Source organism: Pelmatolapia mariae, linkage group LG15, assembly GCF_036321145.2.
Source record: "Pelmatolapia mariae isolate MD_Pm_ZW linkage group LG15, Pm_UMD_F_2, whole genome shotgun sequence".
In the NCBI taxonomy this organism is placed as follows: domain Eukaryota; kingdom Metazoa; phylum Chordata; class Actinopteri; order Cichliformes; family Cichlidae; genus Pelmatolapia; species Pelmatolapia mariae.
This window is the reverse complement of record NC_086240.1, coordinates 27,008,177-27,130,072: the sequence shown is the minus strand read 5'-3', so window position 1 is coordinate 27,130,072 and position 121,896 is coordinate 27,008,177. Positions and strand designations below refer to the sequence as shown.

The 121,896-nt window shown below is 41.9% G+C and overlaps 1 protein-coding gene across 1 annotated transcript; it reads left to right on the top strand.

Moving 5' to 3' along the window:
* Positions 1–475: 475 nt before the first annotated feature.
* nmbr (neuromedin B receptor) lies at positions 476–66,860 on the top strand. Its single transcript, XM_063496388.1, has 5 exons — positions 476–964; positions 31,199–31,340; positions 32,915–33,130; positions 60,296–60,534; positions 63,837–66,860. Exons 1-5 carry the CDS (start codon positions 555–557, stop codon positions 63,994–63,996), a joined length of 1,167 nt encoding a protein of 388 aa, XP_063352458.1. The 5' UTR covers positions 476–554; the 3' UTR covers positions 63,997–66,860.
* The last annotated feature ends 55,036 nt before the right edge of the window (positions 66,861–121,896 follow it).

The following is a 121,896-nucleotide window of genomic DNA, read 5'->3' as shown; positions in this document are numbered from 1 at the left end:
AAATATTAAAATGATTCCGTTTGAGTGAAATCTGAGGCTGTCTGCACTCATGGATTTTATTTAAATTCCAGATCAACTTATTAGAAATAAAAGGATCAAACTCAACATTTCAGGAAGAAATCTCTGGGGGAAAAATTTCAAACGTAAAAAAACCCGCTAAAATGATTTAAAAAAATGATAATGGAAGATTAAAACATGAGCCCGGGTCTCACCTCAAACTTTCGGTCCACTTTTTCCTGTGTATCTGTAAAATCGCTCCACTCACCCCCCCCCCCCCCCACCCCCCGGGTGTGAGAGAGGGGGGGAGAGAGAGCGGTTCCTCCCCGTTTTTACGCGCGTCAGCTTCCTCTCTGCCTTCAGAAGCTTCTCGGAGGTGCAGCTACTGGAAAACTTTTCCGTCTCTCTGGTCGTTGGTGCCGGTGTGGACCCACGTACACCCACACACCCCAACACCCTCACACACACACCCCTGCTGTCTCTGCGTCTTTACGCGCGAGCTTCACTTTGCGCAAAAGCGGTCGACCCTCGCGTGGAGTGCTCCTCCGTGCGCACTCATGGATGACGAGTTCCTCTCGAACCTTCCCGCGGAGGCTCTGAGCCCCAACTCCACGGAGGTACCCGGCCCGTGGTCGTCCGCGGACGGCGCGGAGACCGTACACTTCGTGGTGCGCTGCGTGATGACCTCCGTGTATATTCTGATCATCGTCGTGGGTCTGCTGGGCAACATCACGCTGGTGAAGATCTTCATCACCAACAGCGCCATGAGGAGCGTGCCCAACATCTTCATCTCCAGCCTGGCGGCGGGAGACCTGCTGCTGCTGGTCACCTGCGTGCCCGTGGACGCCTTCCGCTACTTCTCCGAGGAGTGGGTGTTCGGAGAGGCGGCGTGCAAACTCATCCCCGTCATCCAGCTCACCTCGGTCGGGGTGTCGGTGTTCACGCTCACTGCGCTCAGCGCTGACAGGTAGGAGAATCACGGGGGGCAAAATCACAGAGCTACAGTGTTTTCTCGCGGTGACGGTGTGACACCAGCAGTCTCACTCTGGTCTTTCACGGCACTGCGTGAAACTGTGAAAACTCAATGATTCAAATTTGAAGCAGTTTTTAGTGTCAAATTAAAAATGTGGAGGTTAAAATGAAAGCACCTGTAACAGCTGATAGTTTTACGGAGCATGCGCTCAATAACACCAGCAGGCTGAGCGGAAGGTGTAGCTCCTTATTAAACATGTTCTGTTTCATGCTTTTTCGATATTTCAGAGGTAAGGTCGCACAGTCAGATTGAATCCATCACACTCACGGTTAAAGCTGGCAGAAAAACCACACACTGAACTTTTTAAATGTGATTCACAGGGAATGAAAACTGCCAGATTTGCTGATTGGTTTAAAGCATGCAAGCTCTATCAGACTTTGGCTTCAATGTCCTCACACCGCTGTAAGAACCCCGACAGCCGTCTGCCGCCTCGCGGTCGTCTCCACCTTTAGGGCGGATCGGTCCGCCGGCTGCTGCAGGACTCTGTGCTCTGACTGTGATCGCATGGATGAGGTGCAGCTCTCCACTGTAACCTGATTACTGTACAGCAGCTGAATGAATCTGAAAAATCAGTGCACATTTTCTCAGTGTGGGAAAATATTAGTGAGCCATCTAATTAGCCTGCGATGTTCAGCGATGATGTTCTGTGGGAGTAGACGTCATTAGATTAAACTGCTGTAAAATGACTGCATGTGAATGTGCCATTTATCTGGAGCTGCAGACAAAGAGCCTCTGGAGCCTTGTGTGCATGAATATACCCGCTTTAAGCTGATTTGTGGCACAGCATTGATGAGTTTTAGATAATGTCCGAGAAATGAAAGAAACTCTGAGGATGAGAAAAAGCTTGGCAGGACTGCAACGGAGAGGCGTGGAAGAGGCGCTCTTAACCTTTTAATGAGTTTCAATGAGTTTCACCCTCAGCGAATGAAACAGAAAAGTGACAAAGTGCAGAAAATCACTGTCAGCAGTTTAAAATCAGACCATCAGAGTTTCTCACTGAGACTTTCAGAAACTGTGAGGTGTTGCAGACTAAGCTTGGAGGGTGTGCTTGGCTGACTGGATCAATAATCAGTGACTGCTGTTTGACTTTTAAGGCCAGACGTTTTGTTATCTTTGATAAATCGGTGCTCTCCCTCCTAAAAACTCACAGTTATTGTGGTTTTACTGTAGAGCTGAATGTGACACAGACTCAGAGCGGCAAGTTCTCTCTCCAAGTTCCATCTCGTGACCTTGGCGTGTTGGAGATGTGGCATCGACCCATGTTAAGTCTCTCTCCAGACATTACAGGCAGCTCATGACTGATGCTGCTTCAGCGTTTAAGACCTGCAGTCTAGACCAGACTGAAGACATGTTGGTGGTTACATATGTTTCTTTATATTAATTTAATATTATTATAAGATAATGATGAGATGAATAGTTGGCTGCCTCAGAATCAGTTTTATATAATTCAATGTTTTCTTGAACTCATTCATTTTCTGCATGTTTCCATCTCCACTGTTGCACTCTGAGCTCCTTTCCCCTTTAATTTCTTCTCACCCTCATTTCTTCACTCCCTCTGTGGAATTAACCCAGCAGACTCAGACTCTGTGGGGTTTGTTGTAGCTGATTCAGACTCATTTTTAGGAAGTGTGGACGTTTCTGGGAGAGCCTTAGCTGTCAGTTCATCCAGTGTTTTTGAGTTTTTGGGCCTTCTCGTTGGGTCGTTTAAATTTCCTATATGAATCTGAGTTTGTTCAATGCTTAGATTCACTTCCTGTATTATTTACTGTTTTTAGTTTTGTTCCTAACTGAGTTTAATTCTTAATTTTTCCCTGTTTAGTTATCACACTTCCTGTTTTACTTTAGTTTTGCTTTGGCTCGTCTTCTGTGATTCAGTTCAGCTGTGTTTCGTTCTTCCCACTCGTCTCCACTTCCCTGATTGGCCCTCTGTGTGTACACAGTCGCTGGCTGTTCTCCTGGTTTCCAGCCCTCATGTGTTTTCAAGTTTAAGGTTTCAGTTAGTTTACAGTTTTTGAACTTTATGTTTGACTGTTTGGATATTTTAAAAATTCATTTACTGACTTGCTTTAAGTTAACCTGTTTGCCTGCCTGAGAGTCTGCATTTGGTCCTTCTCTCTGCAAAACGTGATGTGACTGATATATCAATAGTGATGATATTGGCTGATATTAACTGTTTGCACACACTGCATTGATAATTGCTGATAAGCGACAGTAAAAAAGTAAAGAAGAGATGCTGAAACATCCTTCAGCCATGACGCTGATGTTTCCTAAAATGCTTGAGACGCGACCAAAACATGAACCTTAAACCGGATTAATACATTTTCTCATAAATAACTACACATAACAAATGTGAAGGAAATCTTTTGGTCGACATATTCAATTTTTGTGGGCAATCGTGGTTCAGGGGGTTGGGAAGCTCATCTTGTAATCGGAAGGTTGCTGGTTTGATCCCCAGCTCTGTCTGTCTTGGTCGTTGTGTCCTTGGGCAAGACACTTCACCTACCGCCTACTGGTGTTGGCCAGAGGGACCGATGGTGCGACATGGCAGCCTCGCTTCTGTCAGTCTGCCCCAGGGCAGCTGTGGCCACAACTGTAGCTTGCCTCCACCAGTGTGTGAATGAATAGTGGAATTGTAATGTAAAGTGCTTTGAGGGTCTCGAAAAGCGCTATATAAATGCAATCCATTATTATTATTATTTTTAAATCAGCCAGTATCTTCAGACTCAGCTGGGCTATAAGTTTTTGTGTATTCTTGATGGTTTGCTATACGATAAGAACTCTGGGATGTTTGGGCAGTCTTCAGCTGCTGGAAGAGCTGGCTCAGATCACAGTGAAGCTTACAGCAGTGAGGATCCACACACACAGAAACAGTTCTGCCCCTCAGAGCGGTTCATTCTGGACATTAAATATGAATGACCGCTGACACGTTTAAGGTCCGAGCACAGCCTGTTATTCAGGTCTATGCACAGGTGTGTGTGGGTTGTACATGTTTAGTGTGATTTATAAGGAGGAGGAGAGACGGGGATGAGCAGCAGCTGACAAGAAGGAATCAGAAAATTCTGGTTAAAAAGCTGAATGTGGTGGAAAGACGAGGTGAGAGAGAGCGTAGAAGGAAATGAGATCGAGGTCATCGGAAACAGCCAGAGTGTGGGCTTATTCCCACACATATTCTTCCCACTCGATATAATGCACATTTAGCCCACGTTAAACATTTCTTATGTTTGCCATTCATAAAACTTTAACCAGCAAAGGTTAAGTGCATTGTGCCGCATTAAATTTTAATCAGGTAACAACACGACATAGAGCCGGAGCGCACAGCGTCTGTCATGTGGAGCGATTTTATCTAAGATGTCAGGCTTCATGCTGAGATGTTTGGAAGTATTGTGGGTTCAAGCACAAGCTGTAAGTGTGGGTTTAGCTAACAGGTTAACAACACAACCCAGAAGCTTCATCCGTCCTGCAGGTGGAGTCATGGAATGGTTTGCATCAGGACCATCAGGAGCAGCAGCAACATTACTGCTGGACTGAGATCGGTGAGCGTGGAGAACACCAGAGTGCAGCGAACTCATCTCCGTGTTCAGGAAACCCGTTTGAGATGATCTGCAACACAACAGCTGTGTCCCAAAACGTCAGCTGCATCCTTCGGAGGACCCGGCCTTCGAGGTCTACGTGGGCCGGGTCCTTCGAAGACCGAGAAGGCCGGAAGTGCGAGGCTGTGAAATGGGACGGTCTAGCCTTCAGATTTGCGTCACCGCTGTGTCTGTGGAGTTTAATAAACTCGGCCTCTGCTCCTTGCTATCTAAAATATAACAGGACACTGGCGTAAATTCTCGACCGTCTCACACTTCTGTTTGATCAGTTTTCTGTTTGACGTTTAATTAGCTGTGTGAAAATCCCAGAGGAACCCACCCGATGGATTAATAAAGTTTTATTTAATCTAATAATCTAATAACTTTGATCTCAGCCAAACCGATTTACTCCGGAACAAATAAAACACCAAAAAAAGGCAAACAATTACATTTTTAAGTTATCTGAGTGACTTATATATCATGTTTAACCTGAGTAGCGAAAGAGCGGGGGTCTGAAAACGATGAAGCCGGGAGTCTGCTGCTCTTGCCGGCTCGAGTGACCATTGAACCTCCCGGCTTGCTATCGAGTGGGTGGGTAACAGACGTCTCCGAAAATGTCGGCGCACTTTTGCAAATATGCGATGTCTTGATAAACCAAGCAGATATTTGTAATTTACACAGCTACTTTCTCGCCTGAAAACATGTTAAAAGTTTATTTTGTGACCCAGAAAGATTAATAAGACTAATTTTAAAACTTAGTAGCGGCCGCCATTGTTGGCAGCTGAAATTTGGTTGGGCCGCGCTATGAATTCTGGGATATGGTGGGCCACGAAGGACACACCCGACCCATCCTTCAAATTCGAGGAAATGAAGGACGCATTTGTTGGCCGCATTTGAAGGAGTCGACGAATTGGGACAGCCTTCGTCGCCTGGCTGTGACGTAATCGGCCTTCAAATGCGGCCTCCGGAGGATGCAGCCGACGTTTTGGGACACAGCTAACGTGTTATCCTGCAGGAAGCAGCCATCACTGTGGTCATACAGGGAGGGGCGTGGTGACTGACAACACTCAGGCGGGCAGTGGTGTTTAAATGATGCTCAGCTGTAAAAGTCTCAGTGACTCCATCACACCACCATCAGCCCGAACGACCGATCCAAGGCAGAATGGATCCACACTGTTTACACCTGACCCTACCTTCCGATCACGACAGCAGAAATGGAGGCTAATCAGACCAACATTACTCCGGTCTTGTGTTGTTCAGTTTCCTGCTCTTAGGTGACAGCAGTGACACCTGGTGTGGTCTTCTGCCGCTTTGACGTCTGACATGTTGTGCATTCACAGATGCTCTTCTGCATACTTTGGTCTTAACGAGTGTTTTTGAGTTCCCTCTTCCTTCCTATCAGCTCGCAGCAGTCTGACCATTCTCCTCCGATCTTAGACTTCAGTTCCTTTTTTTCCTCTTTCTGCTGATGGGTCTGAACAGGTCACCTGTATGTGCCAGAATACACTGATTTGCTGCCATCCTATTGGCTGATTAGATATTTGCACTAATGAGCAGGTGAACAGGTGTAGGTAATGAAGCGTATAAAGGCTGAGTTACATGGGTGGAGGTAGGGCGGGTGGAGGCTAGGGTTCAGGTGTATTGGATTTGGCTCTCACTCACCGTGTGTGTCACAGTGTGCAGAGTGCAAATAGTGGACCCAGGTGCAGACAAACCAAAGCATAGAAACAAACTTAATGGGAACTCAAAACAAGCCATTTATTGTAGGCTGGACAAAGGTACAAAAGCAAAAGGCAAAGGCAAGACTAACAATAAACTAAACTGGGTGAGCTAAATAAAAAAAACTCAAAACAAGAACATAGACCTAGAACCTGGTATGAGAAAACTGAACCATAAGGATTTCACATGAATTCATGACCTGGAAACGAAACAGAAAATCTGACAAGGAATGACTGAAAACACACAGACTAAATACACACAGGAGGTGATCAGGGGAAGTGGAAACACATGGGGAAACAGCTGAGGCTAATCTGACATAACGAGACAAAGGAAGCAAAGCTGACTACACTGACACAGGACACAGACTTTCAAAATAAAACAGGAAACAGCATGGAACGATGTAGGCATGATAACACAAGCTAGAAGAAAAGAAACATGACAGACTAACGAAGAAGACCTAAGTGAAGCATAACTAGACTAGACTTAAGGCAACCAAATGATAATCCTATCACTTACCGTATTTCAAGGAATAACTTAAGAACTCAAAATGTAAACTGAAAACGCTAGGTCAGAGTCCCAGGATTGTGACAGTGTGTTTGCTTTGTGTTGGGAAAACTGGGTCAGCTGCAGGAACAGATTATGGTTTGGGGTCAAACACTCCTTGGCTCGCTGGAAGAGCCGGGAGTGAATGGTGATCAGGTACTGAAGGTTTGGACAAACTGATGCCACAAGAATGAAAACAGGCTCTTGAGATCTAGACTGGAAAATCTGCTGAGAGCTACAGTTTACTTGGATTCCACAAAATAAACGTAAAAATCTGCTGTCACATAAGCAGGAGCACTGCTTTTAAGAAAAGAAGAAGAAGAAGAATAGCTCTTTATTGTCATTGTTACAAAAACAATGAAAGGCAGTTTGGCATCTCTCCATGTGTGTGAAGTACACAATAGCATAAGTGTTTACACAATAACACAGACAAATTTACATTTACACAAGAAATATATGTACAAGTTATACATACACCTGCATACATACGGATACGCCCATGCATACATACACGCACATACACACATACATGCATGCGTACATACGTACACACACATATTTCCACATACACGCTTACATTTATATATATATATATATACACAAACACACAGGTGCACTGTGAGGTGCAGTGTGATCAGTGATATTCAGTGTTGGGTAAGTTACTTTAAATTAGTAACTTAGTTACATTACTAGTTACTTCTCTAAAAAAGTAACTCAGTTACTTCAAGTTACTCGTTACTTTCAGAGTAACTAGTTACTAGGGAAAGTAACTTTGGTTTTACTCAGAATTCTCTTGTTAATGTGTTGCTTCCGTAACTGGATACCCAGCAAGATTGCCAGTCTTCTAGCTTGCTTACTTGCCACAAGTGCACTGTGCCACCTACCAATAGAAAGGAAAAAATAATGTGCAGATTTCCACGAGAGAAATCCCACGCCTGGACCGTCGTTGACCATGATTCTAGCCTGCTTTTTACATCCAACACAAAAACTGCAGTTGTGGTGCTTTTGATTGTACTCAGAACTTGGAAATTCTGCCTTCTGAATAGGAAGATGTAGGTAACACCAGACTGCAGATGAGCTGCATACAGAGCTGGACTGGGACAAAAAAATCGTCCCGGGCATTTTGACTAGAGACCGGCCCACCATTATAGGAAAAATCATAAAGCCTTTGAATGAAAATAAACACTGTTGTGACAGTGATGTACGCTGTTCTGATGGTATATATGTATCAATCTATCAATTGTTTGTTGTAAGACTCAGATAATTATTTTTTTAAAAGCGAGACATTTTAAATGAGAATAATAAAGAAAAGTATTTCCTTGTCCCCCCCTTCCCTGTTAATGCCCTACCTGGCCCCCTGGCAACACTTTGCTAGACCCGCCCCTGCACAGTTACCAGCTGTCGTAGAAAAGGATCCTGGTGTTATTTGTATCTCAGAAACAGTTCATAACTTCAACTCATTCATGTCACCTAAAAGGTAAACCTGTTTCTCCATCACCTGTTCAGCTCTGATGATTCAGTAAGGACATCTCCTGGTTTCATCTTCATGTTTCCCTCTCGGATAACCAAACTGATATCATGACCAGCAGCTTTACAGCTGTGGCTCCAGCAAACATCAGCTGATACTAGAAATTAATATTAAATAAATTCTAACAACAGCTGATCAAGCTTAAACGTGCTGCTGTTGTTTAGCGCGACATCCGCTGGTTTCCTCTTTCTGGCGCAAAGTGGGCGATAAATAAACAAGAGAGAAAAGCCGATCAGCTGATCATTGATCAGTTTCGTGATTGAAGTAGAAACGGGAGAGAATGAGAGAAGAAGAGGCAGCTGTGCAGCTCCAGCTTTGTGTCTTTTTCATTGTAGCTGAAGTCCGGGACAAACTGTGTTCCTTTTCACCTCAGTACGAAACGCGTAATATTTTCTCTGAATACGAGACGATTCTGTTTTTTAGGGGACGGTTGGCAACTCTAATAATTAACCGTATGAACAAAATAAAGTTCAACATCAGTAACATAGCACCCACCCAGCTGTATAGAAACTCCGTCATGCTAGCTAGCACGCAGTACGAAAATGTCAGCATACCGAAAATAAACTGCACATAAACTTGGTTTATATCTGACTATAGACTGCAGGTCATAACTTCTTACCTGAAGTTCAGTTCACCTGATACTCGGACCGGCGGCCGCTTCGGGTCTCTCCTCTTGCCTCCCTTTTCCTTCATCCACCTGCTGCCTCCACCACTTGCTAATGTTACTGAATCTGTGGAAGCTCCGCGATAGCCACCACACTAAGTAACGAATAACGAGCCTATCTAAATCCCAGTAACGAGTAACGCGTTCCTGGTTTTGGCATAATAACTAGTTACCGTGCTTGTTACCACAATAATAACGTAGTTACTGTAACGCGTTACTTAATAACGCGTTAGTCCCAACACTGGTGATATTGCACATCGAGTGTGTGTGTGTGTGTGGGGGGGGTGATATTGCACATTGGGGGGGGGGGGGGTGCTGTTACAACTATAATAAATAGCAGTATAATAAATACAGTTTAAAGAGGTAGGGATGTTGGTTGCATTAAAGTATACATAGAAATACAGTTTATAAATAAAGTGTAATGTCCATGGGTGTTGGCAGTGCAGTTGAGGGTGGAGGTAGGGCATGTTTGACAGCCTGTGGGTAAAAACTTCTATTGCTCTGCTGCCCTCACCACCCGCTGCAGTTTCCTCTTGTCCTCCGCGGTGCAGCAGTTGAACCAGAGTGTGCAACAGTAAGTCAGAAGGCTCTCGATGGTGGAGTGGTAGAAGTTTACTAGCAGTCTCTGAGGTAACTGGGCCTGACACAGTTTCCTGAGAAAGTACAGCCTTTGTTGTGCTTTCCCTACCTGGTGGGAAATGTTTGTGGACCAGGTAAGGTCGGCCGAGATGTGGACTCCGAGGAACTTAAAGTTTTCTAGAGTGCTCAGATCGCTTTGTTCTTCTGAAGTCGATTACCATCTCCTTGGTCTTGGCTGTATTCAGATGCAGGTTGTTGTTTTCACACCATTGCTTGAGATGCTGAACCTCCTCTCTGTATGCTGATTCATTGTTGTTGTCAAACAGTCATGGGTGAAAAGTGAGTATAAGAGGGGACTGAGGACACACCCCTGTGGGACACCTACGTTCAGAGTGAGGGTGGAGGAGGTGTGCGCTCCCATTCTGACGTCCTGGGGTCTGTTGCTCAGGAAGTCCAATATCCAGCTGCACAGTGAGCTGCTGAGTCCTAAGTTGCTTAGTTTATTAACCAGTTTGTGGGATTGAACTGTATTGAAGGCAGAGCTGAAGTCCACAAACAGCATTCTCACATAGGTGTTACTACTGTCTAGATGTGTGAGGGTTGAGTGAAGAGCTGTTATTATGGCGTCCTCTGTCGACCTGTTTGCCCTGTATGCAAACTGGTATGGATCGAGGTTTACAGGGATGGCAGCTTTAATGTGTGACATGATGAGTTGCTTTAAAGCCCGGCTGTCAGCAGCGCTGCAGTGTGATGAGATATTAGACAAATGCAAACAGCTGAGCAAACAGAGCTGGCCTTCTGAAGTTCTCAAAAGCATTTCAATTTTCATCGATAAATACTTAAGCAGTAGCTACTACACCGCCTCCTCTGCCTGTAAATCCTGTCGTGGCCGTCCTCTGACGGGTGGAGCTATGTGGCTGCTGTCCCTGCGCTTCAGAGGAGAACAACTTTTTAATTTATGCTCTCAGCGACGTATGTGTGTGTGTGTGCATGTGTGTGTATGTGTGTATGTGTGTGTGTGTGCGTGTGTGTATGTGTGTATGTGTGTGTATGTGTGTATGTGTGTGCGTGTGTGTGTATGTGTGTGTGTGTGTGTGTGTGTGTGTGGGCTCCAACATTGCTTCCTTCCACCGTGAAACATGTTATTTCCTTTCCGCTCGTCATCTCATTACTCCTGCCCAGCGATCACTCCGAGCCTGAACAACGAAGAGAAACCAGTCTGATGACGCATGAAACACTCCTTTAATTATCTCCTAACGGCCTAATTCTCTGTGAAATCTTCTGCCCTCTGACTCACTTCAGCCCGCCGTGATGAGATAAAGCAGAGAGTTGTCTGTGCTTTGAATCCAAGGTCAGCTCCGTCTGGAAACAAACAAGAAAACGCCAGAACCGCGATGCGTTTGGGGACGTAAACCGAAGCTGACAGCCACATCTCCCTGCGGGCGCCACAGGGACTAATGGGCTTCTGAAGTGAAATTCAATTTGCCCACGACATTTATAAACCACATAAAGCAGCGTAACATCCAATAAAGTGTATGTGCTGGACCGCAGGCGGGTATGAGAGAAGCTTGGATTTTCAGATAAGTGCGAATAAAGTTAAAATGTCGTCTTAGATCGATACAACAAGCAGGATCTCGCTCTGTAGAGCTTGGCACGTGAACTCCTCTAAAATCCAGTAAACCCACATTTCCAGTTGTCTGAGAACTGGCAGACTGATAAAAGGCTTTTGATATTGAATGACGTTCATCAGTCTTGCGGTGGTCATCACTCTGCTGATCAGAGTTCGTCTAGTGGACAAACTCGTACTTGTTGTTTCATTTGGGACCTGTGAGAGTTTATCAATTCTCATTCACACGTATCACCTTTTAATCACACTGCACCTCGCCAAGGTGCTCATTTTACAGACCTTTCAAGTCCATTTTGGGGGGTACAGTACTGTGCAAAAGTCTTGAACCACCATGATTTCTTTATATTTTGCAAGGAAAACAGAAACAGGCGCAGCAATTATTGAAACATGGAAATACAACCAATCAGACGCTTTTCACATGTTACTGCATGGTGGATTCAAATCTGATGGTACTTTTCATGTGTTCATGATTCATCAGTTTATCAAAGAGCTCCAACACCACTGACTGACATGCAGCTGAAACCATGACAGAGCCTCCACCGTGTCTCACAGACGGCTGTAGACTCTCACTGTTGGACCTCACTTTAATTTTAGCCACCAAAAACCTGTTGTTTGGTCTTTTTTGATTGGATGTGACACAGTAAAAAATGATGAGCTGGGAGTGACAGAGTGCTCTCACTAATGTGATAACCTGCTACATATACTGTGACACTGCAGTGGCTCTTATGAAATAATTATTTTATGACCCACACCTCTGTCGAAAATCTCACTCTGTGCTGTAGTACTAAAGATGACCAAACATTTACACGTGTTCACATACTTTGATGCACTTTGTGTTTCTTACATCTTTAGAAAATGGTCATCTGCATCAAGCTCTGACGTTTTTCTGGGTGACAGGTTTGAGTCAGGGCGTCACACCTGCTGGACCGTGATATCCTTCGTTTGGTTTTGGGGTATGTTAAACAGGTTATGAATCGATCATGTGCTTGGTTGTTAAACGTTAATGGAAAGTGTGGGAAACGTATGAATTGATGCTGTGTCATACTTCACACTCTGTGAGCCGTGCACATGAGGCCATCTGTATGTGAAAAAGTGGATTCTTTTTAATCCAGCTTACATTTCACTTGATGAGATGAAGGCAGCGCTGAGCGCAGAGTGAGTCAGAGAGAAAGTGAAAGTGAACAGAGGGAAACGCCAGCGTTTGCTTTACGAGTGGCCGTCAGTCCAAACTGGGATCATAAATTGCCACTTGAACAGATGAATGAAGTCAACTTTCAGCTCAAACATGCTGCTACTTACAACTTATTCTGGTTTTAATTATTCACTGTGAGCTCAGGACAGATGGTTAGTTTTACATCAGCATCCTAATATTTTGCACAGCACTTTTATTTTTCACCACTTTCTTTGCTTTCAGTGTCCAAAATTTACTCTGAGACATTAAAAAGTTTCATTCCAAGCCGTGAAGCAGTGTCACAGTTCTGTCTGTCTGTCTCTCTGCAAACAGTCTGGTGATATCTTGCTTTTGCTCTAGCATCACCGTTAGAACTTTTTCTATCAACCTCGGCTGATTTACTGCCACTTAACTAATGATAGATTTAGATACACAAAAGCAGCATCGAGGTCGACAGTAAGCATGTTCAGGCCCTCATTCACAGACAGTTAGTGCCACTTTAACCAAGCATGACTGATCTTTGCAGGGGTGTTTTCAGGACCTTAGGTTTATGCATATAGTGTGATTGGTCTGACACTTAAACATGCAGGGTGGTGTTAAATAATTAAAATCAAATCACCATGTTCTCCCAAACATAACCAATAGATGAAATGAAAAGAGAAACATGGGAGGAAGAAAACAAACTGAAGGAGGTGAGCCAGAGTCTTCTGGTTCACCCTGTGATGCATCCATCATTCCAGTCCCACTGAAAATGAGGTGCATCATAAGTCATTTAAAAAGCTTTAATGGTAAACTAGTCTCTCAGGAAAATCTAGGAAAATATTTCTGTGCTCTTCATCAGCGTCATGAGCTTGACTTGCAGTTTCAGCAACCTGTGTTTTAACTGCTATGCATTTGGTCTGATCACGCTGTGTGTGCATATGCGATGCTTTTAAAGACCCGAGCCAACAGCAGAAACTGAAGCACAAACAGAGATACTTCTGCTCTGATTGAAGGTCACGGATCTCGAGTGCATGCGTGTCTGTGTGTGCTTGTCTTGTACAGTCAAGGTAAAGGTCAGTACTTTATGTGAAATGCATGGGACCAGATCAAGTCTGCAGAATGGTAATGCAGCTGGAATCCACTTTAAATCTGGGGTTTGACCTTTGCATGCAAACTCAGAAGAAGAAAGGAAACAGGAGCAGATGTACATTAATACAGCATCAGGCTGTCGAAGGAGGTCTGTCTTCACTCTCTGTTTGTCTGTTGACTTTGGTGTTTGCATGTTTTGTGGAGCCATCCAACATTAATAATCAAAAGGAAAGAAAAGGATTTCCAACACCTTGCTTCAGCCTCTGTTCTTTTCTGTGTAAACTTTGGTAAATGTTTCTGAAGCTGTGCTCATGCTTTCCCAAAGCTACCTGAAGCTATCCACACAGAAACGGCTGTTCCCGATATCTGCAGGATGTCTACAGATTTCTACAGAAGTGTGCAGGAGACCAAACATGCACGAGTCAAGGAAGACTGAGATCTTGTTGCACTGTTCATTGAGTATCACAGGCCTCAGTCACACAGGCAAGGAGACCTATCGGTCTCCAACCATCCACTGTAATGGAAAGACGTGTGTTTGCCTGACTATCCTGCAGTCGTTGTATGAAACTGGTTGCAAAGAGGCATGCACTGCTACACTGGAAGCCTCCTTGTGACTGCTGCCGTCCCTAACAGGTTGCTATAACTGCCAGACTTTCTGTAGGCCTTCGTGACTGAGGCACTGAATGGTGATTATACTCTGTTGTAGATACAAACAGTTCACCTGAGGGGCAGAGCTGCTCTCTGGACGAGTCTGTGCAGCTGCAAAAAACTGGTAGGCACGTGGACATCCACTCGTTGTTTGATGATGACCTCAGCAGACCCAAAGATGCAGAAACTATAACGCCTGTGTGATTGTACCTTCATCCTACTATGGTTTATGGGTTTGTACCATCTATCACACCACCATTGTACACTTCAGAGGGACTACTTAACTACTTTACGAACTTATCACAGTTTCTTTTTTTTTTTTAATTCAACCTAAATATAGAAGCAATAATGGTGATAAAATAAGTACAATCTATAATTTGGCTATACACAGACTCCAGTTACTGCACTTTAAATCTAAAAGTAATGGCATAAATAATGTGGTCCAATAATAATCCATCCATCCATCCATCCATCCATATCCATCTGTCCATCTGTCCAATAATAAGCTCTATGAGGTCCATTTGTGTAGAATTTGCCTATAGGGACAGAGTGAAGCAGATGGCAGATTTTATATGAAATCTATGAATATTTTAGGTCCTAGAAATGGTTGTCATGCAGTATGGGTGTTTTCTGATGTGATTAATAATTTCATAAAAAGCGTGGGTACAAAAATGGTTTAGTTTAGGTTTGGAGAATGTGGTGATCATCTCACTGAGCACAGATCGCTCTGTTTTGGATATTCTCTTTAAAAAACTGCTGAAACAACTGAAGGTGACTCGGACTAAATGAATGAATAATTTCCTTCGATGACGTGAAAGGAAGCCTCTGTAATCAGAAGCCCTGCAGGGGCTCCTGTTCCTGTGTATTTACCAGCAGACGCCGTCGTCGTCCCTCTGAAACACCATGATATCAGCATGTTAACTGGAAACTCATTTCCTGATCGCACAGCTGCGAGCAGCGATCCAGCTGTGTGTCTGACCCTGATGGCCTCTAATGAGCCCCTAACGAGCCTAAAGGCCACTAACGAGCTCATAATGGCTCCTAACTCGCCTGAAGGTCCTTGAAGAGGATAACAAGCCTAATGCATAATTAGCATGGTGATTGGAGTGGCTATTGGAGCCTCGTTTGTTTCCCGTCAAGATGATGCACAGAAGTACCCCGTTCAATCCTCAAACCTATGAGGCGATCGGTGCCGGGGGCCCAAACCCTTCAACAGAAAGCTGGTCAGAGGCTGTAAAGCTCTGAACATCGCAGTATGTGAGAACACATTAAAAACTAGCTGGCTTTTCTTTCTGCCTCTTTTCCTTCAGCCTGTCTGTTGCCAACACTCAGAGGCAGAAACCTTTGCTGGCTTTAGGTCCTCATCATCAGGCAACCTTTCATTTAGCATGGATGATTGAAGAAATGTCAAGGCTTTACCGAGCAGCCATCCACAGAGCTCTATGTACATCCAACCCAACCAAAAGTCCATTTACTCCTGCAGGAACGTCTTTGACATCTGACTGGTTTACAGAGCTCTCAGGGTCCCCCCCTTTAGCACATAAATGTGAAGTTCTGTGGTGGATTTTGGGGAAACTATACCATGTGTCAGTTGGAAATGTAGAGTGTGCATGCATAACAGTTCACAGGTGTTCACCTGGCAGGTCAGCCTCCTCATTTTTTGTCATGTATTAGTGGTTTTGCTGTGGTACAAGCACATGAGCAAATTCTATAACACTGGAACTAGAAAGGTCCAAACCAACAGTTACCGTCCTCTGAGATCTGTGAATGGAATTTTTTTTTTTTCCAGGTTTGACCCTCGTAAAAAATGGAGAGATCGCTGACCTTCAGCAGGACAGCCATGACAGAATATTAGACTTGATGTTTAGCTGTGTTTTCAAATGCACACAGGGAGCTGGATTTCATGCATTTATGAAGTTTTATATAAGAAACTGAACCTCAGAGGAAATCCATCTGTGAGCGGAAACAATGAACTCCCATAGCCGTTGAATCTAATGCTGAATGTAATGGTAAAAACTACCCCGCCCCTATTTAAACAGTGAACATGGGGGGGCTGGGGATGGGTGGATGAGGGGCTAGGGCACCGTTTCCTCCCATTCCCTCTGGGAATTCCCAGCAGGCCTTTGCAGTCTCTCTTTGGTGGTCTCAGCTGTGTTGATGGTGTATCATTAGATTGCCAGATTGTCCTGTAACTTAAACTCAGTACTTAAACCATGATGGGAATAATTAACTTGTAACAGCATCAGCGTGATTCAGCACTGAGGGGCAAATGAGGACTGTGTCACGAGGTTTGGCTCCAGTAATGATGCAGTGATAATTACAGCACGAGAAAAAACTCATCTTTGAAAATATGAAGAAAGCTGAACCATGGTGCAGTTCTCCAGTTTGATTCCAGGAGGAATTCTGGATTCGATTTTGGTTTGCAAACACCAAAGAATCATTTATTAGATGCTGTGCAGCCCTTACATAGAGGCGCCATCAATAAACAAGCTTTCGTTTTTGTGTGTAGACAGAAAATGATGGTCTGAGTTTCTTGGTGAGCGCGCGACTCTGAGCTGAAAATAAGGAGCAGTGAATGTAGAAGGCAGGAATCAAATGTCATAGCCTCCTGATAGCAGAGAGCAGCCCCTGCAGCCCAGGAGGATGGGTTTGTGTGATCAAGGATTGGCAGGGAAAGAAATCAAAGCTAAGCTGAAGAGGAAGAAAGTATTTCTTTCACCCTTTGTTTGTGGATTTGATTTTTCTTTCAACCGCCTGCCACCGAAGCACCGGCCAGTCCTGAGAAGTGGAATTAAAAAACAAAAAGAAGACAGTCAGAGAAAATCTGCTGATCTGATTTGTGACGTGATTATAAAATCATCTGATGAAGTGGGTTAACAGTATCACGTGACTTATTCTGAAGGGTAAAAGGTCTCAAGAGAGCAAAATGCTGCTGAAGTGGAGTATTTAAGAATTAATTAAAGTGATCTTCAGCTCTCACCCTCAACACTTTCTTTAACCCTGTCCTGAATTGCAAGACAAATCTTTTTCCTCCAGCTATTTCACCCAAAAATACCCCCCCCAAAAAAAGAAAAAAAGAAAATGAAAATAAAATTTTAATTTAAAATGTAAAACTAAAATTTCCTCCTCAGCAGACCTCCTCCCTTGTTGGGAGTCATTATGAGCAGAAATCCTTTTTTTCTCCTGAATTGTTGTGTTATATGTGTTACATATTTCATTATCTATCCTTTTTTGCTACTTAGCCTGACCTGTCTCCCCAATGTAAAGTTTGTATATTGTATGTATGGTTGACTAGGTCTATCATCTCAGTTGCAGGCAACTGCAACCGACAAATAAAGCTTATCCTTATCCATCTCTTCTGCTTTGTCCATCCAGAGGTGCACGAGTGAAAGTCTGACATTTTATTTTTAACCTGCCACCAGGAGGCAGAGCAGATCACCTACTAATCAGAGGGTTGATGATTCGATCCCTGGCTGCTCGAGTCTGTGCCGTATATCCTTGGGCAAGATACTAACCCCAGGACTAAACTAAAAGCTTAGTCAGTACAACATCTACGCGTGAGCTGCCTTCTTGTTGTGACTTGTGGCTCAGCATACATATCAGTTTGCATACATATTTGCCTACACAGGGCACTCTCAAACTTACCCTACCATGCTTGTGTGCAGTTGTCCAAAACCCCAGCAGCCTGTAGCTCAGTGTGGACTACGCTATGTGCAGCTTAATGCTGACTGGTTGAAAAGTGGGCTGAAACAAGGATGCGAGCAATGGCAACCTTAAAAAAAAAAGAAAAAAAATGCCTTTAAAATGGAGGACAGATGATCGATTGGGAGCCGAACGGGAGGTTTTAATTCTGTCTGATGTCTCTTTGAACTTCTGAGCAGCTGTCACGGACATGCAGCTTGTGTTGGACCAAAAACCAACAGCTGGTCAACAAGTGCGCTGCTGAATAATGACATTTCTGGGGGAGGACCCATGCTGGTTTGACTGATTTATTTTTTAAGGCATTGCTTTCTTTGCCTCTCTCAAAGGGCCTTTACACTTTTCCCCCTTGTCTCTGAGGCTGCCCGAGTCAAAACAACAATTTATTTATTTTCCAGTCCACGTCTTCAGTCTTCCTCTGTTGACTGTAAAACTATTGACAGTTTTATTTCGGTGTCAGTGAAAGCACCTTTTCTTTAGCTTTGGTCCTTCACAGCATCTCGAACCGCAAAGCCCGAACTGCAGACTGCTCTCACAGAAGCCAGGTCACGCGACTCGCTGCACTAAACTGAACAAGCATTTCCAGTTGTGTAAATGTGTCTGAAGAGGATGATTTACTGTTGTGAGAGGACAAATTCACACAACAGCTGGTCAGTGTATGCAGCCGCAGGGTGACTCATGACTGACCAACATTGCGGTTTTATCAGCGGGGCGGCAAAGTCCAGGAAATTGCCTCCTTCACACGCTGAGAGTGTTGAAGGTATTCTGGGATGCAATTATAGCTTCATAACAAAGCCTTAAAAAAAAAAACATAACTTGTGGATGTTCTTGGTGTAGTTGCTGTAGTAACTTGTGTTTTGGTGGGAGGGGCCATGTAAAGGCCATGTATGGATGTCAAGCTGATAAGAACTGTTAATGGAACAAAGAACCGTTTATCTGCTGCAGAGACACAGAAGAGCTTCAGGTGATGTTTATGGTCCTCGGCGGTCAGCAGATGAAGTCGTGCGAGAACAAACAGAATGATTTGAAAGTCGAAGCTTGGCGCTTAGAACCCACCATAATTGTGTTTTTAGAGTCATTCAGGCCTGGAAGTGTTCATTTTAAGTCCATCATGCTGCAGACAGAAGGTGTGCTCATCCTGCTGAGAAAGGATATATTTTTAAATCTTGAACTTTAAGGGAAAGTGTCAAGTCTTCAAAGTCTGGAGCTGTGTGTATCGGCTATATTCAGAGCCAAACATTTCCTCTAAAATCTACTCATGACCCTCAAAGCTTTTAGTTAAGAGATTAAATTATTTTGGGGGGACATGACTTGAAGAAAAGCTGTTTTATCATATGTCTTTGGGGTCCATAGGGACTAAGTAAAGCGCTATACAAATACAGGCCATTTACCATTTATCATATGTCTGCACTTTGAAAGGGCGCAGATTGGGACTGGTTTATTGCTCAGTGTTGTTTAATTAGGAATCTGAAGGTAAGATTAAACGTGGTGTCCTGTGGCTTTGAGATAAATTTCTGAGGGGCTTCTGAGAAACAAATCGCAGAGGAGCTGCTTTTTTGTTGAATGTTTGTGACACAACTGCCACAGATGAAAGGAGCAGTCGTCATTGATTCAGCGTGATTATCACCCATATTAACCTAAGAGAAATCTGAAATCATGTCATATATAGCATTATGTCATTTACATGTAATTTTGTGATTATGTATAATTTTCCAGTCTTGCATGCCCATAATCTTAATTGTGAATAATGACCTCTGGACAGATGAATCATGTGTTTGGTCGCAGTTATAGTAGACATGTTTGGCAGCTGACCCCTTTTTACTTTAACTCCAGCTTCAGAATTGCTATTCTAATCACAGGTATGTGATGTCACAGCATGCATCCAGAGGGAAAAAGAAGTAGGGAAAGTACAGATGTAGCTCATCCCACAGTGGGAGAAACAGTAGTGAAGCGTATGTATTCAGTAGATGGATGTCAAACAAAGCACTTTCAACCAGGAGTCAGGGCTTTGGGCCCAAGTGAGACCAACAGTTAGTTATCCATCGTTACCTTTAGAAGTTGTTGACTTCCTTTTCTTCCACTTGTCTCATTCAGGGTCGTGGAAGGGTTGGATACAACCCCAGCTGCCACAGGGCAAGAGGCGGGTTACACCCTGGACAGGTCGTCAGTCTGTCAAAGGGCTAACTCAAAGACAGGCCACCATTCACAGTCTTTTCAAGCTGTTAGCGGGTATTTTGTGTTTTTTCTGTCAGAAAACTTCTCCCTCGTGCACTTGTTTCGCAGCCTCACAACAGAAAATCTATTCATGCAAGAACCTCGTAGCACCTGCAGGGGTGGAAATGTTCTGGTTTCAGGTCGCTTTGCTCCCTGAGGGACCGAGCTTTGAATTCTCCATCATAACAAAGTGCTTGAAGAAAGTGTGGCGCCATCTGTTCAAAAGCTGAACTAGAAGTACAACATCTTGGTTTTTAACTGACTTTAAAAATTATTAACATCTTTTATTCTGAATTTACCGGTAATTTAAATAATTTTTAGGTTCTCTTCTAAATTTACCTAATTTCTAAGAGAATTTTTTAAATATATATATTTTAGTCTATTCTTAAAATATTCTTGAGAGCTTGTCAGTGTTTATTTCCTACATTTTTCCTTTCATATATTCATAACACGTTTATTTTAATGTGTCCTGTTACTAAATCTGTTCTGAAAAAAGACTTAACTGTATGAGTGATAGGGGAAAAGGTAAAACTCTAGAACTGGAGTGCTTTCTCTGGTTAATGACGTTTGGTGACAAACAACTTTAGTAGTCACATGACTACTCTTATCTAAAACGCTGCAGTCCAAAGTCAGATGATTTTGATTGGCCAGATATCTTAAATATAACCTTTCTCCTGCTTCTATCAGCAGTCACATTGGTACTAATGACTGAACTCCACTGGCTCCGGTGGCAGCCTTACACGCTCTGGCATGTAAGGCTGTCACACATGAAGACTTGAAAACGAGTGGGAGGAGACTTTGACAGATGATGTGACATTCTTCTCTCCTTCTCCATACTTTCTCTGGCCATCATTCTGGTATGAGTTCATCTTGGTTTCATCTCTCGAAAGATTTTTTCTCCCTCCAAGTCCACTCTGGCCTAGGAGGTGCAACGAGATGTTCAGCCTATGTAGTGGCAACAAATAAAAACTTGACAAGATTAGCTTGTCAACATTTTGCTTCGTATGTGCCATCTCCTCTGTTAGTTGTGAGTATGCTAAAATACAGTATCCACACACAACCGTGGAGATGTTTAGCTGATTACAGAATCCATCTGTGGAGGGAAGGTAGAAATGAGCCAAGTAACAGTCAGCTAGCAAGAGAAAATCAGGCTGCTGGACAGACTTGTTGAAAATCTGTTGGCTTCACAGTGTGATGCACTGAGCGCCTTTCAAGTCATTTCTCAACTTGAAACTGCACCACCACACTGCTCTTAGCAACAACAGCCTTCTGACGTAAATGAATGTGAAGCTTTGTGTCAATCTCTGTGAATAGATTAAAGTTTAGAATAGCCTGAAGCAGGTATGAGTTCAGCAGGTGTGATGAATGAAGGGTTTCAGAAGCAGAAGGTCGCTGGTAGCGTGAGAGTCTCTTCAGGCTTGTTCTGTATAAACAACTGAGATAAATGCTGAAGGTTCCCACTCAGTTTGTTTTTATCTTCTAAAGCAGAAATTAAATCAGACATTGTTGATATTGTACTCTGCAGTGGAGTTGACTCATAATTACACAACCTGTCTTTCTGGAAATTACATTGTGGTGTTTTGGTCTGTGTTTGAGGGACACATAACTGCTGTCTGGAGATTTTTCATAAAGTTTATTCCAAAAAGTTTCAGTAAGTTAACAAACACAGTTCTCACTACAGTTGCTTTATTGGTGTCTTGTTCTCGGACATTTTAGACGTTGATGGGATTTCTTTACTTGAATGACTGAGCATGCAACAGTCAATCCTTCTTTAAAGGTTTAGGAAAAGATGATTTACCACTAAAAGCTCTGTTTTATTGGTTTTATGGACGATGACCCCTGTCAGAGGATAACCTAGAAAAATATGTAGTCCAGCCACTAAATATACTTATTTTTAATTAGAGTGATCTGATCCCAACAAACTAAATCTGCAGAAGCACGGCAGTTTTGGTGGGATGTGTTAATAGAGAGAGGAAATGAAACAAATAAACTATGTTAAAACTGTGCACTGATAATGAAGCCACTCTTCTGTCTGGTAATTATCTTTTTGCATCAGCATGGATATATCCATAGATCTTCACATCTCTTTGAGTCACAGTATCCTTGTGAGACTCAGGTGAAACTATCATATTCTCCTCTGTTGAAACTGAAAAATAACACCAGCAGAAACTCTGAGAATCATCTTCAGCTGAGTTGAACTTTGCTGCAGGTGACCTGTGATGGCAGCTTCTGTTGTTCACAGTCACTGGATAAAAGCCAGACTTTAGAAAAGCATCTGTCCTGCTGGGATGATGTTGTGAATTGCAGGTTGAGGGCCCAAACTCAGGACTCTAAAAGTCAGGCAGAAAGTAACAAAAAATGGACCTTTTTTTAAGTTGATGGAAAGTCAAGCAACAAGGAAAAATCTAGAATTTCAGTGACTAGCCAGGCTGCAGATGAAGGCAGGTAAACAGATGCTCTGACAAAGAACAAGAAGAGACAGGACTATTTATACACTCTGAGGGCTAATCAGGAGAGTTGAAAACAGCAGGGAAACAAGGGGCAACTGAACACAATCAAGGAAATGAATAGATAGAAAGTAAAAATCAAGACAGGGCATGGGAGAAATTGACAACAAGTAAAAGTAAGTAAAACAGGAAATAAGAGGACCAAACTTAACAAGGACAAGAAAACTCAGACACAATACACAGAGAGCCACGGGAACGCTGGAACAACAACCGAGGACAAAAGAACTGTCACTATAGAGCCAGCATTACTCAAATAATAAAATGGTAATTATTCAAGAAACATGAGGTCTTACTCTTGAAAACAGAAATTGAAAAACCTAAATGGAAGCTAATCCTGAAAAGCAGAATAAGGAACAAAATACAAAGACTGTCACACATGAAGACTTGAAAATGAGTGGGAGGAGACTTCAGAACGGAAATCAAACACCAAACATGATTTAATTTTGGCTGATCTCACATTGACGATCTGACATGCCCGGAAAGCTTCCAGATGGGTCTCACGCTGATTTCTGGCACTGAATACTTTGTGATTTCATGTTGGATGTCAAACTTGCCCTGAGACAAGAAATAAAGATTTTAGATTTGATTTCACATCCTAACATTTTTTGGCCACACCAACAGAGCACACGCTGCATTTGCAACTATTTACCTCTTTACCTCGGCGTCTGCGTATATGGCCCGAAAATGTTGTACCTGGATACCCAAATTAAGACTTTCAAAAAAGGGCAACTTGTGTCTGATCTACATCTACAACTGTGTCACGATCTACCCTGAGAGCAGAAGATGATTCTCTCACTTCTTTTCACACTAAAACTATGTTTTCTGTTTGGGTTACATCTGTGCACCCCCATTTTAACCATCCTAAATACATCTGCGTCATCTTGTACTTTATATCCATTTTTCCATCCAGCTTATTCAGCCAGGGGACACGGCTTTAAACTCTGAGCTCCTATATGACATAAATAATAAATAAATGATTGCATTAATAAAACATGAAGTGCGCTACAGTGATATGATGTAAGATTTATGGGTGAGTGTGAGGTCCATGAATGAATCTTTGTGCAGACCAGTCCAAACTCCCCCTGAGCCCGTCTGTCAGTCACTGAATGTACAGCAGGGTAGAGAGACCAGGCTTGAGTCCTAAATATGAAACTGTACCGAGTCACAACGCAAATCTGTGACATGCTGGACGGGGTCACAGTGACACCAGCTCTGGAAACAGTCTGCTTTTTATTAACATTCTGACAGTTTAACACAAGCAACAGCAGGACAGAGACTTCAATGCAGCATCTTTGTAGAGATGATTTTGTACAGAAGCAGTAGAGGGTTCCCCCCCCCCGGACAGATTTTAACTGCAGAAAGGAGCCAAAAAGTTTTCTTTCATACTCCTGCTCCTGTCTTCAGAGAAAAGAGGAATGAAACCAGGAAGGTCAAAAATCCGTATCGAAATAAAACTGAAAAACGATACTTTAGCGGTGACCGCAGAGCAGCTCGGCAGAGAATAAAATGAATGGCATCCATAAACCAGCGCTCTTGTAAAACAAGGGAACCCATTTCTTTACATTCTGTGGATGATGCTGACCTGACAAACACATTTAATTCCTTTTTTTCCTCATTTTTAAAAAGATCTGACTTCTTAAATAATGTTTCCAGGCTGAGGGAGCCTCTCACACCTCGAATGAGTCATAATCATAAAAGATGAGGTTATTCATGATTGATGCCAGATTAGATCCACTGCAGTTTGTTTGTCATTCTAGACAGAGCACATAAGCATCTTGGAAAACCAAAATCTCACACGAGTATTTTTATTTGCAGATGAAGCCCCTGTGGATCAGAATATATTACACTTTTTAACTGATAGCATTCAGCAGGTTTCTGTAACTGGTTGTCTGTGGCTCTCCACAAGCCTGTGTTCCTTCTCCTCTGCTTCTATCATCTACACCAGGGGTGGGGAACTCCAGGCCTCAAGGGCCGGTGTCCTGCAGATTTTAGATGTGTCCTTGATCCAATACAGCTGATTTAAATGGCTAAATGACCTCCTCAGCATGCCTTGAAGTTCTCCAGAGGCCTGGTAATGAACTAATATTTTGATTTAGGAGTGTTGACCCAGGGTGTTGTTTAAAAACCTGCAGGACACTGGCTCTTGAGGCCTGGAGGTCCCCACCCCTGATCTACATGGACAGCTACAAACTTCTTTGCCATTTTCTGATGACCCTGCCATGCAGTTTTCTCTTCAGGGTTCACCGTGAGGTCATAGTGGTGCTCTGCCTGCACTGCTCAGGTGGTGTAATGAAAACTTTGTTGACCTTAATGTGATTAATACTAAGAAAATTATCGATGATTTCCAGAATGACAGCAGTACGCCAAAAGCTGGTATCATACACCGCGAAAAAGTCCAAATTGGGGATACTCGGAAATAAATATCAGCTTAAATCTGATGCAGACAAAGTCAGTGGTTAAATGAGGAAAACAAAGAATTTACTTGTTGCACACTATTTCTTACTATTTCTAAAAATATCTTGTGTCATTTCTTTATTATTTTACAGAAAGTCTTTTAACATTTTCTTTCATGTGCTAGTTCAGTGGGCTTTCTGTGAAGGACAGGAACAGTCTCAATAGCATTGTGAAACTCTGTTCCAAGATCAAAGATCTCAGCTCACTTTGGGAGAAAGTAAAAGGTTTCATTCATCGATCTGAGCACGCTCTTTCACGTGAATTTGTTTTATTGCCCTCAGGTCGGTGCTACCATGCAGCCTTTAGAAAAACAAAGCACTTCTCAAATTCTTTCATACTTTCTTCTATTCAACTGATAAATGTCAAGAGAGGCTCTTTGTTTTTATTCATCTGGTTATGAATAGGTTGATGTCTGGAGTTCTGCTCGGAGACCACAACGTCAAGCTGCTCACTGGCAAACTGAATGTTGAATGCTAGACTTCTATATTATGTTCTATATTATTTATAAGTGTTTATTTATTTTATTTTTTCTTTTATCTATTTCATTTATCTATCCATTATAATGGTGGACTGACAAACAGAATTGCCGATTGTGGAATAAATGATGTTTTCTGAATCTGAATCTTTATTTTAAATTATGGTTATGGTACCCTAGACGAACCACAGCATGGCCAACTAATATCATGCCTTATGCTCATGCTAGCTTTTCCCAGTGACAGTTTACTGGAACACCAGAATAATTACCACAGACTGAACATAAACACGGTCACAAGTCAGTATGCTTATTTCATAACCAAGAATAAACCTCTGTGGCTGAAACACGAAGCTAAAAAGTGCAAAAAACTGAAGTTCATTGACGGACACTTGCTGCCTCCAAAAGTGAGTCAGTCTGGATAGGCTCCCAAGTATTACAGCTGAAATAAACATGTTTACATCTTGATATAAAAACTGTTATTTCATAAATGTCATGGTTCCTGGGTCGTTGATCCAGTTTTTCTAGTTTGCTGTTCTCTGTCCTCAGTTATCTTTTTGGTTATGTGGGTCCTAGGTCTAGGTTCTTGGTTATGATTTAGTCCTCGAGTTTCAGTTCATGCCTGTTTTCACTTAGTATTCTGCCTTGGGTTATTTGGTGTAGTGTCTTGTTGTTTTTCTTGGCTTTCCCCTTGTTTTCCGTGTCCATGGAAGTTTTCCCGGGTGTAGTTGTTCTCAGGTTTTGTTACTTTCTGTTTTATTTTGTCCCCTTGTCTTGTTAGTTAGATTCTGTTCAGCTGTGTCTCATTTTCCCCAGTGTGTCCTCTCTTTCTAACTACCTCATGTCTCTATTTAAGGCCTCAGTTTTCCAAAGGTCTTTGTTTTTCTACATGGTGCACTCCTCTGGGGGTGTTTCTTTTGGCTCAAAAGATGCATGTCTGGCTCAGTTTTGCTTTGTATTTTCTGTGAGTTATAGCAATTAAGCTATCCTTTCCTGTCTGCTACACAGCGTATCATGACAAAAATCTCTTATTTTACTTTTGCTAAGGTGTAAAGTTTGAGCTAACAGGTGCGGCTGTAGCTGCTAGCTATCTGCTAGCCTTTCATTTAGCTAATTGAAGTCACTGTACTGTATTAATACTGTTTGTTTGGCAAATACTGCTTGCTGGAGTTTTAATGAGTGAATTTTCTGGATGTTATTTCTGTTACGTAGCATTAATGTGCCAGCGTCTGTCTGTATGATGCAAGTGTTCAGTTGATAGATATTGCTAACCAACCTTGCTAATATTCCAGACTGATTTGAGGCAAACTGGTTCACAAGTTCAACATTTTGGCTCTATAGTTTTAGGCAGGACCCAGACATGCTTTAGAAGTTATCAGTAAAATCTGAAAATTGTTTCTAAAAACCTACAGGAAATGTGTGGCATGAACTGCAGTATTGTAACCTCAAGAAAATAAAAGCTGACTCTTTCCACCTTGGTGGGTTAAAGCAACTTATTGTAGTGGCGAATTTCTGTCCCAAGCTTTGAAAAAATAATTCTTCCACTTCTTAATGTGAGCTGTCCAGATTTATTTCTGACTCGTACATACAAACAAATGATGTCACGGTCAAAAAACCATTTGCTGCTACAGCGCACATTTCCATTGCTGTTCTGGCGCATCCTAACCTGCTACCACACATGCGCTGTAATGTTTTCTTACCCGACACAAATTAAACGTGCAGCATCTATTCTCTAACAACATATTATACAAAATCAAACATGTAACATAATAGCTGAAACAGTATCAAAAATATTTCTCTATAGATTGGCTCTAACACTTATCGTTAATGTTTTTTAATTGGAGGAAGGAAGACAGAGCAGCTCCTTTCAGGTCAAATGAAACTGTTATAAAAAAAAAGTAATTTCACTTTATGCTATCAAACTAGTGGACAAGGGTGGTCTTAATGGGACAGATCGAAGTGAAATCTGATATAGAGGTTTTAACCTCTAAATTGTAGCCTCAGACAGCTTTTCACTATTTCAGCAGGTGATAATCCAGGGACAAGCTAAAACAAAAGGATCCCTTTGTCCTCTGCATAGCAGGGAATGCGATGGGATGTTAGATCAATTTCCAAAGACAACTAGTGTCAAGACAAATCAAAATAATACCTAAAATTGAACCTTGGGGTACACCACAGATTTCAGATAATGATGAAAATTAAAACCAACTCAGTGTGGCAAAGTTAATGCAAACCTGTGTTTCAAGAAGGGCTATCAAAATAGCATCATAAACACATGTTAAAAACAAAAAAGTTTAACTTTAATGCAGAGAAAGCACAGAACGTGGTGATGTAAAGTGGAACTTCTTCCACTTCTCGTTTCTCTGTAGATGTGTTTTGCTTATTTGTATTTTTCCCACCTAAAGTCAGCAGTCTCATAGAACTCTATTAAAACTAACAGTCATCCTCATCCAGCTAGAGAGAAATAACACATGGCTGTTGGTCACTGGTATAAATTGCTGTGTCCCTGTCAGCTGAATGACTGATCTGCTTGGCCTAATGAGGAATTTAAAATTCAGCTCCACGATTACACATAAAGAATAATTGTGATTAGTGTGACAAAGTACTATTGCGTCCCCTCCCCTGCCACCCGATGGATGATGTGGTTTCTCATTAAGTAACAAAGAGACTGGAGACACTAATGCCAGCAAAAGAAAATGATGTGGTTATTAAATGATTTATGTTTGCATTCAGTGCAAAAATATGAAGTGTGATCAATGGTTAATGCAGTAATGATTTTTAGTCTTTGCACAGTGGCAGGACCTTGATGTCTAATTTGAAATTGTGTTTTCATAGAAATAGTTAAATAGTTTTTTTTTAGTATTCTGTTCATTTTGCAGAATAATACAAAGTCATTTCAGGGCTGAATCCTTCAGTTCCTCGCATCCACTGTTGGACTTCCTCCTCACGGCCACAGGTTGGACTAAACTGCTTCTACTGCACAGGGAAGCAATACACCATTGGAGGTGTACTCTTCAGACCTGCTGCAAAGTGCTTCACCTGTGTTTGTATGAGTTTGATGAAGACTAACAGGGTCGGGGGTACCGCTTACCTTCAGCAATGAGCCCATTTTTTTCAGCATTGATTGCTTCAATAGAGGGAGGCTCTTTACAGGCACCGCACGGAGGAAGTATGCGCCATTGTGCTTGCATTAGCTCTGTTTCCAGCTGTTTTATGACCATTTTCAAATAGAATATGAAAGAAGTTTTAATGCTTTGTGGAAAAGCTGGAATATCTTGATAAACATAAAAACAAAAGTCACAAGATTTGTGTTGAGCACATGTTTTCTTTAAGTGATCTCTTCTTGTGGAAGGTTTTAATGCCACACAAAGGGGCATCATCAACAGTTTATCTGATGCACATATGAAAGTAGTGGATAGAGAATATAAATACATTTAAATGAAAAAGCATTGTGTTGATTGTCCTTTTTCTTTAGCCTTCATTACATGTTTAGCTACAACACTCTGATTAAACATACCAAGGAAAGAAATACACTCTTTGTTGAACATAATTTAACATTTTAACTGGGTGTGGCGTTAATGCTCCTACGTGTTTGTTGCTTGTGTTTGGTTTTGATTGTGATGCACTCTTTGTCTTTGAGTGTCAAGTTCTTTGTGTGTCTCTACTCTGTCGTTTTGCCTATGTTAAGTGTTTTCATGTGTCTGCACTGTCCTGGTTAGTTATAGTTCCTCACTTCCTGTTTTGTTTTGGTAGTCTTTTGAGCTCCTGTGTGGATTTTTTTTTTAGCTCATTGTTCACTCAGTACTGTGAGTTCATACTTGTCTTCATTCATAGATGATTTGTGTAACTCTGAGCCAAGGTGCTGTAGCACTAACGGGTCTAATCTTGTTGCCCTTATTGGAGCCCAGTTTTACTCTTGATTTTGGTGTTGCATGCTAAAACAGATTGTTAGTAATTGTAAAGTGTGCCTGATATGAGACCTGACCATCCTCAGCATTATAATGATGAGGTCTAACAATACTGAGTTCTTTCTGATGAATATGTTCTCATCAAAGAGGTTCAAGAGGTAATTACTGATGTGTAGAAAGTGTGAAATGTAAAAAAATAAAGTATCTATATATATATATATATATATATATATATATATATATATATATACATATATATATATATATATATATATATATATATCTCAATATATCTATCTGAGGGTTGTAAATATTTAGAAGTGAACAGTAGGTCAAATTATATTATTTGCATCTTAGACTGATAAGAGTTCATTTCATTGTTCAGATGAGGTGCATCTCTCTTAACGTGAGAGCACTTTATTATCTTCCAGTTTCACTGGGATGTTAATCTGTCCGTGCAGTGCAGTCATCAAATGCATGACAGCGGCAGATAGAAAGTTGAAACTACTTTTAAAAACAGGTAGAAATGACCAAGGGGCAAAGTGAGTGGATGAGCTTCAGTCAGTGTGAGAGTGGCAGGAATCAGAAGTGAGTGGAGCAAAAAGGGTAGGAGAAAGTCAAGAAACAGGCAGGGAGGCAAAACCTGGCAGCTGATCAGAGAGGAAAGGACGCCGAAGCTGCAGCAGGTACACGATAACAGAGAGCCAGGAGTATGTGATTATGATTGAGATAATGCTGTCAGACACCAGAAGCCAATGAAAACGCCTGCAGACGTCTCACATTGTCCTTTGGAAGTTGGATAAAATGAACACCAACTTAAACATTTGACATCATTCCTCCAACCAGCAGCTACACAGCAAACAGAGTTAACCCCTGAATTATTTAGTTGATGTTTATAGTCATTTAAATAAATTCCCACCCTTCAAACAAGCCTTAAAGTATGAATATTTTAGCTGTTATGACTACAAAAACAAACCTCCATGTTTCTTCGTCCCTGTGTGCAGAGGCTGAGACATACAGCTATGTGAAAACAGTTTTCAGTCCTCTGTGTAGACAAAGAAACCCTAACTGTAAGGAGGGAGCAAATACCTGTAAATGCATTTGGTTAGTTGATCATTAACAGGCATAAGTAAAACTGTAAATGTTTTTGCAGTTTGCTGATCTGGAGTGTTTTAACATAATGCCGCAGAAAAGTGAGCTTGAATTTCTCCACAATGATGTGATGGACTGAAAATCACACAGAAAACAAATCCTTCAAGTTATTGATGCTAAACATAAATCTACAAACTACTGAAAAATGTTGTGTTCTGCAGTCTGGAGACTGAAGAAGTCACTTGGATGAGAGACGAAATGTTTCTCCCACTGAAAATGCTACATCCAGATGAACAGAATCAACTTTGTGCGATATCCTTAGCTGGATGGCTGGGCATGCATCAAGACAATTACTGAATCGTTGGAATGAGGGGAGTTTGGAAGGTGTGAGGAATCAGGTAGCTGAAAATGGGAAGAATGAAAAGACTGGAGAGGAGCAGTGAGGGAGCGAGCTACTTGTGGAGAAAGTGTAAGACTTTAAGTTTGCTGCTGTTACCCTGATGTTTCATCAGTGTCCACAATGAAGAGCAGCTTGTGCACGTTTTAAAGTGTGAACTGGGCTGTAAATGTTTTTCTTCCACATAAGATTTTAAATAAGTTAACTGGTTTTGTTACCTGGGTACATGTAAAGTGTTTTATCATGTTCTTTCTTATTGTTTTATTCCATAAACGTTTTACTGACATTTCCCTCCATCCCTTGCAGGTATAAGGCCATAGTAAACCCCATGGACATCCAGACATCCAGCGCTGTCTTCTGGACGTGTCTGAAAGCTGTTTCTATCTGGCTGCTTTCCGTCCTGCTGGCTGTTCCTGAGGCTATTTTCTCCCAAGTCGTCTCCATGCAGGTAACATAACGTATATCAACTCCTGCAAACAGTAGTAGTATTATAAATTTCAAGTTTTATTGTCGTATACAGATAAACAGTGTAGCCACATTTACCCGTAATGAAATTCGTTGGCTCATTCTCCTCAGCTTTACATTAAAATATAGAAAGCGTGCAGTTACATTAAGAAGAAAACAACAAGATAACAACAACTACAACTACAACAACAAATAACAAAATACTAAACTATAAAATATTAAGAGAATTTAAGACAGTTATTTGGTATTTACATTTTGTGCAAAAAAACTTGTGCAGTGAGGATTTTAAAGTGGTTAAAGTGACAGTGTGTGTAGAGTCCAGTAGTTGTAGTGAGTGTGTAATAGTGTGTGCAGAATGTCAGCAGTTCAAAAGCCTGATGGCCTGTGGGTAGAAACTATCTCTGTGTCTGCTAGTGCGGGTCTGAATGCTCCTGAACCACCACCTATCATCATCAATTTCAGGAGCGGGACCACACCTCATTCACGCCCCTTCCGGCCTCAGGCTATATATATATATTCATGCCTCCCCCTCCCCCCTTTTTTCCTTCTCTTCTTCTCTTCTCCTTTTCCTTCTTTCACTTCTCGTTAATACATGGGGATCTGCCCGGCCCGGGAGCCGCTGCCAGTCCCCTTCGAGGCCTTCCCCAAACAGCAGCACCAGTTCATAGTTCCTCAGCCTTCATCGCTTATCGTTACTGAGGATGTGGTCCCAGCTAGTGAAGTACTAGTAATACAAGTATTAGAAAATTCTGCACTGGCCTCAGCATCAGACCCTCTGGAGAGAAATGTGCAATGTCATTGGAGTGTAAAACGCTGCAGTATAATGTGGTAAACGTTTCACTTTACAGTCCATGTTCCCCTCCTTTACCCGAACACGTCTTCACACTCCCCCCTTGCCCCAGTGGCCACAGGCTGGGTATCGATCTGCTGCGTTTTCGCGCTGGGATGGTGGATGACGAGAGCTGATGAAATGTCTCTGCTCGCTGATGTAAGAGACGTATTAGGGCAATCTCACGCAGGGTGACACAAAACAACCAGGATCGTTGTTTCTGAGCGATTTATAGAATATTAACGTGCTGCGTTTTCTCTGTCATAGGAAACATTTAGTTTGTGTACCTGCTGCGTCCACGCTGTTGGAAATCCAATTCAATCAGCCATGGAACAAACTGAGGATCCATCTAAGTCAAGCAATTCTGATTTATGAATGACGAGTTTCTGCTTTTCATTCTGCCCCCCCCCAATCCTGTATTTCTTATTTGTTTCCTTCTTGCTTCATTTCTCTTCACTGATTTTCTTTCTCTGTTTATCTGTTCCCTTTTTATTTCTCCTCCCTCATCTTCATCACACTGAATACTTTTCTACATAATCTCCTCCTCTCCATCTCCTTGTTTCATTTCCTCATTCTTCCTTCAGCACTTCTCGGACATATTATTCATCTTAATGTGTCTAAGAACAACAACACTTTCTGTTTTATTTCCTTTCCACTCCTCTCCTTTCCTTGCTGTCTCCTCTTTGTCCTCTCTCCTTTCCTAATTTCCTCTCCTTGTTTCCTCTCAGGGTCACAAGGACAACACAAATGTCACCTTTGTGAACTGCGTGCCCTACCCGCTGTCCAATCAGATGCATCCTAAGATCCACTCAGTGATGATCTTCCTGGTTTACTTCCTCATCCCTCTGGCCATCATCTCTGTGTACTACTACCACATCGCCCGCACACTCATCAAGAGTGCCCATGACATGCCGGGGGAAGTCAGCGAGCACACCAAGAGACAGGTGACCGCTGGATGATGAGTGGATGAGTGAATGAGTGTCACGTTGTGCCATGGAGAATTTCTCTGGACCACAAAGAAAACATAAAGCTGTGAAGTCACGCAGGAGCAAAGTGAGTTAATAGCCTCCTGTGATTTGTGAATCTTGGGGGAGATAAAGCCTCTGTAGTTATGTTTAGGTGGGATCGACTCGGACGTGATGCTTTTTGCACCCACACCTCCCGTTCTCGGCAGCTTTGGAGGCCTCGGTAAACAGCTTGGTCACGAGGGAGGCTCGGCGCAGGGCCTGCGCCAGCCGGAATGAGTAATCACTTTACACAAGCTTGATCTTCACAGATGGAGGAGAGGTCAGGAGGAGGGGAAGGCTGAATTATTAAAGCCCAACTGGCAGCAGGTCAGATCAGGTGTACACACTCGGTGAAGGAGTGGCAGAGCTGGGAGTCCCTGCTGTGTCTCCAAAGCATATGCTGACAATAATCAGTGCTGATGGAAAGTCCAGTTTAATGTCCTTCATCACTCTAATGCAATCAGAGTCTGGTCATACTCACCACTCTGAGTTTCTCTTGAAAAGAAAAGTTTTTACTTCCTGTTTTTCCAGCCATCAGTCAGAACCGACACTTCCTGGAGGTTTTCCACATTAAAAGCCTGATTCTATGCACCATCTGGAAGTCTTTTATTTTCTGTGAACTGTCTGTGCTGAGTGCAGTCAGTCACACCGTGAGTAGAGCCGTTAGCATTGACAGCAGAACCACTGACAGAGCTGACAGAGCCTGAGACAAGGTTCGTTTTGTTCTTTGGAGATTTGACTGGACAAAAACATTCAGATCAAACTCCGGCAGCTCTGACGCGCTTAATGTTGACTTTTTCTCTTCTCAGTAAGACTTTACCTGGAGTCACTGTGAAGGTTTCACTCATTTCAAGTGACAGAAATGGACGTTTCAAAGAAACTACATCAGACTAAACACACAAACTGGAGTTTATAAAGGTATAATGTGTGACAGAAATGTGTCTCATGCATACTTCAGACCACATGCTGCTTTCACTGAGTTTGTGTTTCTGTAATCGGAGCTGATGTGTGTTTCCTTTTCATATTCCTGATGCTGTCTTAACTGGAGGTGTACAAAGTGGTTTTATAAGGAGTACAAACGAGCTCATGTGGATGGATGAGTTTCCAGTTTGCTCGTACACGACTCAGATTTGTTTCAGTTGAGTGAAACTTGATTTGGCAATGTCTCAGATCACTCTCGACTTTGCATTTTTCTAATCACATTTAACTTCCACTCAACTTGATTCGCCTCACTCTGGATCTGAACTGTGGTTGTTAAAACTTAGCCTGAGACGTGACTGTGACTGGCCTCAGACTCGGTCTGAGATCCACCTGAGCTCAGACTAATGACTTTGTCTTTGGGAGCAATGCGTGTTCAGCAGGATTGGTGTTGCAAGCTGATATAAAGGCTAAGAATTTGTGCTCCCTGTGCTCATTTTTGTTTGTAGTCATACTATAAATCTAGTTTCATAAAAAGGAAAAACAAATAAGTAAATAAATCAACACAAAATTATAGCCAGTGATTTTTAGTTTGCCTTTCCACCAAAGAGGAGTAATAAATTACAGTGGAACCAGGCCAGAATACTGTGTGTGTGAATGAGAGGGAGATGGGTGGGAAGATTAGCATGCAAGGGGTGGAGAGAGCGAGGGTGGATAAGCTTAAATACCTGTGCTCAGCCTTTTGCTCTTCACACAGACTGTCCACCTGCAAGAAGCCAAAACCTGCTCAAACATGATTGGTCAAACACGACTCAGAAAATACCAATAAATCTGTCTTACCAGCCGATTCTGCAAATGACATTTGATTTGTATTTATTAATTTCAGTTTTATTTATATCGTACCAAATCACAACAACAGTCACCTAAAGGTGCTTAATATTGTAAGGTAAAGACCTCAGTGATACGAAGAAAACAGAGAAAACCCCAACAATCATATCACCCCAGAGTCTTGAGGCTCTTGTATCTCCATGACCTGAACACACTTTAGCTTAACTCACTTCATTCTGCCTCAAATCTGAGCCATGATTAATGGAACTAAAGTTAACCTGTGTGACGAGACCCTGGCTCAAGTACCATCCACTTGAATGATGCAGGTGATAACGCTTCTAGTTTAGCTACTATCTGTGTGCAAACACACAGACATGTTTTTCATGAAGGAGTTTAATAAATGAACGTGCCATCTTCCAGAAGTCCGGCTGCAGGCCTGAGCCTCGATGAACTCAGGGTTAGTGCAGTCCCTGCCTCCTGAATCAGCTCCTGACACAGGAAGAGGAGGACAATCACAGTGTGGCCCTGAAACATGAAAAACACTGATGATCTGCAGGGCTGTGAAGCACAGATGTGTGCAATTTGAACAATGATATAAGTAAACAGCTTGTTAGAACAACTGATAGATAACCAAAATGTCCCCGAGCCCGTGGTTTAGGAAGAAACGAGGACAAAATATGACCCAGTGCTTTTCTGGGTCATCACTGGCTGTTTGTCTTCAGCTTCCATTCAACTGTTACTGTGAGAGACACTCCAATCAATGTACAGAATAAATACAGAGTTTCCATCCTCATCAGCTAAAGGCAGAGTTAGACCTCCCCTGTGGGGGTTTGTCCCTGAAACACTCGGCTGGACACACTGACAGCAGATATCACAACTTCCTGCTTCCTGTTGGTCAGAGCAGTGACTTCTAAACTCTGCTGTTGGTTTATGAAGCGCTTGGTAGTTTAAGGCTGAAACTTGTTTATGAAGTTTAACTTTTTCCTGGTTGCTGCTGTATTTTACTACATTACATCTACTTATTCAAATCCTGCGTCTTGTACTCAAAGCCATAAAAGACTTTTTTCCATTTTGCAGGGGTTCCAGTCGAGTTTGCACAACGTGAAAACAGAGACGGCTCAAATGTTGAGCTTCCACATACCACCGAGAAATTAGGCGGTTGTCTGAATATGCCAAAAACAGGAATTAAACTAACAAAAGAATTTATATTAAAATGTTTAAAAGCCAGAATCATCATGTCAACCCAACCAACTTCAAGCTCTACTCATCAGCCTCAATCGGGCCCTTCATGTTTTCTACCAAGCAGCTGGCACGGTGCTCAGGTTGCTGTTGTTGTGGTCCCTGATATAAATAAGCTGCTTCCACGGAGAGGATCTTCTCTCACGGTCGGACTGTAGTGGCTGATTTCAGGCCTGGTTCTGCTCTGCAGAGTCGGTCTGAACAGGAGCTGGAGCGGATGAGAAGAGGTTTATGTGCACAACATGGATGAGAGAATCACCTCAGAATCAGCTAATCACATTGGACTGTTATTTATCACAAAGTATTTGACAAATATAATTTCTGTAGGAGAGACTTATATAAGGCATTATTTAATAATTCAATGAGGAAAGCGTGCACTGAAAGGAGCCTGCTCTCCACCACCACAGTCAGACTTTCGGTCTGTTGGAAACACTGCAGTCTTTTTAACTTGATCTTTATGTGGGAAGAGATGCAGCTGCTCATTTTGCTGCAGTAAGGTCAGGAGCCTTTAGTAAAAGGGCGTTTTTACACGCCTGGCTCATTTAATCTGGTCAAATCAAAGTGAAAAATCCAAGAGAACCAAAAACGTTATTGATGTGTCAGATGTGTCAAGGCTAGTCGCTAGCCCGTGCTGACCTTTAGACATCTCAGGCACTTCGCCACTTCCCAGAATAAAAAGCCTACGTACCAGGCATGTTCTTGGTCATATCGAGGTCAGATCACATTCCCACCGTAAGAGAACTTCTCTGGAGTTCATCTGGTCTTGATGTAGTTGTTTTGTCCACGCCAGGGTGCGATTACCATACTCGCATCTGCACAAACAAACCAAAGTTTGAATTAAATGGACTGTAGAGTCTCTTTTCTATCTTTGCCTTTTATTTCTTATGTTAGTCTCACACATGGCTGTAATGTAGATGACGAGCATACTTTTGGACACGTGATGCTAATGCTGACGATGATTAAATCAGGCGAGAGAACCTAGACCGTCACGCACCCCAAAGTCAGACATTTGCAGAATTAAACCCTCCTTAACTTCTTCCTGCACGTCTGTGTCGGTCTTGTCATATCGTGCAAGTCGACTAATTCAGCTCATTACAGCTGAATCCATCCGTTCCTTCACGAGGGGGACTGATATTATCAGCACTACAATAAATGGGGGAAAGCCTTTTCTCACTTTGCGCCCGTATCTTCACATCTACAGGAGCGCAAAGACATCGTACATTAACTGCAAACACATCAATCCCAAACCCGCCTACTGTCTTATCAGAGGGCAGAGTTAATTCATTATGTTCACCCAAGATAAGAAATACATCAGAGGGCGATCGCGCGCACAGACACAGACACACACATAGCAGCTGGAAAACTGAATTTAAAAACCACATCATTGACCAAACATCGCTGTATTGATTTTTGGTCGTTTTTGTATTTTGATGTTTAATTTAGACACATTTTGTGTGGACCGAAAAGATAAACTGCTTTAGAGAAATCCCTCATGGCATTGCTGTGAGCTGGGCTAATGTACTTAGCTTTGATGAGATGAATTACTTCAGGCTTATTATAGTGTCAGTAAACTGATTCACATTTTCTGGAGATTAATGCAGCCCCCAACTTTGTGTCGGGCAGCTGGAACTATTAATATCAAAAGAAAACAAATGGCTCACACAGCCCAGTCAGGAAAAACATGGTGAAGACAAGAACATTATTTCCATTTTCTGTGGCTCTGTTCAGGCATCGGTGGGTTGCAAAGCTGCTTGTAGCGGTGACCTGTGGAGAGACTAAAGCAAACATCTTGGCCAAACCAAAAGTTTAGGAAGACCCCCATTGATGCAAACATCTGGAATTGGCTCTGGAATTAATTTCAGCTATGAAATGCTGACTGACTGATAAATGAGAGCTCATCTGCCCAGGAAAATGACACCTTAGAGATGTCACCTTAGAGATATCTGTCTGCTCTATGACAGATATTCTGAAATGGTCTGGTTTTTGTATCACTGCCCCACCAGAGCCATAACTGGCTGGTTTAAAGTCCTGAAACTGCACCTGCCTCTCAAAACTACTAACTGCTCATCCACACAGAGCTCAGAATCAGGGGGATCAGATTTGGATAACTGGGCTATGAACGAGTTTGTCCATCCATGGTCTACCTCTCTGCTATGGCTGTCAGAGCGCATACATTTCAGGATATTCAGTTTTTTAATTTGTCGTGAGTATATTTAAATTTGGGTTTCTGTTGAGGTTTTGTTACTTCAGGTGTTTGAAATTTCTTTCTGTTTATTTGATGTCTGTGCTCCTGTTTTGATTTATTTGTTCTACTACAATGCAATTTCCTGTGACATCTTTGAGCTTTTGATTATTCTGCTGATGAGTTTCAGTGTTGCACCATGTTTCGTGTTAGTTTGGGCTCCCTCAGAGTTTTCCAGTGTGTTCCTCCTAGTCCTAACCACTCCTCTGTGTATAAATAGTCCCAGCCACTTCTCTGTGCATAAATAGTCCTAACCGCTCCTCTGTGCATAAATAATCCTAACCACTCCTCTGTGTATAAATAGTGCTAACTACCCCTCTGTGTATAAATAGTGCTAACTACCCCTCTGTGTATAAATAGTGCTAACAACGGTCTGTGTATAAATAGTGCCAACTACCCCTCTGTGTATAAACAGTCCTAACCACTCCTTTGTGTATAAATAGTCCTAACCACTCCTTTGTGTATAAATAGCCCCAAAATGCCTCCATCAGTGTTAGATTCCTTGTCTGTGCTCCCTGTGGTATCTGTCTGCTCCTCACGTTTTCTTGGGTTACGTTTTTTTGTTTGCTTGTTTTTACTTTGAAAACAGCCAATGAATGGCTCACTTAACATCCTGGATTTGGATCCTCCTCTGCTTACTCCACAGCACTTTCTGAATCTTGTTGTAGTTCTGTTAGGTGTGGTTCGTTGGGAAACAATGTGCAGCTGTTAGTAGAAAATTGCAGTACAACCTAAGCCTATGATGTGAAATGATATACATATATTTCCATGGATTTCCACTCGCTCACTTAAAGGGTAAGTGTTTTCTTTTTTTAAGCTGAAGTTTCTTATGAAACCTTTGATGTTAAACACAGAGAACTCATTACATGAAAGCTTTCATTTTTGTCCCTTTACCCCAGCAGCCGGCTTGACTTTCATTTTCATGTGACAGTTGAGTGACAACTCCAGAATAACAAAAGGATGGTGTGCTTTTTGACATTATTCTCTTTGAGATTAGGCTGCAGATCAATCCGATGTGAGGGAATTACAGCCATCAGCCTGGCAGGTTGCACTGACTGAACTTTCTGGTGGCACTCTGGCTCTTGTCAGTGTCACCATCTAAAAGAAACACAAAATAACTTACTTCAGTTTTGCTTCACCAATTCGGAGGTCTAAAAATGACAAGAAAAGAGCAATTATTTAGCTATACAGAGCTTTCCAGTGCTTTCCAGAATTTAAATAATTGCTGTTACATCGATTTATTTTCAGAAGTTGAGGCTCAACTCACAGAGCAGTGAGGTTTTTTATGAATTGTTTTATGCAAAGAAATGCCCACTGTGAATGAAAGCCCAGTTACCCACACAGGTGCACATGCAGAGTAAAACTACTGAAAAAGTCCCGTATGTATTGGCTGCTAAGCCAATTCTCACAAATGCTTGGAAGTGTCATCTACCCATTGTTGTAATTAAGGAGAAAGGAAATGAGGAAGTCAGGTGACATCACTGCAAAGCCACAAAGATGACTGTTATTTGCTATAGCGGGGAAGTCAGGGTGGATGGATGGGTCAGCCTTCACACTTCCTCTAAATTTAATGAAGTACTCATTTCAAACCAAACTCTGTTCTTTCTCTAACCCTAATCTTTTTTCATGTGTGTCTGAAGCAGCCCAAACCCCACACTGTTACCATATCGCTGCCGCATAATAACACAAAACAGACATCTAGCTACTTTCTAGCTTAGTTTACCTTTCCCCTTTGGCTAGTGAGTGAAAAACTTAGTTTTTGGTCATTTTTGGGGGGCATTTGAAAATGTAACTCATGGCAACTTTACTACATGTTTTAGTTAAACTTGGACACGAAGGGGGAAAGAAACAAGTGTAATTACATACAATCTAATTTTCTGTTGTAGCTTGTTTCAGCTGTGTAGTTCTGCAGTACATTAACAGCTTGAATCACTGCAACTGACAGCTGATTGACAGCTGCAGAATTGAGCAAAATAATGCGCGAGGTGGGTAAGAGGAACTGGAACACTTGTTTCCAGTGTCAGCGCTGACGTGTGGCTGCTGTGGAGGATACAAGCCTGAAGCAAATCATGAATGAGGCTGGGACCATCACTGCACTGACTCGACTTGCAGCATTAAAAATAAATACATAAGAGAAATATAGACTCTCTCAGGACTCAGTAGACATCGAGCAAGAAAAGGATGAAACTCATGAATAAGAGTGAAGTATTGAAAGTCTCAAGGATTTGGTTCAAGATATGTATAAAGTTATGGAAAATAATTATATTCTGTAGAAAAGAGAGTTTGATGATGTTTACTTCTTGTGTTTAAAGCCTCTTAGTAAGACTGTCACGAGTAAGACCAAATGTGGCTGAGGTCAGGATACAGTGCAGGGCAGCCATATTTACCGCACTAGCCTAGAAAAACATGTTTCCATATGGAGTCCATCCTGTGTGTGAATGATGGAGGACAAACATGACGTGCTGCAAAGAAAGAAAGAAGTGTTTGAACACTGTTGATACGAGCACAAAGAAAATAAACCTGCCTGAAAACCTGTGATGAAGAAGAGCAGGAGCAACATCAGCAAACTACATGAGCTGCTGTCACAAAATTATTTTTTCTATAGTTATAGTGGTGTCAACGGGCTGGTAAAAGAAGTAAACCGTATCACGATCTGCACCAGACGAGCATTTGGAAGGTCTTTGCTTTCTGTGACTGAAGTTTGAGAAAGATCATGATTACAGGTGAGAAAAAGGTAACTGTTAACAGCAGGTTTCTGACTGAAGTTGTCCTCATTGTCACGGTGTGTGATGGCAGACCGTAGGGATGTGAGGAAATTGGACCCAAATGCAGGATGTGGTGCAATGAAAGCAGTGTGTCTATTTACAGTGAAGTAAATATTACACAACAATAAATCCCCGTACATTCCCTCTACTCCCGTGCTGTGTTTTCTTCCCAATAAGTCTGTGCTCCATGCTCTCTGCTCCTGTGTGTCCGCACACCCTGTGCTGCCCTCTTGTGTTCCACGCTCCTCCTGAGGGGAAATAACAGAGGCAGCCATCAAGACACTTAATTCCAGCAGGCACACACTGCTTTCGAGACCGGTGTCGAGACCGGTCTCGAGAGCAAGACCGGTCTCGAGACCACTTTTACGTGGTCTTGGTCTTGTCTTGGTCTCAACGGACTTTGGTCTTGGTCTTGTCTTGGTCTCGGATCCCCCGGTCTTGTCTTGATCTCGCTGTCTCGGTCTTGCTGTCTCAGATCGACATAGTGGTCGGGAGATTTGGAGTCAACATCCATGACACACAACCTAACATTCGATAATGTGTCATGCGCAAAAGCATCAGCTCTAAGAGCCGTGCTTAGAGAGTGCTTTGTAGTGAATCAGAAGAGTCGACTCCCACTGTGCGAGGGCCGGCTCCTCACTTAATTTCCTTTCGCTGCTCAGCTCTCACACAGTGGCTCAGCTACGCTCCAATCCCTCCATATTGTGGCCAATCACATGCGAGGATATAGGATAATATCATTATGTGAAAAACAGAGAGGATGAGAGACGCGACAGTCAAGTGGAGCGTGCGTCTGTCCTCTCGGTAAGTGAGTGAGACAGTAGACAGCGGTGAGGAGGGCTGTGCGAGTGCATCGCAAAAACACATAAAACATAAATATGTCTGACACCCGTAAACGAAGCAGCATCTGGCTGCAGTTTAAAGATTTTTTTGTCTCGGTCTTGGTCTCGTCTCGACTTTGTCTTGGTCTCGACTCAGTCTGTCTTGGTCTTGTCTTGGTCTCGATACCCTCTGGTCTTGGTCTTGTCTTGGTCTCGATACCCTCTGGTCTTGGTATTGTCTTGGTCTTGGTTTAGGCGGTCTTGACTACAAGTCTAGTGACCTTCACTGTGGCAGAGGCTGGATACAGCTGGGGTATAAAAGGTTTAGAAGAAGCTAAATCACGAAAAATGTTTTTGTTTGAATTCTTTTGAGTGTTATTTTGAGCTGTATGGTCCTCATTAAGCTTATTTTACAAAGTTTAATTCAAACCAATTATTTTTAAAATATTCTCAGCGTGCCCTGAAGGAAAGTATCAAACCCCAAACTGTTTATGTGGAGCTTCTCTTTTTTGCCAACATAAAACATTTTTACTTGGGCTTTAGTGCCAAACAATCCACAGAAGTCAGAGGTCAGACAGCTTCTGCCAGGAAAAGTTTGTAGAGATGACTTCATTAAAACTCTGCTGGCCGTCTTCTTCTCTGGAGAATTCAGCTCCTTTTTAAGCTCCAGATATTTTCAGACCACTATGTGCCTCTCACCCAGTCATGAAAATCAGTGTTGAGTCTGCACTGACCTCCCTCACGTTCTCCTCTGGGATATAATACAGCAGCTCAACAGGCCTCATTGCTTTCCTGCTTCACTTGCCACCCTGCATCATCATCAGCGCCGCCACTGGGGTTCTGTTGATGGAGGCAGTTTGCGCAGTCTCCACCTGCCACCAGTCTGTTCACGGAAACAACCACTTGATTTATTTTAAAGTGTGCTCCGTACGACTTCTGTTCTAAACTTTATCTGTTGCACACACAGCTGCCAAAAATCCAAAGAAGAAGAAACAACATCTCACATTATCATTAACAACACTGACATTACTGTGTAACACACAGAGCTGCACTCAGAGAATCCTTAATGTAAATGCATGGTAGGATTTCATCCCATTCACCCACTCTCTGAGCCATTTACTCGGCTCAGGACTGTGTGAGGAGGCATCCAGAGCGGAGAACAAACTCTACCCGAATGGGTTCTCTCACTCCATTTACACACAACTATTAGGAAGCTGCATTTTTGAGCATTCGTTTTATTACTGAACTACTACAGTGCTCTAGGTCAATCCAAGATATTAATTAAAGTCAAACCTGAACATTTAAAAAAGCAAGAGTGAGGCTTTGGTTTTTGTAGGAGAAAATCTCTGTGCACACAGCCACACACATCTTTTCAGCCTTCCAGTCATGCAGTCTGTCAGTTTCTTCATCAGCTTTTTGTGCAGCAGCCTCAGATGCTGCTCACAGAGCTCTGATGTTCTTCTTTCACCATAAGTCTCTCGTTTAAAAAGGGCTCACAGGTGAGGTGAGGTGAGGAAGGGACCAAGTTATTATTCTTTCATTATTTGGAGTGCTTCTGTGCGATTAAGCGTCGTCCCGCATAAAAAAATCATTGTCTTCTTGAAAGAAGAAGAAGCAGCCACACACACCGGCGTCAAAATGGCGGCGGTGTGTGTGGCTGCTCGTCTGTCACTGCCAAGTTTGTTCCTGTTTATATTATTTCTAATTTGTGTCATCCACGAAACAAAGTCTCTGCTGAGGTATGATCGCCAGACACTGGATCTCAAACCTGTGGTCCAAAATATTGTGTCCTTTGGAGCTGGTGGGCAGCAACCCCTGCCCCCATTTGCATCGGAAATCCCGGGTTACCTGTACCGGGTTCCAACACTACTTTCCCAGCGAAAGTGCCATCGTCGCCGGGGTAAACGAAGCGGTCGCCTGGTGAAGCGAAAGGTTTCTCTAAAGAATTGTTCTGCTGTTTTCCGACCAGCGCATGGATTACTTCCAAGATTGTTTGTGTCTTGGCGTTTCCTGGATCCTGTTGATGCCTGTTTGGTGACTGTGGTCGGCTTTGATGATGATGCTCCTCAGCCTCGCTGCCCATGCCCTCCCAGGCTAAACCTCCGCCGTCAACATTATCGAAACCTGAGATCGCTGCGTCGGGTTTCTGGACCTCCTGAACCCCAAGCTCCAGCTCCTGCCAGGATTGGCCTGGTTAAAGCCAGATCACTTTTAAACAAAACTTATATTCTTCGGGACTTTTTCAGTTCCCGTCATCTGGATTTTCTGTGTGTGACTGAGACGTGGCTGAGTGTTGGTGAGTCCAGTGCTCTATCTGAACTTTTACCAATGGATTGTTGCTTTTTTTAAAACTCGCCACGGACGTCAGGCAGAGGTGGAGGCACAGCGACTGTTTACAAAAAGGATTACAAATGTAAGCAGTGTTTTCTACAGCCTTCGTTCTCCAGCTTCGAACTTACCTCGCTTAAATTGAGTCGCACAAACCCGGTTTTCTGCACTGTCATCTATCGCCCCCCAAAATACAATAAGAACTTCATAAATGACTTTTCTGATTTTTTAGCTGGGATTATGCCCAACTATGATTGTGTTCTTATTGTTGGAGATTTTAATATACATGTATGTTGTCCTGATAAGCCACTGGTAAAGGACTTTTTAAGCCTTATTGACTCTTTTAGCCTTGTAAAAAAGCCCTACACATGAGCACGGACACACACTGGACCTTGTTCTGTCATATGGTCTGCCTGTCACTAACTTTGCTCCTGAGATTTGTGACTATGGACTCTCAGATCATATGCCTGTGTTATTCAACGTTGGTTTTACTGCAGTTAAATCTGGCGCTGCTGCTTGGTGCCGTTGGGTTATTAACCCCTCCACTGCCACACAGTTTTCTGCTGCTTTTAATCAGCTCGGTGGCCCTTCTGACTTGGTCTCCTCTGACACAGAAGAGCTTAATTCCTGGTTTTATTCTTGCTGTCAAACAATCATGGACTCTGTGGCTCCTTTAACAACCAGGCAGCCCAAGGCTAAACCTGAGCCTTTAAAGAAATTTTTCCTTTTTCCTTCCGACCTGCTGACTGTTTGCAACAGAATGTGATGGTTCTGTGATCACTCCCCAGCATCTTTGTAGTTGAGTGCTGCATCCCTCTGAAAGTCATTAAATCTCTCTTTTTTGTCCCAAGAAAACAAAATTGCCTAACATAATTACGCACACCTTAATAAACTGTGCTGAAATACAATAAGCACTCAGGTTTGCACAGCTTAACAATGAAAAAATATGCATAAAAGTGATGACATGGTCCATCACACGTGCTCCACCCCTGAATGAAAGGTGACAGCTGAAGGCGAAGGCTGTGGCGGTCCACTCTCTGGTTGCTAAAACAGACTTCTGTAAGAAAATAAACTCACCTAAATGATACAAGATACAGCCAATAATGCACAAGCATGAATGAAATCTGTCACGTCTAGAATGTGCATTTTCAATACTGCCTTTCATTTTCATGAACTTCAAATGGTAAAACTGATTTATGAAGCGGTGGCTCGTGACATGAGGCTGACAGAGGACGCCGTTTCACCAAAAGCTGAACTCATTCATTCAAATTAGAGTGAAAGACCAAAATGTAATCTACAGTGATCGAATTCTCCATCCACAGAGAATCTCTCATATGATATCGCCATCCCTGCGGTGTCTTTCAGTACCAAACATTCAGATTACAGGTGTCACCGATGTTGTTGCAGGTGAAATTATCCCCAGGTCCGTTTAATCACTCAATGCACGTACGGCTGCAGATATTGTCATCATCGTCAGGCTGCTGAGGGCTTTTCAGCTCAGCTTTAACGTCTTGACATTCACAAGCAGGAGCATAAATGAAACTCACTGTATTCTTTATAGAGGTCTAACCTTTCCCCATAAGCAGCTCCATGTTTCCTTGAGGCATAGGTGTGAGCTCAGGTACAGCGTGTTCCCACCTCGTGATTGTTTGGTTTGTGGCACAAAGTCATCGTGTTCCTCTTTACAGCCGCCACACTTTCAATTAACTGTAGTCTGTTTCTATAACACAACAATTTATTTAGAATCATTTTCAAATCTCCAACTATGGTTTCCTGTCAGTGACTGAAAGCTTCATATGTCACAGAAATTATGACTATTGTAGCCAGTGAGACATTCCTATTGGATGAATTGTGACTGGGAGCTGTACACAGTGTTGCCTCCCCTTCCACCAGCTTGGACTGTTGCTTTATTCTGATGTCTGAGGATATTAGGAGAAAATAAAAAGCTGCTGTGTGTGAAGAAACTACATGCAGGAAACAACCCCATCAACAAGCTCTGAAGCCTATCAGGATAATCTCGTTTTTCCTATCAGAACTTATTCCCTTGCACATCTCACAGCGAAATCACCCAGTAAAAATAAAGTTATCACAAAAGCTTTGTCAGCACTTAGAATAATCTATGCTGCTGACCTACATGGACCATCTCTAGGGTTTACAGAGAATGACCCAGAACATCCAGGGAGAGCAGAAAATGCCTTGTTGAGTCGGGGAAGAGGAGAGCTGACAAGATGGCAACAGTAACTCAAATAACCACTCACTGTAGTCAAGATATGCAGAAGAGCATCTCTGAACACAGCACATCAAACCTCAAGGCAGATGGTCTGAGACAACTACTCCTGTCAGCAAGGAACAGGACACTGAGGCTACAGATCACATGGGCTCAGAAGACTGGACGAAGGTTCCCTGATCTGATGAGTCTGATGAGGCTACGGTTATCGGACGGTAGGGTCAGGATTTGGTGTGAACATGGATGCATGGATCCAGCCTGCCTTGTATCAATGACATGATGATGAGGTGGTTTTCTTGACAGTCTTGTGCCCATCAGCAGCAGCTGAGCATCATTTAAACCCCACAGCCTTCCTCAGTGTTGCTGCTTACCACATCCATCCCTTTATGACCGCAGTGCACCATCTTCTTCCTGCTTCCAGCAGGATAGTATACCACATCGTGATAACGCTCCTTTATAAAGTTGCAGAGTCAGTAACTGTAGGCAGTATTCATTACATTTATAGGACCTGTTATCCTTAACATTTCACTAATGGTTAACTTAAATTCATATTTACAACTTTTGCTGTGTAGGTTTCCTTAGCTGCTCCAGCTTCCTCCCACAGTCCTGGCTGGCTGGCTGGCTGGCTGGCTGGCTGGCTGGCTGGCTGGCTGGCTGGCTGGCTGGCTGGCTGGCTGGCTGGCTGGCTGGCTGAACACACAGCATAGAATGTGGGAGATCATGACACAGACAAAAGAAAACACATGGCTTAAATACACAGAGGGAGCAATCAGTGAATGGGAGACAGGAGGAAAACACAGCTGGGACAAATCAGGGCTAATGAGGGAAGGGAAGCAAAACCAGACACATTAACATAAGACATGGACTTTCAAAGTAAAACAGGAAACATAACACAGACACGCGGACTTGACAAGGGTATACACCTGACAGGGGAGACAGAGCAACCATGGAACACGGAGAGAGAAACCAGAAGACAGAGAACTCTAAATTGGCTGTTGGTCTCAATTTAGGATCAATAAACTGCATCAGTTCTACAGAATAAAGTTCTGTTTGAATGCTTAGTCTATGTAAATGTAGCCATTTTCCATTCAAAGCTCATTACTTCAGCTCTGTCACCGATGTTTGTTTCCAGCAGCAGCTTTTCTGCAGTTTCCTGCTTCCTCTCAGAATGGGACTGAGAGCAGGCAGAGAAAAGAACAGGAGGGAGGAGGAGTTAAAGGTGACTGAGGTGAGAGTTTGAAGGAATGCTGAAGAGACAGAGAGAGAGAGGAGCAACATGCTGAACTGAAACCACAAAAACTGTGGGGGTGAGTGTCAGGAGCAGCAGGTTGTAGACAGCTGCAGACGCACTGCGTGTTAAAGTGGGGTGTGTTGGACACATACCCACATGAAGCATCAGCAGGACTCTATACTACTATATACGACCAAGGCTCTATAACTATCTTTAGTTGTTGTTATTGTTGGTAAAGACGGTTCAGCATGCAGACCATTTTTCACTGATGTGCATCCAAATGTTTTTTCACCAGCACAAACTGTTTTTTTATTTTATTTTAAGTAATATCTGTATTTACAAAGAGCGTGTAAGGGATGGGACCTCAGAGTATTCGTGACTGAGCCTGTTGCTTATGCAAATTTCACAGAAACTGTATAACTTGAAACAAATAAGGGCATAATATGCATGCATGATGTATGTATGGCATATGGCAAACATGAACTTTTCATATGCTATTTTGTGCAGTTTGGTACATTGCCCTTAAAAAGTAATGTTTACAGAGTATTATTAATCAGTTCCTATACCACCTCTTCCACAAGTCCACTTAGGTCATCTCGTGATCAGGATTATGCATCTTAAAGTGGAAATAGATGGTGGAGTGGGACCTACAGCACACCAAACCCCCAGCTAGGCCGAAATGGTAGCCAAGTACCTTGCACGGTTTGTGCATTTGTGAGTGAATGAAAAGCATTCGTTGAGCTTTGCTAAAGATAAATATAACTGCAATCTATTTACACAGACAACAGGGACCAACAGTCAAACAAAATCAAAAGGTTTAGTCACACATTGCAGATATTTGGTGTTCAACTAAACTGGTCTTTGAGAAAATAAGAACCAATCACCACCTGCCAAAAACACCTGGTTGAGCAGGAGGACAGAGCGAGCCCATCCATTTTTCCTGGGTAATCTTCACAACAGAGCAGAAAAACTAGTAATATTCAGAGCAACAGGTGGTTCAGTGTGACAAAGATGCTAGCAAAACATTTTTATACACTAAACAGTGTGCAAAGCAGAAAACTGAAGACAATTATCTTGGCTGAAGCTGTGCACTTTATTATGTCCACAGAAGTTTTAGTCCAAGTTAGTTTTTGCTTATGAAAAAGAGTTTCTACCAACTACATGCTGGGATGTCTCTGAGCAAAAAGAATTAGCTTAATGAACTGGAAAGAGCAGAAACTGGCCTGTGACACCACAATACGCTAGTTGGAGGGCCGTTTGGATTTGTTGGAGCTTGCTTCTCAAAAACCAAATAGCCTTTTTTTCAGCTAGCTCTAGTTTTTGTTATTCTTGGATTAACTGAAATGGTTAGCAAGGCATTTGTGATTTCTGTAAATAAATTAATGGTGTTGATCAAGTATGTCCACATGAGCTATTTTCAGAAGTATGTATGCATGTTGCAGTAAGTGTCTTTCCTTTTCTGCTGTTTTCCATCACACGTGGCTCCCACCTCTGACCATCTACTGGTGCTTCCAAGCATTTGTAGGTCCTGTATCACAGCAGCCCCTCAGATAAGCAGTGGAGTACACATCATAATTTGTCTCTTTCTTGTTTTGCTGCCACATGTGCTTTCAGCAAAACCTCCAACAATGGCAGCAGCAGTAAGGGCCAACAACAACACACACAAAGGCTGCCACTTCAGAAACACACAGAGGTTGTTGCAGCAGCAGTTTAAGTGAGACTTTTCCATTTTCTGTCTCTGATATGAAAACAGCGAGAAAAGTTCATGTTTATTCATGAAATGCTCACAAAAGAAAAGCCCACAGAAAAGCCCTCCAGTCACAGAGTTTACAAAACGAAACTGTAGTAGATGGAGTCTGAGTGCATGTGTGTGGACGGGCTGCTCTTCTACATCTCTGCGAGGACTCTGCTCGGTTTTAGACCACTGGAGTGAGGCTGCTCGTGGTCTCTCACACTCCTGTGCGTTACTGGAAGGGCATTTAGCTAGATGAAGCTGAAGCTAACGGCCTGGCTGTTGTCCCAAAATTAAATAATTCACTGCAGTTTTATTTGTATAGCAGCAAATCACAACAAAAATCGCTTAAAGATGCTTTATATTGTAAGGACCCTACAATAATACAGAGAAAACCCCAAGATTCAAAGAACCCTCTTTGAGGAAGCAATTGGTGACAGTGAGAAAAAAAACCCCTCCTTTTAACAGGAAGAAATCTCCAAGCTCAGGGAATGCCAGCCATCTGCCATGACAGCATGACAGTCCATCAGGGGAGGGTTGATGAACACGCAGAATATCATTAGTACCATTGGATATTATATATGTATATATATATATATATATATATATATATATATATATATATATATATATATATATATATACATATACATATATGTAGAGGCTTGTATGTGGAGCTTTAAGGACTCTGAAAAACTAAGTACACCCTTCCTGCTTTTATAGGAATTAGGAGGGTAAGTAGGACCCAGGAGCTGCTAAAGAGATTCTGTGACCACTCTGTAAAAGTTTGGCATTTAACCGGTCTGGGTAAAAATTCCTAAAACTTTAACAGGTGTGTGATAAAATGACGCCAATCTTCCTAGGATTGGACATTGCAGAAAATTCATCCGAAGTTCTGATCATGCAATGGTCAGAGAAACTCCAGGGTGTGCCAGCAGAGCGCCCGAGTGTGTAAAGCTGCATCTGCACAAACAACAAGACTTCTGTAATAAAGTCCTTTGGACTGTTGAGAAGGTGGAGATTCTGTTCATAATGCACAGCAGCAGGTTTGGAGTAAACCAAACACATCAGATCAGCTGCGCAGTGATGATCGTTTGACCGTCTTGCAGTCACTCAGTGGCCTCATCTGTTTACCAAAGTATTCTAGAGTTTTCTATATGTGAGGCTGTCTGTCCAACAGCTAAAGCTTGGACCAAACTGGGTCATTAACAGGGCAATGATCCTGAGCACAGCAGTAAATCTGCAACAGAAAATTCCTGAATGTACTTCAAAGAACTGAAGCTATTCTGTTAAAAGAGGCTTACAGCAAACAACACAAGTTCTTATCATCTTATTATTGAATAATGGGGTGTACTTAGTTTATATGCAGTTTATGAAAAACTAAGTACACCCCATGATTCCTGTATTGATGCATGCATATTTGTTCCCTCTAACTTCATTCATACTTTGCTTCTGAGATGTTTTTATTCAGAGTTGTTCCTCTGAGTTCTGAAACCTTCATATCATGAAAGTTTTGTGTGGGTGAATGGACTCTGTTTTTTCCAACTCAACCACTGACGTCAGCATCAGAAATATGAATGAATCCATACTCACATTTCCCTCTCTAGCCTGGAGTGTGTGCCCTGCAGCAGAGACAAGTTCTTTTTGCTTCTCACTCCCAGATTTCTTTTGCTTTTCATGCTTGTTGTCGTCACACATCCAACAACAGGAGTTGAGAAAGTTCAACTTCCTATGGAGACATTTAAAGTCTTTATGGTGTGGAGTTTTTCACGTATCCAGCCTGCTGCATCGAAATGTGTTTTTGCTGCATATGTTTGATAAGGTGCAGCTCTCCTTTTAAAGTGAAGTGGCTCAGGTGGATGGATGTGTTGACAAAGTGTGTGATCTTGATACAAGAGAGGCCTGTTCATGTCTTGTTTCCCACTAACAATCAGAGTTTTTCTTTTAATCATCACTGCGACTTTCCCTCAGACAAACAAGCTGTGAGGATCAAAAACAAGCCAAAGGCAGAAGTCAGACAGTGCATGCACAGATAAGATGCTCCCAGCAAATTTCATTTCATAGTGCTGCATTTTGATCGAACAGAGATCTTTTCAGGTGCTGCCGACGAGAAGTCACAAAGCACACCGAGGAAGAGAAACACATTCATCACTCAGGTGGTTGTGATCTGCATGATTGAAAGTCAATTTTTTCTCAGGCTGAGACAGTCAGAGAAGAGCTGAATAACACTGTCTGAGGAAAGACACATGCTTAAATTCAAAGTGTAAAAAAAGAGTACACAAGTAATGTTCACTGATTACGTCTAATGCATTAACATGGTGAAATACAAAAGGCAGTTTTACACTGATGTGTATGGGTGAAAAGTCGACATGAACAAAAGGAAACTGTGACCAGGTGAGCGTGGGCTGAGGAAGCATCTGAGAATATGGAAACATGAATCCGAGGTATGGTCTGCCTGCGATGGATGACCACCATCAGGCAGCTCAACCTTAGAAAAGAACTAAAGCTAGCCCTAAAGCTAGAACTAAAGGTAGAATCAAAGGTAGAACTAAGGCTACGTCCACACGTACACGGATATTTTTGAAAACGGAGATTTTCCGTTTTCGTTTTAAAAAATAATCCCGTCCACACGTAAATGCAAAAATGAAGGAAAACGCTGCTATGAACATGCCAAAGCAACAGGTGGCGATATATTCCTAACCGTGTAGAAATGTTGGCCAATCAGAAGTCTCGAAGCCTCGGCGGGGAATAGTAAACAAAGATGGCGCATAGAAGCAGAACCGAGTCCTATGTGTGGAGGGACAGTAACTGTGTGTGTATGTGTAAGCATTTAAACACTGCAGAGAGTACAATTAACAGTAACAGTATTTTGTCTAAGTCCCCCATTGTAGAAATTCATTTCACTGAAACAATAACGTGGCGCACACTGTGACGTCAAAAAAGGCGCACACCTTTGACGCTGCGTTTTCTCCGTTTTTCTCATCCACACGTAACTGCAAAAATGGAGTTTTAGAAAATATCCACCCTGGCAGGCGTTTTTAGAAATCTCCGTTTTCACTGACCGAAAACGCCGTTTACGTGTGGACGAAAGGTGCAAATGCATAGAAAAATCTGCGTTTTCAAAAATACCCGTGTACGTGTGGACGTAGCCTAAAGCTAGAACTAAAGCTAGACCTAAAAGTAGACCTAAAGTTGGAACTAAAGCTAGAATTAAAGCTACATCTAAAGCTAGACCTAAAGCTTTGGGGTACCGACAAAGTTGCTTTGTGACGGTTTGCATTAACATGAGTGAAACAAGGTCATGAAACCAACCAGGCTTTAGACTCACACATTGGGAGCTTCCTGTTATTGTCTCCCTGGGAAAGCACTGACTGGAATTTTGTTGAAAGTCTTCAGAGTGTTAATTTTTGAGGCTGATTTTAAGTAACAATGATTGACTAAAGGCATTATAAGAAACCGCTACAGATAAAAAATTATTCGATTTTGTTTAAATACTGCCAAATCACTATTATCTTTAAGGTGAACACCTTAAAATAATACAGAGAAAAGCCCCCAAATCACACAACACACATAGAGAAACACTTCAAATCCACTTAAAAGAGAAAAGACGATGCTAGAAGAAAAAAATAAGGTGGAAGAAAAGCTACAAATTATTGTTTATCTTCACCATCATTAAAACCAGTTAGTTTAGATAAGACTTCGAAATAACTGTCTAAATTACTGTGCAAAGACCTCAAGGTGTCCAGACTAGTTTGGCCTCCCTGGGCCAGTAAATCAGTTTTGATGGTCTGTTAAAGAAAACACTTTTCTGCTTGAACAGGTGGAGAGGTGGAGGGGTGATGGAGGCTGTCACTGGAACTGTGGTAACAAGTGTAGCTGTTAACTTTAGAAAAGCTCTTCACCTCACCTGCAGTGACTCCTTCCAGGAATATTGTCCTGATAACAACAACCCAAATATGATCCATATTTGCATTTTATTTGACTGGTAGTGTTAAGTCAAACTCAGCCACTAGTCCACCTTATATGGGTCAAATGTCAGGTGTGTTGTGACATTTGAGTCTCAGCTAAGCCATGAAAACTTTCTATGACCCACTTCCAGTCCAGCTGAGGACTTGTGTAACTTTTAAATCAGTCACTGGCACATGTGCAAAAGCAGCGCTGATTAGGCCCAAATGTGTCTGCTCCTTGGAGGCCAGTGGGAATGTCCACTGTAATTTATACTAATAAGATGTCATAATCAACCATTGTGCTCATAAGTATTTTTTTACAGTTAACACATGAGTGGAACACCAACACTGTGGAACCGTCCTCCACCCAGGTTTATGATGTTTAGGAAGACACTAAGATCCACCACACTCGGACCTAGTACGAAATGAAGCCTCTCCTTGCCGTCTTGGTCCCATGGTTTTTTCTAAAGTTTTTTTTTTCTTTTTTAATTGTTTGATGAAGGCATCAGATTCTTGGGCTTCTACTGAGGGTTTATTCCAAGCGTCTTAACTTTGGATTCTCATGCAGGCTGAGTTTTGGATTTCTTTATTATTCAACTATCAGGTCTGATTCCGTGTGATATTGTTGAGTCCCTGATTTCTGTCTTCATGTTTCTGTATGACCCTGTGCTTTGGTTCATGGGTCTCACTGTCAGTTATGTATGTTGAGTTCTGGATTGTTGTGGCTTTTCTGGATATTGGCATTTTTGCAGCGTGTGGAGTGTGATAGCAAAATGACAGAGTGATGGCTCGCCTCACCTCAGGTGTCGATCTGTCTCAGACGTACCTCTAATGGGAGCCGACAGCTCTCAACTCCCAGATGTTTTCAGAAGCTTCCTTCTCAGCGAGGAAGGAGGGACATGTGCCTCCTCTGGCTACTTTTAACTTTCTCACGTTATTACAGACTAACTGGATCTGAGCACAAACACTCACATGCAGAGGCACAGGCACACACAATAAATAAATAATTTACAAACTGCAAAGAAATTAGAAGTAGGAAAAGTTTATTTGTACCTCTAAAAGTTCATGCAAACACACACTGACTTAATCCAGCCTTCCAGATGAGTAGTGGCCTGTAGCAGCAGGTGCCTAAGAGGATCTCGGGAAAGATGCCAAGCTCTGCCCGAGTGCTGGCAGCAAATCAGAGCAAACACAAATCAGCAGCCCGCCTGCAGCACTGAGATGATTCCTGCTCTGCAATCAGCAGAGTTTGCTGTCGCTTTAACTTTTTTTATTCTACAAACGTTTCTCATCTTTAATGGTGGAGTCAGGCGAGGTGAGAAGCAGCTGGGCGCTGTGAATGATGCGTAGCTGGAAAGCCACATCTGTTCTTTACGCAGCACAACGTGTTCATTAAAGAGGTTCACTGTGGAAAAGAAACACATGTACGCCTCAGTTAATTTATTCACGTGCTGACAATCCTCTTATTGTGTGCAGATTATGCTTTGATACAACATTTAAACATCAGCAGAGAATTTCAGGGCCAGAGAAATGTAAATAAGTGCTAACAGTGTTGTATGGATAATGTCTGAAATAAAATACAGGACTTATGACCGTTATTATTAGTTGTAGTAGCATATTTGACAAGGATGTTGACCCTGTCCAGACATACATAGTAGTCTGTTACCACATGCTAACTGGCTGCTTAAATTAAAAACAAGACAAACCTGCCTCTAGATAAATAGTGAAACAGGTGTTAGGAGTGAAGTTACAGCGCAGCAGAAACTTTCAGTGAGTAGGAGAAGCAGCTGGTTGTGGCGGCTGCAGGTTGCAGGTGATGCTGTCGGGAGGTCCTGCTGCGAATTCTCAGCTGCTGCTGGCTTCATGCTGCTAATCAAGCCGGCAGATGCTCGCAGAAGGGGTTTTACTACAATTAAAATCTATTTAAAAATCTATTATCTCTACCCTTTAAAAACATGAAATTTTCCCAAATAAAAATCTCTACCCCATGAAATTGATACTTGTGCGCTACAGCTTCACATGAGCCTTTTAATTCTGGTGTGAAACTCAAAGTCCTGGGTGTGGGATGCTGAGCATTTCTTTGACACGCGTCTGTGTGTCAACTTTGAGTAAAACTAACAAATCAAATGACACAGAATTTAAAACTAACACATTCTGGTCAAAGGAGTGAAATGAAACTTCAAAAAGTTAAACAACTCTCGAGAGGATTTAGGTGACTCCTGTGACAGCCAATCAGCAGAGGATATGATGAAGTCGACATACAGATCGCCCCCAGACCTTGTTACTCTGCACCAGCTGATTGTTACTGACAAACTGTGTCTCGCTGCAGTGCTGTGACGTTCACGGCGAGTCACTGAAATATCAAAGAGATGCAAGCACAGAGAAGGAAAAAACCTCTGTGCACCTGAGGGGGAATAAAATCCTCCACCGAGTGCTCCGTGTGGTCTTTTGTGTCAAACATCGTACTGCAGAGCTGATTTTCTACTTCTTTCTGTGTTTGCAGTGAGAAGGTTGAATGCACTCGGAGTTTAATTTGTGCTCATGAGGATTTTAAAAAGGGAATGGTGAAGGTCGGTGTGCTGCTCTCCTATTTAAAGGAGCATCAGAAAGCCAGCAGGTCTGATGGGTGTGACGTCTGCCCTACACAGAGAAGCTCTTTGAAGAAACGCCGCTGACATTTTTTGCGTGTTTGTGTTGAGCTGGGCTGTGGCGTGCAGAAATGGGTGACCTGTGTAAAATGCATTTGACTGACATGATTGACCTTTTTCCATGTGTCTCTAACAATCGCTGAGCATCAGCCTGACAAGGTCAGGTTCCTCTTATGATGGCGTACGCTCCATGCATCTGCTGGTATTATAATCCTAAATCCATTCTCTGGAGTCTCCGCCCATCACTCATTCTGTTTTCCATCCGTTTCATTCCGTTTCGTTGCTTTTAATATGCAAGTCCCAATGGGAGTCAAACTGTCAGTTCCATCGAGCTTGAGTACATTTTTACACCAGAGTAAATGATCGAGGGGCAAAACTGCTGGATTTACCTGTTTTTACCTCGAGGATCTCTCATGTTTGCTTCTAAGCATTTCTGTGTCCTGCCTGACAAACAAAAAGCAGCATGAATTCATCTTGTCATTGACAATCCAGTGTTAGCATTTCACCATTTTTAGGATTAGCATGTGGTTTAGTAGGTTCAACTATTTGTGAGGACAAAGACAAGTAAGTATTTAATTTATGCTGCTCAGATGCGTTTGTGGAAAGAGTTTTATTTTTCACTACGATGACTCAGTTGGCAGTTTCTGGTCAGATGTGGCTGAATTATCATCTGGTTTAAGTAACTTGTGATTTTCATTGTATATCCTGCCATTAGGTCACATTATTACTAGTTTTAAACCATTTCTAGTCATCCGTATGCTGACGACAATCAACTGTGCCTCTGCTTTTAACTGATTGTCTTAATGCAGTGAATGGTTGGACGGTAAATATTTTCATGGTTTAACACAGATAACACTGAGTCTTTAATTATCCCTCTGGAGCTCTTTCTCATCCACTGTTCAAGCTAGCGCGCGTAACTCTTTAACTGTTGATGCTCATAACAAGTTTCTGACTCGCGCTTACTTTTTCTATTCAAGACATATTCCTAAACTTAGGACTGTTGTCTCAAAAAGTTAACTGGACATTCTTGTTCTTGCCTTCATCTCCTCCAGCTTCGACTACTCTAATGGTCTATTTTGTTGTCTGTCTAACGCATCTATTAATTGCCTCCCATCTGTACAAAATGCTTTCAACATACTCTGCTACATACAAGTGTCTGAAGAGGATTCCAGTCAGGTCTAGGTATGATTTTAAAATCTTAGTTCTTTCTTTTATGACCTTATGAGACAAAGCCCCCACTTATATCATTGATAACTCCACTCCTATTCTCCACACTGGATCCTTGGGTCTTCTCGTGATTCCATGTACCTGTCTGAAAACTAAGGGCGAACCTTAGCTAGAAAATCTTTCCCTCAACACTGTGGCATCCTCCTCTGTTCAAACAGACATTTGGGTCAACTCTTGTGTTTTTTTTTTTACTTGCTTTGTTCTTATGTATTCATTTTTCAAATGTAAACCCATCAATGAAGGCAACTTTTTCAACTCTGTTTGCCTTCTGGATTCATTCAATACAGTTACAAGTGTTTAATACAGAAAAATGGGACATGCTGTGGAGAGACTCACCACTTCTGACAACTCATTAGTCATAAAATTACTAATAAGTCCTATTGCCTTTTGGTGCGACTGATGGAGACTGATGGTTACCATAGAAACTTTGGCTCACCGAGTCTGCTTGGAGGAAGAATACTGTGGATTTACTTTTTAAAAACTAATCAGCATCAGACTGTAAGAAGAAATGGCCTACATGAATATTTGTTTGGTGTGACGGTGCCTTAAAGTGAGAATTGCATGTTGTTTTCTGATCAGCAATCACAAACAAAACTGACTGAGGTTGTGGGAAGATTGCAGTCATTATTAAAATAAACCAACATGTCTGATTGGCGGATGCTGACCCAGCCATCCACTTCAGCATCCTCCCTGAGAGCTTTTATTCTGCTTTGGTCTCCATAAAGGTTTATTCTTCATCTTTAAATACAGATCAGTCTCCATATTTATATGCTGCTCACTTCCAACAAATAATATGTTTTGAGCAGAGCCATCAGACACAGAAAAAAGCAAAACCATAATGATGGAAAGCTTTTCATGAACATCCCAGCTGTCACAAAATATTCGTACTCAACTTGTGTGACAAACATTCTTTTTTTTTATGGTGTTCAGGGAGGAGATGGTGGGTTTTCTTAAATTCTAATTAGCCAACGCTGAGTTTTGCAAAAACACTCATTAGTGAGACAATCCATGCAGTAATGACTTTATCCTCCAAAGACTAAAAATCAAGCCAAACAAATGTGTGCAGGCAGGGACACAAGAACTCTGAACATAGGTTGTATTATTGGAGAATCACATCATATAAATAAGCGTACAAGTTATACTGAAGCGTACTGAAGACATTTGTCACAGCAAACCTAAAACAAAACATTAATACAATAAAATAAAGTAAATAAAAATAAATGTCCAGATAACTTTGTGAGAACATGGAAAGAAATTAGAGGTTAAGACAGGTTTAAACCTTCAAAAGTTTACCATACTATAATTTATTTATATAGCACTATAACACTAAAAACAACACATGGTCAACCAAAGTGCTATACAGCAGAAATATAAAGAGAACACGAAATACAATAGATAACTAAATAAATAACAATAAAATAACAATGTCAATTACCCAGTGAGTCAAAAGCCAGCGAATAAAAATGAGTTTTCAACCTGGATTTAAAAACCACCGCTGACGTAGATTGCCTAACGTGAAGAGGAAGATCATTCCAAAGCTTCGGGGCCACAATAGAGAAGTTTCAGCTGTGATTTAGGGACTGGGAGCAACAGCTCCTCGGCTGCCTGGAGTGAACGAGGGGGGACATAGGACTGCACCACATCGGATAAATATACAGGCGCCAGACCATTTAAAGATTTAAAAAACAGTAAAAGGATTTTTAAAAGCGATCCTAAATTAAATTGGAAGCCAGTGTAAGGAGATCCGGAGTAATATGCTCAAATTTTCTTTTACCAGTTAAAAACCGTGCCGCAGCATTTTGCACCGGTTGCAGGTGTGACAGAGTCCCCTGGCCAACCCCTATTAAAGGGGAGTTGCAGTAATCCAAGCGTGAGGTTATAAAAGCAAAAGGTTTAAACAAAACTTGAATGATGCCGGTGACTTACTTGGGAAGCTGCCATTCTTGTTTAACTGTCACCTGGTTCCTGATTCTGAGTTTTTCTTTGCAAAGCAATTTCCATGTAAAATGTATAAAAGTTACAAATTTCAGGAAGAATAAATAAAATGCATGCCTGGGATGGACTCCAACATGCCCGTCTTAATACGTTTGCAGCAGTGCTCAGACATATGCCCCCAAAACCATTGAATGTCCTTAAAAGGGACGACCAACAAAGCCTCGAGTATGTGTGGCTGTGGCCCTGCATACAGGCGGGAGCAGGCACAGGTCACTTTAACAGAGAAAGACCTTTAGCCAAAATGAGCTTCTGCATTAGGGACGTCCCCGGGGGCCAGGAGTGTCCAAAAAGGTCACTGTGCCCCCTCAGCTGAATTCTACTGACACACTTTTACAGCTATAAGTAAAGGTTGTAATGGAAACAGTTAAACATTGAAAAGTTACTGGAGTAACAACATATCATAGTAGCTGAGTGTTTCTGCAGCAGTTACTGAGGAGGGCACTGCAGCTGGTGGAGCTGTTGGAGCTGATGGGCCATCAAAGGCAGACTTTAGGAAGTTCCCTTCATTCTGAATGGAATCAAAAACAGGTCATTAAACCGCTGCTGGCTTTAAAGCTTTAAAGACCTCACTTGAAAATTGCAAAACAACTGGAAATGTGTGGAGGACACTCTGCACTCAGAGTCTGTGACAAAGACACACACCCCACCTTTGCGTCATACTAACATGTCTGTAATGATCTGAAACCAGAAAGTGAGACAAATATAGACAAAACTAAGAAATCATGAAGGGAAAGTCCTTTATAAAGGACTGTGTCTGTGTTTTAAATGCACCTTTAAGGTTTTTGTGTTCGTTGCATCTTAGTTTATAACCTGTGTTTATGGACGTTTATGGACTATCCAGTGAGTTCCATTTGAAGATGTAGTTTGGAAATCTTTCAGCTCTGTTTACAAACTGTTTTGTGTTCAGTCCCTCCAGCTTGTGATGTCTCATCGCTTTAAATCCTTTTCTTCCAGATGGAGACGAGGAAGCGTCTGGCTAAGATCGTGCTGGTTTTTGTGGGCCTGTTCGCCCTGTGCTGGTTCCCAAACCACGTCCTCTACATGTACCGCTCCTTCCACTACCACCAGATGGATCTGTCGCTGGCCCACCTCGTCATCACTCTTCTAGCCCGGGTCCTCAGCTTCTCCTCGTCCTGTGTCAACCCGTTCGCGCTCTACCTGCTCAGTGAGAGTTTCCGCAGACACTTCAACAGGTCAGAGTTATTCAGGTGCTTTTACCTGTGACGGTTATGTTACCTAACCAGATCCCTGCACTGCCCCAGAGAATAGAGACCGGCAGATGACACTGTTCTCAAACATCTCACAACAATACGGCGGGCAAGTTCCACCTTTAATATTTCCAAAGTGTGCACACTGCAGAGTGTTATTCATAACTGCACTGCAGCATTTGGATTAGTAAAATATTCAGCAGCACTTATTTGGATACACACAAAACTGCCAGAAAAGAAAAATAATAAAGAATAATAATAAAAATAAACATACGGAAAAAGCTACATTTGAATATATTTCCCTTGCTTTATTTTTTTCAGTGTCTATAAAAGACCAAAATTGACTTTCTCACTCTGCTCTCAGCTGCAGGTTCAGCTGCTCCCACTGAAGAAGTCAGTCAATCATTCAGAAATATGTCAGCAATTTTGCCAAACAGCCTGTCAGTGCTCTACATTTATTTAAAATTCACTAAAATTCACATATCAGCTTCAAAAATCAAAATCATCAAGCAGAGGCAGATGCTTGATGTCAACCAGCGAATGCAGGAGCTTCAGAGCTCGTCTCGGCTGTTCTGTGATATAAAACACACTTAATTACGTGGTCGTGTTTATTTTACGTCGACTACTGAAGAAGAAATTAGATTGAACGTGTGAATGCTGCTGTTTGTCTTCACTATAGGTAGAAACATTCACGGCATGCTGATTTACTGGACGCTGCTACACCTCACTGTATTACTGCTCACATTAACTCCTGTCACCATAAAAAGGTGAAAAACTAGCAGAGGCTGAATGCTCCAATGAGTCTTTACTACTTTACTGATTGCATCAATAAAATGTGAATGTAGCTGATTTACAGACGGTGGAAGGATACGGATGGAAACGTCTTTACGCGCCGAGGCCGTGCTTCGTCTGCGCTGCTCGGCATTGGCAGCGTGTTTTTGTTGTCTTGTGCTCCGAGTGTTTACACCGCATGAAGCTGCAGTCACAGAGTAATCAAAACTTTCTAGAGGGCGAACATTTATACAAGACTGAGCATTCAGATAAAAACCACACAGCGAGTATTTCATTCTTCAGTCTGAATGGATTCTTATAACTTGCTGAAAAATAATCATGGCCTCGCCATTTTCTAAAACTCCTCCTGAGTACTCCCTCTCCCAATAAACCTCCTGAAACTCATCATGTTTCTGCCTCTGCACGATGGAAACCCTAATTTAAACTCTTCATGGCACAGCCCTCCCAAAATGCGGGAAACCATGACCCAAGGACGGGCTTTTCTCTCATTTAGCTCAGATTTGCAGCAGGTCGTGACGCCTCGGAAGCAGCAGAGACGCCGCAGGAAAAGTAAAATGTGCCTTTGGGATGCAATTATAGCTATTTGCCTGTTTTGAAGAATGTAACAGGTGAACAATGTAATTGGTCCAAGTGTGAGGATTTACTTCAAGTACAGAAATGTTTCTTCACCTTTTGCACCCAGAGAGCCATTAACATGTGTGCCTGTTTCTGAGGATTATGACTTTTGGAAGAAAAATATCTCCAGCACATGCATGCATGCCAGTTCTTTTTAGTTTTTAATAGTTCTTTGGAAAGAGGCATTCATGATGTGATGCAGATTTTCCATATAGGCTGTAATCAATGATTAATTATTGGTTAAAAAAAATCAGCATAGAACTAAATTCTTCGTCAGCTACTGTTGAATGAGAATCTCTACAAAAGAGAAGTAGAGTAAGTAAAACTGCAGACAACCAAACTGCAGAGCTACGACTTAAAGCAGGAACAGCCGACAGTGGTGCTTTGGTCCTTGGGTTTCATATATTTAAGGAGATTTGAATTCTTAGTTTCCTGTGTGAATTCTGTGAAGGTTCTTCTGTTACAGAAATGTCAGAGTGCATTCCTGTTTTGATTACTCGTTATTATTATCGTAGAGCTTCTAGTTTTTGTGGGGCGATCGTGGCTCAAGAGTTGGGAGTTCGCCTTGTAATTGGAAGGTTGCCGGTTCGAGCCCCGGCTTGGACAGTCTCGGTCGTTGTGTCCTTGGGCAAGACACTTCACCCGTTGCATACTGGTGGTGGTCAGAGGGCCCGGTGGCGCCAGTGTCCGGCAGCCTCGCCTCTGTCAGTGTACCCCAGGGTGTGAATGTTTGTGTGAATAGGTGGATGACTGGTTGTGTAAAGCGCTTTGGGATCCTTAGGGACTAGAAAAGCGCTATACAAATACCTTTTTTTTTTTTTGTGTTTTGCTTGATTTCTGCTCAAGTGAAGAGTTTCTGTGTTTTCTGGTTTCTGCCTGGAGTTTATTGAGTTTAATGCCTTCACTGCGTTTCTTTTTTGTTGGTGGTTAGCGGTTATCTTTTGGGTTGCTTCATCTCTGTTTTTGAGTTGTTTTCTTTTACTCCCCCATCAACCCTCTGTGTATACATAGTCCAGTCTTTACTCCCGTGCTGAGTTTTTTTTGTTGTTGTTGTTCTTTTGTACGTCTCTGACTCTAGATGCAGATCCACATTTGTGCTAAAACCTGAAAGAAGAACTTAAACACAGTGAATGTTCTCACATGCTGCAGACAGATTAAATTACACTGTTGTATTTTTGACCACTAGTAGCAGTATCAAGCAGGCAGGATCATGTGCACATGGTTCCAGATATTTAGGCTGACGGCAGTGACACAACGACGCCCAGCAATGAGTCAGAGAAAGGCAGAGGAGAGCTAGCAATCCTCTCCTCCACAGCAGGTTTAAATGTTAAAAATTTGTTAAAACATGGAAAAAGATAGATGTGCAACCATCACTGTGAGTTCTCTTGCCAAGACAGTTACTGAGTAAAACTCTGTAGTCCCAGTGCTAGAATCATCTTCTCTATCACAGAGTTATTCAGACCTTTCAGAGACAAGATAATAAAACAAAAGCATAAAACTCTTTGTAGTGGAACAAAGAAGTGATAATTTTGAAATGTCAGCTTATGAAAATAGAATCCAGTGACATGAGTCTAAGAAATGGAAACCAGACCTGATTTCTTTTTGCCCTTTCAGCCACGAAACTACGATCCTGTAAAACTTTAACACGCTAATCTCACATGCTTTCAGCTTCAGCAGGCACACTGCATGTTCCCCACAAACCTCTCTTCATCTGTGAAATGGTAAATGGGCTGTATATCGGGATACAGAGGCTCACTGACCACTCAGAGGTTTACGCCTCAACCCACATTCATGCAAACTCCTAACAATAAAAATATCTGGTAAACAGGAATCCTGCCACTAACATCTGCACTGAGTTTTGCTTTCTTCTTCCTCCTCAGTCAGCTGCGATGTGGTCGAGGTCCTCGCCCTGAGCGCCAAGCCAGCTATCTGCACAGCACTTCCCACATCCGCCTCACCTCCATCAAGAAGAACACGCCCACTGCTGCCCTCGCTCCGGCAGCCAATGGAAACCCCAACAGACAGGAAGTGGCTCTGTGAAGCAGGACGCTAAGAGTCTGACATTTTCAGCTTCACCTCCTCCCGAGTGTGAAACGTTGGACTATCGTAGGAGAGGTTTTCTGTTGCGGAGCAGTGATGGATTGATGGGTGGAGGGATGGACAGCGGACAAGAGTCTTATACAAGTTGAATGGCTGCAACGGTCGCTCCTTTCCCATCAGACTTATCGTCTACATCCTTACCTTGGCAACCAAACAGAACGTGCCTCTTAGAAATACAAGACAAACACGGACAGTATAAAAACTGAGAACACTCCAGGACGATTCTCCAGATTTATTAACAGTAACTGGATAAAAAATAAAGATGGATGGAATCAAATTTGTGAGAAATGCCTCACAGACGTTAAAGCCGACAGCATGGGTGGAACGTTAGCATATCTGCAGCTATTGCTTGTTTTCTCTGTGCTTTGCTGCCGGGAGGTTCACCGTCGATGGACTCATCTAAAAAGCCATTTTTGTGTGTTGATTTCACTGAGTGGGCTCGTTTGTCTGCTGCGCTCAGATAAAAGTTTCAGAACTCTCAGAGGAAAAATGTTCACGTCTTATCCAAGGATGTCTCGGAGAATGCTCGGAGGCTCCTGAGTGACGGGGTGTCACCTGTCTTTATCCGAACTCCTGCTAAAACCACTTTGGAGATGAATGCACTTGAACCTGAATCTGTTTGGTAGCTCTTTGTTTTGTGGCTCTGTTGCTTGCTGTATCCACCAGGTTTTAACAGCTAACAGTCTTAAAACACATTTTTGTGAAAAGTGCTTCTCTGGTGCCAGCTTTAGTTTTTCTGGATGTCACATTACTGGAAGCAGCCTTAAACTCTTTAACTTGCTGTGTGTGTTAAACTCATAAGGACCGCTGATGAGAACAGGGTCTGGCAGGTCTGCTCTTGTTAGCCCTCTGGTCCTTGAACAATAACACAGGCGGTTTGAGCTGGAAGCCAGCAGGCATTTGTCCTCACCCAGGTCCTGCTTGTGTTTTCATGGAGCAAATCTCAAAGTGCTGCTGGGTGTTAGGAAAGTACCCAGTGTGGCCTATTTCTGCAGGCGGTAGCATCGCCAACCTGAGAAGCTCGAGCACAGAGTGTGACCCATAATCCTCTGCTGGAAAGCTGCGGGTCACTTTCTCTTGCTTCAAATCGAGTCGCTGGCCAAACTGAGGAAGTATCTTGGATCTGATAGAAAATGACTGACAGGCACATAGCTTAAGCTGAGCCTGAAGTTGCAGCTCTTGATTTACTCATGAGAAGAAAACGATCTTGTTGGAAGCGATGTGAGATCGCTGATTCACTTTAATGTATATTTGTACAGGAGAAATTCCCCTCACCTCAAAGCCAACAAACAGCAGCTCTTGTTTTTCATTTTAAAATAAATGCTGCTGTTGCCATAGTTTTGGTGTTAAAAGGGGAACCTGAACCCGTCTGCTCACATCAGCAGAGTCTCGGTTTTACTCAGATTCCCTGACGTTTCTGTTTTTGAACTGCAGACTTTAATGTTGCTGTTGTTTGGCTGCCAATAAACTGCAGAGTCTTTTGAAAGGCAGCAAACTGTTCCTCGCAGCGTCATGCTTTTCATGTCATCCGTCTCATTATCCTTCAAGCTTTAAGAGACTTTTGCTCTCCTGATAGGTTTGAAATGTCTTTTTCTGTGAGTGGTTTTACTTGCTGAGTGTAGTGGCACGATTCCAGGCTTTCATTTATATCGGCCTCCACAACTCTGAGAGAACAAAAGAAAAAACAGATTTTTACTGAACTACCGACCCGACACACTTCAGCCCAACACTGGACTTTATTATTGGCTCAAATGTGATGCATACTTTGCAATGCAATCTTAGATTGCAGATTTAAACTGGATTATGATCACAGGTGACCTCCAGAGGTATTACAAATTTCACTGACATCAATATTTGGAGCTTTGGCTCATGAGAGTATTTGACATGGAACCGGAGATGTAAGTGAAAAAAGGGAAAAGCAGATTTAGGAAGCTGTTAAAACAACGTAGAAACTAGAGGGCTTTAAACGTGGATTCAGGGTGTTCTGGAACATTAATAAGAGCTAAATTATAGGAAGTGCTTTGCTTCAAAACAAATATTATTTGGTGAATTAATTGTTAGCCTGCTTGTAGATAAATCCCACATGCAAAGCATTGCCCTGCTGTGCACTTCATGAACACTCCTCGGGTTATGAAGTAAGAGCGACTAGTTTGAACTCCCTTTTCCTTCCATAATTACTAACTAATTGCATTACAAATGTTTATGGACCTGTGAAATAAAGAATTACACAGACTTATGCTCTTGAGGACAGAGCTGTGACACACGCATGCTCATTTTTGATCTCCTCAATGAATCCTGTTACCGACTGTTAAAAATCAGGAGCAGCTCCTCACCCATCCATGGAACAAGATTACCATCATCACCCGACAATATCTTGCTCACCTGTAACTGAAGTCACCGCAGAATCAGATTTCGATAATAAGCCTTTCCTGGTGGATGCAAAGGCTAACAGAGCTTTGTGCTTCTGCCTTAGCATGAACAGCTGATGGAGTATCTGTGCACAGATCAGCGTGCCATATTTTCAAAGAGATGCTGTGACGTCCTGTTGACCGTGTTTTGGTGTCGTTTTTCTTCTCTTTTAAACTCTGAGTGTGTTTTCTTTGATGTCGTGCATGCTTCACCTTCCTGTGCTGGAAAGTCCTGTTTGAATGTCAGACACTCACGTAATAAATGCTTCTGCACAGGCACACACTCACACACCAATCTGCAGCATCATTGCCATATTTTAGTAGAAATAAATGTTTTTTAAAGGCTTATTTAAAGTGGAGAGAGGACAGGTTACAGGGCAGCCTGGCTGCTGGTCGTCACCTCAGGCTCGTAGCTTTTAAATTAGACAATCAAATGTAAGAAGCTGAAATTACAGCACGCAGGCAGCTGTCGACGGGTAGTGGGTGGATGGACAGCGGTTGGTTCGTCACATCTGTTGAACCTTATAGTTTGACCATGGCTCAGTTTCACAGAATAACCTTCATCAGAACTTTTATGGATTCAATCAGGCCGGTGATAAACCACGCATGGCTCGAAAACTCTTAACTAGTGAAAATATAGTAGTCTGTGTGTGTGTGTGTTTTACGTCACCATTAATGGGCAACAATGCAGATGGACACACACTTCAGTGGCATCTGCTTGAGTCTTTTGTCGGTTTAGTGGAACGAGCAGCATCTCTGAGCTGCTATCATGTTCATCCTGTCACTCTGTACGCTGTCATTGCCGCGAGGGGTAAAAATGACCGTTTTGTCTTTTAAGGAGGCTGGTGTGCTGACAGTCATGCCAAAACATCTGGCCATGGAAGAAAGAGGAACGTTTTAGTTTTTAGTGTAGCTCAAAACTTTTTAAAGAATTTCAATCTACAAAGAATTAGAAGAACGCTCGCAGAAGGCTACATACAGCAAGGCTTCTGTCTGTTTCTTGTAGTTTAAAAAAAGTGACTCATATCCATGTTAAAAATTAAGTTCCACTTTTCCTCTGAGCTTTGGAAAGCTTGGTTTTTTTCCCCTGAAATCTAGCTGCAGATTGTCAGATCTGAGAACTAAAGGTTGATGATTGGCGTTCTTGCCTGAAAAGGGACTCAGTCAAACCGCTTGTTGCAGCTCTAATTCCACGTCTCGGCTCATTAAACCACATATTATTTGTCCAATCAGTTTATGTTCCAGTGCCAAGATCTCTCCACAATACGTGTTTTTTCTCAGATATAAAGAACCACTGAAGGGAATCAAGCAGTTAATCTGGTTTCATGTATCACGCCTGCTTTGTTGAACTGCTGACTGTGAGGAAAGCTGTCAGCCTGTTCTGTGCCTGTAAACTGAAGAGCACCTCAAACCCGACCTGAAAGGAGCGTTTGAAGGAGTGTTTCCCAGCTAGCTGTCCACCTTGGGTTTCTGATCAGAAACATGTAATCTGTCGGACGAGCTCGTATATTTCTAACTTTATAAAAGGATCAGCTACACTCTGTCAGAGTTTCCACAAACTGAAACCAGAATTTGAGACTGATTGAATGTTATTAAAATGGACCAGGCCTTAACAACTATTTAATCTGATTATTTAAGCATTATTTAAGCACTGTGTGATAACAGCAGCTCCCCCACCACATCCAATCATAGCAATCTATCAAACTGTGTCCATGACAAAAGTAATGAGAAAGAGCTGTTCTGGTCTTGAAATCTGAAATCCTTCCTTCTCTGTTTCACCTTTTTGACTTTGCTCTGTTTGTCTCTGCAAGACTTCACTTTCTCTAATCATGCTTCTGTTTATAGGACGTCTGTCTGTCTCTTTAAAACGATCCACAGTCAGACTTTCTGACAGGAGACTACAGAAAAGGAAAGCAGTGGCTGTTTCGAGGTTCTCAGGTCATGATTTCTTGTGTCATCTTGAGACTTTTTGTTTATCTCTACCAAATACCCAGACCATTTTAAAGCTCTTTGAAAAAAACAAAGAAAAAAGTATGCTATCTCCTCAGACATTAACTATGAATGCATGGACCAACCGACACCACCTGTGTGTGTGAATGCGTCTAAACATCAGCTGTGTGGGGTTGCAGGGAAAGTAGGACCCAAATGCAGGACTCTCTGTAATGAACACAGTGCATTTATTTACAGTGAGGTAAATATTAACTAATGAACACAGTGCATTTGTTTACAGTGAGGTAAATATTAACGCAATGATAGATGCCCGTGTATCCCCGACTTCTATGCTGTGTCTTCTTCCAGTGTCCGTGCTCCGTGTTTCCCTCTCGTTGGGAAATCACAGACGCAGCCATTAGTACATTCACAACGGTGGCAAACTCACACTTACTGACTGTCTTGCTTGGAAACTAACGGGAATTCTTGCAACGATCTGGCGTTGACGCAAGCTCAGCCACTCTCCCAAGTAGCTTCCACAGACAAGGCTGATCCGCTGCATGTCCCGGCGGGACACACTCTCTAGGCCTGGTGTCCCAGGAAAACCAGGACATTGCCACATACACACACACACACACACTCACACACACACACCCCCCAGTAAAAGGGATAACGAGGGACAACAGTGCAATACATAACCAAGGCAGGTCACCCTGCGAGGACTGCCAACCCAAGACAAGCCATCAAATATGCACAAGTCCATAAGCACTCATGAACCCTGGGTCCCCAGACCCAGGCCCATGACAGTTTGCTGCTGGAACTAAAAGTTCCAGGCAGATCGATTTACTCCTTTTGTCGGAGACATTTAGGATCTGTGAGAACATTTAGAACTTCTGTTAGTTGAGTGTGATTAATAAACATTTTACATGCATGATGTTAAACAGCATTAATTCTATATTGGTTCTGTGTAAGGTATTTCAGCCCTCCTGCATATTTGTCACATTTACATGCTTCAAATCATCAAATAAATTTATATTAGACAAAGATGACCCGAGTAAATATTAAGTCATCCAAGCCTACCTGCCCTGTGTGAAAAAGTAACTGGTAACGGGTCTTTCACATCACTGTGGAGGAATTTTGGACCACTCTCTTTGTGGTGTAAGTCCAGACTTTGACTTGGCCACCCCAAAACCTCTGTTTATTTTGAGTCAATCAGAGGTGGATTATCTACTGTGTTTTTGGATCATTGTCCTGCTGCATAACCTGACTGCTCGAGGAGATTCTCCTTCAGTATTTTCTGGTATGGAGCAGAATTCATGGTTCCATCAGTCACATCAAGTCATCCTGAAGCATCAGAGAAGCCCAGACCATCACACTACCACCACAGTGTCTGACTCCTGCTGTGATGTTCTCTGTATGAAACGCTGTTAGTTTGATGTAGATGTAACAGGACTCAAACCTTCCAGAAATTTCAGCTTTTGTCTCGTCAGTCTACAGACTATTTCTCAGAAGTCTCGGGGATCATCCAGATGTTTGTTGGCAAATGTCTTTGTGATCTTTTTGGTCAGCAGTGGTTTTCTCCCACGGAGGCCATTTTTGCCCCGTCTCTTTCTTACAGTTGAATCTGACCTTAATTGAGTCTGCAGGTCTTTAGACGTTGTTCTGGATCTTCTGTGACCTCCTGGATGAGTTCTCCATGCGTTCTTGGAGTAATTTTGGTAGGCTGGTCTAAGGAGCTTGGAAAGAAACCTCTTTAAGTCTTGGACTTCTTTAAGTTTCTTGAGGACGTTTCATCTCTCATCCGAGAAGCTGCTTCAGTTCTGAAGAAGGGGCCAGATGTTTTTTGGCACTCTGGTCACTCCTAGGAAGGTTCAGCACTGTTCTCTGATTTCACCATTCGTGGATAAAGTCTTTGTACACCTTTCCAGACTGATAGATGCCATTGACTTTGTTTATCAGATGTCTCTTTAGATCGTAACATGATGTGCTGCTTTCTGAGATCTTCTAGCCAGCTTCACTTTGTCAGACAGGTTCTGTTTTAGTTGATTTCTTGATTCAGCGGGTCTGACAGAAATCAGGCCTGGGTGTGGTTGTTGAAACTGAACTGCAGCATATATATATATATATATATATATATATATATATATATATATATATACTTAGGTTATCTTTGTGTAATATTAAAGTTTGCTTCATCATCTGAAAGATATGCAAACATATGCAAAAACTAAGAAATCAGAAAGGGGGTAGATACTTTTTCCCAGCACTGTAGGCTGATCAGGCAGTTTAGACTTAAATATGGCAGAAATCGAGCATGAATGTGAGACGGCAGTTTGCCCTGGTGTACTCTGTCATTATATTATTATTTTGTATGTTAAATAGTAACTGTCATTAAAAGATGAAAATAGCAGCAGAAATGGTTTGTTGAAGCATCACTGGTTTTTTAAGCCACTTTGAATCGGTCAAAGCAGAAATGTCTTGAACACATAATTAAATTTAAGTTGTATTTATTATTTTAATATCTTCTATAGTTTTGATTGAAAGTTGTTAGTTATATACCTGCAGGCTGTAAACATGATCATCTTTACAGTGATTTGAAATGGGCCTGAATCACTGTTGGACCAGTATGAAGTGGAGGAAGTCCAGTTTTCAGCTTCGTTTTTCAGCTCAGTTTGCTAAAAAATATGATAAACATCTGCAAAGGATCGTTCTGGTCAAAGCAACAGAAACACGATGATGCTGTGGGCAACTTGGGTTAACTTGGGTGTATTGGTGTTTATTTCAGCTAATGAGTAATGATCTGTAGCAGGAAAACGCCAAGGATGAATGATATGATTAAAGCGTCACTGAGAATTCTATTTTTTTCAACATGTACTTCATGGATAAAAACACTGGGCCACCTAGACGTTACTATGAAAACCCACTGTGAAGCACCCGGCTCACAGTTTCTGTGCTGATGTTAATGCTGGAGTGATACCACTTCCAGCTGATCATGAAATATCTTAGAGGGAAAGAAATCCAGTTAAGCTGACTTGTTGTACTAATGGCATCCTGTTACAGCACCACACTCGACAATTCGTCTACATTAAAAGCTAAGAAACAAAATGACTTGTGCGCATCATAGTACTCAAGTTTTTTAGTCTTTAAAGAAAAGGAGAACTTGGATGTCGCTCAGTCTGCAGGGAGCAGGAGCTGTGCAGCCTGGGTGGAATTAACATGGATGAAGGGAGTCTTAAACACACTGTGCCGGGCCAGCCGCCCTCCATCCCATCATGCTTCACTACACTAACTTATAGCAGTAAAAACTGCTTTGCTTATTTCTTTCATTTCCGGTCACACTTGAGATCACATTGTGGATGAGGCTGCTGTATAATCAAAGATATGGCCTGAACGTAATTGAAAACTCATGCGGTGCTGAATGCATATTCACATTATCTCTCATAGGAGAGAGCTGGAAACAAGGTGCTGCATGCTCGTATATTACCTCCGTGCAGCTGATAATGAGATGATTTTAAAACAGGTCTGACAGAGAATATCTGGGTGAGAACATTTAGGTCCAAGAAACCTCCCTCTTCCTCATTTCATTTATTTAACAAGCACTGTGTTCATCGATCCAGAGGAAAGTAGCAGTGCATGAGCCGCAGTTTGCCCTATAGGCAAATTTTAATCTTCTGTCCTCAGCCACATCTCCAAATGGTTATCTAAAACACAATAAAAAGATCATAAACACTGCACAGAGTACAGATAATGCAGACTGACTCATACCGTAGCTAACTAAAGCTGTAATACAACCTTAGATACAAAATAACGCAGCAGAGATCATTAAATAACACACAAAACAAACAAGAAGGCAAAAGATGATGTTGGTGGCTGTCTGTGTGCCTTTAATTCATTTCAATTCAATACATTCAATACAGCGCCAAATCACAACAACAGTCACCTCAAGGCACTTTATATTGTAAGGCAGGCCCCACAATAATACATTTTTTATTATAAGTTGCATGACTTAAAATGTTTTTAAACCACGATGAATAAAACATGTGTGATATCTTCAACTTATAAATTTATAGAAAGCGATTTTATTGTTTTTTATTTATTTATGATTATTATTCTGTATATTTATTTACACATTGATTTAGAATCCTTGAAGATTTAGCAAACATGAAGAAGTAAAAAATGACTTTAGCCTGATGATGACATGCTGTTATTTTATGGGTTATATATTTCTGAATAAGATGCATATAGATATACATCATTGAAGCTTCTTTGTGAGCTGAAAAAAATGTCTGGGTGGTGCAGCTGAAAGGTGGTTGAGTGTGGTCAGTTGGGTTCCCAGCTGCAGAGTAAAGACATTGGTGAGTGGGGAAAGAAGATGATTATAGGTAATCAAGTTGAGCAATTAGAGAGAAACACGCCCATTATTAGACCAGTTTCATAAAGCTGCAGATATCGTTTCCATTTCAGAGATGGGGGCGGCTTTCTTTGTTTCCAAAGCCTTATCTTCACCCCTCTGTGCCAAACAGCTCCATTACTGTCTTTTAAAAACACATCAGTGAGTCTCTGTTGCTCCCACTGACACGTTCTTAATTACTAGCAGTATCTTGAATATTAGCTTTCACTGCAGTGTTTTCACAGTGACCGATCCTGCTGCTACAAATACTCACAGGAGCAGCAAAATAATGAAGTCACTGCCTCTCAAAAGGCCAACAAAATGAATGTTTCCTCCCAAGTGTTTGTTAGAGATTACAGTGACTTACTGTTCTAGACAAATACTGACCACGCTGTAAAAAAATTAACTTTACATTTCACAATCAAAGAAGGTACGATCGTGGAGCTTTTTCTTTTCACTGAACTGTTGTATAAATCAAAATAAAATATAGTAGAAGGTGCTAGGTTTGAATGCACCAGCTGGTTGGGTTCTTGCTGTGTGGAGGTTTCCTGTTCACCCCTCTGTGGGTCTCTGTGGGTTCTTCCACAGTCCAAAGACATGCATGTTAGGGTCAGTGTTGTGTACAAGAAAAATGTTCCTCTTTTTTAACCAAATCATGGTCATCTTCTTCTACCCTGTGATTGCTGTGGTCAGTAGTAGATTGCTGCAGTTTCCTGTAGTTTGCATGAAAGATGCCAACCAGTCAGAATCTTCCATCCAAACCGTGGGTGACACTAGCATTCTGTTTGCAAGCAAAGCAACCACAAAGAGGTTCATAGTGCAGCAGCAGCCAGTAACACCGAGCATCCTCCAGCAATCGCTCAGCAACCAGTGAGGGAAAAACTAAAACCAGTGTAGGTTTGACACTGAGAACTTAGCCATTAATTTCACAGCGAGTGCCAGCAACAGCTTGGGAATAAATGTTTTTCCCTGACTGGTGCTCACTACCTGGCCTCCTGCTTGTGTGGTGGCGGAGCAGACATAACTAATAAAAGCTGAAGCAAAGAATCCCTGAAAATACAATAAGACTAAAACCACAAAGTTTCATCTGTTCTGACTGGTTCCAGGAATAAAACTAGTTGAAATTTAGTTTTTAACATGAGACTGTACTGTGTTAACAGTAGGTACAGACAGTAACTACAGCAGTATTACACACTGCAATATAACCAGTCGATCAAATTTATCCGGTATGGAGGGTATTATTATTACTCATCATTAATTTTCAGTGTTGGAAAATGAGAGGGGATTTTAAATCAATTAGGCCCGACACACCTCTGGGGGTTGTCTCTAATATATACGAGAAAGCCTTTGTGGAATAAAACTGGGGCCAAAATCCCTTGAACAAATAAGGCAAAAAAAAGGACCGCTGGGCTTGTTAACTGCTCGTCCAATCAGAGCCACACAGGAAGAATTAGTAACCAGTGGTTGTCGGTAAACTTTGCTTTATATTGCCGTTTGTGTCACAGTGGTGCGAGGGGAGATAAGGACACGGTTCGTGTTGGTCTAAGGGGACGAGCACACAATTATAATATTAAAGACTTTAATTAGACGGGTTCAAAGGATCACAGGTTCTGTTCTCCTTCCAAGAAAAAGCAGAAGAGTAGTTCAAAAGGAGAAGGTGACCTATGTGAACGTGTCAATGTGAGATTTGTGTGACTAAAAGAAAACTAAAGCTAAAAGAAACGGTGCCGCATCACTGATGAGACCTGAATGATGAAAATTTTCTGCATTGTGCCTGAAACAGAAAGAAGACAGTTACGTGCTCAGCTGTCATTTAAAACAAATGAAAAATGAACTGTGTGAAATTTTCTGTGTAAAGATGTTTAATTATCAGAGTTCTAGTTTAATAATGTTAAATTTGTGTTTTCCTGTTTGAGCTTTCTGTATTTTTGTGTTTTGATGCTTTGCAGATGTTACCTTTCTGAATGTGCTGCCACCGCATTGATGCATGTTGTAATGTAACCCTAATAAAGTACAGTCACAGGTTTCCAGCTTTGTGTGTGTGTATGAAAGAGCTGTAGCCCGTTTGCATTGAAAACATTATGGATTTTTATGTTTTTAACCATTTGGCCATGACATGAAAAGCTCAGTGCTCACATCAAGCACAAAGAAACAGTTTGTATCCAATAAGGTCAGCACCAAACTGCAGGAAACACCAGTGTGTGTGTCCATTTGTCAGGTGAGTTTCTTCATTACGAGCTAGCTTCTGTCAGGGCTGACTCGGGCGGTAGTTCTAAACAGACCCAAACACAGAACCAACAAGGACGAAAGTTTTAATAGCCTTTGTTTTACACAAAGAATGAGGTGGCAGCTGTAAGGGAACGGAGGAGGGGGGAAGCTTTCGAAGTCCAGGAGAGTTTGTAGGATCAAAGGAGGAGGTGTTCTGGAGGGCAGGGGTTCCACTGGTTTGTTTTCCTGGGGAACGATGGATGGTGAACAGACAGGTGAGAGATCTAGAGGAGGTTCCAGGTTATGGTCTAGCTCGCGGAGAGTGGTTCAGTAATGAGGTAAGTGAGTGCTTTTCAGCCAGCAGCGAAACACTGGGAATGAGAAGAAAAGACGTCAGCAGAAGAGCGTTACTGAGGAGCTGAGAAAGAGCCTGTGGACCACGCTGGGAAAGCTTTGACTGGTGGTTTGGCTGTAGAGCGGGAAACTCTGGGTGGATAATTCGTGCTCACCCATTCTGAGCTGCGAGAGTAACACAGCCAGACTCACACTGCACTTGTAGTGGTTCAACTTTGTCTTTAGCCCAAACTTATCACACATTTTTTTACTGCTCCTTTCACCTACAGGTTTAGTTTAGGCATTATCAACTACCAGGTTCACACTGTGTGGGTTAAAATATGTCTCCTCACAGCAGTTACCCTTCATGTTGGCACATGGTGTGTTGATAAAGACAGGGTGAAACCTGGAACATCAAGCTAGCGGCTTTAACAGAAGTGCAGTTTTTGACTGTTGTCCTGTACTGTGGAGCTTATCTGGTTGTGAAGTAATGACTTGATGAACCCTGCTTCGTATTCTACTTTTATTAAGGCTGTTGTGTTTTTAACACGTTTTAATACTTTTAATCTTGTTCTATTTAATCTGAACAAGCCCCTAAAGAAAGGCAGTGACCATTGTCGGCCTCTCTTGGTTTTTATTACCACTATTCATCAGCGTAATGTTTTAAAGCTCAGTTTTTAAAACCTTACGGTGTAACTACAGCCCAGTCCATGCAGCAGTATTTTAATGACTAACCTCATATTGTGGATGGATTATCTCAGTTGTTCTCCTGACTGAAGTTTGGTCCGTTTACAGCATCCCCGTAACCATCGGGAATCCTCACGTTAACTTTTATGGAGTGGAAAAAAACAAGTGTTCATCCTCCATTACATTATGCTAACCATAGCTTTGTAGCTAGCCACCACATATCACATCATTATGTACCAGCTAGCCCAACTTCAGTAACCCTACAAACATCACTGCTGTTTAGTTTTCTGTCTTCATTTATGTCAGAAGTGATAGCAGAGCTGTACATTTGAATTTTTCAGAAATCCCTCAGTCAGAACATGGTATATCATCTTTAGATGGAAACTAGTGAGCTAACTGCTAACTTTGAACTCCGCTAAACTTAATAAACTCTGTTTTCATAGATGCCTGGATGTTAAACTTAATTGTTACACCTGGTAGAGCAGCCACTCTGATCACTTCATTACAGATGAAAGAATTTAGACAGTTTGTAACTCTCAGTGATGCTGCAGTGTTCGTTTGACTTTGGGACCTGAAGTCAATGATGTCAGACTTAAAGACCAGATACGATTTTTTTGGAAGTCTGAACAATAACCATTCAATAACTATTAGATAAACACGAGAAACATAAAGTTATCTTTAAGCTGATAATGGTGATAACATCTGTGCAAATGTGGTAACCCTATTATCACCAAACACCAAGGTTTACCATGGCGTGATTACACACAAAATCTGTTCAGTGAGATGATGAGACACCAGCCAAATCCCAGTGCAGTTTAACTACTGTGTCACAAAAACCCATCAGCTGTTATTCTCTTGATGACAAGCTTATCGATCCGTTTAAAGGCAGCTGGAGCTGCTTAGTTCCACTTATGTGTTAAAGGAGAGACATTTTGTGAGCCTCACATGTTGAGTTCTGAAAACGTTACTGTTATTTCAGCTGTTGGTTGTACTCACCTTCATTATGTGAACTGGTATTTGAGGACTTCGCTCCTGTATTCATACTTTTGCTGTAAAGTCACTGTGAAACGGGAAGCCTTCTTTATATGAATTTGTTTTTGTCATGAAGTTACTGTTGCAGCAGAGAGAGATTAGAGTTTTTGCACAGTAGGATGTAGATTAGTTTCAGCGAGTTGTCAAAACAAAGCAGCACGTTTTTAAAAAAATGGCTCTGCAGATGACCTTAATCAAAACATCACATTTCCATCTCAATGTGAATTCTTGCTTTGCATCAGAGGAAAATGCATCAAAGAGCTTGAATACTGTGATGAGGAAACTTTAACCTTGAAAATAACAGACATGTCATGCTTCTGCTGGGTCTTCCGCTTTATTTTCACCCTTTAATACGTGATGGCCGCTCTTGCTGACATAGTCTGTTATACCACAGTTTTCTTCTACAGTAGTTTATTGGTATTGGACCTGTTGGCTGCTTATCTGGACTCACATTTAACATAAATTGAGTTAATGATTTGGAGAAACCCTGAGCTTAAATATGTAAGTCTGCAAACCTCAGAAAACTTAAGCAATGAAGCAAAAATGTGAGAGACTGAAAGTCATGACAATTACTTGCTAAAGGTGTGTTTACAAGCTGTCATGACTGCATAATGGGCTCCAGGTAGCAAAGCATCCTGTTAAATCATTGGCTTCGGGTGCGGATAATACACAGCAGTGATTCCACCCACTGTGGGCGTCTGTGATGACAGTGGCTCAAGCAGTTAAACCAAATTTCCTGAATATCTTCACACGGTGTTGACGTGACGGCCCAGTCTCCAAACAGTCGACTTGCTAACAGGATGAGTTTTTTTGTTGTTTTTTTCCTTTCAAAGGTGGCCAGATGTGACAGCTGGAGCACTAATGGGAGGTTTTGTGCTGCGGACAAAAAGTATTTTTAGGAACACTCAGGTTTCATCAATTTTCTCAGCTGGTTTAGGACACAACAAAGCTGCTCTCTGAAAAATGACAAAGTATGAGAGGACATGGAACCGAGGCTGAACAGATAAAGAAACGTTGCCATCGCAGTAACATTTACTTCTTTTTCTTTTTCTTGTTCTCCACGAGCCGGCGCAGCATTAAAGGTGAAAGCTTTACGTACTGCACTGTCAGTGTTTCATTATTTATTTCTCTTGAATATAAAACTTAGATTTCAACTTTTTTTCATTTTGCCACTTTTTCTGTTCATTAACTTGTTTTTCTGTGACGGACGTCAGGCAGACGTTCTACTTGATGGTCATGGATGGATGGATGGACTTTATGGCCTACAGCCCCATTACCAGCAAGTTTGAAAATGAAAAGTATGTTTCTGTAATGTTCTCAATTTGGCCACCCATTTAAAGTCTCTGACACTGACAGTAGAATCAATAGAATTTAGTGTCTGATTCTGCATCAACAGCAAACTATTATCTAGCAGAAATATCAGATAGAATTCTTTTGATTTCCTGCTTTGTTCATGATTTTGATAAATGCCAGCTCAACAGGCTTTAAAGCCAAGTAATCTGATTGCAGTACCACCGGGAAAGAATTTTAATAGCGCAGAGACATGATAAGAGCAAAGTAAGTGAGAGACATTTTGTTATTAAGTCACCATATAAAGCAATATCCACAAATACAACTTTAATTCAGCTTCATGGTACAAACACACTGAAAGACCTTCACTAATTGCTGACAGTGCTAACAAAGAAAAAGGAGGATGTATTGCGGCATAAACAGCTATGCTGCAGTAATCAGCGTTATTTATCTTCCGTGTGAAAGAGTGGAGCGACTGTGGAGAGTGAGTGGGCAGCTGGCATGCTTGGATAATGGGTTTTTTAGTTTCAAACACTTCGCAGTTTGTTTCAAATCAATAAGGCCTATTTAAACTGTCACCGATGTATTCATCATCGAGGTCAACCAGCTCTACTTTATATTAAAGTCCTCAGGATCAGCACTTCTAAAGAGCTGAGATAAGAAGTATTTGCATCTGAATATATTGGAAATAAAGAACTGGGATGCCAGTTTGTGATCAGTGTAACTCCAAGGCTGCCCATCAGGGAGAGCAAGTGGGAATACTTTTTCATTTATTGATACGCAACATTTTGAAAGAGCCAATTCACCTTGTTACTGATGCTTAACTTTAATTTAGATGTGAGCGAGAAGTGGATGGATGGATGGTTGCTCAGTCAGATTTGGCGTGGGATTTTCGTTGACATCGTGAAATTTTTAGGCCTTACATCTTTACATCTTTAATGACTTATTTATCACAAGGTAGGTCTCCCCTGAAGCATACCCTGATTTATTGTCCTTGTTGTCCTCATCAAATGGAATCATCATCATCATCATCATCATCACACTCATCATAAATAACACGGCATGAGTGAGAACATTAATTAACAGAAAATGTTTAATGAGAACATAAAGAACATCAGCAGAAGGTTTATTTTCTCATTAACTTCTACACAATCAGGCTCTGATTTGCACCCTCAGGAGTCCATCCATCCATCCATCCGTGCATCCGTGGCATTCCCAGGACAGCCAAGAGACACAATTTCCTCTTCAGCACCTCACCAGAAAGGCATCCAGGTGAGTTGTCTGAACCATCTAAAATGGCTCCTTTTAATATGGTTTGTTTTTTCGGCTCTCTTCAATGCCTAAGGTCTTCACCCTGTCCCTAGGACTGACCTTTTTGAGGAAGCTCATTTTCATCTTTCCTTTCACTCTCACCTCTCTCTTCGTTGCACACCACACATTGCAGACACAGCAGTAATCAGTCTGTGAGCTTCTACACAGAGCCGAGGGACGGACAGTGTTGGGCTTGATGGTCTCAGGATCCCATCTCTGCTTTTTGCATGTGACTGGTTTCTGCTGAATATCACCTCCATCTCGAACTGCGGTGGTTTCTGGGAAGTGTGGATGTGATGAGAATTAGCCTGTCCAGGTCTGAGGCCATGGCTCACAATCAGAAAATGGCTGAGTGCCAACTCCAGGTCAGGGAGGAGTTGCTGCCACAAGCGAAGGAGTTCAAGTATCTCAGGGTTTTTCTCAAGTATGGCTAAAATATTATTAACACTCTTTCCTCTTTTAAAACTTTTATGATTACTGGCAGAATAAAACAACTTTAAAAAGTTTTCAGCATTAATATTGTGATCTGTGAGTCCTGACTGCAGCGCCCCCGCCTCCTGCTGTCCACCTCCATCCTCTTCTGGATAAAAGGATCCAATAGCTTGGAAGGAGAGCCACTTAACACAACCCACAGGAAACAGAAGATGCCAACAGTGAGATGAAAGAAGGCAGTACAATGCTAGAAACTTCAGTCTTCTGATGCCAATCTTCTAAAGAGTGACACAGTCTGAGAGCGAGATCATCTCACACAGTTTGACATGTGCTGAATATAAATTACCTGCCTGCTGGAACAGATACTGCTACCACCAGTCTCTTGGGAGGACATACTGCATGAGTGATAAAGAGGGTTAACCCCCACTGGGAAAAAGCAGCTCCAAAACCAAGCATGCATTTGAGCTCATGTAGCATCTGTTTTCATTCATTCATTCATTCATTTATTTGTTCATTTCAGGCACAACAAAATACATATGTTGAACATAAAGTGCACAAAACAAAAAAAAACAAACAAACAAAAATTACCTGAAAAGGAGTGGGACGAAGAAAACTTATTAAATCCCACCCCTATACTCACTCATCAACAAAAACAATAAGCTTCCCACAGCTACGCCCATCGTTGCAAAGCATCATACATATACATACATACATATATATCTACACACACATGGACATATATGTACATACATACACGCACACTTTTTTTTTTTTTTTTTTTTGAATATATACCAGCAATGGTAAGAGAAAAGACATTACAGAGCACACTAACACCATTTATTGAGTATACTGTGACCAGACCAACTGCTTGTAGAGGAATTTAAATCTATGAATATTTTTGCATTGTTTCAGTTGTAAACTCAGACTGTTCCAGATTTTCACACCACATACAGACACACAAAAACCTTTACGGGTTGTTCGAATTCTGGGTAATTTGAATTTTCCGAAGCCTCTCACATTATAACCTCTTTCTCGAATTTCAAATATAGTTTGTAAATTTGCAGGTAGTAGTTTATTAAAAGCTTTGTATAAGATTATGGTTGTATTGTAATTAACCAGATCCTGGAATTTAAGTAACTTTGCCTGAAGAAAGAGTTTGTGAGTATGATCTAGATAACCAGCCTTGTGAATAATACGCAGTGCTCGTTTCTGTACTGTGACTAATGGATTAGTTGTGTTTTTATATGTGTTTCCCCACACTTCCACACAATATGTGAAATATGGAAGAACCAGGGTACAGTACAGAGTACGAAGTGCATCTTTATCAAGGTATGGTTTCACTTTGTTCAAAACTGCGAGGCTTCTGGAAATTTTGGTTTTTATGTGTCTGACGTGGGGTTTCCATGAAATTTTGTTATCAATTACGACTCCCAAAAATTTGTTTTCACTCACATTATCAATTGGTACACCTTCAATGATGATTGGTAATTCTATATTATATTTTAAATTACCAAAAAACATTGCTTTAGTTTTACTTATATTTAATGATAATTTATTTATATCCATCCATTTTTTTTATTAATTTTAGCTCCCTGTTTACGGTCATTACAAGATCAGTGTAATCATCGCTGCTGAAAAATATGTTGGTGTCATCTGCGAACAGTATGAGTTTAAGTACTTGAGAAACCTCAAAAATATCATTTATGTACACATTGAAAAGTTTTGGTCCCAACACTGACCCTTGGGGAACACCACATGTAATACCAAGTTTTTCTGAATGGTAATGCCCTATGCTAACATATTGTTCCCGCCCCGTTAGGTAACTTTTTAACCAGTTACCAGCTTTCCCTCGAATACCATATCTTTCCAATTTATCCAATAAAATAGAGTGATTGATTGTGTCGAAGGCCTTTTTGAGATCAACAAAAATACCAACTGCATATTTGTTTTTATCCAGTGCATTAGTAATTTCTTCTACTGCGTCAATTATCGCCATTGAAGTGGTTCTTTGCGTTCTGAAACCATACTGACCAACATTTATTATTTGATGTTTTTCAAGGAATTTTTCTAATCTTGAATTAAAAAGTTTTTCTAAAATTTTTGAGAATTGAGGCAGTAGAGAAATAGGCCTATAATTGGTAAAACTGTGTTTGTCATTACTTTTGTATAGTGGTATTACTTTCGCAATTTTCATTTTTTTTGGAAAACAACCGGACTGAAATGATAAATTACAGACATATGTTAAGGGACTAGCAATATTCAGAATAACCTGTTTAACTACGGACATATTTATGTCATGATAATCCATTGAAGACTTACTTTTACATTTTAATGTGATATTTATTACTTCTTGCTCATTTGTAGCAGAGAGAAACAGTGAAAAGGGATTTGATTTTATATTACTGATATTTTCATTTTTTTGACACGGGATGTCCGCTGCTAGTTCAGGGCCAACATTTATAAAAAATTTGTTGAACCCATCAACAATGTTATTCATGTTGTGATTTTCACCATTTGCATCAATGAAATATTCAGGATATGACTTTCCAGAAGATCCTTGTTTGATTAAGTTATTTAACACATCCCAAGTTCCTTTAATATTGTTTTTATTTTCATATAATCTTCTTCTATAATAAAGTTGTTTACTCGTTCTTATAATATCAGTCAATTTATTTCTATATGCTTTATATCTTTGTTCCACTTCTTTTGTTTTTACTTTGATGAACTGTTTATACAGATTGTTTTTCTTTTTGCAAGCATTGATAATTCCTTTTGTGAGCCAAGGACTTTTTATCTTTTTTTTCGTTGTCCTGTGTTCGTTTACAGGACAATGTTTATTGTACAACATAGTAAAAACATTTAGGAAATTGTCATAAGCCTTGTCCACATCTGACTCTTCATAGACCGAACTCCAATCTTGTTGTGCTAAATCGAAATTGAAGGCATGAATTGCTTCTTCATTTATTGTTCGCTTTGCTATTGTAATCTTAGTATCTATTTTTTTTAAATCACAGTCACACAAAGTAAAAACTGGTAAGTGGTCAGTTATGTCACAAACAAGCAGGCCACTATTAATTTGGAAATCCATGACGTTAGTAAAAATGTTGTCAATAATAGTGGCGCTATGTGATGTTATTCTGCTTGGCTTTGTTATTGTTGGATATAGTGATAAGCTGTACATCGTGTCAGTAAAGTCATCAATGGCTTTTAACCTTGTTGGGTTTAGCAAGTCAGTATTAAAATCACCACAGATGAATAGTAATTTTTGGTTCACCGAAGCAAACATTTTTTCTATCCATTCATTAAAAGTGTCAATACTTGAACTGGGTGTCCGATATATGCAACTTATTATAACATTTCTCTTTTTTTCATTCATGATCTCAATAGTCAAACATTCCAAAATTCCATCAATAGCCATAGACATAGTTGTGACAACATTATATTTTATAGAGTTATGAACATATATAGCAACCCCGCCGCCCACCTTATTTAGTCTATTCATGTATTTTAAATCATATCCATTCAAACAGAAATCTATTCCTTTATCAACATTGAACCAAGTTTCAGTGATGGCTATAACACTAAAGGGTCGAGAAAATTGTTGTAAGTAGTCCTTAATGAAATCAAAATTAGAGTACATACTTCTGCTGTTGAAGTGAATTAATGAGAGCTTCCCGTCTAGGTTGATTTTTTTTTCATATTGTTCCTGTGTGAAATAATTACAATTTTTAACAAAAGAAGAGAGAAAATTACTTTCAGAGTCTATTTCTGGGTCTATTATATTATGCTCCTTGTATTCACAGTCTAAATCAATTACTTTCTGTTCGAGAATTGATTTCAACGTGTCCATGCCATTTCCTGGTGTAATTAGAGATGTTGGTGTATTTATCATCTTTGATTGTCATTAGAGTTATATATTACCTCGATACATTAGTGTCAGTTGTACTTGTCCAGATCCTCCATGTTCCTCACTATCAGTACTTTTGCCTCTTCTGGTGTCCCGTTTAGCTTAATGAAAATCTTGCAGTTTGTTACCCATGTATGTTGTATTTTACCGTTCTTCTTCAGTTGCCTTGCCTTTCTCGCGATGTCTGCGTTTTTTCGTATCAGATGCTCATTAATGAAAACATCCGTGCCTTTCAGTTTGCGTCCTTGTTTCAGCAGTGCGACCTTGTTCTTCCGATTAACGAATCTCATAATGACGGCCGGCGGTCTGTCGCTCCTCCTGGGCAGTGGGTGACATGCTTCTACATGCTCCAGGTCCATCTCTATCCCCTTGCTTTGAAGGAAGGACGCCACCTGTTGCTCCACCGAGCGGGTCTCCTCGTCGCTGGGCTCCCCGACGTTCCCGGCCACCGCGCGCGCGTACGAGCGCGGCTTGATTTTAATACCGCTGATGACCACGTCGTTCGTACGGGTGTACTGCTCCAGCTCATCCACCCGCCGCTCGAGATCCATGATTCGTCTGTCCTTCTCGGCATTTTGGAGGCGTAGCTGTTTTACCTCCTCCAGAAGTCCCAGAAGCAGCTCCTGCTGTGCCCTGACTGCGGCCACGTCTCCGCACAGCGCTCCGAGGGAGGTTTTTATGTCCTCAACCTCCTCTGGTGTTGGGCCTTTCTTAGGTGGCATACTGTCTTTAGTTTTGTCTTAACCAGCCTTTCCAGTCCAGGGGTCCTTTCTTTTTTTATTTAACTGGCGAGCTAGCAGCTGCTGGTAGCTAATGCTACCGTAAACTTGCTAACTATCTCCCGGTTAGGAAGCGCAGCCCGAAACACTCCGGTCGATAGACCTGGCAGAATGTTGGTTGTCCTCTTCTTAACCAAAGTCCTGTTTGCCGTTTTTAGAAGTTACAAATACAGTGCCCATTGATAAGCAGCGACTGTAGAAAGCTAGCATTTCAATCCAGTGTCACTTCCACAACAGTGTCACTTCCACAACCGGCCTCCGCCATGACACCGCGTTAATAATAAGAAACGGAGGTATGTTGGCTACAGAGGATCCCTGTGGTGAATCACCAATCATGTAGTTCATATTAGTTTTAACTTGTCAAATGCAAATGTACATAAATACAGTGGCTACAGTAGCAGCTGATTTAGCACCATTCCCTAACTTACAACCGTCCTGCCATCGTAAATATCCTCACACCTTAATTCCCACCCACCTGAGCTTCTATGCAGGAGAAAGCAAACTGGTTGAGGTCTGACCCACTGTCAGCTGACACGTCTCAGTCATGATCAACCCATAGGTCTGCAGTGACACATTCAGAGATGCCACATGCTCTCTGAAACATGAACAGAAGCTGCTCATACAGGCCGATTGTATATTTTAACCCTCTAATCCAAAGAAATATTAAAACTAGTAAAGATGAGACAAGTGAAAATAAACAGAATCGGGAGGGTGGCAGAAGGAGTGAGAGCGGATTTTTTGTGTCTGTGTGCGAGAGAGATTTGAGGGAGTTTTTATGTTTGTTTCTTATCACTAACACTGCCTCGCCTCTCAGGAAAGTTGAATCACATAAGTGGATTTTGTTCTTAAGACCTTCTGTTGACCAAAGGAAAGATAGAGCTTGTTGTTTCCTGAGGGTATGAAAATTTCTGCGCACACCAGTATGCGTAAACTTATCTGGAGCTTATCTGGTGCCGCTAAATTTAAGATGCAAACCTGTCTGAAGACTGGGGTGTATTTTGGTTATTCTTATTTAGAGATAAAGTCACTGTACACAATTGTGGGAAAAAAATACACAGCAACTAAGAAATCTGCAGAGGCAGTGGACTGAGACTTTTATCTGTATATATGCAGCTATGTGAGAATCAGGGCAGATTGTTTTCATTTCCAGTCTGATTTAATTGATTAAAGCTTTTCTCAGTGGATTGATCTTGGGCAGACAATAATGTGAGGAGGAAGACATAGTTGAGAGGCATTAACAGAAAAAATAAGGAAACCAAGCATCCTGACATGTGGAGTGTGCCTGAGCTTCTGCTGACTGAACTTAAGTGATGTCTCTCAGCAGACAACCATTTCCTGCTTTAGATTTAGGGCAATACGACATGCCTGTGCCTCGCCATTGTTCACCAGAAGCATTTAAGAATCACTGGGTCGAAGATGATGTTCATTACCTACAGAGGAGAGAACCTTATTGATCTTTCCACTGTTTTTATGAAGCAGAGTGAGGCTTAAAGATTGAGTCCAACTCAAAAACCATGATTTCTTTCTGTGTTCTCCCACACCTCACAGTTCAGTGTGAGCTGGCTTTGTGTCTAAGTGTTTAGCATATCTTAGCTGAGTGTGTCTTATGAAGGGTGCCAATAGTGGATTTTTCAGTCGCAACCAAACTGGTCAGCTGACCACAACTTGATGTAAACACCACAATTTTGTTATGAAGCAGCGACTAATTCAGGGCGAAAGACTGTTGCTGAACCTAAATAAAGCCTAAAAAAAGAAAAAAGCTTGTGTAAAATTTCTCATTAAGAGGCTAAATGTTTGTAAACTTTCAGATGTATATATTAGGTTCCCTACTTGTAGTGGCTTTATATAGCCATTTAAGAAACGCTAGCCACCAGCGAGGCTCACCTTTAAAGATTTTCCCATTTAGCCTCACTACTATAAATCTGCAGAGATACGTGTAGATATTTGCAGCTAACCATGTTCAACTCTTATCTATCCTAAATTTCCTAAGGCAAGTCCCTTCTCTTTGACCATACTTGACTGAGAGCAAAGCTTCATATACTTCATTAAGAGTTGTTCCCATTAAATTATAATATATCATCTGCATAGAGGTGTTTTCAGCAACTACACCTTTAAAAACATGATTTAATTCAAGTCCCAAGAGCTCGGAAATGATGCCAGGATAGATTTAAATAATGTTTATACAAAAGCTGAGCACCAAGTTAAGTGGCAACAGACAATGTTAAGAATATAGAGTTATTCCAGCTATTCAGAAGCCATCATTTGAGCTAAGAGAGAAAGCTCTTGATAGTAGCATTATTTTATTCTGGTTGTGAACAAATTGCAGAATCCAGGCAAAAAATGATGCAAACTGTCACAATGGACGGAACAGACTCAAGCACAGATGCAAACTTTTGAGAATTAAATTTCAATAATTTATTTACAAGACACCAAGTGCAAGATATGTACAACATGTAGGGCAGGGGGTCCAGGGAAAGATGGGGAAGGAAATCCACAAACGCCACACTTTTTTTCAATGACATGCCACGCTCTTCCTTCGCTCACTCACACTCCTCTTCTGCCACTCATGTTCATGCTCCTTACACTCCACACCACTCAGCTGCACTCGAGAATCCAGGGAAAGGTTATACAGACAGGTCCAAGGAATCTATGTACAGAGACAAGGGTTAGAGCGAGCCAGAAACTTCACAAGAATAATAACTAGGATTTTGCCAGGGCTGCACAAACTCGGGTTGTTCAATGATCTAGCGATGACACACCCTGAGCCACAGCTCAGAGTAGTGGCCGTGGACACAGGAATAATCAGCAACAGGTGGCGTCAAATAGAGCAGGGACATGGGCCAAAGGTGGGAGTCAAATAATGAGTTCCGCCCAGGCAGGCAGGAGACAGCGAGGAAGAGAAACACAAGATCAAAACAATAACAAACCTCTGGCCCAGAGTGAGCCAGCCGGAGAGACACGGAGACCATCACACAAACACAGAAATGCCTATAACTTCAGTTCCTTTAATGGCCACTTGATGCTGTTTCCAAATGTGAGTCAGACCCCTCCTTTACAGCAGAAATGAACACGTTTAATATAAACTCCAGAACCACACACTTATGATATATACTGCACTCATGTAGCTTTAATGCATTCTTTATTGTAGTTGATAAATTAGCAGACCACACTGACACTCTGTCTCAAAAAACATATTAGCATCCAAAATGCTAACAGGTTTCAGAATTTAGGGATCAATGATGACATAGTCGCGTTGTTTATCTTTTATATGGACTAATTTCACAGAGCTCATGACATGATGATTTTATTAAAATAAAACAGGAAGTAGCCAAACACAGAAAAGGAGTCTTAACAGACACGGAGAGGACTAGAAAACTGAAAATCAGGGAATTCATTCCAAACAACAACTTCTATAGCAAATTATAAAAGAAAACACAGCCTACACTGAAAATAAAGTTATAGAAAACAAAACATGAAATAAAGTTAGAATTCAAAAATCTAAATAGTCAAAGACCCTCGATCACGGCCTTAACAGCAGTTGGACCTGAAGGCTTACAGTACTGGAAATAGTCAGCTCTCTTTATTAAAAGCAGTAATGCCATTATCAGACCCTGCAAACCTTGTCAGTATTTATGCAGTTTAATACTCTGAGACACTGAGCACTTCATTGGTTCTTTTACTTCTAAAGAAACTAAGAATCCAGACTGGATTCGCTTGGCAGACTCAGTCTATTGATACTGTCCAAGGATTTAAGACGTGTTCGGTGGTTTATCTGAAGTGCTCTTTGAATTTCATTGATTGAGTGCTTTGATAGCCCTGTGCCTGCAGCACGACTTCAGGCAGGCCAGATTCAGAAAATGTCAGTTGATGGCATACATTTTTGTAATGCACCTGAGTTATTTCAGTGCTCGTCTGCTTTGTGGCACCAACATCAGTTTAGAGAAAATAAAAAGTTCGCCCTGCTGTCCTACAGTCACTGTGAAACAGGCAGGTTCACATAAATTGAGCGACTTGAATCGAGCTGCATGTCATGAAAAATGTCTGAGGGGATTATTATTTTATTATCTTTGGGTTTATGTTCAAAAAAGATAAATTCCACAAAGTATTTGTCGTTTATCGCTGACTGCACCTGTCGAGGAATAATAATCATGAAAAAAAGCTGAATTTGAATGGACGGGGATGTGGTTTTGATTCGCTTTACAACACTGTCACGCTTCATTATTCACTCACAAAAACATTCAGTTGTATACCCATGCTGGGACACTTAGCAGCGCTTCAGCCAAGGCAGCCAAAGCAAATAATGCAGAATAAGAGCGACTATCTTCCCTCTACACCTGAGCAGCTTAGACCTGAATGCACAGATTTGCCTTTTCAGACTGCTGAATGAAGAATTTACATGGTCCCCAAATTATTTCAAATGACTTAACAGTTGTATTTGCAGGCCACAATATCCATAACCAGCTGTAACATCGTCAAGATGTCACAATGCTGAAAGAGCCACGAGTGAGGGATATGGCTCCACGTCCATCAGTGACACCGAGTGACAATTCGTACATTTCTGCCTCTTATTGCTTTAAACATTTATCCACCGTGTGACATCCGCCTCTTCCTCATCAGCCTCACTGTCTGCTTCTTCCTCCGCTGGTCAACTGCTATCACAGCTAAACAGGGCATCTCAAGGCTGGCATGAGTCTGCATGAGTGGGTTCAAAACCTGTGCCATTTGGTGTTCACGGGTACATGCAGGAGCATGTTTCTGTGCTCGTCTGTGATTTTACAGCCTTTTAAATTCTATGCAGAAATACGTTCCACATCCTTTTTGCATTTGTCTGCATCTAATAGAAAACAGATGGTTGAAACCCAAACAAAATGTAAACAAAGTCACATAAACCTGAACAGAATCAAAGACTCGTCAAGTCTAAATGGTAGCAAAAGGTCCATTGAGGAGGTGTTCAGAAGCTTTTTATGATATTACATTATTCGTCACAGGGGGCTGGAGCCTACCTCAACTGTCACAGTTCACCCTGTCTCAGGTTGACCTGATCACCTGTGCAGGTCATCAGTTGTAGGTAGGGATGGGTATTGATAAGATTTTCACGATTCTGATTCCATTTTTGATTCTGTTTAACGATTCGATTCTTTATCGATTCTCTTATCGATTCTTTTTAAAAAAGGAGAACACTAAGGTCGATTAGCTTAGAACTTTGTTTTATATCTTCTCTCTGAACAAGATAGAAATTTAGGAGTAACATGGCCTTACAAACCCAACAGTGAGATCTTAAGAGATCCACAGCCTATGGCTCTTCAATGGGGTGTCACAGGGTCCCCAGGAAAAAAAATTGTAAATGTAAAATAATAAATATTCTTCTGTAGCAATAACAAAGTATAACATAAATTATTCTGTAGCAATTACACAAGAATATCCAGTAATGTCCCTGCCTACAATTGAACACATTCACTTACCGAAAATCGGGGGCATCTGCTGTGGCAAATGGGTGCAAGGTTTTTACCACAAACTTAGTCACTGCTCGGTGACATTCGAAAGGAGACACTAACGGTAGACTGCAGCGAGAACTGCCAGCATCTGAGCCAGCCAGACTCTGTCTCTCTCATCATGGTCACCTAAATGCAGCGCACAGTAATGGCAGGTTTTGTAATAACGCAGATCGCGCTAACATAATATGCACTGTTAGTTGATTATTTACCTGCCACATTAACGGGAGAGGACGTGCAAACGTTACCGATGCTGCTGGGTTGAGATTCACGAGTCCGGAGCGGAATTAAAAACACGACATTCATTTAAGGTTATGGCGTGTTTTGTGGGCAAATGCTTTTGCATATTCGTAGTGTTTCCTCCCTTAAATGAAATATCTACTTTGCAAGTATTGCAAGTTGCCCTGTTGTCATCCGTTCTCGTAAAGTATAACCAAACTTTTTAGCGTTTGAGCCGCCGTGTTTCCAGGTAAATGACGCTCCGCAATGTGGTGACGTCATTCGGGGCGACTGGAATCGATAAGGGAATCGTTTGCAAAAATGGCAAACAATTCCAAGGAATTGAAACAGTGGGAACCGGTTCTCAACAAGAACCGGGTTTTGATACCCATCCCTAGTTGTAGGGCTAACACAGGGAGAGAGAGAGAGAGAGAGAGTTGTTCACTGTCACAGCCAATTTAAAATCGCCGTAGACCGAGCTTGCTTGTCTTTGGACTTTGGGAAGGAGCTGGAGTTCCTGTACAGAACCCACACATGCAAACTCCAGACACAAAGGCTCCAGCCGGGCAACGGATTCAAACCCAGGACCTTCTTGCTTTGAGGCATCAGTGCTCAGTGCTACCCCATCAAGTTATCTTCACGTAAAATATATTAACTGTTTACGGCCGGTCGGAGCAGGAACGCTCCGTTTTGCGTAAATATTTTTAAAGCCCGGTAGAATTGCAACCACATAAGCTAGCGCAATAATTTTTTTTTGCATATGAAAGCAAAGGAATTGTACATCTTATGTATTCAGCTTGTCCTAGGTCACGGTTTCCTTCCACATATGGCTTTGCAAAAATTGCATAAAAAAGCACTTGCAGCAACAAAAACATAATATTCCAGAAACAAGCTTTGCCGATCCATTCAGCTGTTTATACCACTTCCTACACTGGAATAAATGTCAGCACGATCTATCTGATGTCGGCCACTACCCGCCCGAAGTGGCGTCATTTTCGTGGAAAATGTAGTTTTTTCCTATAGGGCATTTACAAAGATATGCTGGTGTTTTTAAAAGTCATGTTTGAGTTTATGCCTTTCTGTATAGTTTCTGGGATGCTTAGAACTCAAATTACACTGTTGGAAATAGTTTATTTTGATGCACATACTGTTTTTTTGCAAATTGGTGTATCTCAAAAACAAAACTATGAAGACACTCAAAATAAATTTCCTGTGGTTGGAAACTATTTTGTGCAACCTTTTTGCATTTATAGTTTTGAGGGATAAACCTCTGCAATTTCTCTAACATATGTGTAAAATGTAAATGGCATTTTACACAATATAAAGATAAGCTTTATATTGTGTAAAATATAAAGATAAGCTCTGGCGGACATGGTTCTATGTAGGTCTTAAAGGGTTAAATCATTTTAATTTGTCATTTGTCATTTTAATTTGTCAATTTAACAACCCAACCTGGTCCATATTGAAACTTAAATGAGATGCAAATGTGTGTTGCCTACCTCATATAGGTAGAGCAGGGCATCTACTAATCAGGAGGTTGGTGGTTCAATTCCTTCCTGTTCCAGTTTGTATGCCAAAGTATTCTTGGGCTAGATACTGAACCCTGAGCTTCTCCCAGTGCATTCATCAGAGTGTGAATGTGAGATGGAAAGCACTGCAGACTTAGAAAAAGTGACTGTGTGGGTGAATGAGACATTCTATATAAAGCACACTTAGTGTTCGTGTAGTATGTAAGAACCAGTCCATTTACCATCATTTCAAAAATTCTTCATCATTTATCATTTTTATGTTTGATTTGATCGAAGTTTGACACCGGATGGCCTTCCTAGTGCGACCCTCCCCATTTATCCAGGCCTGGGACAAAGAGTACACAGGTTTGTGATGTACAGGGAACAGGTTTGACCTCTATTAACAGAGGTCAAACCTGTTTCCTTTAGCCAGATATAAACATGCTTTGTAATACTGTAAAGTTCAACATTTTAGGATGAGAATCTAGAGGCATTGATTTGCTGTTGGAGCCTTAAGTGAAAGAAAGAACTGCAGTTTTTGCAGTTTCCTAAACACTGGTTCTGGTTTCAGCCAGAACGGGGACAGCTCCTGAGTTTTACCAGGTCTGGCTCCGTTAAAGGGGAAACTCAGGAGTCTATATGTACAGTAACACTGCTGACTCTCCTGAAAATGGCCACAGATACATGCTGGTGTACATCCTGCAAAGTACAGCCCTATACAGAGGACTTTGACAATAATGATAGAATATTTAGGCCATAATGATGTGGCAAGTCAGCACTACTGACAGTTTCTAGCATGTGACAACATAGAATCCTCTGCAGTGCAGCATGTTTCCCACAGACCCTGTCAGAAGACATAAAAGCCTCTAAAGCGTGCCTTTGAGACGCATCTTTGCACTGAATTTTCACAGACCGCTCCAACAACACACAACACAGCTTTTAAACTGAAACAATGAACCTGAACACTCACAGGAGAAGTCCTCTTTAGCTCTCTGACCCCCCAGGGTGTCTGACCTGCTGCTGACTGCTGTTTAATTTGCCTCATGAAGCCCTTCTGCTGCACGTTTTAGCTCACACACACTCATATAACCATCTCTGACCTGACTCTGTGTGTTACTGACTCAACAGCACGAAGGGCTGTGGTTTGGTTTTTCATAGTGATGGAACGAGAATCAATAACACTGTTTTCCTTTGTCTCACACACACACAAATTGCTGTGCGAATGGACAGTATGTGACATGAAGCACCTTTTGACAACATTCCACCAAATTTGTCTTTTGCCAGCTTTATTGTATTTAAGGCCAAAATCTTTCTAGAAATGCAGTGAGCCATCTTGAAATGCCACTAGCCATTATCTTTTGCATTTTCTAAATTAACTTTAATGTTAATGATGACCAAAATCTAGCAATTTTAGGTTCAAACTGCTCCCATGTCCCCGCACTCCCCGTGCTCACTGCCCTCCTGTGCTCCACTCTCCTCCTGGGGGAAACAACAGATGCAGCCGTAAGGACACACACACTCGCAAGCATGCACTAACTGACTTTACTCTGAGCTGACACTAATGTGGAGTCTCAGACAACAATCCAATGTTGAGGAGCGCTCAGCCAAACTGTTAAATAGCTCCCTGACGAGGCTTGATCAGCTCCAGGTGTGTGTGATTCTCTTCCGCAGGTGTGGCCAGGCTCCTGGCTGACACACCCACCAGGCCTGAAGAACCGGTGCTCTGTCACGCCCACACACACCCACCTATACACAAACACATGGAAACAAAGGACAGCAGCACCCAAAATACTCATGTCCATACTTATTCAAAAACCCTGTGTCCTTCAGACCTGGGCCCGTGACAATATAACCACATAGAGGGAGTCCACCAAATCATCGAGCACTTAATTATTAATCAGCATTATTCAGTAGAGATACCAGAGACAGTAGGAAATCCACAGAACTCCACAGAACTGTACACCAAGCTCTCATGGTTTTGAGTATCTTGTGTCTTTATAATTTTGTATTGTTAAACATGTTAAACATTCTCTTTGTTCATCTTAGTTTATTCCATAGTGTCTAGTGTTCTAGTGTGTCTGTGTTTATATTATGGTGTTAGTTCTGGTGCCGTGTTCCCACTCCTTGTGTTCTGTGTTTTCTCATCCCATCATGTGCTCCTCCATGTTCTCTTTCCCCCTCCAGGCTGTCTCTGTGTACTTCCTATTTCACTTTGAAGGTCTGTGTCCCATTCCCTGATTGCTCCTGTGAATATTTAAGCCCGGTGTTCTCTTCTGCTTGTTGCTGGTTTGTCTGTGTTGTCTCCCCGTGTTCCTTCCTGTGTTCCTTCCTATGTTCCTTCCTGTGTGTGAGGAGCTCCAGGAGGACATTATCTACTCTGTGGAGAAGCTGATTAACTTGTGGCTGGAGCATTCGTGGAAGGAGCTCCGTCATGCTGTAGCAAACCAGCTACAACGGCTAGTTTCCGGTCTCCCCTGGCTGCTAAAATCTGTGCACCCACTGGAGCAAGATTTTCTCCTCAATGAGTTGCACCTCCACCCATCTACAGCTGCTTGCCTTCCCAGCCCAGCGGAGGATTTTTTGCCGGGCCTGTCAGTCCGGTCTTCGGGAAGGAAGCCACAGCTGGTTGCCCAGCTTGTAGTTCAGCCTGCTGTCCATCTTGTAGCTCAGTCTGCTGTCCACCTTGTAGCTCAGTCTGCTGTCCACCTTGTAGCTCAGTCAGCTGCCCAGCCTGTAGCTCAGTCAGCTGCCCAGCCGTTAGCTCTGCCTGCAGCACAGTTGTTAGCTCTGCCCGCAGCACAGCCGTTAGCTCTGCCACCCAACCATCTGCTTCACTTCCACTACCACCATCACTACACTCGGTCACTCAGGCTTCCATTCATTCACTCCCTTAGCCTGTAGCTCGGCCAGAAGCTCAGCCATTAGCGCAGCCTGCTGCTCAGCTATTAGCTGTTCAGTATTCAGCTCAGGAGATAGTTTCATCATTAACTGTTTTACCAGCTCCATCAGTAGTTCAGTCTACTGTGCAGTCACCCCTAGTTCAGTCTCCTGTCTTCACTGAGGGGTCCGAGGAACCGCTCCAGCCGTCCACCTTCACTGAGGGGTCGGAGGAGCCGCTTCCACACTTTGTGTCCACTGACAGCTCAGAGTCCGCTCAGCCACCTCCTGCTTCTGGTCCTGCGGTTGCCATACCGCCACCTGGTCCTGCCTTGTCTGGTCCTGCCTCATCTGGTCCTGCGGTGGCCATGCCGCCGCCTCGTCTGCATGTGGTTCAGCCTGCTTGACCTCGCCCACGGCCGGTTCGGTGTCGGTGGCCACTTTCCAGGCCGCTGACTGGACGTCTTCGCCGGCACAGACAGCCTTCGAACCTGCTCTATCACCGCTGTCTTCTACGCGGCTGGCCTCCTGAACTGTTTCCATGCCGCCACTGTCTTCCACGTGGTCTGCCTCTGGATTTGCTTCATCTGTGTCGCCGCCGCAGCCATCCGCAAGTCAGCCTTTAGAACTGCTTCCTCTCCGCCACTACCTTCCGCGTGGCCGGCCACCTGAACTGTTTTTACGCCGCCACTGCCATCCGCACGGTCGGCCTCCAGAACTGCTTCATCGCCGCTGATGCCTTCTGCACGGCCCGTCTTCGAATTTGCTTCACCTACGCCGCCGCTGCCGTCTGCACGGTTGGCCTCCAGAACTGCCCCATTATCGCCACTGCCTTACGCACGGCCGGCCTCCCGACCTGCTTGGAGATGGACTATTGAGCTGTCGGCCTCGGGGTCGGCCTCCTGAACTGTCTATGAACTGTGACCCGAGCTCCTGTGTTCCTTGTGGACTTTTAGTTTAGGAATCTTTGTGCTCCTATTTTGTTTTGTTCCGGTTCAGCCATGTTTAGAGTTAATCCTATAAAATGATATCATTCATATAATAATGTGTACTTTATTGCTCCTCGTGGGGGAATTCCTCTCTACATTTAACCCATTCACTCTGTAAAGCAGTGGGCACCCATTGAGCGCCCGGGGAGCAGTGTGTAGGGACGGTACCTTGCTCAGGGGTACCTCAGGGTAGCCGTTCAGTGGATTCGAACCGACTTTCCGATCATGGGGCCACCACTCTACCCTACTGAGCTATCCACTATGAACAAGATGCTTTTAAAAAGTTTATTGAATTCACCCCCCAAAAAGTTTTTATTTTTTTCTTTCTGACGGTTAAACTTTGACCTCCATTTTCTCCTATAAATAAAAAAATAATAATAAATAAAAATTCCTAGAGCATCATGTCTTCCTCTTATAATTTGTCTGGCAAAGACTGAGTTCGATGTTTTACTGTATTCTCTTTTGATTTTGCCACAAAGATATTCACGCACGGTGTCCAACTGTTCTGCGCTCATTTTTGTTTGCTTTTGTCATTTTGTTTGTTCTGCAAGTAACCTTTAATTCTTCAGCTGCATTTTCGTGGAGTTCGAGTTGGCTGGGTTGTAGTCGTGATGGTAGCAGCTGTCACACTAAGGCTTTGCCAGCTGCCAGATACCTCACACAGGAAGAGGCTGAAGCTGAAAAATACCTTGAAGAGAAATTTTCTATTATATTATCTCCATAGGCTCTGGGCAAACATTCTGGATTCTACTTTTACTCTGAGGGCTATTGAACAATTATGTTTAAGCAGACTTTAGAAGGAAACAGTGACTGTAGTGCAGTTTTTTTTTTTAAATATATATATATATTTATTAAAAGCACGTCAGATTTCATTGCAGAAATACATATACAAAGAAAAGACAGGACTGCAAAACCAAAAAACACAAAATTACATATTTTTATAAATATTATATTATATTTAGTGCTGTCAGCGTTACTCTCGTTGAAATGACATTAACGGCTTAACCGCATTAATGCGGCAAATCTCCGTTAGCAAGTTAGTCCGGATCGCCCCGTGCGTGGGGCTGCACAGCGTCAACGCGTTAGCGTGGTGAGCTCAAAAGGGAGAAGATCACGTTTAATCTGTTATAACACGGGGTCAGAAATGTGAGTCCCAACATTTATGGTATCCACAGAAACCTCTGAATCTCAGCTAAAATCTCATATAAACCATTTCTACAACCACCAAACACAACGAAAACAAGCCATGAGTAAAAGGGCAGTTACATAAATGCACAAAAAAAGTCAGCTAAAAAACCAAAACTGAACCAGAAATTCTCTAGACTTCATGTAACCGGCTAAAGAAAGGCTATTTAGCCTTCAGAGCTATCACCAATTCCAAACACCAAGTTTCACCAAGCTCTGACCAAAATTCACTGAAAGATCTACAAAAGAAGACCACAAAAACGCACAGCGGCGCAAATGCGCTAAGACAGAAATTGGCTTACAATCCCGATTTCCTCAATTATTTTCGCCATTAGCCAATAGCCGATAGGCTCATGATTATCACCAGCTACCACAGCTAACAACCTCCTTGCAACTTCTGGTTGGTTGAAGTGACGTGAACGTGGCATCGTTACTGTGATTCTATTGGCTCAAACTATTAAAAAGAGGTGTCAATCATGGAAATTGGCCGAAAGAAACCAAAGTTACAGCCCCTCAGAGTTTAAAGGGCCAAAGGTCAATTAAAAGATCCATGCCCATGGCAGAAAAGGCCCATTGCCATGTGAATGTGTGGTTAATTCTTCAAAAATATTCAAAACAAGCATTTTTAGGCCTGTTAATAAAATTAAATAATTTCTGCTCTTTAATACCTAAAAAATTCAACTGACATGGTGTCCAATGCATGCCAAAATTTGACTTTTTTGTACAACGTCTGGATATTTTTGTATTGACAGTGCTGTAATTTTTCACTGTTTCACTTTAGGAACATAAATCTTTGCACAGATGATGTTTATATTCTGGTTACTGAATTTCTGGAATAAAATGTGAACTGAAGCATATTTTTAAAAGGGTTATATGCTAAAAAATAAATAAATAAATGAATTAGGCAAGGAAAAAATCGACTTACTTTTTCTGTGTTCCAGTCTCAGTAACTTTGACACAGTAATATCTGCTGCAATATCTACAACTCTGATGAAATTTGTAAAGTGTTAGCTTTATTTTGATACCAAGATTGTATACACAGGGTTTGTAATTGCAGAAAAATACTCAATTAATTTTGGGCATTTCATTTTCGAACAAGAAGCTCAGAAACCCCTTTGGGGCTTAACACTGACCGGGGAAGCACCATTAGGAAGTCGAAGTACCTGGAGAGAACCCACGCAGCCATGCGGAGAACATGCAAACTAAGCACAATGGTGGATTGGAACCCAGGACCGTCTTGCTGTGAGGGCACAGTGCTAACCACCATGCCTGTTCACTGATATGAAACTTCTATAATGAGTTCCTGTGAAAAATAGAGCCTCCAATCAGAAGTACTAGACTCCCTGGTATAACTCTCACACACGCAGCCTAACGCAGATAACTCATAAGCTGGAGAGGAAATGTTTTTTTTTTTGCTTTATAAGAAAGTCCTCCATAAAGCTAGAACATGTTACTATTCATCACTGACTGATCCATTCCTACAAGACTGCTCAAAGGAGTCTTACCATTAACACACCACCACAGGTCTAAATGTTGACATCGGCTCTTTGCATAGGCTCTAAATTCTTTCCTGAAAAGAAAGAAAACTGATAGATGAAGTCTGTGTAGAAACAAGACACAAAAATGCTTTAAGCTAATCAAAAAAAAGATCCATTCACAATACAGCAATCACGGCGACAGGAACAGTGTTGTGTGACTTGCTGCTGCAGACAAAGATCTGCTTTTACTGACTGGTTTAAAAGGAAACTCCACAGGGCGCCTGTAACAGGCGGCAGGGACTCTGAGGGCTTCCTGCCAGGAAAAGAAATAATTCTGTCACCAGACAATGCAGGATCTGCATCTTCTGTCCTCATTATGTGTGGCTGCATCTGGTGACCAGGACCGACTGCAGAGATTGAACCATCACGCTGGAGTCATGAACCGTTATCACTGCAGGTTTAAAAACTGAATCCATCACGGCTGCGTTTAATGAGCAGAGAAAGGGCGGCCGGTCCTGCTCGTTCATCTGACCAGCAAACCACAGACTGGCCTTTTCAGCTGCCTAATTAAACTGATTAAAAGTCAAAGAGTGCTAATCACACTGACAGAGGATCTGTGTGTGTGTGTGTCTGTGTGTGTGTGTGCGCGTGCGTGTGAGAGAGAGACTAGATGTGGTGTCATGGACAGTTAAAGTGGCCTGATTTGACAAGGCGTTACAGGTCAATGCAACACCAGCCCGTTCTCATCTCGCTTTGGAGTCAGTGGGTGCACACAAACCTGAGGATATGTGGCCCCGCTTCCTTCTGAGGGATGCAATGCAAGCACAGAGTCAAACTATGAGGATGTCAGGGTAAATATATTTGTTGTGCAGTAGGTATTAAATGTAGCTGGCTTTCTCCCAATGCAAATACAGCAACCAGCACCGTGCCAGTGCAGCCATTTGTAGTGTGCGTGCTTTAATGATGCAAATGATGAATCATGGTGCTGCAGGTAACTGTAAGAATGTTTTAGATGTGCAAGCAAGAGCCAAAAAGTGTGTTTGAGTGTTTAAAAAAAAAAATCCCATTAGCCACTTGATTTAAAATTTCAAAATGATCTAAGATAACTATCATTTCCAGCTCAGGAAGCAGCTTTTTAACCACCGAATTTCAACCCCTGGCTCAAACTCACAGGTTTTTACTCCTCATTTCACTGTTTTTTACTGCATGGAAGGAAGACCCAGACCACCTCTGGACCCGTACCTGTTCCTCAGGTGGGAGGCCTCAGCCCCAGAGTCCTGCCTTGTGGTCTGACTAGCCAAAAAACATACAAATCTCCATCCAAAAATCATACAAATCTCTATGTTTGCTCCAAAAAGCCATTTAAAAGTGGCTTTTAAATGGCTTTTTGGATTTATGGACTTTTGTGCTCCGTTGAGGATCGATAAGGAATCAAATTGATAACTAATATAAATAATAGAATGGGAATCGCTAAATTCTTATCATTTCCCATCCCTACCAGCGTACTACTATAGCACACGAGGTTGAATAGGTGTTCTTGAGGCTATTGGAGGCCTAGGTTTGTCATTCCGCCTCGACTCTCTCCCTGCTCTCCTGTCTGCTCTCTGTGCTCTGTCCAGTCTGATCAAGGCTAAAATCTTAAAAAAAAACAATTTTCACAGATATTATGTAACATTGCACTCAGTGACTCCACAACATAAAACAATGACAGACTTATGAAATCGTTCCTCCCCTGCACCCAATGAGCCAATCAGGAAAGGCATCAGTCAGTAGTGTTATTATTTGGATTCATGTGTGGAGGGAAGTCAAAACAGAGAGATCTATCACTATCTCTTATTACAGCCATAGAAACCTCATATAACTGGAGTTGTTGTACTGACTGCCTTTTAATATCTGTTGGTTTTTATGGGGTCTTATTACATTTGAATCCAAAAAAACATACAAATCTCTATCTTTCCTCCAATAAATCCTGACCTTGCAGTGTCAGAGCAAGCTGGGGCAGACCCATCTCCTTTCCTATCCCTCTTTGGTGATATTTATTGTTTCAGGTAATGAGGCCATTAAAATCCCCTGAAGGAAACTAATGTTTGGGGCTGTCAGACTTCATTGGTCAGTTCAGTTATTAACTTTGGAAAGAAGCAAACACACAATAATATGTACACTTTAAAAAAGCACACACACACGCACGCACGCACGCACGCACGCACGCACGCACGCACGCACGCACACACACACACACACACACACACACACACACACACACACACACACACACACACACACACACACACACACACAAAGGCTCCAGTATTTCCTCCGTAGGGCAGGAGACTGAAAAAAATGTGGGGCGGTGGGTGGAGTTGCCCACAGTGCTGACTGCTTTGCAGGGTAGGCAGGTGTTGGAGATTTCCAGGAGGGAGAGGAGTAAGCCACCAATCATCCTTCCTGCTGTACTTACAGCACTCTGCAGGGTCCTGCGGTTGGAGGCAGTGAAGTTTCCAAACCTCACAGTGATACAGCTGGTCAGGATGCTTTCAGTGGTGTCTCGGTAGAAGAAGCACAAGACGGGTGTCCGGGGTCTCGCTCCCCTCAGTTTGCAAAGGAAGTAGAGGCGTTGCTTTGCAGTGTTTTACATTTAGGAGCGGTCATCTGTGACACTGTGCACACTCAGACACAGAAGTTTGTCTCATTATCATTGCTGTGTTTTTGTGTCCAGACGGGTGAGGGCTGAGTGGAGGGCAGAGGAAATTACATCATCATCATCAGTCAACCTGTTGGCCTGACATGCAAAGTGATAGGGTCTGGAGAGAGAGGTGTGAGTAGCCTTTCAAAACCCTTTCTGATGATGGGGGTCAGCAGGTTTAGGGGTCTGCAGAAGTCAGTGAAGCATGACAGCATGGTAGATATTATGGTGAGAGCTTTGAAGCATGTGGGGAGAGCTGCTTCACTCCAAGAGGTGTTCAGGGTATCTGTGAGGACATCTTTGAGCTGCTTAACTTAGCAGTCAGTGAAAATCAAAATGCATTTTTTTAAAAAGGTGATATAAAAGCTTATATTCAAGTAGCTTAAATAATCTGGATTTTTTTTTTTTTTTGGCTACACAGATGGCTTGTTTGGAGGAATACAAACAGTACTGTGCAAAAGCTTTAGGCAGGTGAGACAAAATGCTGTAAGCAGAGAATGCTTTGAAGTGTTAATCATTTATTTTAGGCAATCAACAAAATGCAGTGAATGAACAAAAGAGAAATTTAAATCAAATCAATATTTGGTGTGACCACCATTTGCCTTCTTCTAGGCACACAGTTTTTGAAGGAACTCGGCTGGTGGTTGTTCCAAACATCTTGGAGAACTAACCACAGATCTTCTGTGGATGTCGGCTTCCTCACTTCTGTCTCTTTGTGTAATCCCAGACACACTCGATGATGTTGAGAGGAGGGCTCTGTGGGGGCCATACCATCACTTCCAGTACTTCTTGTTCTTTTTTACACTGAAGATAGTTCTTAATGACTTTGGCTGTATGTTTGGAGTCGTTGTCCTGCTGCACAATACATCTGCAGAAATAAACAATATTTCTGAAAGCTATATATATATATATATATATATATATATATATATATATATATATATATATATATATATATATATATATATATATATATATATATAAAACCATTTTGTGTGTGTGTGTGTGTGTGTGTGTGTGTGTGTGTGTGTGTGTGTGTGTGTGTGTGTGTGTATCTGTCTCCTGCAGGTCGACTGTGTTTGGTCGAACTTGCTGAACGCTACGCTGCCAGTCTTTACATGTACAGGGTGGGCCATTTATATGGATACACCGTAATAACATGGGAATGGTTGGTGATATTAAAGTCCTGTTTGTGGCGCATTAGTATATGTGAGGGGGCAAACTCCTCAAGATGGGTGGTGACCATGGTGGCCATTTAGAAGTCGGCCATCTTGGATACAACTTTTGTTTTTTCAATAGGAAGAGGGCCATGTGACACATCAAACTTATTGGTAATGTCACAAGAAAAACAATGGTGTGCTTGGTTTCAACGTAACTTTATTCTTTCATGAGTTATTTACAAGTTTCTCTTTGTTCACAGCCATTGACATGTCGAAGAGGTTAACACGTGAGGAGCGGATTGAAATTGTGTTGATATCTGGTGAACGCAGTAACCCGGTCATTGCAGCAGATTTCAATGCAAGACACCCTACGAGACCACCCATCTCCATGCTACAGTTAGCAAACTGCTTGCTAAGTTTGGTGAAACTGGTTCAGTGTTGGATTTGCCAAAATGTGGACGCAAGAAAACTGTCACTAATGAAGAAACATCAGTGGCTGTCCTAGCTTCATTCAGCAAGAGCCCACAGCGTAGCACTCGCCGCATGTCACTGGAGAGTGGCATTAGTCGAGCATCCCTTCGGCGGATATTAGCTACTCACAAATGGCACCCTTACAAACTCCAGCTACTGCAGCATCTCAACGAGGATGACCCAGATCGGCGCACAGAATTTGCAGAATGGGCAAAACAAAAATTGGAACAGGACCCTCAGTTCACGCAGAAGATTTTGTTCAGTGATGAGGCAAACTTTTATGTGAATGGTGAAGTTAACAAACAAAACCACCGCTATTGGTCTGACACTAACCCACATTGGATGGATCCCTCCAAGACTGTTGAAACAACAAAAGTGATGGTTTGGTGTGGTATATGGGGTACAACGGTAGTGGGTCCATTCTTCATCGATGGAAACCTCAAGGCCACTGGATATTTGAAATTGCTACATGATGATGTGTTTCCCTCTTTATGCACTGAAGCTGGCACGTTCCCTGAGTTTTTCCAGCAAGATGGTGCACCACCACATTATGGGTGCCAGGTCCGAGCATTCCTAGATGAACAGTTTCCTGGAAAGTGGATTGGTCGTCGTGGGCCAGTTGAATGGCCCCCAAGGTCTCCCAATCTGACCCCCTTAGACTTTTATCATTGGGGCCATCTGAAGGCAATTGTCTATGGTGTGAAGATACGAGATGTGCAGCACCTGAAACTACGGATACTGGATGCATTTCTCCTGCGGTGTTGCTATCAGTGTGTGAAGAGTGGGAGAAGAGGGTTGCATTGACAATCCAACACAATGGACAGCACATTGAACACATTTTATAAGTGGTCAGTAACTTGTAAATAACTCATGAAAGAATAAAGTTACGTTGAAACCAAGCACACCATTGTTTTTCTTGTGACATTACCAATAAGTTTGATGTGTCACATGGCCCTCTTCCTATTGAAAAAACAAAAGTTGTATCCAAGATGGCCGACTTCTAAATGGCCACCATGGTCACCACCCATCTTGAGGAGTTTGCCCCCTCACATATACTAATGTGCCACAAACAGGACTTTAATATCACCAACCATTCCCATGTTATTACGGTGTATCCATATAAATGGCCCACCCTGTATTTTGTTCCTATGTCCTGATAACTCTGAGTGAAAAAAGCCAGCCACCTGAATGGTGTTATTAACTGAAGGCGAAAAAAAAAAATACTCTCAACAGAAAACCACAAAAATAACTGAAAGAGAATAAAAGGCAAGCTAATGGGACCAGGCAAACCTCCCACCGTCCTGCAGAGACAAGTGGCCACACACTGTCAGAGTGCTGCTTAATGGCCCACACTGGCACTGACCGCACCTTGTCTCTTGACCTTTGTACTGCTGGTCTTGATGAGAAGAGTACTGCTCAGTCACCTGCTGTAGAGGCAGAAAAGGGCAGCGTCTGAGGAGCTCTGGAGAGAAGGAGAGGACAGCTCATAGTACCAAACTCATTGTGCTGCAACCTTCTCATAAGCACAAATCACTTTATGCATTAGTCATGATTTAATGTGAATGTTCCACAGCTGTGCTGTGAGTCTTCAAGCACACAGTCTCAGACGCACGCAGTTTGTTGAGTTATTGTTTTCGGCTTGAAGGTTGGCCAGCTCTGCCATAGAAGGTGCAAACATAAAGTTCCATGAGTCTCCACATTAAAACAAAACTGTGTTATCTAAATTTGATCTACCCTCTGTCACACAGGTTTTCCAGCTGGCTGGTACGTGGTTGCTGGAGGTTGCTCACAGTCTCTGGGTGAAAACAGGTGCAATGACAATATTGCACCAAAATCTCTTAGCAATTGCTTTGGTCTGGCAGACGGCCATGGATGATTGTAGTTTGAACAGTACATGCCAACTTGCTTCAGCCAACACATTTACAACGGCACAACTTTTACTTTTAAGGTAAACAGTTTCCATTTCCTGTTTCACAGTTTCACTAACGCTCAAATAATAATTGTTGAGTGTTTGAAGACCAGTCGGTGTCTTCCAGACAAACTACAGGTGACCGTGCCAGTGAGCCAACCAATGGCAAATAATGGTGCAGCATAATTTAACAATCTGTCTATCCAGTCAAAGCACAAAACATAGTTCATACTTGCATGTATACCAAAAATAGATGGTATTCTATCAGTAGTTCATTGAACTGGTTCATATTAAACTGAGATTTTCCATCATCTCAGATCAGATGGCAAGAAGATAATTAATGGCACCCCAGTGCCTCTGGTTTATCACAGTGTTCCTGAAATAACACCATGTGTGCTGTTTTAATGAATAAATGTCGCTCCTCATCCATATCTACCAGCAGCTCAGTGAAAATACAGAGACTCGTGCTGTGTGCGCCCTCTCGTTCCTGCTCATTTTCTCAATTTTTCAGTCTTTCAGGTGGAGTGGAGGCCATCCTGGAAAAACTGGTGATATAATAGAGTCTCACATCAGACCCAACCAATAAAATGATGCACCAGTCTCAAAAAAAGGGAGTGATTGGAGTTACGACCTGGAATCAGGAAAGTGAAAAAGCATAAAGAAAAAAAATCCTCCTTTTTATCTGATGCAGTTGCAGCTATAAAAGCTGCTGTGGAGCACCAAAGCTACATGCTGTAACCATGAATCAAAAGATGGTGTTAGGGGGAGTAAATATGAAGGTGGGGAGGTTGGTGGGGGGGCATCAGGAGAGAAGTTTCATTTGTTAGAAAACTGGAGGTGTTTGCAGTAAATGCAGAGCCAAGGGGGAAGAAGACTGCAAGATATAGAAGCCAGGACAGTGCTTTAACTGTGAGTCAGAGGACACGGAGACAGAGGACAACGCATCCTGACTGAACAACAACCACAACACAAGCTGATGGAGTCATTAGATGGATGAAGCACTTCACCAAAAATAGGCGACTCATTTAAAAAGACTCATAATAATAAATGCAGCTGTCTCACATGTCTCACATTAAGGGTTGTACTTTTAACGTTTCATAGCAATAGAACGAAAGTGATGCATTACAGCCCGTTTCTGAACCTCAGCTGACCAAAATCACCATCACCTTTAACTAATTCTACCTCAGGTTCAAGGGAACCTTTGGAAAAAAACCTATGAATGATATCATCTTTTCAGAGTACAGACAGAAAATGCAAATATGAAACGCCTCTGACGACAGCTGTCACTGGAGTGGAGGCTCAGAAAACTCAGTGGATAAAGTTCAAAATTCAGATCACTGTCATTGGAGTTTTGCAGCAGCACCAGGCCTCAGTGTAATACTCTACATATGTGCATTTATAGGAGTGTGCTCTTGTGGCTTATGAGAACCTTTAAGTGTCCCCCTGTAGGTTTCCATCTGCATGTCTGGTCTCGACATGTCTGCTGCTGATTGGTGTCCTGCTGTTTAACAGTCGGGCTCTTTAGGACTATGACGTCAGCACACTGACAGCAGCAGCTGTCATGGTCTTTGACTTCCAAACCCAGTCTGGTTAGGCCTGCAGGGTTTGTAGTAAGTGCTTTTTATCTAAATAGATTATTTCCCTTTCATCGTGTGCAGCACTGAAGCAAAGCACGTGATTTCTTTCTGTTTTTGATGAGACTTGGTTTCTGTGCTTTTTTCCTTGGTTTGTTTTAACGTCTGCTTTGCTTGAGTTGGGTTTTCTCTTTTTTGCCGCCCATTTGCTGTCCACTTGGAACATGGTTTCTTGTCCTGCTGTTGAGGAACAGCTGGACAAGACATTAGAGAAGCAACAGAAATGAAGACTCGATTGCTGAACTTTCCATTTCTTTGCATCTTTTCCACTGGCCAAACTTCATGACTGAGTCATGCTTTTAACTACAGATCAGGAATGAATGTGGAGAAAGCATCTCAGCGGAAGTCAGAGGGCATGGTTCGCTGAGACGAGATGCTGGAGAGAGGCACAACATCAGATTACACACAAAAGGTCCAAATCTAATTTAGTGGCTGCAGATAAAATGTGACTCAGACATGTAGGGAGGAAATTGCTCTTTGTTGCTACAAGAGCAGAAAGGATTTAGAAACATGTAAACACAAATAAATTTCCTCAAGGATTAAAACCTATCGCCAAGTGAACGAAAACAGCGACGTCATTCAGCGTTCAGGTGCAGACAATGAATACGACACAACACCCACTTCGGAGAGTGAAAGAAAACACATGTTGGTGAAAGCGGAAAGGAAGTCCTGAGCAAGCATTTAGAATAAAACGTATTTTTAAAATGGTCTTATTAGATATTAAACTCTACTTTGTCTTGTTTTACAATAGTTGTCACTTTTACCTGTTGTCATGGATCACCTGATGCCCTTTATCTAAAGGGGAGATTTTTCAGGATGACCACAAATTATGCAGATTTCAGACAAATAAGAAAGAAACTTGTTTTTTTATTGTTCTTGTTTTGTTTTTTTGTATGGAGGGAAATGTGACACAGCAAGTTTGAGTCAGCTGTGGCTCAAAGATAGATGCAGGCATCAGTACTCCGCCAAACAGCACTTCACAGAGTTGGGATGGAAGAAGGGAACGCTTCTTCAGCTGCCTTCATACTCATTTCATAAATCACTGAGAGAAAGCCTCACTGAAAAAACAAAAACAAACTTCTTTTGATGTCCAGTGGTGAGTTTTTGGCATCTTGCCTGCTTTTGAATTTTGATTCTCTTGAATTCTTTTGCTTTCGCTGACTGCCTGCTTCACTTGGCAATAGTAGGAAGGAAAAACTTCCTTTTAACAGGATGAAACCTCAGGGAGGGATGGCCATCTGCCGTCATCGTTTTGGGGTGAGGGGAGGAAGAAAACGATGAAAACACCCTGTAAAAGAGAGCCAGAAATTAAGAAGAAAATGAAAACAAACAAACAAAAAAAAAAAACCCACACTCAGCGTGTCTCCTGAATCCAAACTGGGAGCTGGTTCCACAGAAGAGGGGCCTGAAAGCTGAAGGCTCTGCCTCCCTTTCTACTTTTAAATACTCTATGAACAACAAGTAAGCGCAGTGTGAGCGCAAAGTGCTCTAATGGAGTGATATGGTCTATAAGGTCATTACCTTAAAAGCCTTTAGTCTTATTAGAAGTTTTAGGAAAAATCCTCAAAGTACAAGAGTGAGAATCTTTCATACTGAAAATGTTGCTGCAGAAGACTTGTTGTTTCTGATCAGTTAAGTTTCACATCAGGACTTTTAAATCCTGTCAAACATAATTTGCAGGCAAGTCAGAGGACCTTAAAGTGAAAAGTCTTGCCCTCCCTCTCGCTCCAAAATAGTAATCAATACCGTTCGCTGTCAGTAGCTTTCATTCCTTCTACCTGTCTGAGCAAACAGAGCTTTCATCCACTCTCAGCCTGAATAATACACGAGGAGCACAGAAGTTAACTCGTCTTTGCTCTGGATGTCTGTGTTTATGGGTTTTTTTTACTGTGAGATGAGATTAACAGTCCTCGTCTCTGAAGCCAGATGTTTTAGTGATGAAGCATCTCATTATTTATTTACATGTACTGCAGTGAATTATACCTGAACAGGAAACTCTTTGTGACAAAATCTCTCCAGGTTGTCTGGCAGTTTAACTCAATGACACTTTTGCTGTTGTCTTTTCCCAGGAGGACGCTCCGTTTGCGTGGAAGAACTTTCTCATTTTACTTGGATTTGTGTTTGGGACAGCTTTTCTCCACACTTAAACCAGTAAAATGAAGCAGCTGGTGAAAATCCCATCTGCTCTCAGTTTTTCTGATGTTTTCTCCAGTTGCCATGGTTATTTGTCGTGCTGAAAACAATGACACTAACTTTGATGTGACATCTACAGCTCCTGAACAAACATCTGTGTCAAAGCCAAACCAAGCCTCCACACTTGTAACCACCTTTAAATGTCTCTCAGCACTAATAGCTTTAGTTATTTCGAAGCACTTTCTAAAGTAACTTTAATTTCAGTGATTTCTCTTTATTTTGGTAGGACAATGGGAAATAGGTGCAGTGATTTGTGATTTTTTTTTAACCTGTTTGTTGAGCACAATGTTATCTGCTGTAGATTATTCTCTCATCTTTCACTACTGTGGTTTGTTCTAAAATCTTTTTTTAATGTAAAATTCTCCCACAGGTTTCAGCCCTATGTCTGAATCGATCCCAGACTCTCTCCCTTTTATATTTTTCCCACCTGTGTGTAACAGCGGGTTGTAAAAACACAGCAGAAGATACAAACAGTAGTGACTAGTAAACTACAAGACAGTGAGCTATTTTACTCTAGTGTATTTTACTCATTCAGGAGTGCGTAAGAGCATCATTTTTTCATACTTCTATAACATCTGATTTTTTAATCTGCTTTGGCAGAAGCAAAATTGGACACGGAATAGATAAACCGAATCCCAGAGTTTTACAGTAAGACTGCTAAAAGGCTAGAAAACAGAAACACTCACAGAGGATAAGCCATAGATGGACAGCACTGTGTGTGAGCAGGTAGGGTTGTAGGATTGGGAAGGGTAAGGTGATAAATGGAAGGAAATGGGGCCGAGAGCAGCTGGAAGACCCTTCAACCAAAGCCTGTTACACCTTCTGACTTCCACACTCACTGGTTTCTACTACCAAATCAAATCAAATCTAAAATAAAATGTGAATGAAGAGGGAAATTCGTTGAACATGGTGGCAAGCTTTTACTGCACTAAATTAATTTTTGCCATGCTCCTTGTCATTTGACAGGTTACAGAGAGACTGACTATACTGTGTGAATTTCTATGATTTTTCCAGATTTGCATACTGAGAGGTTTCTGATGGAGGACATTTGACGGGCAGTTTTACCCCCACACACACTTTGAAATGTAATGGAAGGACCTTCCTGATTGAGTCCCACACCGCGCCTGCATGGGATTTCCTCCAGCGTAAGTGGCTCTAACATGGAGGCTCAATCATCCTCAGCTAGCGTCAAGAGTCACGGAGGTCATCTTTCCTGCAGTAATGAGCTCCCTCGCCTGCTCTCCGCTGACATCAGATCGTTTCCTCCCGCATTTCTTCACCATCCTTTTTTTCTGCATTTTCTTTCAGCTTCCATTAGCTCGTGTCTTTTCAGGTCTCTCCTCAACATTCACGTCTGCTGTCCATTTCTTCCCTTTAATGTTGCCTGTCTTTGTTGTCTATTGCTTCGGTGTAACTGGATGAATTCTGATGGGCAAAGAACAGGAAAAATCTGAGCAGAAAGGTTGTTTCCAGCAGTGTTGGTATTTGATAATTATCTTCCAAGGCTTATAAAGGGGGTGACATGAGCACAACAAGACTTCATGGAATATAACACAAGGGGGGGCAGCAAGGGGAAAAGCCAGTATGTGTGAAATAATAAAGGAATCTTTTTGAATCTTTATATACAGGACAAATTAGATCCCCATGTAGATCAACCTCATCATTCAGGTAAAAAGTGAGCTGAAATCAGTTTGAAATTGTCACTGCATGCTCAATGATAAAATCAAATGAAAATTTGAAACGTTTGTGCTGTCAGAATGCTAACCCAGTTGGTGATCACTTCTCCCCTGCACATCCTTTCTGTTGTTTTCTGTCACTCGATATACAAAGAAGTCATCCTGCTTTGAAACAAAGCTGCATATAATTATCATTTCATGATCTGTACAGTGGGAAATGTCAGCGCTGACCAGCAGAAAGGATAGCAGACAGCAGCTCTGATCTCCTGTTAAGTCGCTGACCTTCTGGGTGAGCGATTAAAGACGGATTAGGTGGAACTAAAGCAAAACACTGCAGTTCCCAAGATGGCATCTAAACGGGATGAACAGCAAGTCCGAATCGAATTTCACTGTTGTTCATTTAGCCGAGCACTGCGTCAGATTGGCGACCAGTCCAGAGTGACTGTTTCTCCTATATTGACTTCCCTTTGTAGGCTCCCTGTTAAATCCATAATTGAATTCAAAATCCTGCTCCTCACATATAAGGTCTTAAATAATCAGGCCCATCTTATCTTAGGGACCTTACAGTGCCATATCACCCCATTAGAGCACTTAACTCTTGCACTGCAGGCTTACTTGTTGTTCCTAGAGTATTTGTCATGAACTGGCTGTGGCATGCAGATGCTGACTTGACATTGAACTCAACAGACAGACTAACGAGCAGACACTATGACATCATGGACAGACAGAGGAAACACAGGGAAGTGGGACCAGGGCAGGCACAGAACAGAAACCTAATAAATGCAAATCTAAACAAAAGACATAACCAGAATAAACAAGAACATAGAATATAATAAGGAAACACAAAACACTGAGTCGTCAGACTCAGGAACATGACAGTATTTAAAAGTAGTTTTCAGTTTTTTGGTTTCCCATGATGCACCCAGCATTTCTTCTTCAGTCATTATGTGTCATCACACACTGCAATTAAATATTAGTCATTATTAATCTCTGACTCTCTTCCACAGCATCCATGTTTGCCCCTTCCTGGTTGTGCTGGAGGGTTCTTCCTGTTAAAAGGGAGTTTTTCCTTTCCACTGTCACCGAGCACTTTTTCGTAGGGGATCGTTTCACTGTTGGAGTTTCCTCTGTATTAGTCTAATGTATTTACCTTACAATATAAAGCACCTCAAGAGACCATTGCTGTGATTTGGCGGTATATAAATAAAGCTGAATTGAACTGAACTGTCACTGATATTAAGCAGAAACACGAGGGACTCAGTGTTATAGCGTTAGAGGGCAGAGACAGTCAGAGATTCAGATTGGGGACAATGTGTTTATGTAGGGAGCCTACAGACTGACAGCTGTCACCAGCTGGATGTCTGAACAAGTGAATCTGAGTTTACAATGACAGGAAGCTCCAGCTCTAGAAAAATCTGAAGCACTGAGAAGTGGAGAGAGAAGATGTTAGACATTAACTGGCTTTGACTTTAATTACTAATTACTGGGTATTTATTTCTCTGTCTTATTTGTTATCTTAAACTTTTCATGCTTATATTATGTTTTCTGTGATTTATTATTTTGTCGAGTAGCAAACGATGCATGCATTCTTGGTTGAAAGCACGCTTTTTAAATAACGATGAGGACCTTTCTTATTCTCTTTAATGAGCTCCAGGGTGACAAATGCCAGCCAGCACAATGCTGATGATCTGATCGAGAGCAGGTGGAAATATGCTGCTGTAATTAGCGAGCGAGGGGGGTGAGGGGTGGTATCGGGGAAATTAAGGTGGGGTGGGATGGAACCAAAGTGTGACCTGGGGAATACTCTGCGCAGCAGTCTGGGTATGCACAGCCACACAGCATGAAGCATTTAGTTTGTAGGGGGTGTTTTAGTTTGAAAAAGCTGACATGAGGTCCAACAACACGCGCTCCTGTGTCTGACTTCCCTTCTTCCCCCTGCAGGGAAAACCTGTGCAAACACAGGGAGAACAAACCTGCCTGGGTTTTTAACCTGTGTGCCTTTTGTTCTGAGCTACTGTGCTACTTCTGAGATGCACAGCAGGAATAACAAGCAGGAAGAACAACAGGCATTGTCTTCACTCCCCACTTCCACCCTGCCGGTGGAATTCAGGCCTGAGGAATTCTGCATTATGGATGGAGAACAGAGGAACAAATCCATGAACCTGAGGGACGTAAATCAGCAGACTAGAAGAGACAGAAAAAGAGCGTCGTGTTTTTTTTTCTCTCAAATTTTGTCATATTTTGTCTTTTTATTTTTCTTTCCCTTATCTTTGTTCCTCACACTCATTTAGATCCTCCACTTCCTGCCTATGTGTTTCCTGCAGGTTTGATTACCTCAATCAGCCATCACTGACTCAGGGGTTCAGAGCTAAAACAAACAAGATATCACAGAAAAACATGGATGATTGTCCACAAGAAGGAACGTCTGTGTGAGACAGAGAGAACCTTCATGAATAGGTAAGGTACCAGGATGCAATGATACTCAAAATTCAAATGGCAGAATGTGAGATCCACCTCTGTTTCACAGTCACACAGAAACAGGCCTAAAATCCTAAAATCCCAGAATGTAACCCAAGCATGCTTGAGCGTGCGCACACACACACACACACACACACGCACACGCACACGCACACGCACACGCACACGCACACGCACACGCACACACACAGGGTTATTTGGCTGTTGGGTTTAATCCTTCTATGGAAATGAACATGGTATTTGTCAGAAGAAAAATGAAAATTCTGAATAAATTTCTTGTTTCATGAGTGTTTACAGAAAATTGTGACATCTGCCTCGAGGCAACAAAAATGAACCAGTTGCATAAAAAAGCCACACATGTGAATTCGTAATTTAGAGATGCACTTTTCTCTTGACAAAGTAAGAATTTGCTCCGTGTCACTGGAACTAAACATGCAGCTGCAGACTGTTCTTGTCTGCTGTGCTGGATGTTGCTGAAAAGTAATGATCTTCCTCTTGGATGTGCCGGGCCAAGTAATTGAGGCATTTCACGCTACATTTCTCATGTTTGGAGAGGCTCGACCTAAAGCCAAACTCTGGCCATTTTCAGTGACTGACGGCATTTTGTTTCTCTGAGAGAAAATAGAATGAGAGGGCAGCTTTCCAACAATGTTTTCCCACAGAGGTCTGCAACCAAACAGGACGATACACTTCAGTGGCTTCGACATAAACAGCAGCTGTAAAAAAATTTCTTTGAAAACAAACAAACAAAACATCCTCTTCTGAAGGGGCATGAAAGCACCACACTGTCTTGCCCCCTGAATTTTCACAGGTTCGGCTGTGCTGTGGTTCCCTTTGTGTTAATATAGATTTAAATATCCTGCTGAAGCTTCCCTCATGTGAACTGAGCCCTGAATTAACACTATAACAGAGCCTCGGCTAACTCAGGATCAGCAGCACAGCCTGTCCACAGGTTGAATACCTCAATTTTAAGAAGCCAGATGCAGTGACAAAGTAAAATTCATGATTTTTCTGTAATTATCACGAGAAAAAAAATCACTTTGCAGTGTAGTGAAGTTAGTTGTTCATTAGTAAAATGAATGAGTGTTTGTGGCTATACAGCTGACTGTTTCTGTGATTTTCTGCCTGCACAGTTTACAGTTTTACTTCATGCATCTACAGATTATCATTAAGTTTTTCTGATCTCATTAATAATTTCATACTTTGCCTCTCTTTGCACTCTGTCTTTTCGTTTCACCGAGAGCTTGGTCACAGAGGATCACTGGATTTTTACGGCCTTTCCCTGCAACAGTGCCTTAAGATGACTACCATCAATGTTACATTTAATTAAATAATTACCTTTAAAATAACAGAAATGACCATTATGCTATCAAATGTTCCATTTGTTTTTCTAATCACAGTGCATTTGTTTCACTTCGCTTCTATTTCAGAATTTCAGGCGATACTCTTACCCTGATAATGTGGAGCTGAGTGCAATGGCTCTGTGAGCTTTAATAATGCAGGCAGCCATGTTGGATGCAGTGTTGACTGTTTTTTATCTGAGGTGTGGATCTCACCACATGACCCTTAGAGTTGGCATGAATAAAGGCTTGCACAAATGATCTATGGGGCTGTTTTGGGGGCCAGGACGGTCTCAAAAATTGATTAGGCTGAAAACAGCTCATGACAAATGATGTTCCCTCAGGTTGATGATTTCAAAAGAGGACAGAGGAAAAAAGGCTGTGGCCACTGTAAATGAGGAGGCAGATTATTGAATGAATGAAAGAATGACATGTAATTATCCACTGTTCAAATGATACGCGGCTCCTAATGCGGATGTGAATTAATGAAAAGGCTCATTTGTTTGATGTGTGGATACAGCAGGGCGTGAACCAGTCCGATCTATCCATCTCTCTGCCCATTAAGCAGCCACCCAGTGACTTGCGCAACCATCCACATGTTTGTCCACCTACATGTTCCAAACAATCCACAACAATCTGGCAGGTCAGGAATATTAAATGCAGCTCTGGATGAAAACTGCCCTTTAAAGTTCACGCTTCCAGTGATTATTTGTGTCAGCTTGTTCACATTAAATTTAATTAAGCATAACGAGACCAGCAGACCGTGACGCTTTAATAGAGCAGTAAAGAAGAGCACTGTTTGGTCACAAACAAGGGGAGAATGTAAAGGTACAAAATGAATCCGTGTTTCACTCTTCAAATGAATAAATGCAACCCACATCTCATATATAATGATAAGGTGGTGCCAAGTAAATATTGCCCGCACCATTATACCACTGCCAGCAGCCTGAATCATGGATAAAAGTCGGGATCCATAATCAAAATATGACCCCAGTTTCCACGAGCGGCATCCTGAAGAAAAAAAAAAAAAGTTCAGCAAGGTGTCGAATAACCACGCTTCATTATAGCATGTCTGGCAGCAAGGAATTTTTTCCCAGAGAACTGAAGCTCTCTGGACATTTTCTCTGTTTCAGTTGCAAGACACTAGAGATGGACCTCCCAGCAGATCAGCACTTTCACACACCCAACAACCATAGCATGTTTAAAGTGCTTACATCACCTTTCTTCCTCGTTATGTATTCAGACCAAATGCAAAGTTGTCAGGAGACATGACTAGACATGAGCTGGGATAGGCTCCACACCCCCCATGCCACCCTGAATAAGGAGAGAAGGAAGCTGTTTCAGCTTCAATGAAAAATTTGACAGAGAGTCATGGCAGTTATCCGAGGTCTCTGTGCCCAAAGCTGTGGATTCTCTCAGTGTCATTTACAATTAGAAGTGCAGATTGTTTAAATTTATGGACAGCGGGAGAGAAGAAAGACAGAGGTGAAGGCCTGATGAAAACTGAGCAAAGTGGCAGTGCATGTCCTTGAAGGGGCCAAAAATACTTCAGCAGCTGTATTTGTGCGAGTAATGGAAGGTAACGACACAACTCCTCCAGCCTGCTGATGTGAACATTGTCCTGCCATCAAGGGAATGAAAGAGAAAGAAACTCGACAGTGAACACTGACAATCACAGTGTCAGGAGCTTCTCCGGGAAACCAGTGCTTTAAGTCCCGTGGACCAACACAGGTATGCCACATTTCACTGTGTGACTCAGTTATCATTGTCAGCCTTCATTCATCTGGCTGCTGCCCCTGAAGCAGAAGCAGAAAGACTGAGGTAACGAAGAGGTTGAAAAGAGAAGAAGAAGAAACAAAAAAGCCAGCAGAGGTATAAATATTAGATCAATAAATAACACTAAAGACCTGAGGAAAAAATATGGATTTAATTTGTGGCTGAGCAGTTTCTTAACAGTGTAAAAAAAAAATGAGTGGCCACATTTAGGACCAGTGTTGGGCAAGTTACTTTGAAAAAGTAATTAATTATAGTTATTAGTTACTTCTTCAAAAAAGTAACTAAGTTAGTAACTGAGTTACAATATTCTAAAAGTAATTAATTACTTGAAAAGTAACTATTGCGTTACTCACAGCCACGAACATCACAGCCTGATACCTGGAGACAGCAGTCGCCTCATTGTGCTGACACACAACACAAAACTATCCACAACACTACACACTAACTACACAAGACAACACATTAACTACACACTCCAAACACGCTAAACGCCACAAATCTCACATCTCAAAACTCGCTCTCTCTCTTTTTCTGCCTTCTTTCTTTCTCTCTCTCTCTCTCTCTCGCCATCACTCCTAAAACTTCCCCCTCTTTCTAAACAACCAAATGTCATGTTGTCATATCATTTTCTCTGGTTTTACGTGGCCTATCAGCACAATTTAAAAACTGGTATATATATCACCTTGTTGCTTTGTCTTCTTGAAGTGGTCATGTGATTGGCTTACCACGACTACTTTATTCTTCCTCAGTCAAACAGCAGCACTCATGCGAATGTTTTGCCCCCTTAGCTCCAGGTGTTGTGCTAGAAAGTGATTGCCGTCCGCGGGAGCACGAGCAGCTGCTTAAAGCTATAGCGCCCAGATTACTTAAGTAGACAGCTACTTCCGTGCAACTGATATAAGATGCGGTAAGCTGAACACAGCTTCAACACAGGTTTGTTGAAAAATAGTAACGCGACCACACCGCATTTTCTTGTTAGTTAACGGTAACGGCGTTGTAACGATAGGAATAGTAATTAGTTTGATTACTCGTTACTGAAAAAAGTAACGCCATTATTCCCATCACTGTTTAGGACTGACACTATTTTATTTCATTCTTCTCCTTTCTGGCAGTGTGCTGTTCAAATTGTTCACTGACACAACTATTTATTCAACTGGTGAATCCAGCCGTGCTTTAAAGGAGGAATATTATTTGAAATGTCTTAAAAACGTGAAGCGCACACTGATGTATCAATATCTGTCCCGTGTTGATATGCAGTAGATGACCGGCCAAGACTTCAGCAGGTGATTTCACTCATGAGTTCATCAGTGTGTCCCTCGCTCTGAGTGCTAATCAGTGGAATCACCTGCAGCTCAGTAACAACCGCCATAAAAGCCTCAGCAGATGCGTGCTGGTAGCCTGAGGTGATTCCTATGGCGGTTTCTCGAGTCTGAAATGTTAGCGAGCACTTGTGTGAAATAGAACCGGAGCCTGTGGTGGTTAGAGGCCTTTTAAAACGTGGGTATGAGATTGGAGCGCGTCTCAGTCTGTGCCAATCAGATCACCAAATAGTTGTTGGGTTTTTTTAAAACTAATTCTGAAGGTCTTTTAATGGCTCTTTTCTGACCTTGTGATTTTGTTACCTTAGTGACTAAAAGAAACACAAGTTGAACACAAGTTCTTTATAACTTGGCTTTTCTCTTTGATTTTCTACTCCTGACTTGTAAATTCTATGGTGTTTCCCTGTTGTTATATTGTGCATACTCTGATTTTGGTATTTAATTGCTTGTTAGGTGTCCTTGAGTGCCCTAAAAGGCACCTATAACTCAAATTTAATAATAGGTTTTTTGGTGAATTTCTTGTGCATAACTGTGTGTCATAACTATAGGTGCCAGGGAGAGCTGTAGACCCAAAAACAGAGGACTCAAAATCACAGCTTTAATGCTGGAAAAACGGGCAACAAAGGGCAAAAGACCCAACTAGACAGTCACAAACACAAAATAAACAGATTCACTGACAGGAAGGCAAACAAATGGACAGAACCACTACCTACAGTGAAGGTGAACACAACAGAGAACACAGGGGAACACAGACAATATACACACAGAGGATAACGAGGGAACACAGCTGACACTAATCAGACTGATGAGACAGGGGAAGATGGAAACTATCAAAGTAAAACAGGAACTAACACCGAGACACAGACTAATTCTATGTCCCAATTCTGAATTTGAAGGATGGGTCGGGTGTATCCTTCGTGGCCCAACATATCGCAGAATTCATAGCGTTGCCCAGCCAATTCCAGTTTCCAACAATGGCGGCAGCTACTTAGTTGTAATTTTACTTTTATAACTCTTTTCAATAAATATCTGTTCGGTTTATCAAGACATCCCATATTTGCAAAAGTGCTCCAATGTTTTCGGAGACATCTGTTACTCAGTTAAAACATGGTATACAAGTCACTTAAAAATGTTACTGTTTGGCTTTTTTCAGTGTTTTATTTGTTCCTGACTAACTCGGTTTGGCTGAGATTAAAGTTATAGTTTTCACACAGCTGAATAAACGTCAAACAGAAAACTGATTAAACAGAAGTGTGAGATGGTAGAGAATTTGCTCCAATGTCCTGTTATATTTTTGATAGCAAGGAGCAGATGGCTGAGTTTATTAAACTCCACTGAGATAGCTGGTGACCCAAATCTGAAGGCCAGACTGTCCAATTTCACAGCCTTGCACTTCCGGCGTTCTTGGTCTTCCGGCCCACGTAGACCGCAAAGGCCAGGTCCTCCGAAGGATGCAGCCCCTAAATTGGGACACAGTCCCACGACACATGAACTTAACACTAGGACTGGGAGTAACCCGACAAGGAGACACAACAGACCGGGGAGACAGAAGGCAACATAAACCACAGGGACAAGACAGAGACAAACACAAAGACAAGAGTGACTGAACGTGGAAAACTAACACCAGAAAATAGAAATACTACACAAAGCAGAGACACAAGTATAAGAACCAAAAACAGGAACATAAACTAAACTTTAAAATATTAAAGAATCAACACGTCCAAATAGATAAACACCAGGTCACAGACCCAGGACCGTGACACAGTTTGGAGCCTCCATGTTTGTTTGTTTTGTTTTGTTTTTCCAAAAATGTATTTATTGATTTTCCAAATGTGTTAACAAAGTAGACAGAAAAAAGTAAAAAAATAAATACTACTACTACTACTACTACTACTACTACTACTACTACTACTACTACTACTACTACTACTACTACTAATAATAATAATAATAATACATGCTCACCATGTCTCCATGTATAGCAGGAGTGCATATACACACATACTGATATATACGCACACCCATCTGAATACACCCTTGTATTTAAAAAAAAAAAAAAAAAAAAGGGGAACAGACGGTGCTGAATGAACAGGTACAACGCAGTTAGACAATAGGCTTTAAGTTTGTTACACCAGGGCTGCAGGAGTTTAGTCCAAAGATTCCAAGTCAGTTAGAAAGGCATCCAACAAAACGGCTGTCACAGTGAGCTGTGTCCTCCTCTGTTTCAGGCAGTCCGACATCCACATCTCCATCTCCTCCCCTTCCATTGAACAGTCCCGCACATGCAGGCTCCCCAGGCTTTCTTCAAAAACAACAAAAGCACATCTCCGGTACAAATTAAATGGGTACATTCATATCCGTTCATCCTTGATCATCTCCCCCAAGACAAAAAATTTCCCCACATTTTTTTTTTAAAGGAAGCACGTTTACCTTTAAGCAAAAGGTACGTTTCTCCAAAGCTAGGGATTTGGACAACTTCGACAGCTAGGTTTTCAAATGTTTCAAAGGTCTAGTGATGGATCTCCATGATCTGGCTATGCTGTACCTTGCCTGTACCAAGCAATAGATTGTGGGTTTTTTATTTTGGTGAACTTTGCTCAGTGGGCTTTCAGTGGGGAAAATCCCTAAAATACATAGTTTAGGACATGGATTCATCTTAACACTCTTTCCAAAACCTTTGGATTTCTGAACATTCACATAGGCAATGCATCAGTGTGCCTTTGTCCCTGGATTTAACACATATGTCCGGAATATTAGGATCAAATTTGTTTAACAATGTTAGAGTGACATATCTTCTCATTGGCCATTTATATTGGATTAGCTTGGGTGGGTGTTAATAGAGTGTGTTTGGGATTTCAGGCAGGCTTTCTGCCATTCCTCTGTGGGTATTCTAAATTTTAAGTCTTGACACCATGAAAGTCTTTTGTTTTCTGAGGATGTTTGAGAGCTGTCTCTGAGGTTACTATAAAAGCGGATATTAAGCCCTTCTTCAAGTACTGGTTTATTGCCATGCCCAGTAATGAGGTTAGAATGGGCAGTGTTAGAGATTTTTGAGTTTTCAGTCTCCACGTTTGATCTATCATCCAATGCATAGTGACTCTGAAAGAAAAAGACTCCTTTAGTTTTTCCTGTCCAGTATCTGCCATTTACAATCCTATGTGAGCCCAATAACACTGGATGCTTCACAGCTAGCAGGCTACATTAGCCTCCTACACTGTGGACATTAAAGGTCAGTACAGTCAGCACTATTTGTTTGGTTTATGGCACAGATTCACTCATTCAAGTTTGCCCACCCTGAACTTGACACAAACCGGACTGCCAATCGCTGTAGATCCATTACAGTTATTAAATTCTATCCGTTTTCTTGGGCCGATCTCTGTTTTTAAGTGTTGCTGCTGATACGTTGGTGTGACGGGGCATCGAGCGAAGCTTTTATTAGCAAATGACAGCTTGAAATATTTCCAGTGACAAAATAGTGAGGTGTAGCTTTCTGATGGAAAGAAATGGAGTGTCAGAAAATAAAAGGCATCATCTTTGCACTCACCTGGGCCCCATCAATCATGACCACGAGTTTGTGAGAGAGAGCGGGAGGGGAGGTGTGCAACATCTAATTCATCTAAATCTTCACATTTTGACAAGTGTAAGTGCCCCTGTCCCGGAGAATAAAACCACACACCCATCGATCTACCTGCCTCCCTCACACACTTGCTTTCACCCTCCATTTACTGACGTGACAGGATTTAAAACCTGTGTCGTCAAAGCAATATCCCCCGCAGGTACACATTACACATCTGCAGGCAGGGAGCAGCTGTGTGCTCATAGATTGCTGCTGATTGAAGTACAGCTGTTATTACTTTTTCTTTTCTTTTTTTTTTTTTTAAAATCTTTATTCTACGGACCTATCGATCTTTACCGTGCTGCTGTATGTGTTTTTTGAGTTCAGTCTGGACATAAACAACCACATTAAATCAGTTTTATTCATAAAAGACGATGCAATCGCAGGTAATGTTCCACGTAAGCAGAGCAGAGATGTATCTGACATGACTGTTACTGATTATTAGACTCAAAAAAATGGTCGCACCATTTCCAGGTCAAATCACAGAATTTCAAACAGCTAGAGGAACATGGAAAAGATTTTCTCCCATGGAAAACATTCAAGTCGACTGAAATGAACACGATCCATGGAGCCTCAACTTGACCGTCAAGTGCCAGACGGCACCCGGAGGTGTCGATGCCCTGATGAGGGGGTGTTACATTCAATTCAATTCTGTTTTATTTATATAGCGCCAAATCACAACAACAGTCGCTTCAAGGCGCTTTATATTGTAAGGTGGACCCTACAATAATACATACAGTGAAAAACCCAACAATCATATGACCCACTATGAACAAGCACTTTGGCGACAGTGGGAGGGGAAAACACCCTTTTAACAGGAAGAGACCTCTGACAGAACCAGGCTCGGGGGGGGTGGGGTGCTATCTGCCGGGACCGTTTGTCGGTGAGAGGAGGAAGACAGGATAAAAGACATGCTGTGGAAGAGAGCCAGAGATTAATTGTATTTTAAAGTGCAGGGTGGAGTGATGGGTGTGATCACAGTCCCTATGCACGTGTGCACAAAGTGCTGCTCCTCCTGTAGGACATGGAGTTGGGTCATTTAGCACCTTGAGGCGACTGTTGTTGTGATTTGGCATTGCGTAAATAAAACTGAATTGAACTGAATTTGGACACAGCTCCTGGATTTCACTG

Coding starts and splice junctions, on each gene's coding strand:
- nmbr (XM_063496388.1), top strand. CDS start 555: ATGGATGACGAGTTCCTCTCGAACCTTCCCGCGGAGGCTCTGAGCCCC. Junction 965..31,198: donor ACTGCGCTCAGCGCTGACAG/GTAGGAGAATCA, acceptor CATCCCTTGCAG/GTATAAGGCCATAGTAAACC. Junction 60,535..63,836: donor TTCCGCAGACACTTCAACAG/GTCAGAGTTATT, acceptor CTTCCTCCTCAG/TCAGCTGCGATGTGGTCGAG.